Here is a 144,179-nt window from a genome sequence, read left to right on the forward strand (position 1 = left end):
TTGAACCAAGAAATACAAGTCCAGGGAGCACAGAGAGTCCCAAACAAGTTGGACCCCAAGAAGACTACACCAAGACGTATCATAGTTAAAATACCAAAGGTTAAAGATAAAGAGAGAATCTTAAAAGCAGCAAGAGAAAAGTACAGAGTTACCTACACAGGAGTTCCCATAAGACTGTCAGCTAATTTCTCAAAAGAAACTTTGCAGGCAAGAAGGGTTGGACAAGAAGTATTAAAAGTGATGAAAAGCAAGGACCTACAGCCTAGATTACTCAACCCAGCAAAGCTATCATTTAGAATGGAAGGGCAGATAAAGTGCTTCCCAGAGAAGGTAAAGCTATAGGAGTTCATCATCACCAAGCCATTGTTACATGAAATATTAAAGGGACTTGTTTAAGAAAAAGAAGATCAAAATTATGAACATTAAACGGGCAACAAATTGACAAATATCTACAACTGAATCTAAAAAAACAAGCTATCAAACAACCAGAACAGGAACAGAATGAGAAATATGGAGATCATTTGGAGGGTTATCAGCTGGCAGGGGGATGGGGTAGAATGGGGGGAAAGGTACAGGGATTACTAAGCACAAACTGGTAGGTACAGAATAGACAGGGGGAGGTTAAGAACAGTATAGGAAATGGAGAAGTCAAAGAACTTAAATGCATGATCCATGGACATGAATTAAGGGGGGGTTGCTGTAGGGAAGGGGGGGTACCAGGTGGCGGGGGGCAAAGGGGGAAAAGTTGGGACAACTGTAATAGCATAATCAATAAAATATATTTTTAAAAAGTCAAGGATACAAAAAATGTCTTGTGTTTTCATGTAGATGTTTTACATTTTGAAGTGCTGCTTTTAGATCTATGATCCATTTCAAGTTTATTTCTGTGTATTACATGAGAGAAAGGTTGAAGTTCCTCTTTTTCCTTTCTTCGTTCCTTCTGTATAATTTTTAAATTGTAAAATTTAAGTAAACAAAGTATAGGCTATAGAAGTTCACAGCTTATTTACAGCAATACAAACAGTGGCAAATGTATTTGTATATAAAAAGTAAAATACTTTTAAACTTAGTAATAAATCAATTGAGAGGTTACAAGAAAGAAAATTTAGCAAATTGTAAATTAAAGAATGTATGTATAAAAGGTAACAGACAACCTCAGGTACAAAAAATACTATTATTAGATTCCAAATGTAATTGAAATAAGTTTACTGGCAAATTAATCTCTTAACCTGCATTATATTTGGTTAAATATTTCTGAGAAACGAGCCTATGCCGTTTTGGGAAAAAGAATTTTGCTATCCATAGTTATTGACAAAATTTGACGTGTTTCTTCCCTATCTTGTCTTTATTTTTAATGGAAGTACATTCCAAAATATGTTTGAAATTTTCCAATTAGATATTTTGTGACTGCTCACAGTGTGCTAGCGATAGAATACCCATTTGATTCTTGCTTAAGAAAAGAATTGTCACTTTGCACTATGATCTAGGTCAGTAGCCAGCAAACCAGGGCCTGCGGGTCTAATTCAGCCTCTGCCCATTTTTTAATTAAAGTTTTATTGGGACCCAGCCATGCCAATTTGTTTGTATATTATCTTTGGCTGCTTTCATGCCACAAGGGTAGCGCTGAGTAATTGTGACAGAGACCACATGGCCCACGAAGTCTAAAATATTTACTCTCTAGCCCTTCACTGAAATGGAATTTTAGAGAAGATTTGGGGTTAAGTAAGGGCAATAGGAGTGAAGAACTATTCTGGGAGGAAAATGGAGTTGTCTGGATATTGTTTATGAAGGACAGACATGAAGGATGTGAAGCGTGTGGGGTCCAGCTCTAGAGAGCTCAGGCCCAAGATTAAGAGATACCGTTTCTATTATAAAGGTGATGAGGACACGCTAAAAGTTTCCGAGTGGAAAAATAACAGAATCCAATGTGTGGTTGTAAAAGCAAGAACTTCTGAAATATGTACAGGAAAGTAAATATATGGCATCACCGTTGTCCGCATGAGTCATTATAGCGCCAGCCAGAATTTTAAAGATATTTTTGAGATGAAATTGACAGAATTGAATGGCAGATTGGTTGTGAAGGTCAGAAATGCCAATTTTGATGTTTGAGACTGGCAGTCACATTAACTGGGACTTTTTGATATGTTGTTGAGTTGTGATACTTGTGGTAATTCTACATGGAAGTGTCCATTAGGGAGTTGGAGGTAGAGATGGAGAGCTGAGTCAAAATAGAAGAGGTCTCCTCTTAGTACTTTGATACCGCTGTCTTAAGCCTGCAATTTGCTATACATATCGATGAAAGACACAGTAATAAGTTTACTGCTAATAAAAGGAGAAATGTGATTTAAAAGTGGCAAGACAGGGTGGGGCTGGATAGAGGTTGGGGAGAGGAGAAAAAGCAGGAAAAACTCTGATAGCATCAACAATAAAAATAACAGTAAAAAAGAAAAGTGCAATATGCCCTGGCTGCTGTAGCTCAGTGGATTGAGTGGCAGCCTGTGGACCAAAAGTTTGCGGGTTTGTTTTCCTGTGAGGGCACATGCCTGGGTTGTGGGCCAGGTCCCCAGTTGGGGGCACCAAGGAGGCAACCAATCGATGTATCTCTCACACATCCATGTTTCTCCTCCTCTCTCCCTCTTTAAAAATAAAATAAATAAAATCTTTTAAAAAGGGCAATGGTGCATAAAATGTGGGAACAGGTTGGCCATTAGGGGGGGATATTACCGCTGGACTAAAACAAAAATTGAAGGGAAGCATTGCCTTGAATGTAATATTTCAGCTCTTCATACTAGTTATTGTTTATTTCATTGTTGTCTTTTGAAAGATATAAACTCTAAATTATTCATGGATAACAAGGTAAAGTGTGGTTGCTTTACGGAGATATAGTTGACAAGTAACATTGTGCAAGTTTAAGGTGTACAGCGTGATGTTATAATGAACTCATACATTGTATATTGTGAAATGATTACTGCGATGCAGTGAGCTAACACATCCATCACCTTATGTAGTTACCTTTTTGTTGTGTGTGGCCAGAACATTTAAATCTTCTCTCCTAAATTCCAAGTATATAATATAGTATTACTAACGATAATTATCATCCTATACATTAGATCTCCGGACTTATTCATCTTATTACTGAACATTTGTACATTTAATCGACATCTCTCTATTTTCTCTACCCCCAGCCCCTTGCAACCACGTGTCTCCTGTTGCTGTGACTTACATTTTTAGATTCCGTATGTGAGATCACACGGTATTTGTCTTTCCCTGTCTGACTTATTTAACTTAGTAAATGCCCTCAAGTTTCATCCATGTTGTTGCAAAAACAAGATTTCCTTCTTTTTTGGGTGAATGATATTCCATTTTATATTTAGACCATTCGCTTTGTCCATTCATCAGTCCAAGCACACTTAGGCTGTTTCCATGTCCCGCCTACTGGGAATAATACTTTAGATTAATCAGGGGATAAGAAGGTAAATGGGAAAATCATTTAAAGTTCAAAATCCTGTAGTTGTGATTGTGTGTCCTATTTTCTTCTAAGGTGACATGTCACCCTTTCTCTCCCATGTGCAATCATAGTGTACGCCCCCCAAAAGAGGAGGTTTGTCTTGTTCATCATTTTATTAAGGAGTCGGTGTTCAGAATATAACCATTAAATGAATGAATGAAACATTGGAGTAGTTCCATATCTAACAAGTATGCTGTGTAGGCAGGATCATACTAGTTATTGTCAAAAATGCACAATCGGAATGATCCAAGGACTTAAGAATTATACAATCTGGTTGCAAAGGCAATTCCTACACACATTTGATCCTTAGATCACATAATATAGAAGCCATATTAAATTTAATTCAGTAATACATATAGTAAGTGCTATAGGAGAGCAGGTAAATGCCCTCTAAAGTGCTTACCCAAGAAAGGAAAAGAGAAAAATAGTTTCAGCTGGAAAAATTGAGGGACTGCTTTACTATAGAGTAGGGGTATCACACTCATTTTCACGGGGGGCCACATCAGCTTCACAGTTGCCTTCAAAGGGCTGACTGTAATTTCAACTCTTTAAGGAGCAGTTACATGTATACAGTCCTAAAATTACATTCGGCCCTTTGAAGGCAACCGCAAGGCTGATGTGGACCCCTGCGAAAATGAGTTTGAAACCCCTGCTATACAGGTAGGATTTCAGTTTTAAGAATATGTAGAGATGAAGGTGAAGGAGGGGGGACACTTGTAGACTGTACATCATAGAGTTAAAGGTTCAGATGCAGGAATGAACCTTTGAGAGCATCGTGAATACTGAGGGACCTACAAAACCATGGTTTTGTCATACTCGTTTGACTCAGAAGTTGCTTATAGGAGCAGGTTGCATATGTAACAGAGATGGTGACGGCTAGACGGAATAAAGAGGGTAAGGTAGGTAAATAGGCTGGGAAGTGTTTGAAACTGTACATGGGCCTTCCAAATTTTAGTCCAGAGCTTTGAAGAGCCAGTGAAAACAAAATTTGAGGAAAGATTCAAGGAATACTCCATCTCTGTGGTACTGTAGACTGATTACTTTATTGAAACAAAAACCATATTTTGCCATGTATAATGCACACTTTGTTACCCACATTTTTGAGGGAAAAATAATGATACACATTATACATGGGTAGTCCTAATTCCACATTAAATGTTTTTAATTCTTCTATTTATGCTAATACATTGAAAGTGTAACTCTAGAGAGCAATAATGATATCCATACACAAAATAATCCCCTCAGATAGGATCATCGGTGTTGTTTCTAAATATTAATTAATTAAAAACATGAAATATTTTTTTCCTGGAAACCTTGGGTCACAAACGGTGTGCATTGTACTCGGGAGTGCACTATACACGGCAAAACAGGTACCAGCCATAAACCAGGACCAATGCCTTCCATATTCTTTCTTTTTTTAACTTATTTTATTGCTGTTCAATTACAGTTGTCTGCATTTTCTCCCCACTTCTGCCCCTCCCCCACCTCATCCAAACTCACCTCCCTCCCTTGCTTCCACCCTTGGCCTTGGTTTTGTCCATGTGTCCTTTATAGTAGTTCCTGAAAACCCTTCTCCACACTATCCCCTCCCCACGGCTCTCTGGCTATTGTTAGATTGTTCTTAACTTCGATGTCTCCGGTTATATTTTGGTCGCTTTTTTCTTCTGTTGATTATGTTCCATTTAAAGGTGAGATCATATGGTATTTGTCCCTCACCGTCTGGCTTATTTCACTTAGCATAATGCTCTCCAGTTCCATCCATGCTGTCGCAAAGGGTATAAGCTCCTTCTTTCTCTCTGCTGCGTAGAATTCCATTGTGTAAATGTACCATAGTTTTTGATCCACTCATTTACTGATGGGCACTTAGGCTGCTTCCAGCACTTGGCTATTGTAAATTGTGCTGCTATGAACATTGGGGTGCGTAGGTTCTTTTCGATTGGTGTTTCACGGCTCTTAGGGTGTAATCCCAGCAGCGGAATTGTAGGTCAAAGGGCAGTTCCATTTTTAGTTTTCTGAGGAAGTTCCATATTCTTTATAAAGAAGAAAATGTGAGACAACTGTAACAGAACAATAAAAAAAGAAGAAAATGTATAAATTTTAAAACCACACCACAAAAGAAGAAAATGGCACAAATGTATTATGATAAAATGCAAATGAGTTACAGATAGAAGTGAGACACACACAAACCAAAAGTAAATCTTATTTACATGCCTATGAATTTACATGGATACATTTGTATCGTGGAATGTTTTGGTGCCAAACCGTTTAAAGTGCTGGCACACAGTTACCCACAGTGGTTGCTTAATTCTCTTCTCCTCATCTTCTATTCCTGTTCTCTGTTCCTGATTCACTCATGATTGCTATCTTCCATAGTAATGAACTGTAATTTTAAAATGTATTCAGTGGCTTGATTAAAGAGATATAAAGCTTCTATCCTCAGCTCATCAACTCTGTCTTTAACTGATACTAAGATTTTCTACATTGTTTTTCTTATAAACACAATAGATCGTTCTTGGCTGGTAGTTCTGTAAGGACCCTTTATTCTAGTGGTTTTTAGTGGATTTATCTTAGTAGTATAAGTTCAGTGTCAAAGGGCAAAAGATTTTAAGCTCCATATAATGTTATTGTTCAAGTTTTAATTTGCATCAATTTAATTCTCTTGTCAGTTGTCACACTTTATTAAAGTTATGCCTCATCATGCTGAAGGAGCAAATTAAGTCTGAGGTACAAAAGGATGTGATTTCTTGGGAAAGGCTTTCATGGGTCTAAATTTCAGCCATTTTTTGCTTATTGATCATGAATTTTTATATCTCTTAAGAATACAGAATAACATTCTCTGGACAGCAAACATTTGTATCATAATTTTATAATTCTCTTTAGAAAGCGTGAAAGACACTATCTTTAATATTGAAATATTTCTTTTTTGTAATTTCTATTTTTCCTGTGGTATGAGTTTCCAGTACATACATTTTCATTTGTTTTCACCCTTACAGAATACTCCTTTAAGAGTTAAGTCAGATCACAGCACTTCTCAAATCCAGTGGCTTCCACTTCTATTAGAGTAAGAGTGCTTAAAAGGACAGCCAGTGCCCTGCATGGTCTAGCTTTTTATTTTCTTTCTGACTCTCTCACCTCCTCTCATTCTAATGCCTTTACACAGGTTGAGTATCCCTAGAATATGCCAAGCACGCCCATTCCTTTTGGGCGTTTACTTTTGTTGTTTGATCCAACTACCTAGAACGTTTTCCTCCCAGCCCTTCGTCTGCCTTACACATGCATCCTACCTCACTCCCTTCCATGCTTTACTGAAACATAGTTTGTTCATTGGTGATTTTCCTGAACACCTATCAAAATTGCACCTCCCTCTCCTCGACACTTCCTGTCTGTCTGTGATGTTTTTAAACCTTTATCTCTGTCTTATCGACTAAATATTTTACCTATATTTCTTAATGTTATCTGCCTCTCCCCAACTAGAATACCAACTCTATGAAGCAGAGGTTTTTTGTCTATTTTCTTCTCATCTAAATCCATATGTCTTGAACAGTGCCTTATACAAAGTAAGAGCTCAATAAATATTTAACAAATGAATAAATTGATTTTAATCTACCTTGTCTGTTGGTTTAGTGTATATTATTCTTTCTTTCCTCTTGCCTTTTCCCCTTCCTTGTACCTTCCTTTCTTCCCTTGTGTGGCTGTAGAACAATAAAGATCCTGCCTTTTTCCAAGGTTATCAGTTTCCCTGTGTGGCTGGAGGGAATGCATGAATGCCTATGCTGGCTTTGTGCGTGTTTAGCTTTAAAGGAATGTATACTATGAGTTTTCTTGTTTTTGATTTTTATTGAATTTATTGGGGTGACACTGTTTAACAAAATTATGACAATTCCCCAACACATCAGATAAAGACAAGTACCATATGATTTCACTCATGTGTGAGATCTAATGAGTGAAATGAACTAACAAGGAAAGTAGAGGCACGCTATGCTATGGGTTTTCTTAAATTAAGGTATTGTCATTTGGGGAGGGGATGTGTAAATGGCCAAGCCACTACCTGTGTACAAGGGGCAGAGTTTTCGTGGCATAAATGTGTCTTCACCATGTTATCCCCAATGACTTGCACAAAGCCTGAAACTTATCAGGTACTCAGAAATATTTGGTAAAAGAAGGAAGACTAAGACCACACATTCTTTCTGTTCCCACAGACCTATCCGTCCCTCTAGGCAGCAGGTCTTCCTCCCATGAAACAGGCAGAATGGGAGTGGTTGGTGGCCATGTTCAAAGTCCATCCCGGGTATCTGACTGTGCAAGGACTACAGCTTCCTGGGAGAATGTAAAGTGGCAGCTCTCTGGGGAGGCCTACCGGAGGGCCAAGGTAAGCAAGTAAAACCGTCTTTAGTGTTTTAACTATTCTTTGAGTGCCAAGTATGGGGACTGCACAGAGGGTGTAGAATGTTATGAGGTCTATCACTGTGGGAGCCAATCCTATATGCCAGGCCATGTAACCTGTATTTCATAAACCAGATACTTTTAATGGGCCTTTTAACTTCCTTCGGGTGTTCCTTCCTTCCTTTCCTCCATAGGTTATTGCCCAAGCATTTCTGGCCTCTGCTAATTATCTGTTTGCTTCAGGCAAGACAGGTTCTGACAGTCAGTCCTCGAGAAGCCTTGGGCAAAGAAATTCACGACTATACTTACCAAAACTTTTTCTGTCAGTGTGCCTCTGCAACAACACTTGTCATCACCACAGCTGCCTTGGTGCTTTTAAAATTTTTGTATTGCTTGGAGCTGTTTGATCGCATGCATCCCTCTGGATTTTTAGCTTCTGACCTGTTAGACCCTCTAGGTCCCATGGGTGTGCATCTATTCTTAGCTAGTCAGGGAATCAATACGTCAGTATTTTCCAGGATTATGTATTTAAAAATGTGTTAGTCTGAATTAAGGGAACATTTTACCTGCCCCTCGACTTTCAGAAACTTTATTGCACGACTGCATAAATATGTTATCTGGATTTGTTCCAGAAAGAAGTTTAGGCGCCTGATAAAATGGATACAGCACAACATAATATATTAAAAATAAGTGCTGGAGATTTGAGATGGTAAACTAAGGAAAGCATTTTTGCATCATTTTCTTGTGGATTTCTTTCTAAAATAAGAGAATAAAGTTATGCAAAAGGGATAAAGCTGTAAGAGTAAAGAAAATGGGAGAGATCCCAAATAAATGAGAAAGTTAAAAAAAATGCCTTCATGTAAGCAACACATGGGACATAGTTACAGGGGACTTATAAAGGTTACCTAAGAGGAGATACAAACAATCAGAAGAGTATTAAGATTCCTGAGCAACACTACATGCATGCAAAAGGATGATGGGGCCATTCCTTCAAAATCACAATCTATGTTCCTATACTGAGAAGAGACATAAATCAAATGTGAGTATAAAATAAAAACATACAAGGACTTCAGTCATTGTAATGCCCACACTCCTTTTCTAAGAAGTCATGTGAGGATATACTGCCAAAAAAATTTTAAGGGTCTACTAAGATGGAGAAATGTATAGGAACTGAGAAACTGTGGCTCCAACTCGAAACAGTCCTAATGTGACATCTCAACAAACAGCAGTTTGGCCCGCCTGCAAAACAACTAATCTAATTTGGATTTAGTAGATAGAGATTGTATGAGGAAAGTTTCCACATAGTAGGATGGGGGAATGGGAGAAGTTGATAGAGTAGAATATATATTTAGCCTCTGGGGGAAAAGCAGGGTAGATAAAATTAAATCATGTATAGAATTAAGCAAAGCCATTTGAAACTCCAGGAAAATAACCGAAAACTATGTAGAAAGTCATGATGTACCTGTGAAACAAACTAAATTGTACTATGATGTTCAGCAATTTAAAAAGTATAAGAAGACAATACCTATTGTAGTCGATGTTAGAACTGTTCCCCTTTGTGTGGCTCAAGGGTCACAGCATTGAGCTCAAGAGGAAGGAAATGCAATCTCCGTATAGAATTTGGTTTGCACTGGAGGTATTTACATTGGCTTAAAATGAAAATGCTACCAATTGATTTTTAGGCTTTATAATCATCCTATTAAAAATACTGGAAATATCGACATTCATTGCAAACAGCTTATATGTGAACAAGAGAGTATGTAATTCAAATTAAGACATGACTGCAGGGTCATGGGACACAGAAAAGAAAGGGGCAGCATGCTAATATTCTCAAAACAAGGGGTTGGTCAGGAGATTATTGATGGAAGTTAATAGAACAGGAGTTGAATGTCTTGGTTCAATGTTACAAACGTAATGAATAACATAACCAAGAAAAGACAAAGGAAAAAATTAATAAACTGAATCCACGTATTTCTTTTTATTTATTTATTTTATTTTTTATTGTTCAATTACCGTTGTCACGCCATTTTCAGTTACTCTCCCCTGCCCTGCCCACCCCATTGTCCGTGCCCCTGAGTCCTCTACTCTTGTTCCTTGACTTGCCCCTTCCCCTTCTTTCCCCCGTTTCATCCATAGGAAAGTAGAAGTTTATGTGCATTATGTAGAGAAGTCGAATTTATCATCACAAGTTCTATGAGCAGAAATACTTAAAATAAGTTATTTGGGGGAAATGGTACTGTGGTGGAGAGGTAAGGAATGGGAAACTACTGTTATGATAGCTCTTCTGTTTCTCTGATTATTTTTTACCATGTGTATCTATCATTTTGATTAAAAGAAATAAATGCAATGTGTCTAGAATTAAAGCAGACTAAGCGCTCCGAGAGGCGGCAGAGTACTAAACCATGGGGTGGGACACACATTGCTGGGCTTAAAGGAGGTAGGAGAGTACTCCAGGAGGTGCGCTAACCCCCCAGTAGGTTGGAGGAATGAGCAGAGAGTATGAAATGGAGGTAAACTGGGATAGGGAGAGAGTTCCTCAGTGTGGATGACTGTAGTAATACTCTCTGTATTGTGAACATTGGTCCAGAAACGAGGTAGTGAAACTAAAGGTGGGATAGGATCGAGATTTTTTTCCTATTACACTCGTCCGAATTTTTCCCTCTTTGCCCTCCGCCCGTCCCACCTTCCACTTTTACAGTCAGTCCCCACCCTGTTGTCCGTGTCCATGGGTCATTCATACATGTTCTTTTTCTCATCCTGTCCCCTTCTTTCTACCATTATTCCCTCCCCACCTCTGCTCACTTTCAGTCTGTTCCATGCTGAGGTTTTAAAGGGAGTATAAGTGGATCAGCTTGGTGGTGGCCATTGGCCAATAGTACCAATAGAAGCTAATCCTCTGTGGCAGTGATTTTCAACTGATGTGCCCCAAGAATGTTTAAAACATTCAATACCAAACTATTTAGTCAGGGGCACCGACCCCTTTTCCCTTAGATTGTCAAATAAACAATGACAACACCCAACACAACAGCCACCTTGTGTGAATGAATCGAAATTATATATATTTTTTGTCAGCTTGGAAAAAACTATAATATATTTTTTTGTTCCACAGAATTTTAGTAGTTCGTTTATGTGTGCCATGAGATGAAAAAGGTTGAAAATCTCTGCTCTATGGGGGAAAATGTCCTTCATTTAGGCAGCACCCTTACACCTTGGTAGGAAGCGATGACCTCACAATGAAATAGCACCAACAAAAATAGAAGAAATACTGCAGTGAGTCAGCCACCACATAATAAGATTCCCAAAACTACTGGTACGAATATTACAAGACAGATAATACAGAATCATTATGTTTGAAATGATTTTTTAAAGAAAACATTTGGAAACAGCGAGAGGCCATTAGGAATAAACTGGGATTTTTTGTAAATAAAATTAGAACTTGTAGAAATAAAAATATTGTAACTATAAAATACAAATGTGATAACATAATCATAACACAGAATGCTATTCAGCTGTGATATGTACAAACTACAGCTACATCCCCAATGTTTCTTTCTTGATTCTCTCTATTCATTCCTTCTGGGATTCTGACTATGATATGAATTTTCTGGGTGTGATGGAAAATGTGGATCCAGAGACACAGAATCACAGTGAATCCTAACGACAATAAATAAAGTAGAATCACACCAAGGCACATTGTACAGAATCTGTAGAATATCAATGACAAAAATATATTTTTAAAATTCCTCTAAATAAGAAAGATTGCCCACAAAAGAGAGACAATTATAGCAGACTGGTAAATAGCACAATCAAAAGCCGGAAGAGTGCGAAAATAAACCACAACTTAGAATTGTGTAGTCAGAAAACTAAAGGATGAAATTAAAATGTTTGAACATTAACATAAACTAAGATACATTTACCACCAATGACTTTTACTAGAGGAATTTCTTTTTTATAATTTTAATTTTTTATTGTTATTCAATTATAGTTGTGTGCCTTTTCTCCCCATCCCTCCACCCCACCCCAGCTGAAATGAAAGAAATTTTTAAAAGGTGTTCTTCAGGAACAAGTAGTACTATCACAGAAACACAGTCTGAGCAAATACAAAGGTAAAAACAAATATAAACTCAAGAACAATCAATATAAAATAATAACAATAAGAACATAATTACAATACTGAAAAGAACCAGCACTTAATTTTGGAAAGAGATATTCACAGTTAGCATGTTCCAAGGACTTTATATTGTTTGTTCAGGGTTAAGATACTATTTAACTTAGTCATTTTTTAGTTAATCATGCATGGTGAAATTTCAAGAACAAACCTAAGAGAATAGAAATATAATTAGCAAGACAGTGAAGCCAAAAAGAAAAAGTAATGGGAAAAAAATACCTCCACCCAAAATTGAAAGGGAAGAAAATCAAAGAACTTTTTAAAAAGCATGATGAATAGAAAGTAAAAAGTAAAATAATAGAAATAATTCCTAACATACATTAAATAACTATAAATGGACTGAACTTACCATTTAAAAACAAATTATAGTAAATTTATAATTTTTTTCTAAAAACAGTAAAACAACAACCAGCTTGATGGCCTTTCTAACAGGCACACAAAGCATGAAGTGTAGATGGCAGAGAACTCAGAAAACTTAGAGAAAAGTAGACTAGGTAAACGCTGATTAAAAGGATACTTTAAGACCAAAAAACCCCACTATTAAGAATAAAGATGGTCACTACATACAGTTGAAAAAATTTCGATTCACGAGGGACATAACATAATTTTAGACTTGTATGAACATGACTAATACATCAAAATTGATCAGAGAAAACATTGACACAATTACATGGTGAAATTGATATATTCACCACCCTATACTTAGTGGAAAATTGTAACACACCTTTCTTCATTGTGTCAATAACTTTTTAAAGTCAAATATAAAGAAAGCGAAGGAACTAGAAACAATGAATATCCATTTAATAGTAAAATAGAGAAAAATATATAAGATCAAATACCATGCAGCTATGATAGCCAGGAAAATAAACGAGCTACAGCTCATTTAAACATTATGTCAAATGTCAGAACCATAATGATGAGCAAAAGAAGAGAAGCACAGAAGAATATATACTGAATGATTCGATTATATGATGTCCAAAAACTATAGTACGAGAAATCAGTTTTTAAATTTAATGAACAGGTATCTGTCAGTCTGAATTGAGCTATCCATTCTAGATGTTATGACTTATTTAAAGCTCTTACAATTAAAGCAATGTGGTAGTGAAGTGAGTTCAAACACATTGACCAATGACTTAGAATAGAGAACCGAGAAATGTCAATGTATATATAGAACTTTGATTAAATGACAGACATGGTCTTGCTTATAACCAGGGAATAGAGGGACTCTGGTACATGGTACTGGCAACAATTGATTATCCATGTAAAAAATTTAAATAAATTGGATAGATCCTTAAATCATACAATTCGCAAAAATCATTTCCAGAAGCTCTGAATACTCAAATACAAAATGCAAAACTGTAAAACTTTTAGAAAACAATAAAGGAGCATTTTTCCTACCTTTGTGTAGAGGAGGGGTTTTGGAGACACAAAAAGATCTGAGCATAAAATCAGTTAGGCATAAATGTAATTGGTTTTTAATTAAGTATCATTATTCATCAAAAAGTACTAGAAAGAGAGCGTAAAAGAAGCCACTAACTGGGTGAAGCTATTTGTAAGGCTTATAACTACCAAAGGATCAATGTCCAGAATATGTGAAAAGAACAAGTGAATTAAGAGAAAGACAAACAACCCAATATAAAATTGGAATAAAGACATAAAACAGGTACTTCACATAAAACAAAATATCTATAGGCAATGAACAGATGAAAAGACACATCTTTTACTAATGTAAATGCAAATTACGAGTGAAATAATATAGCACTACACACCCATCCGAAGGGCAAAATATTAAGAAGCCTGACAGAGGAGGTGTGTGATCAGGAACGCTCTCACGCTTGACTGGCTGGAGTATGAGTTAGAACAACTTTGGAAAACACATTTCCTTTATTTCTCAAAGTACAACATTCAGATACCCTATGACAAAATACCTCCATGTCTAGGAATATGATTTAGGGAAACCCTTGCTCATTTTCACCGGGACACCAACACGGGAATAGTGTCTGTAATAGTCCCAAACTAGAAGCAATCCAAATGCCTAAAATTGGAGGGTGGAGGAATGCACGCCCACATATACAGTATACAGTCTCAAATACATATGCACTCATATTTTTTCACATACTGGGTTGTTATCCAGGGGTTAAAATGTCATGAGCATGGCTACATACAAAAACATGGATTAATCTTAGAAGCATAATGTTGGGTAAACAAAACATCAAATCCCTACAGATATATAAAGTACGATAGGAAAAAACCCTTCAGAATCAGAAAAACTAAGACATGTGTTGTTTAGGCATATACAAATCTGCGATAAAACTGTTATAAATTAAACAAAAGAATGATAACATTCAGGGTATTAGTTACAGGGAGTGGGAAAAAGCACATAGTTAGATGCAACGGAGGGGTAATGATCTATTTCTTAAATGTTCAATACATTATTATGTATGTTATGATTTACATGTATGTTATATATGGTCTTGTTAACATTGCAAGGAAAATATGGGAAACTAGGATTCCAATAAACAATAGCAAAAAACAAAGCAACAGGAAAATAATGAGTTAGAATATCAAGGATGTTAGATTCTCAAATACAAGAAGCCCTGTGCAGTTGCTAAGAGAAAGCCATAAATTTGGGTGTAAGCTTCTTGGCAATAGAGGCTAAGAGAGAATAATTGATTACATAGGTCATGAGATTCATAAACTAAGTTTCTAGAGAAGAGCTAATATTCCTGGTACTGCACATCTATTCTTTTTTTCATTGTTTTAAAGTATTTATTATATGTCTCTAAGTAAAATGGTAAAACTCTATTCTTGTGATTTAGTGCGATTTAGGGCTAAAACAACAAAATACCTGCTGTTAAAACAATAGAAAGAAGAGAGGAGGGAGAGAAAGAGAGAGAGAGAGAGAGAGAATGAATAAAAGAAATGTTTTGCAGTTAATGGGTGTTTTGAATAAATTGCCTTATCATGGTCAGTGATAAGCCCTAGTTCCAACTAATTGTTTTTGAGAGACTTCCTGTATGTTCGTTACCTCCATGTTCTCTCTGATGTTTGATAAAATTTAAGGAAGGGAGAAATCTACACTTGAAGTCAAGAAAAGGGGCTCTTTTCATATTTATGTAGCTGTGTTTTATACTACGTTTAACAACATTCTTTTCATCATTTTAGGTTGTCACCATCACAAAAAGAGCATGTCCATCTATTCTTGATATTGGCATTTAAGATCTTCACTCCAAAAACTAAACTATATAAAACTATAAAAACAATGTGTTCCTGAAGATCCCAACTCTTAGCTAGCACGTACTTCCCTAATTTCTCCGCGTGCGCATACAGTCTTTTGGTAGTTTCAGACTGCAGAGCCTCCGAAGGAAAACTGCAGTGGAGCTTTTGGGAAAGGAGGTCTTGCTTTTCCTGGCTGTGCTCTTAGCTTCCTCCATTCCACCCATGTGATGTTCCAGAAATCCATGTGCCCCTGTGTGATGGCCCAGCTAGATACATAGTAATAGAATTAACAGGCCACTACCCTGGATTTGTCGACTGTCCCAGATAGCAAGAGAAAGACAGTGGGATGTGCTTTTATTTCTCTGTGTTTAGAAAGTGTCACCAAAGACAAAATCGGACTTGGTATAATAAGAATTATTTTTATGCAACTGGCCACTGGGATATTGTTTTAAAAGGAATTCATTATGGGTAGTTTTTAATATCACATCATATTATATAACATATAATGCATATGTAATAATACCGGCCTTTACTTTTGTGAGGAATATAGAAAAAGCATGGGATTTGAGAAAACTTCCATGCCAATCACCCCAACACACACACACGTGTTGTGTATATTATAAAGTAAAACACCCTTTGCATGACACACATACCCTCTATAGTGTGGCTCTGACTTATTTCTCTAACATCTCACACAATCCTCTGTCGTGTTCTCTAAGATCCCCTATACCGGAATTCTTACTTTCCCAGTAAAATTTTACTCTATTGCTGGCACAATTTCTCCGCTTTTGACCCTGTAAATGCCCTATGATTCCCCATCTTGTAAACTCCTTGTCACCTTAAAAATTAAGTTCCAGTGTTGGTTTCCTCAATATTGCCAAGCCTTGGGAAATAGTGTTCTATTATGGACCCATAACATCTTACCTATATCTAAATTTATTTCTTTGTCTCTTCTTGTGTCTTAGGTTGATTATCTATCTCAGTCTTAGTTGTAATGAGATGATGGCCAGACATTCATGGGGCTACATGAGTCCCCTCTCACAATGAATTGTTATTTGCTAATACTAATCATTTTTATCTGTTTATTGCTTCATATTTTCAAGCTACTTTGATTTTCACTGTCCATTTGATTCTCAAAATAGTTTTGGAAGGCGGTATTATTTCTGTTTTTCAAAGGAGGAAATAGGCACATAGAAATGAGTTGCCTAAGGATGCACATAGCCATTTCACAATATCTCCCAAAATTACATACGCATTTACCCTTTGCCAACAACTTCACTCCTAAAAAACCTGTCTGAAGGCAGAAGAGACAAAAGTATAAAATTATTTATATAAACAGCTATTAACTATAACATTACTTATGATAGCAGGAGATTTGAAATAATCTAATGTTCATCAAGAGAGAACTGAATGAATAAACCAGTGATTTTCAACCTTTTTCATCTCATAGCACACATAAACGAATGACTAAAATTCTGCAGCACACCAAAAATACATTTTTTGCCAATCTGACAAAAATAGGTGTAATTTTGATTCAGTCACACTGGATGGCTATTGTTGTGTTGGCTGTTGGTAATTTTTATTTGACAATCTAAGGGAAATGAGTTCAGTGCCCCTGACTAAAAAGTAAGGTATTGAGTGTTTTAAAAAATTCATGTGGCACACTGTTTGAAAATTGATGGAATACAGTATAGGACCCCTACCCAAAGGAGTACTGTGCAGGTTTAAAAAGAAAAAAGAAGATCTCCATATTGCGTGGAGCAGTCTCTCCAGAATTACTGGTAAATGCAAGGGGAAGACAGTCTGGGTGATATATTTTATTCATGCATGTGTGTTATTTTTATTTTTAAAAACAAATATTGAAAAAGTAAACCAACAAATAAAAACGCTAGCCTATTGAAAATTAATAATAAAAAATTAAAATTATTAAAATGCTTGCCTATAGGAGAGAGAGAAGGGTATAGGGTGGAAAGACAAAATATAGAACTGTTTCTCTGAAACCAACTTGTTCTACAGTTTTGACTTTGAAAATATGTAAGTTGTTTACATTTTAAAACAAAATCAGGCAAAATATAAGTTCTTACAAATTTAAAACATACCGAGATATGTTTTTCTTTTTTTTTAATTTTTATTGTTATTCAATTACAGTTGTCTGCCTTTTCTCCCCATCCCTCCACCCCACCCCATCTGAACCCACCTCCCTCCCCCACCTCCATCCACCCCCTTGATTTTGTCCATGTGTCCTTTATAGTAGTTCCTGTTTTACATGTGAAGTCATAGCACAAACTCATAAGGAAGAATTATTTTTTTAATTTAAAATTGTTTTCAGTTATACTTTACACTCAATATTACTTTGTATTGGTTTCAGTGCACAGCATAGTGGTTAGACAATCACACACTTTACACAGTAGCCCTGCTTGGTATTTCCAGTACCCACCTGGCACTGAACATAGTTATTACAATATTATTTATTTAAGTGACTTTAAAACACAGTACTTTGACCCTCGTATTTTAGGTATATGCCCTAGTAGCATATATTGCAAGAACAAAAAGAACAAGAAAAGTCATTTGAGCTAGACTCAAAATCTTATTGTTAGAAATAATGTAAGTACTGCTATTGGGTTGGCCAAAAAGTACATTTAGTTTTTTCCATAAAATAAAAGACACATTTTTCATGTTCACCAATAACTTCATTGATTTGGATGTTTTGAGTGTGTCAGCTGTCTCCTGTGTGGTACAATGTTGATTATTTCCAATTAATGTCTCGATTTGACTGCTGTCAACTTCAACTGATCGGCCTGACCCCGGAGCATCGTCCAATGAGAAATCTCCAGCATGAAACTTCACAAACCACTTTTGGCACATCCGATCAGTCACAGCACCTTCTCTGCACACTGCGCAAATCTTTTCTGTGTGTTTCAGTTGCATCTTTACTTTTCTTGAAATCATAAAGCATAATATGCGAAAAATGTTGCTTATTTTCTTCCATCTTCAATATTAAAATGGCTACATTAAAATTCACCAGTTTTGATACGTTTTTTTTTAATGCACACTGAAATGACGGCTGTCACAATACAATCTAACAAAGTTGTTTTGAGAGCCATCTTATGGAAAAAGCCAAATGAACTGTTTGGTCAACCCAGTATTTTGACTCTGTATTGGCAGAGAGAGGGAGAGAGCTGTATAAATGTCATTAACGATCCAATATTTTGATCATAAGACAAAAGAGACAAAAATATATAATCAAAGGAGTGAAATGCAATCCCTGTGATCTTAGATGTGAGTTTGAAACATCAGTATGAACTGAAAATTTTATTTTCTTGTTCTAAAAATTCCAAATTTTCTGCCTCAATTCTTCAAAGAGAACCAGTGAAGTAATGATTGCCCCTAGCAGTGAAACTGTCATCTTTAAATACCGGGTCTTATTAAATGAACCAAAGTTCCTTGGAGAAATGGGTGATTTCAGAGTCTGAGGCAGGACATGAACTTGGGGCATCTAGTGTCAGAAATCTGAGAATAAAGTCTACTGGGGTCTTTTTAATGTAACATGGAAGCCGGCATTAGGGAGATTCTCCTGTCAAAACTGGAATAATCCAAGCATGATAGGACTAATTAGTGCAATGGACATGTGGACATAGGGAATTCACACTAAAGTTAATATAGCTCCTTTGGAATTTACTAAAGATCAACTTATTATTCTGAAAATTGGTAAATAAAGTGAAAGAATGCCAACACTTAACTGCCCATTTGTGTATGATTTGTATTTTAAAATATCTTAATAGCCTATGAGGAAACATTTTTAGAAGAACTCCAACTAATAAGTTCATAAAGAATGATAGTAGTAGAAAATTAGATTGTGAAATCCTTAATAAAATGCTAAATCTAGGCAGCAATCATTTAAGGTTGCTAAAATTGTTACGTGAATGGTAGATGAGGAAATTTACAGTTGATGGATAAAGGTGAAAACACCTGATGAATCTTAGCATCGCTAAAAGTGGCGCAACGAGTCTTCACGTGTCTCCTGAAGGGATGCCGCAGGAAGTAGTACAGCAATCTTGAATTATCCCTGACCAAAGGAAGGTGGAGGGAGGGGACTAAATGTAATCATGCCTCTACGTCTAACTTCTAGTTTGCAGGAAATACAGAAATTGGGAGGACATGGTAAGAGAATGATACGATAGCCAAATCCAGAACTCATTTGAATCTACAGGGATAAAAATGGCCTGCATTCTTTAACAAATTCCTTTTAGGAGAAAAGAAGGAATAGAGGAACAATTATAAAATAAAAGAAACGTAAAAGACATAAAAACCAAATACAATGTGTGGACCATGTTGCGATCCTCATTAGAATAAGTCAACTGTGAAAAACCAGTTTGGAGACAGTTCATGGAAATATGAATGTGGATCAAGTACTAGATGACATTTAGAAATGAGTTTTAATTTTAATTGGGTTATCATCATGTTGAGAATTTGTTAAAAAAATGTTCTTACTAAATCAGGTGGATGTTCTTGTGTGCAAATTACATCTTAATATTTCTTTTAAACCTAATAACGGAAACAGAGGCATGGATGCATGGATCAGACTGACAGCTGTCAGGGGGGTGGGGGGTTGGGGGGCCGGATGAAAGAAGCTGAAGTGGTTAACCAAAATACATATATACACATGACACGTAGGCACAGGCGACAATGTGGTGATATCTAAAGGGACAGGGGGTGGGGCAGGTGAACGTGGGTAAAGGGGATAAATGGGGATGGAAAGAGACTTGGCTTGGGATGGTGGGTGCACAATGCAGTGTGAAGGTGATGTTTTGTTGAGTACACTTGAAACTTATATGGTTTTGCAAACCAATGTCACCCCAATAAATACAATAAATTCAGTGTTTTAAAAAAACCTAGTTTTAACAAAGGATTATCTGTTCCATAGGCATACATCTGATGTGCTAGACTTGCTTCATAATATTCAGATAGAAGGGGAAATAGGGTGAGAGATGTGACAGGATTAACAAATTGTTTCTAAATATTGAAGCTGGACCATGGGTACGTGGGAGTTGATATGTTTGTTATACTTTGTGTATGGTTTTAAATTGTCATAATAAAAATAGTAGAATAATAAGTACAGTAAGGTACATAACATTAGCAGGATGCCAACCCAACACTTAGGAGCCTAATGTTCTTTAGTATAACTATCTTTAAGAACTTGAACTAGTGTATGTTTAAGATGACTTCCTGCCTTCTAGGGCTTTACAAATGGCTTGGAGAGATAAGACTCATCCCCGAACAACTCTAATGCAAGGTACCATGCCAGGAACTCAGAAATTTAGATTTGGATGGGGTGTAAGTCCTCTGCTTATCACAATACACCTAGGGGCCTGCGGCATACAGGCCATGAGTGAGCGCAAGTGGGAAGGGCATTTCCCCTCCTGTAGAAATGCCAGGCAGTTTGGGAAAGTAGGAAAAGAGGCCCACACTTCAGTATCTAAGCAAAAATCTACCAAATGGTTTTCCTACCTGTGCATTAGGTCAAATACTGTCCCCACATCTATTGTGCTGCAAATTTGAGAGAAGTGTTTGCTTTGCCTTCCTGTGCTGAGAGCTGAACTGCTTGTGTTAGCCCCCCTCCTCCATAGCAGCAGACAAGAGAATTTTTACAACATAAGGGATACCTTGTTTTATCCACAACCTGAGGGGCTGAGTAGGGATAGGGGTTACAGTATTGCAGTGTATGTCTCGGAACAGTCGTTTTTGGTTGGGGTGTTGGTGAAAATGGTGGTGGTGAGGTGTCTGTGTTTGTGTGTTTTCTGCTGTTCCACACACACACGCACAAATTAAGAAGATGAGATGTTTTACCATGTCTGGGAGAGAATTTGAATAATAACAACAGTGGTGTTGATGGTTAGAGCATCAGCAGGGACACTGGAAAGGAGAAGACCAAACACTTTGAGGAGCTTCCAAATTAGCTAGACATAGCAGCGAGGCCAAGAGGAAGGTGAGCTACTCCAACGGGTTGTAGTAGAAACCCTTCCCAAAGGAGCCAAACTACACAGTTCAACAACTGAGGCAGTAGCAGCAATAAGAAAATAAAATACCACTCTAAGAAAAAAGAGTTAACCAAACTCTGATTAGAGACTGGAGAGTGATGGGCATACAGACACTCAAAATCAGTCACTCTTCTTAGCGGTATTTAGAAGCCAGTGGAAGAGAGCAGCAAAAGATGGAAAGAGCTGCATTCCCTGCCTGTGCAGGGGTTTTACATTAGGCCATGGGAGCAGCTATCTTCCTATTTAAATTATCAGAACGAAAGGAGGGACAGTCTTACCACTGTCGTACTTCCAAGGTTTCATTTGATTGCATTGAGCTGTTTTATATTTTTAAGTATAAAAATGGTTTATGAACTGTAGCTTGAGCATCAGAGAAGTTTAAAACAACAAGAAGTCACTCCTTTAGGGGAAGACCAGAAAGCATTCATGATCACAAATAATTAGAATTGAATCTCAAACCATAGCATGATGGTGTGATAGCTGGAAGCAAGAGAATGTATGCATTCTATGAAATCGAGAGTACATAAATAGAAGTCTGTAGATATGTCCATTGAGGTCAAGAAGGTGAGCAGGAAGAGTGAGAAAGGAAAAGGGGAATAGCAGGTATCATAGAGTATCATGAAAGGCAGAAAGTAGAGATATCCATGGATAGTTGGTAAATGGTGTCTTATGCCACAAAAAGGTCAAGAGCAGTGAGGAAGGAGAATTTTTCAATGACTGGCCAGCCTTTGACCTTGCAGGTGTATGCACATGGTTCTGTTACTTGTTCAATTTTTGTTTTTGTTATGGAATCTGAGGCAGTGTTGTATAATTGTCACTGAAAGACCTAAGCTGGAGTAATTGCACGTGCAGAAGGATAAGATGATCAACTGCGTTTCCTTCTAGGTGTAGGAATAGAACCTTGAGCCTAAAGTGTAAGGGACCATTGGAGGAAAGGAGCTCCTGGCAGAAGACTTAAACAAATGATATGTGTGCATTCTCTCTTGTATTTCCCAAACAGTAAGAATGGCACTTCAATTTTAACCCACCAAAATAAGCCTGAACTGCCAGGTACAATTTCCTGGTTAAAGAAACTGTGCTCCGTCTGAAGTTATCCTTGTTCTTGCCGAGTCTGCCTGCAATGCTAAGATTGCACAGAGCCAAGCTCTATGTAAGGTTCTAAAGAAACACATTGTTAACAACAGAATGCCTCTGTGTGACAGAGAGAGGGAGGGATGCAGACTAAAAGGTTAACTGAAGAAGGTGCCAGATCCCTGGAGTTTTTCCATGATGCAATCATCCCCAGGCTGTAATCACCCTCATTGACCCTCACATCCCACTGCGTTTCTCCTCTCTTGTGTCACTTTCGTTCAGCACCTTTCTATTTAGCAGAGATCCCCATTTCTGATACTGTGCGGGGGCTAATTATCTTCCATTTACGTATGCAGCTCTGCATTTGCCATCTATTAGTCCAGAAACATAAATGATGTAAATCCTTTTATATCTGACTGCACCACCTAATTATTCCTCATTTGTTTTTATTCTCTCTCAATTTAGCATCATCTGCAAAGTTAGAAATCATGTTTTCATATCATAATTAGGGCTCTAAGAACCTCAGAGAAACTGCTTGGTGAATATGCGTGCCTTTGCTTTTCATTTTAATGGTGAATTTAAAAGTGAGAAAATAAATTAAGGCTGAAGGAGATAATAGACTGCAATGAAGGTTTCTGGAATACAGATGAGGATATGTGATAAAGCAACATGGGGAGAGAAATATCCCGCATTAGAGTGCAAGAGCCAGCCCCCAAAGTAAAACCATCAAGTAGGTCAGCAAGATTGCTTCTCTCCTTTACTGATAAGAATCACCTTCTGATGTTCTACTCTGTGCTTTGGGGTATGCCTAGGGATGCACAATGTTGCTAATTGGATAAACACCTTTTGCTAAGTATGCAAAAGATTTACTTTTTTATAGGACAACAATCTGGATGAGATTTAATGACGGTGTATGATTTGAACAGACATAGCCACTAGTGCTCAAGAAGAGAGAGAACCCATAGATCTAAAGTGCTGGGGGAGAGAGGAATGAGAACACAGGAAGCTGGTGAAGAAGTTCTTGAATTTTTTTACTGTCATTCCAACAAACTTTCACCTCCTTGAAACAGCGTCTCCCATGAATCACTTAGCTCTTCATCTTTAAGACTTTCTTGAAGGTTCATTTCTAGGATTTTCTGAAGTAGTTTCCTGTGGGGGAGGCCCCCCCTCCCCTGCCAAGGATGAGAATAAGTCTACCAAGACGAGATCTGCTTGGGGAGGAAAGGCGGCGGATCTCTCAAAGGAGAAGGGCCAAGAGCCTTTTCCTCAATGGGCTTTTATTGGGTTCAGTTTGCACAGGAATACAGGTAAAGCTCATCAATCATTGTCAGGCAGTAAGGATCAAACAATAAATAACAAACAAAGAACTCTCAGGGCTTATTCTGAGTCAGGGTCAGTTAGCTAAAGGGCTATAAGACTTTGGGAAACAAACTCATTTCAGGCTTGGACCCTTATCATTTAAATTGAGGGTATTAGCAAAGCAGGTTTCACCTGGTTTTATGCATTCTTTCTTAGGCCTGATTGCCCGAGGGAACCCACCCTTTCCAGCACAGGACTGCACCGCCCTCTGTCATTGTTTCAGGCTTAAGGCAGGCACGGGAAGTAAGGCAGCCAAGAGATTAGGAGACTTCCTGCAGACAGAATGAGGACTCAGGCTGTGTCAAAGCCGAGGGGTGAGGGTCCATCACCCCCTTTTTCTATAGCCCCCCAAGTCCTTCCCTGTGGGCCTCTTTGTGACCATGCCTGTCTTAGGTCGTCCCTCCCTTGAGGAATCTTACCCGTCATTGGCTAACTGGTCAGGCTCAGGGCCAAGCAGGGTAAAGTAAAGTGGACAGAGGCAGGGCCCCTGCCAGGGAAGATAAGCTTTGTCTCCTTAGTGGCTTAAGGTCCCAAGGTGTCTCACTCAGCCTTAACCATGGGGGGGTTACAGCTTCTGAACCCAGGCGGGGCGGTTCCCAACAGCTTCCGCTGTCTCTAAGTCATCTAGAAATGTTTTCCTTATGTACATATTTCCATCTTTAACCTTCCTCCTAAATACTTTCATCTGCGTCCCTATACTGTAAGATTTGAATTTGTCCTTTTAAGCAGTTTTGTCTGTATGATTTCTGCAAGCATGTGTGTGTGTCTGTCCTACTTACTACATTAGTTAGAGGTCTCAAGCGCAGGAATGATATATCAGTCATGACAAGCTAGGTTATGGTCTACTAACAAAAAAATACTAGCAGCTTAAAAGAACAATGTTTATTTATTTATCACTCATATTTCATGTCTATTGCATGTCAGCAGAGGCACGCTGCTCATCTTTTCTCATTGATCCAGGTTGATAGAGGCTTCCAGATACTTGCTTCCAGAATTTCAGAGGAAGGGAAAAAAACATGGAGAACCATGTTCTGGCTTTTAAAATTTCTCTGCATGAGAGATACGTGTCACTTCTGCTAGTATTTTATAGCCGTGCTTTATTTCAATGCGGTGGAAATGTTTACCTCCCCTATAGGTAGCGGTTCTGAATATTTATGAGCAGTGATACAGTGTACTCCAGATGGTCCTTTTCATCTTTATTATCTCTTTTCATAGAACTGCTGCAGACAATGACCACCAGCTCATTGTAAAAAAATCCAGCTAATCAGTTCAAGGAATAATTTGGGTATTTTTTCTTTAAGACATTACAACCTACTTGACCCAGAAATCTGCCTGCCAATTCTTTCTGCCCACTGACATCGTTCTGTGGAGCTGTCCTGACCCCGCTGCAGTTCTGTGTAACTTGTTAGGCTCAGACAAGCCAAGTACAACGTCTAAAACGTCTATGTGCGCATTGACCAAAAGTGACGATGAGTCATTGAAGTTCAAAATCGTTATTCCCCTCTTTTAAAGAATCAAGGCAAATTATTTTGATAAATTTGAATCATTGTAGAGGCTGACCTTTGAACCTTAATATAGTGATTCTCTCCAGTTTATATTTTAAAACTATAAAATTTTTAGACTTTCTTGTCTGTAACTCTGTATGCCTAGAAATGAAATTCAGCAGTCAAGCCAGCACCCTAGAATAACTGCTGTAATTAGGAATTATTTTCAAAAAAAGTGAGAGCTTGTTAGGGGAGTGAAAATGAATAATACTAAGAATTTTCTAGAATACATTAGAAAGTCACAGATCAGGCAGAGTGCTGAAGACAGCTCGAGGGAAGGACGTGAACCTGTAAGACCCGTTTTCTTTAGTTTTAATTGGAAATGGCTTCCATCAGAAGTGGAAAGGATGGGAGAGGGGGACTTCAGAAAGAAAAAGAGTAGAACATTTTACAGTTTTAGTTTGGCTTGTTTTAGGACTACTTTCCATTCTTTGGCAGTGCTGCGTTACTTAATCCTCTGAACATGTTGAGCTCAATCTCATAATCAAATGCACTTTTGCTTAAAATGTTTAACATTTCTGGCATGGAAAACATGAGAATCTTATTTTGGAAATGTTGACACCATTCAAAATACTAAGCCCTCAGGCAAAAATAATGGGAAAGGCCTTGTTTATCCCTTGTTCCTTATAAAGTTTCCATCTCCAGCCTGTCCCTGCCCTACCACCTCAGGGTCCCTGGAGTGGGCTTGAAAACCCACTCTGCCTCTGAGAGTCCAGCTTCTGCCTTCAGAAGCGAGAGCACCCGCAAAGCTTGCATCAGCCAGCGCCAGCTCTGGGCACAACAGGGACCCGTGTGTCATAACTGACATCTCCCGCAGCTTCTGCAGCCTTCACTTTCCGCTATTCGTGATCAAAAACAACAGTACTGGCCATCAGAGGTTAGCACTGCTGAGCCGGCTGCTGCTTCCTGTCTTCTGGAGGGAAGGCATGAAAAACGCAGCTTGGTATAAAAAGTCCTTGCCATTAGGTAAAAGGCAGATGGATGCTTTCTGGAGAGATGCCATACCTTTCATGCTTGAAACTCAGGAAACACACACACACACACACACACACACACATGTCGCCATTGCTACATTTGCACTTAATCGTGATTTAGGCATTTTATTTACCAAAATGTATGTGAGGTTATTTCAGACTTGAAAATAAGTCCTAAGCTTTTCCAAAAGGGTTTTATTTTGAAAGAACTCAGTACTGATGTTCTAAAAGGTTAATCTAATTTACAAAAACTAGTCAAATATTTCACCATGCATATAGAATCAGAGAAATGTAATGTTGAAAACCACCTTGGCAGTTATGTGGTCCAATCCACCCATTTTACAGATAGAAAACCAAAGTCCAAGAGGTGAAGTCACTTGCACGGTTCACACAAATTGGGAGAAGAGTGAGAAGAGGAACTCAGGACCCCTGACTTCTTGTCCTTGCTCTTTCCACAACACAACCCTAGACATACCTACAATTATCTGTTTACTTTGGAATGAACCCGTGATTCTCTCAGAAGCAATCCTTGTTTTAGGCTAATGTTAAGAATTTTAGAAAGAAGAATTCATAAAGACCATTATGCCAACTTCACTGCATATTCTTCACATTCAAAACAGCATTAGGAAGTGAACAAGAAGCATGTTGATTTGAGGAAAAGTTGATCTGTCATAAAAAGAAAAGTGCCCCAGATTCTTAACAAAGATTTTATCTATTTAATTTTAGTGGGGAATGGAGCAAAAGAGGGAGAGAAACATCAATGTGTGGTTGCCTCTTGCGCGCCCCCCACTGGGGACGTGGCCCACAACCCAGGCGTGTGATTTGAAATCAAACCAGTGACCTGTGGTTCACAGGCTGGCAGTCAATCCCCTGAGCCACACCAGCCAGGGTGCCACAGATTTTTTTTAAAGCAGTTTTATTCGTGTATATTTCATATACCATACAAGTCATCCAATTAAAGGACACAATGAAGTTGATTTCCATTACAATCACAGTGTTGTGCAGTAATCACCACAGTTTAATTTCAGAATATTTTCATCATCCTAAAAAGAAACCCCATATCCATTACGAGTCATTCCCCATTCCTCACTCCCTCCAGCCCCTGGAAATCACTAATCTAATTATGTTTCAATGCATGTGCCTATTCTGCCACATATAATTGAATAACGTGTGTGTATGTGTGTACATATAAAGACATTTCCATCTAGACCTTGAGCTGGGGCTGCTATAGAAGAACAAAAAGAGACATTTTCAAGGCCCAAACCATCCTGGAACAGTGAGCATCAGTGGCAACAGTGGGGAAGCCTGAAGCCCCAAGGACACAGAAGCAGAGGGACTGAGTGCGTGCAGAGCCAAAGACAGAACTGTGCGAGCTGGCTGGGAGACGAGATAGACTGAACACTAGAGAGATTTATATAGAAACAGACGGGGACTCTAGTATCTACTGGGCCAGCTGCAGGAGCAGGGGGCCTAACGGAGTGTCACATAAGTGGAAGGGATAAAGGATGTGTGCACTGACATCTAGAAAACACCATTAGACAAAGAAACATTAGGAAACATTTTTATGCCCTCCTTCGCGATAGCAAAGCCTCCCAGAATATTTTATTTAAAAATAATGTCTATCATTACAAAATGCAGTATATGTGCACCATAGAAAGTTAGATAATACAGAGAAGTGAAAATAAGAAAACAAAGATATTGTACAAGTATTTCTATAACCTGCATCGTCACTATTAACCTTTTATGGTAGATCCTTCCAGAATAGGTTCTGCCTACGTCGACTTATATCGATAGCTACTCTCCCAAAATAAGATCACACCGCACATATTTGATATCTTGTTTTTTTCTTTTAATGATCTCTGCTGTAACATGTCAATAAGTTGCTCTCCGATTGTCAAATTAGACCTGGAGACCCATACCTCCGTGGAAGGAAAGGACCCAGAAGAAGAACAGAGTTGAAAACCATAGAATTTGGGCATCAAGGTTGGGAGTGAATTTTTGAAACACTTTAAAAACAGTTTTCATATTTACCATCATAAAACAGCGAGCATTTTAAGGATAATGTACATCTGGCCCTGTACTTGGGAGACTATACTGGGGGTATCTCAGTCACATCAGGCTCGTGGGATTGGGGCCCAGTGGCCAGATACGGAAGGCAATGCTGGTGGCAAATGTGTTATCCCCAAACTGAATGGAAGGGTTATAGGCCTTACTGTGTTGTTTCTGGGTGAGGGGAGGGAGTTCTTGGTTTCCTCACCATGTTTCTTTGGAAAAACATAAAGCTGAGCATAGAACAGAAACGCTTCAGTTTTCATCCAACCATATACTGACAGAGGCTTTTTACCATTTGAACAAATTCTAATAAATAATTGCAATTTAAAAGTTTTACTGGAGCAATCATTGAACCTACAAAAGCATTCACTATTTGATTCCAAAAAGGAGTTTGCTTCGTATCTTAAGTAGAGTAGCAAAAATTTATTTGCCACTTTTCTCAGAAATGCATCTGTGAAAGAAAATGCAACATGCTATAGAAACTGTAGCCTTTTTGGAAAAATATAAGGTCATTTTGGGAAACAAGGGGAATACAGTAAGGTTACGTTAGGATGTGGTATTGACGCATGGTTAAGACAGAGGTCAAATACTTACAGCTGTGTACACTTGGTAAATGATATTTCTCTAAGTTTCCTTTTCCTCATCTGTGAAAGGAATATACAGGTTCGTGTGTCTCCATCTTCTTATGAGGAATAATTGAGAAAGTTCTGAAAAGAATGTGACTTAGTGACTTGACAGTAATAAATAATGATAGTACCTAACTCTTCCATAATGCTTAATGTGTACCAGCCACTCTTCTAAACACTTGACATGTATTGACTCATTTAATACTCAAAATAGCCCTGTGAGGCAGGTATTGCTATCCCTGTCCCCGTTTTATAGGTAAGTAAACTGAGGCCAATAGAAGTTATATAACTTACCCAAGATGACACGCTGGTGCGTCGTAGAACCAGCATTTGAACACAGGAGATGTGGCTTCAGAATCAATGTTCTTTAGCATTCCACTCCTTGAGTAGCAGCTCTGTTTTTCCAGTTCCCTTTCTTCTTTCTGTCATTTTTTTGTGACAAGCTTTACTTATTTCTTTACCTATTCAGCAATCATTTGTGGAATGTCTGCACTAGACCTGTGTGAGGTTCTGTGTGGTCCCAGACCTTATGGAACTTACCCCATAATTGATCCCAGCTGCCTTCCCTTCACTGAACAATAAACATCTTCCTTTATGTCCTAAACTGGGTACTCTGGTGTGAAGATAGCGCTTTGGACCTGAGGGCACGGCTGGCTTCATTGGCATGCAAAGTGTGTAGTCATATGGGGTCCTACACTCGGAAGGTTCCATGCTCGGTTTAACGCTCTGCTGTCGGTGTCCTGAAAATTTAAAAATTTTATCCTTGAACCTGTGTTTTGTAAGGAAACTCTGAGGAGACCTGTGTAATATGTGTGTCTACTGTTCCTTGCTTCTCTAGTCACAAATATCATTCAAGGTACTGCCATGGTCACAGAATTCCAGTGCACCCATGATGCGTGGAGTTCAGTGAGACTCCAAACAAGTGTGTGTTCAGTCTATGACTGAGTAAGCAGGGGGCCGTGGCGGCTGGTGACAGCCTGGGAAGATCATGCTTTCTGTGGCAACATAAACTTGCTGCAAACACATAGAAAGAAGAATAAGGGTGTTCTAAGAAACACGTGGAATCATGGAACCCTATCATATCCTTTCTTTCTCATTTACTTTCTTGCATTAGCCAACCACTGACACTGAAAATGGCATAGGAGGAAAGGGAAAGATAGGGCAACTCATCATTCCTTTTCCTTTCAGTCCCTCCTTACTCATCAGTAAGGCTAAGGCAGGAAATGTTGGTCAATGTGCTTCTTGTATTAAGAAGTGAAACAAAAACAGTTAGTTTGTGCAGTGTTTCCCCTGTTCTGTTAAAAGCACATACAAGCTATGAAAATGAATTATGTAATTTTAGCAGTCCTGCAAACAAATTAAGTGTGCCTATATCTGCATTTAAGACTCTCATTGCACAAAATAAAGATGACTAGTAAAATACATGTTAATGATTAAAATTTTTAATTTTGCTTTACTTAGAATAACATTAACTAGCAAATTAAAAACACCATGACAAACTGAGAGAGAGAGTGAGACCACAGAAGAAAGGAAAAAGTTTATATTTTAGTACCTGTGATGGCACTTTTTTTTCCTGCTTTTTAAAAAAGAGCTCCCACATTTTCACTTTTCACTGTGCCCCACAAGTTCTAGGTGTGGAGGATGGACCGGAGAGGTGAGATTCTTGAGTAAAACAGATCAGGAAACAAGTGATTAGGTTGGAGAGAACAGGATGTGAGCACATGAACAGAGAACTTTGAAGGCCAAGCTTGAAAGAATGTAATTTATTACAAAAGCCAAGGGGACCAGCACATTGTTCTGCAAGAGGTGTATTTTTACTGTGTATTATGATCCGTACAAATGATGTGGTTTTAAATACTGATATAATTCTAAGTGCAAATATGCAAGCAAGCAAATAAGCCAGTAAGCAAGCAGTCAAGTACACAAGCAAGCAAAGAGCCAACAAAACACCTTGATTTCTGGAGCAGCAGATGAGGTACAATCAATACAGATGAACTGGAGGTGAGGCGAAAGAAGGGGGCATTTGATAGAGCCTTCAAAATATTAAGGAGTCACTTAAGATCTAAGAATAAAACTTCAGCAGGGGGTCCTTTAATATTAGAAGACCCATCATTTCACAAATTGGAGACTTTCCTTTAAAAGTGACTATTACCTGAGGCGAGTTCTCTTCCAATCTTGTGTCAGAAAGCTCTCTTCTTGGGAGAAAAGACATAGTTATCCTCTTATTCTTTTTTAAATGAGCCCATGGACCTTTCACTGCAGCAACCCCTGGGTTTAAAGCTTTTCTCTTAGCTGAGCACTTGGAAAGAGTGTGGTCAAGCTGCACTGCATGAGGCCCTGTGGACAAAAAGATAAGCCCGCAGATATCAAGGTAATTAACCCCCCAGACCAAACATTGGGTGATGTTTGTTTTTCTGCCCTGTCTGGCCATCTCTTCTCCTTGTCATATTCATGCTTGAAGGAACAGATGTTATTTATGCTATAAAAAACAAGCCTCTTGTCCTCTTTGCTCATCAAGCACAACTCATTTCATGCTGGTGCTGGCTTGGTGGGTAATAGGTATATTTGATCAACTGACCCTTGCTCCAGAATGACAGATGAGCAGTCCTCAGAGGTCAATGACTTTGGATCATGCCCTGTGTTAACAGGGAAGAGGGGTGCCCATGAGGAGTTAAGTGTTTTGTTATGACTGTAGCCTGGCTTGGAATCTCATTCCCTTCCAATTCCCCCTGGCTCAGAATACGAAAGACACTTTCCTTCCAAAGGCAGCTTTAGAAAGAATGAATCTCTCTAATTTATTTAGCTCTTCTTGTGCCAATATCTTAATAGTTAGACAGCAACTCCCAGTAAGTGGTTGATTACATTCAAGCAAATACACAGCTGAGCAATTAAGTGCATTCACTTGCACCTTAGCAGACTCGAGGTGGTAGGATTATCTCACAGAAATAATTATGGCTGCTCTATCCTGCCTGGCTGTGGTTTGGGAAAAATTGGCTCTAAAAATTGGCTTCAGGTCAACTGAGCTGTTGCCTGGTTGTTTCTGACTGAGAACTATTTAGATACATTGTTTTTTAAGGTTAGGTTTACACTAAATTCCATGCCAGTCTTTTACAAAATGGAGTCTTTCCAGCTGAGAACAGAGATCCCCATGCCCGATATAGACTTTGTAAGTTAGGTGATTTTGCATGTATTGTGTGTATTTTAATTTTCAAAGGATTATTTGCAAGCATTCTTTGGGAAACATCGCAATCTAGTGGAAAGAACAGTTCAGAAACAGGAAAAGAGCATATCTCAGCTGCTCTACTAATTCCATGGGTGACCTTAAGCAAGCCATTTAATGTCCTTGGGCCTCAATTGCCCTTGCCATTATTACCAACCTGAGGAGCTTGTTGTGAGGTGCAAATGAACAGTGCATAAGAAAATTATACATGGACTATTGAGAATTGTGGAAATGTTGTAAATAAATCACAAAACTGGTGGCTATAGGTCTTGCTCTATTTGATGGGTACACCCAGTTCAACAGGAATAATGTTTTCAAAATTCTTTCACTAAAGAATTTTGTTCTGAAGGAGTGAGGCGAGATTAGCCAGGGCCAGATATTGTAATAATAACTATAACTTATATAACAGGAAAACGAGGGCGTGGGAGGGGAGATTAACATTTGTTAAATGCCTCAGCGCTAGTCACATGCACTGTACCTCATTGAACCTCCACTATGACTCAACACATTATTTGTGTCACGATCACCTTCCCCAGACTAGTGCTGGAAGAGCCAGAAACTCAGGGTACCTCAAAAACATTTTTGATATTAGGAGATAGAATGGGCCAGGGGAAGAAAAATAAAGAACTGCTTCATTATTGAGGAAAAAAAATAGTAGGAGTGTGTGAAATCAATGATAATAGCTAACATGTCAAAAGCAGCACAGTATAAGCAGGAGCCACGGAGCCACGGCTGGAGAGAAGCAAACCATGCATAGAATAAAGTGTAACTAGAAAAGGTGTATTAAAACAGTTAATAACAAGGTATGTTAATTGTCACCTAGGAGAATTGTCACCTTTATATTAGCCAGGACATTACTACGGACATACTCAGGTTTATAAGCTGAATGCAAACTAATTGATTAAATTTGATCTAAGTAAAATACAAGCATTGTGTTAAGCCTCATATCTCACAGTCATCCGCACGCAGCCCTGCTGCGTCTGACATCTTCGTGTAGAATCGACTTGTGCCACTTATCCGAGGTGAAGGGGCAGTGCTTGTAGGAACTGGAGAGTTTCTGTGGGAGTTCTAGTGCAAGTCCCAAGTATAATACAGTTCCTTTGCCACACGAGTCAGGCTTGTGATGGGCAAACACCAATCTAGATGGAGGGCAAAAAACAGAGCATTTTATTAGTAATGCGGACTCCCTTTCTCTTGGCAAGCTCTTCTCTTATAAACCTAGGGCACCTCATGTATAAGACGCTTATAACAGTTTCCTGATAGTTAATAAACTAATATGTAAATCGTCTAGCACACTGCTCAAGACGGAAGACCAGTGGTTGCTATTGCCATTATTAGTGGTATGATCCACTTTCCTTTTTGAAAGTAGACAATCATGAAATTAAATGCATTCTTTTATCCACTTACATACTGTGCAAGCGCTCCTTTTAGTTTTCTGTCATGATTAACTAGGTCAATAAATTAATTTATGTCAAAACGATAAAACGCCAACTGAGTCAGGAGCGCGGTGTTTGCATGGTTTATTTCTAATGGACAATTCCACCTGCGTGCAGTGATGAGGCCTTGCACTCCAATGCTCAGGTCTCAGAGCAGAAAAGTGCTTTGACCTTGGTTACGAGTTCCCCTCTGCCTGCTATCCCTGAAAGCTGTGTTGCAATCAGGCTCAAATTACTCCTGCCCTTGTTTCATTTCTTCACAGATACACACTGATCACACATAGGGGGCAAGATGCCAGGTGAGGGGGCTGACACATACCAAATCATATGTGGATCCTGCCGTTGGAAAGCTTATCATTGAGTAAGGGCAAAATGATGTAAACTCATGAATATAATGTATGGTAGGAACGTGCCTGTCTTAAAAGAAGTACAAATGTAGAGTGAAGTTCATTTTAAGAGGGAACGGATAACTGCTAGCTGGGGAAATCATGAAGGAAGCGGCAATTAAGCTTGGAGCTGAGGGGCGGGGTACCGCAACCAGTCCAGCAGTCCGAATCCTTGTCGTGCTGGGCCCCTGCTGCCCTCACCCCCTGAGTTTCTTAACTTTAGTTTTGTGTATGACATTTCTTAGACACACATGCTGACAGAGTAAATAACAGAGTTCTTGTGTGTGCCCAACTACCCCATATATCTGATATGTCCCTTAAGGACATCAGTTCCTGGGAGACAGTCTCCATGGGTGATATCCAGTCACCCTTTAGGTCCCCTACAAATATTAACAGTTATTACAAACAAGATTTCAGGGATTACCTCATTGTTTTACTCTGCACCCCAACATAGGCCCCCTCCGAGCTAATCTCGTTCTCTTTCTCATGTGCCATTTTATGTCCTCGTTGTGATGACAGCTCCATTTATAAGTGTGAATGAGTGGAGTGTGTGTTTAGTGTTACGAGGCCAGAGCTACACAGTTTCCAGAACGACACTAGTGTGCTCAAGAGCGGCATGGAAGTACAAGTAGCTGCAGGGTCAGCCTGGGAAGAGAGAGTCTTAAGCACTGTCAGAATGTGTCCTGGGGATGGAGTGATCTGTGCCCTCAGACATGATGGAGACGTAGCGGGAATTGGCACCAGGTCCAAAAGAGTCTTGTGAACAGGATCACAGTGTAGGCACAGAGCATTACATGGGCCACAGACCATTTGTTAACATTCTTTTTCTGCTCTTTCTTTTCATTTGGAAAGTTTAGGGCTACTGCAGCCTGATAGTTTTCTCCGTGATGTTAGTTTATGTAATTCCAGTGGTCAGCCTTGACAGCAAGCCCTTCAGGCTGCTTATGAAATAAATTTCATCATGACGAGAAGGAGAAAATTGTTCCTCCTTTCCTGCAGCTGCAGAATGGCAGACGGTATTTTGCATTATAACAGTATCCTACAAGTGTTATTTCTGACTCAGGCATCTTTTTTTCTTATTGTTGTTCAGGTACAGTTGTCTCCATTTCCCCCCCCCACCCCACTACCGCCCCCCTACGTATCCCCACCTCCCACCCTCGATCCTAACCCCCTTTGGCTTTGTCCATGGGTCCCTTATACATGTTTCTTGATGACCCTTCCCCTTCCCCCCCTCCTCCCGTTATCCCCTTCCCCATCCCCTCGGGTTACTGTCAGTTTGCTCTTTATTTCAATCTGACTCAGGTGTCTTAAAAGACACTCAGACCTTAGAGAACTTTGTGTGTCCTATGAAGGTTTCTGTGAGGTTATAAAAATATCTGCAATTGTAATTGCAATTGTCTTTACAAATCTGATGCCCTGTTAGTATTTACACTGGATTCTCTGTTACACAAAAGGTATGAAAGCATGTGAAGTTTTTTCTTTAGAGCAGAAGAAAATCTGTGGAAGTGCACACAGAGATGAAAAAAATGATTGTCACAAGTTTGCTTCCCTAGGAAGCAGGCAGACTTTAACATGCCAGGATACTTATTAAGGAGTGTCCTTCTGCACACCCCATGGTGCCCCTGTGGAGGTAAGGATGGGGGAAGGAAGCAGAATTGGGAAGGCTGAGCTATGATGCTAGCCTGATAGCAGCCTCAGCCAACCCCAGGAAAGTCCCTTCTGCATTGTCCTCAGTTAGCCAGGCCTTTCTACTCCCACATAATCAGTCTCTGGATATGGGCCACCATGCAGTGATGTGCTGGAGCTAGCTCATCCTGGCTCCTGTGGCCTGATTCTGTGCATCCCCAACTCTGCATTCAGTGAAGTCACTCACATCATCGGTAACTTGAAATCAGCAGTGGAGTATTTGCATCATGGAAATCAGAAATAAATCGGCAAAGGTTATAGATCAGGGTTGGTTTGTTTTATTGGAGAGTCAGTTCTTACATATGTACCAGAACACCATTGCTACCATTAGAAGGAGTATGGTGTGAGTGAGACATCTCTCTGAAAGTGAGGCAGTCCTAAAGGGGCTGAGATAGAAAGCTATATTCTGAAAGCGCTTCCAGCTGCCGGTGCTACATGTACAGTGTTCACTGCAACCATGATTCTGTTGGTTTCCCATTGAAATGAAGAATTCAGAGAGTGTTTGATTCACTTACATTTACAAATGATGTCACAAGCGGGAGAAGTTACCTGAACAGGGAACAGATGCCTGAGTATGGTGAGCCCACTGTGAACTCAGTTATGAGCAAATGAAGGGAATAGTTATCCTCCTTTGGAGACTTCTTGAGGATTCTGGATACCTCTGGTTTATACCTCTAGGTTGTTGGGAATTATGTCACTAAAGAACAATTTTTGCTAAGAAAAAAACTACTAGAGATTTTTTTCTTCTAATTACATAGTACAGGCTTAAGTTTTTGTTGCTGTTGTAGTTTTCTTGTGGTTTTTAGAAATTCTGGCCTGGGCGTGCATTCACAAAATAGTCTGCTAACCTTGAACTTGAAGAACGGAGTTGATCAGGTTAAAATTGCATTGTAAATTGGGAGGAATGCATCATCATTCTTCGTGAAAATGGAAACCCTCAGCATTGCACATGGGCCAGGTTTTGTACCATTGGTAGGTAGGTTGTCTTTCCTCATGAGTAGCTTGCTGCTTCCTCTCTGGAGGATGTATACAGGGTTTAAAGTCTGGGCAATAGAGAGTCTCAGGGGAGCAGGATGAATGTGTTTTCTCTTCCAAATGCATTTCCCTTCTTGCCTTGTACTTTTAAAGAGCCATATATTGTTGGCAGGGTCCAAGAATGAAAATACGAGCACTGAAATGGGTGCGGTTGATACAGAACACACAATCCCTGAGACGTGCACTCTGTTACCCTTTTCCATAAAGGGGGTTCATATGCTTTCATGCCACAGCTGTGAGCTTCAGTGCACACTTTCAAGCTAGTTTCTTGGGGTTTAAACTATGATTGGTGATGTTGGGCTAGAGCAAATCTAATCTATTCTACATGGAGGTAAATATATTATGAACTTAAGCTTAGCTTTATTGTATAGGCATTTTACGTTAATGTATTCTTATTTGACTTAAACCTTGGTTTACACACCCTTGATTGGATATCTTATCTCTAATTAGTTGGCATCGTAAGTGATTTGTGATATCACCCATATGATCTCTGATCAAATCTTGGGATTTGCTGTAAAATCTTGTTAATTTTTAAAATATCTGCCTATCAGTATTCCAGTTCCTGGGAGCACCTGGCTTCCAAGTGAACATAGAGGTTTCCTAAAGAATGTTTTAGTTTTTTATTTTTGGAAATAGAAGTTTTCTAATACCCCATGATAATAATAATGTTTTACAATTTAAGTAATTATCTGCCAGGCACTGATTCTATATATTTTACACATTATATCCTTTATTCTTATAACAGACCCATGAAGTAGATACTATTAATATCATCACCATTACCCACAGAAAGGTTAAGCACTTTGCCAAAAGTCACACCACTAATTAATGTGTGAATCTAGGAGTCTTTCTTCTGAGCTCATGCTGTTAACTTCTATGCTATACTATATCCCAACATAAATTTACTTCATAAACCAAATCTCTTCGTTTTATTTTGTTTGTCACAGGAACCTAGCAAAGTGCCATAACGAAAATTATATAGTAAGATAATGGAAAGGATTTATCTGAAACTCAGAATCTAATTATCAAATAGGTAAATTATCTTACCTCCTGTGCTATTGAAGGAAGTTCATCCAACAAGAGATTATTATCATATGGGATATAAGTCTTGAGTTATTTTACTTTTTTCATTAAAAATTCTATCTTATAATGGAGTAGGCAATCAAGTGATGTTGGCTCTTTTTTTAAAGGAAATTCAGACATTTTTTTTAAAAGATTTTATTTATTTACTTTTAGAAAGAGGGGAAAGGAGAGAGAAAGAAGAGAGAAACATCAGTGTGGTTGCCTCTTGCATACCTGCTAATGGGAACCTGGCCTGCAACCCAGGCATGTGCCCTGACTGGGAATCGAACCGGCAACTCTTTGGTTCGCAGGCTGGCGCTCAGTCCACTGGGCCACATCAGCCAGGGCACAAATGCTGTTGGCTCTTAAGTTGTCTTCCCTTGAGGGAGAATTAAAAGAGGGAAGGAAAAAGGTGGAATGTAGACTTAGTGTTTCTTGTACTTTAATATGAAAATGAGTCAACTGGGGGAACTTACTAAAATGCAAATATTGATTCTGTTGACTGGGTGGAGGGGGACCAGATGTTCTGTTTTTCTGCCAAGTGCCCAGTTGATGCTGATGCTGGGATTCTCAGACCACGTGTTGAATAGCAAGGGCTAAGGTAGAAGAGCTCCCCCTAGAGGCGCATAATGATGCTTGTTAAGAATAAAAAACATTGCAGCAGGGATCTATATACAATCAACTGCACAAAAACAGGATGGGAGAAAATTAGCTTAGGGACAAGTACAAGTGAAGAAGCATTTAATTTTGGTCTACTTCAAGTACAGTATGATGCAACATGACCTCTAAAATACGTGAGTTGAGAGATGTGGGCACATTGCATCTGGAGTAATGCATCCACTTCTGGCTAATAAACATGAAAGTATAAATGTTCCATTTCCAGCTCTTAGATCTACAATGATAATGGTTATGTCGGGCATCATGATTTTACATGTTCTAAACTGGAAAATGTACCAACTTACTGTCAATCTTTTCATTATTGGTACATAACCAAGCTACTTTGTGGATGACCCTCCAAAAACTCATTTAGCCTTCATTATAGTACACTTTGAGTTGCTTTCCTCCACTATCAGTTTGTGTGTGTCCTGAGACAATTAATTAGTTTCATGTCATGTTAAAGAAACACATACAGTAAAGAATACTTCGAAGTCAAATTGTATAATGATTGAATTAGCAGCTTCTTGGAATGTGTGTGTGTGTGAGCGTGTATACACATTTCCTGAGCTATAAACCAAGACGCTGGGATCTGTCCATGTTGGATTGAATAAGAAAAGATATATTTGATTTATTAAAATTCTTGAATAAATGTAACTCAACTCTGTGGAAAAAATATTCTGTCCTTAAGAATGAAAATTCTCAAAGCTGCTGTTGTGACAAGTTAGATCATTTGGAAAATGAGGGATCGAATGGGTAAAGAAGCCAAACCTCAGAGACACACCCAAATTTGACAGCTCACCTGTATCAGGTGTCATTCAAAATGTTTAACTGAGAAAAGCAACTAACATTTCACCTGTGTGGGCTAACATGTTTATTCATAAGTAAGGTTAAAGCCCCATTTTGTCTTTTATGGAAGATTTATGCAAATAATAGAAAGCGATTAAAATATTTCTTGCCCAGATGTCACTATCACTTGCCAGGTAGTTTCCTATAGATTGAAGATGAGCATGGGGCTTACTCAGAGGGAAGTTGGAAAATATGATCAAGTGTACATAGGATATAAAAGTGCTAGTTTGAGAATGAAAAAAAATGAAACCTAAACTCTGATCTGTTGGAAAGGTGTGAAGAAAACTACTTACCATTTTGAGATAAGGTGAAGCATATCAGAATGAGCTGGGAGGGAGAAGAGACAGAGGAATAGGCAGGCAAGCCAGGACGCAGACAGCATGAACCTTCAAGTGAATCTGAATGAGGCCTGGGCAAAGAGAGACATCGAGAAGCAGTGGAATGGAACCACTGAAGTGCAAAGACAGGAAAGAAAAATGTGTAAGGAGAGCTTCAGGTACCCATGGCATGAGTGATTTCAAGAACTCTTGAATCCGAGCAGATAAGGCCCTGTTTCTACAACCACAGTTTACAGAAAAGCTGGAGATGGTTATCTGACATCTGCCTGAAGTGCCCAAGGAGAATGAGAGGAGCACTTGGAGAAAGAGGGCCTACAACCAGGCCGGGTCCAAGTCATGACGGCAATGAAAAACAAACAAGACAAAAGCTATTCAACCAAATTGGGCTTTTATTCTTTTTAATGTTCAGAAACATTGGATGAAATCATACAACCGTGTCTGCCTCCATATTTCCAGGAATATTACTTACAAAAATGTTTTTCTCATTTTCACTTTTTTCATTAATAATATCCTAGACTCTTTTCCTAGGTATTTATATTTTCATTTTAGTGTATCTGAATAACCATGCAGTTTGCCATTGGGAGGTCTATAAAGTGATCCTGTGGGTTCCCATATTTGATGTTGGTCAGCTTTTCCTGGAAAATAGCAAAGGTTATATTGCACTCCATGGACACAGATGAGTTGTGCTTAGGTCTCTGGTTCACACCCCAGGCCACAGATGGGCATCACCTGGGGAATAGCTTGCTGATGCTTTGGTCCCCTCCATGATGAATGTTCACTTTATTACTGTGGGGTGATGCTTAGGCTTTCATACTTTTGGAAAACTATGCATATGATTTTAATGTGCAGCCAGGGTCAAGAACCACTTACTTATTTTGGCTTTTGCTGCCTATGGTTTCATTGTCAGATCCAAAAAATGTCATTGCTAACACCAATTTCAAGGTACTTACTACCTGTTTTGTAGTTTCAGGTCCTGCGTTCAAGTCTTTAATCCACTTTGAGTCGAAGTTTGTGTGCTGGGTAAGAGTGGTCTGCTTTCATTCTTCTGCATGTGGCTATCCAGTTTTCCTAACATCATTTATTGAAGAGAATGTCCTTTCCTCCCTGTGTGTTCTTCACTCATTTGTCATAAATTAATTAACCATATATGCATGTGTTTGTTTCTGGGCTCACCATTCTGTTCCAATGATCTACGTGTCTGTTTTTATGACAATATCATACTATTTCTTTTTTAATTTTACAAATTTTTTTCTTTTTTGTGCAATCCCTCCAGCTGCCTTTTTATTTTTCCTTCGATCACAGTTTACAGTCAATATTTTGTATTAGTTTCAGGTGTACAGCATGTGGTTAGAAAATCATATACTTCACAGAATGTTCCCCCCAACATTTCCGGTACCCACCTGGCACCATACATAACTATTACAATGTTATAGACTATATCCCCTATGCTGTCCTTTGATTGCTAGAGCTTTGTGATACAGTTTGAAATCAAGGAGAATGATTCCTACAGCTTTATTCTTCTTTCTCAAGATTGCATTGGCTATTCAGAGTCTTTTGTGGTTCCATATGAATTTTAGGATTTTTTTTCTCTTTATGTGAAAAGTTCCATTGCAATTATGATTGGGCATAGATTGCTTTGGGTACTATGGGCATTTTTAACAATATTAATTCTTTAAATATATGAGTATGGAATATCTTTCCATTTATTTGTGTCTTCTTCAATTTCTTTCATTAATGTCAGATAGTTTTCAGTGTAGAAATCTTTCATCTTGTTTGAATTTATTTCTAGGTATTTTATTCTTTTTGATGAAATTGTAAATGGAATGGTTTTCTTAATTTATCTTTCTGATAGTTCATTATTAGTGTATAGAAATGAGACAGAGTTTTGTGCAGGGATTTCATATCCTGCAGCTGTAGTGTACTCATGTATTATCCCTAACAGATTTTGGGTGGAGTCTTTAGGGCTTCCCATATGTAATATCATGTCATCTGCAAATAATGACGTTTCTACTTCTTCCTTTTCCATTTAGATGCCTTTTTATTCTTCTCACCTAAAAGCTTTGGAGAGGACTTCTAATATTATGTTGCTATTAGAGGAAACCTTTTGAGCTTTCACCATTGAGTATGATGTTATCTGTGGGCTTGTCATATATGTCCTTTATTACATTCAGGTTCTTTCCCTCTCTACTCACTTTGTTGGGAGTTTTTGTCATAAATGGTCGTTAAATTTTGTCAAGTGCTTTTTCTGCATCTATTGAGATGATAGTGTGATTTTTTTATTTTCACTTTTTGCTAATGGGATGTATCACATTAATTGATTTGCAGGTGTTGAACCATTCTCGCAACCCTGGAATAAATCTCACTTGATCATGTTGTATGATCCTTTTAATGTATTGTTGAATTTGGTTTGCTAATATTTTGTTGAGGAATTTTACATTTATATTAATGAGGGATATTGGCCTGTAATTTTATTGTGCCATCTTTTGTCTGGTTTTAGTGTCGAGATGATGGTGGCCTTATAAAATATGTTTGGAAATGTCCCCTTGTATTTTTTTTAAGAGTTTGAGGATTGGTTTTAATTCATCTTTGGATGTTCAGTAGAATGTTTGGGGGTTTTGTCCCTCCTGTACTATTATTTACATAATATATTTTTAATGGACACTTTCTAATACATAGCCTCACCCTGAGAAATAATATTTGTTGTCACAGTTTTGACATGCTGGTTATATTTTTTACTAACACTTAAAATGAATAATCAACAATTTAAAACCTTTGTCCATAAACCACCTGTAATCATCACAGTTTGGGAAATATAAAATTATGCTATAAGTTGTAATTTATGGTATTTCAAGTTGGAAAACTGATGTCTACCTCTGTTCCCTACCATTCTTTTGCTTCACCTCATCTTTCCCTATTTTGCTATTTTCCAATTCGCAAGGATATGAACCTAATAAAGGAAAACTATGTAGAATATCTAGATATTTGGGACCCAGCTAATTCCTCATTTATGGAAAATTTCAAATTGTTGACTGTTATGGTTAATTTTTTGTCAACTTGGCTGGGCCACAGTGCCCAGATAATGAGGTCAAACATTATTTGGGATGTTTCTGTGAGGGTTGTTTTTGGGTCACATTAACATTTAAGTTGCTGTCCTTTGAGTGAAGCAAATTTCTCACCTTAATATGGGTGGGCCTGCCCTGGCTGGTATGGCTCAGTGGAGTAAACGCCAGCCTGCAAACTGAAAGGTCACTGGTTCGATTCCCTGTCAGGGCACATGCCTGGGTTGCAGGCCAGGTCCTCAGTTGGGGGCGTGCAAGAGGCAACCAGTCAATGTTTCTCTCACACATCAATGTTTCTCTCCCTCTCTATCTCTCTCCCTTCTCCTCTTTCTGAAAGTAAATAAAGAAAATCTTTGAAAAATATGGGTGAGCCTCATTCATTCAGTTGGAGGCCTGAGTAGAACAAAACACTGACCTTCCTCAAACAAGAGAAAATTCTGCAGCAGCAGCCTTTCAACTTAAATTGTAACATTGGCTTGTCTTGGGTCTCCAGCCTGCCAGCCTCCATCATCAGATTTTGGACTTGCCTGCACAATTACACGAGCCAATTCCTTTAAAAACAATTACACGCACATGCACAGACGTCCTACTGGTTCTGTTTCTGTAAAGAATCTGACTTACGGGGCAAAGGTCATAATTTTACATTAAACCAATCAGTTAAGAAACAAGCATTGCTTGAGGGCCCGCTTGTGCTTTGCAGGCTATGTAAAAAGAGTATAAGATCTAACAAATACAGCCTCTGCCCTCTTTTTGTCATGGTAACAGACCTGATTATTACTGTGATGAGAGGTGGCTAAATTGGAAGACATTATAAAATATTGCAACTGAAGGCATTTTCCTCTAAGTGATATGAGATTGATCTGGAAGTGAATCCCTTCGGATCTGAAAAGTTCCAAGATGAGACGGATTTCATGACATCAGTAAAACTGTCTAGGATCCTGCGAACCATGCTTATCTTTGAATATTCTACCTTAGTTTAGGACTGCAAAATGCGTGGCTGCTGAAAAAAGGAGCTCTGGGTCAAGAAACAGGTATAAAAAAACTTGGAAGGAATTAAATTCTTCAGTAAGAGGTCCGATTTTTATTCTCTGACCAGGAAATAAAAGCAGATGGTTTAGGTTTGGTCTTCCTCTCTCTCTGTGTGTGTGTCTCTCTCTCTCTCTCTCTCTCTCACACTCACTCACACACACACACACACACACACACACAGAGGAGAGTAAGATAAAGAAGAGAAAAGCAGACAATACTGGACTGCAGCTCAGATCCGCAGATGCCAGATACTGGCCAAGATGGCAGTGCTTTATACAAAAGTCTCAGTTACCTCAGGCCAGAGAGTTGACGGGGGCTGTGCAATCTCAAATGGGATGAGCAGAAAAACCTCTCTTAAAAGGCACGGTGAGTCCCAGCTTCAAACACTGTGCCATAGCTGTGGACTCCCCAGAGAACGAGGCAGCCAACAAATCTATCCTGCAAAGAGCAATTAGGATTTCTGAGACAGAGCTCAGAGCTGCCTGTGAGGCAAAGAGATTGAAGCACAAACAGCATCAAATACCTTAGCCCCCTCGCACAAAAGCAAAGCAAAGTCATTCTTTTCATGTAGCAGGGTGGAGCTTCCAGGCCAGCACTGGCCTTTCACCATCTTTATCAGAATCACAAGTTGCTGATGTAAAGGTCAGCAGCATGCAGAGCTTGTTTCTACCCTGGTGAGGAGAGTTTTCCTGGACTGAAGGCATCTAATTGGTTGCTGATGAGTCACAGTTGCTGAAGTCCACAGGCAGAAGCATCTGATTGGCTGCCACCCTGTTTCAGCATTCCCAGTCACTAGGTCTGTGATGAATGGTAGAGGGGGAGCAAAAGCTATCATTTAGATCAATTAATATGATGAGAAGGGATGAGAGAAGCTACCTTCTCCCACATAGCTAACCTAATAGCTATTCCTGCTGCCTCATTTCCTCACTGCTTGATAGAGGATGCCTTTTAAAAAGTAGTTCAGTAGATAGGAAACTTTTTGAACACTACGTAAATGTCAGCTCTTTTTATTGTTGTTTTTCTTCTGCTTACATCAGTGAAGTGACGGTTCTAAGCAGCAGGACAAATGCAGAGAAAGTCATGACAAAAAGCTGAAGGAGGACTCTGGCCAACAGAAAGGCTGGGGGATACAAGATAGAGCCTCTGAGACCCAATTCTAATCTTAGCCTGTTTTGACGCTTGTGTCAGAAACCTGCAAGAGTCACCTAGAAGATAGATTTTTTTCCTATTTCTCTCCAATCTCAGTGCTGTTTATATCCACAAGATCTTGAAGCTTGAGGTCTCAGACCACACAGTTGAGTCTCTCATACATACACTGCATCCCAAATGTTTAATTGCTAGGTCATAACAAAGGTAATTAGCACATGTATAGGGCTTTACATGCAATATTCATTTTGTTTTCATGGCAACAATGCAAGTACATGCTAGTATCCCTACTTACAAGATAAACAGCCTGAAAATCAGAATGTCAGGTCATTTGTACAAAGTTTTTGAGAAAGTGGGGGATCCAGAGGGGACCCCAGAACCTGCCTATGATGGTGGCAACACAAGGAGGTAATAACTCCCAATGGTTAGAAAGTCCAGCATTCCGAGTTCTCACATATGGATCATTGAACATGGCCTTGTTTCCCAAACACTCATCAAGCCTTCTGTGTGCCGGACCTCATATGTGCTAGAGCTATAAAAATAACTGACATGTGGATTTTGGTCTCAAGATGCTTACCATGCAGGAAGGGAAAGGGCCAATATCATGTGGGAGGATAGAGACAAGGCAATGCCCCGGGTAACATGGGAGCCCCAGAGGAAGAGCAGCTCAAGGTTCAAGGTTTCCAAACCCTTTAACCTTTGTGGGTCCTGCTTCACCATTTTCATTTGACATGTCTGGCCCAGGCAGAGATCCTTAATGTGATGTCCATGGCTATTTATCAAGGATAGTTCAAAACTTCTGAAAATGGATATAAATTTGGTGTCCATATTTACAGTTTTAAAGAAGAAAAGGACCAGGTTCTGCAAGTGTTCCTTGACCCCCACAAAGCTAAGGCCTCTGATGAAGCATGTTTAATCTCTAAGAGTTCTTCCACCTCTAACAGTATAGATATTTTACTAAGTATCAAGCGAAGGGGGGAAGACATGAAATAATAAGATATTAATAATACTTTCCAGAAAAATACAATTTATACAAAAGTGGTACATAGTTGCAATTACAATGTTAACAATCTAAATGTCCTCTTAGAAGCCTTCAAATCGATTATTTCATGGCTGCTGAGAGATCATAAAATCCAGGGTTTCTCATACAGAGAGGGTGTGCCATTGAGGAGTTTGGCTACAGATTTGCAAGACAGTGGAGGAGGAGGAGAGAGTGGGGGAGGAAGAGAGAACGAACTAAAGGTCACACCTGGAAATTCAGAATCACTTTCTCTTCTGCAAAAGATATTAAAGGCTTTTTATTTACTCTGGAGAAGACAGTTAACCCTATGGAACCATTAGGGACCAATAAACCATTGAATCCAGATGAATCGCCTCCATGAAAGTTAAAGAATGCATTGAGGGAGGTTAAAGAGCATCTGGCTGAGAATCCTTTTATAGCTCATAATCCCAGCCAGTCCTATTCTGTCTTCGGCAGTCATCCAGGTCTCACTGTGAGAGCTTCCTAACCCTGATCTATAGGCTCAGCCAAGCCTGGGCAATTGGAGGTGGAAAGCAAAATGTTCTCAAGTCAGGGACAAATTAAGGATTCCAGATGATAAGTTTGGAAGCTCCATGCTTTTTAACCTTCTGCCCCACTCTGACCTTAGATCAAAGTTCAAAAATCTTGGCTTTGGATTGTTGTTTAATTAATAATTGCTGGTCTTGTCATTTAATGTGTAGGACTCTGCTTTGGTTCATGCTGGTTTTCCTAGCAGGATTCCAGACTCCTTTGTTGATTCACTCACATCCTCCTTGAGATTGGAGTCTGTAAGAGAGGCACATTTTACTGCTGGACTATTTGCATCCACTATTGAATGACCACAGGCTGGCAAACAGCCTCGTAAACCAGTCCCTATTTCTTCTTCCTCAGTTTGACCCCAGGCTCCTCTAACTTTACAACTTGACTGATCTTGGCTGTGCACCGATTGGTTTATTTACTAACTGGGCCTTGGTTAGTTCCTGTGCAGCCCCTCCCTATGCTGCCTGATCCCTCTTTCTGCCACACAGCAGGTTGAACGTGGTGTCTGAGCTGTAAAACTGAGGCCACAGTATAACACTAGTGAGTGATAGAAAAATACATTATGGAAAAGACTAAAATTTATCACATTAGAAAAAGGTCAAAAGGAACTTCAGGTAGTTTAGAGATTAGAAAACCCATCTTAAACCATGAAGAGATGGGAAAAAGTGTTCTGAGAAAAGATTATGCAGCATTAGAAATACATAATGGTTAATGCATATTTTATTTTATTTTTTAAGGTTTTATATTTTAAGATTTTATTCATTTTCATTTTTAGAGAGAAGGGAAAGGAGGGAGAAAGAGAGGAAGGGAAACATAAATGTGTGGTTGCCTCTCAGTACCCCCTACCAGGGACCTGGCCCGCAACCCAGGCATGTGCCCTGACTGGGAATCAAACTGGCGACCCTTTGGTTCCCAAGCCAGTGCTGAATCCACTGAGCCGCACCAGCCAGGGTTGCATGTATTATTTTAATAAGTACAGTTCAAGAACCAAGATAAAAGCAAATTAAGGGACCTCATTTACTTCCTCTAAGAGCTTCGTGCCATTCCACCCAAAAGATGAGTATGGGATGACAGTCATGTACACATTTACATGACATTAAATAAATGGCTTGAGAGCAATTACAGGGTTGAAAAGCAAGAATGATGGACACAAATCACTGGCAGATGATGGAAGCTGAGCAGTTGGATGCTGTAAAGATCATTACTCACTGCTTACTATTCATTTATTGTCTGCATAATAACAGAACATGTTAACTTTCCAAGTAGCTAAATATTTGTGGTTGGTAGTGGGAGAGAGTGGCTTGTGCTTAGCATTTCATAAGAGCAACATTTGAAAGTTGACCATGAATATTTAATCATTTTAGAATGAAGACCAGAAGGAAGCATGGTTCCTCTATGAGGATGTGCTTTACTGGGATCAGTGAGGAGGGATGGATTTGCCCCTGAAGAATTAATACTATTCAGTAAAGAAAGGGCACATGAAACAGCATTGAGTATTTGGAAGCAGACTGAGAGAATGAATTATCAGGTTCTGGAACCAAGTCTGCCATTAACCAGCTATGTGGCATTAGGCTACCTTAAGTCTCAGTTTCCCCATGTGTAAAAGGAGCTATCTGGTCACTATGCTCTCTAAGCACCTCTAGGAGCTTATTGTTATGTATTTCTATTTAGTGATTAGTACTCATCTTTGAGTTGTTGCTGCCCCCAACAGCAGGACAAATTTGAAATATTTATTTTCTGATCTTCCCTCTTCTCTATTCTGCTCCTGTTTCCTCCACTTTAGTAACTACCCTCCCTTGGGCACCACGGGGAGAGTAATTCACACTGGCGAACTATTAGGCAAAGGCATCGCCCTTCCCGTGTGCACTGATTTCTCCAAAACAGATCAGGAGGAAAGGCAGTGCATAGCACCAAGAATTAAGCGGTCAGTGCAAGGAATTTAGGTGTCAAACAGACGGTTCGGAGATGTTTTGAGAGGAAAACTTCCAGAAGACTAGTCCACTATCATAAGCCTCTTTCCCCCCATTTCCTCTACCTTCTATCTTAGAGCCTGGATGAAATTCTCTTCCACTGGTTCAATAGTGAACAATATTTACATAGTCATAATAATGTAAATGATAATTTATATATATATAAACAATTCATGTATATATATATATATATAGTGGGAGAATGAGGGAAAGCATAGGGCTGTAAGAAAGTTGAAGTTTTATTTACTACATAAAAAAGTCAATACATGAAGTTTCGATTTCATCTATTGAATGATAAATCCACAAATCATGAGTTAATTTAACAGAGGTTGATGAAGTACCTATTACATACCTGGCACTATTCCAGCCACCAGGGCTACCGGTGCCCTCATGAAACTCATGCATGTGTATAGGAAATAGATCAGTCAAGAGAAATTAAAAAAACACAGGGTTATTAAGTAGTGTTAAGTGCTGAAAATAAAGATATGAAGCATTACCTCAGCAAGGGGCATTTGTAATGTTAGCTAGAAAAGAAAGTATTCATTGATACAGTGAATTTTGGGTGAAGTCCTTGAGGAAAGAATGTTGTTAGTCTTGCATATCCTATCAGGAAGGGCATTCATTCCAGGCACAGGGAACAGTTAGTGCAAATATTCTTAGGTGGGGGTGTCCTGGTGGATTCAGGAAAGCAGCCTACCCAGTGCATTTGATGATCACCATGCCTCCTGTGTTCCAGGAACAGCAAGGAAGCCACTCTACTGTGAAGAATGAGTAAAGGGGGAGAGATAGGTACTGAGGTTGTTATATGCGAGATCGAGGGTTCTCGCTCTAGGAACCGAAAGACTCTGACTCTTAAGAGATTTATAGATGGTTTATTGGCCAAGCAAAGCTTTTACCTGCGCAGGGGCGGACTCCCCCAAAGTGACCGGAGTCACGGTGCTCCGTAGAGCTGCAAATGAGAGCCGCGCCGAACGCTCACAGGCTAGCTCTTTTATACAGTGAGAAGCAAGCAAGCAAGTTACAAAAGCGGGAGTTGCTGCTATCTCTGCATAGCTCTTGGCTTTGGAGGAACATTAACCAGATGTTAAAATTTTCTTTTGGACCCCTGTCTCCTGTGATAAGAACCACCTGTCCCACTTAATTTGTACTCTCAGTTTAAAGGGTCCAAACCTGAGATGAGTCTGGCGCCTAAAGTTTTATGGCCCTCTAACTAATTGGCTGTAACTCAGAATGAGCCCTCTGCAAATCACGTATTGTTTACCTTACTTTGGCCGACAATGTTGTTTCTTTCCCCTATCTATTCCGGTGACCTTCAAGAGGTTTTCTGCTTAGCAATGCCTATAATTGCCTAGCTCTCTTGCCTAGCCCTCAACAAGGTCAAAGAATTCAGGACCCTTGTGTGATTTAGAAATATTAAGGGAAACACCAAAAGAAACTGCTAAGTGTTGAATGCGGTTGCATCTAAGGAATGGAAGAGTTAGATGGGAAATGGACAGTTGTTTGATAATAATTCTTTCAACACTAAAGTTATGTGCTTAAATGTCTTTTCTTGAAAATAGAAATCATTTTTCCAATGTATACAATTATGTGCAGACCATAGTGTGGCAGAAAATGTGCTAGAGCAGTTGAAGCTAGAAATGATCCCTAAACCTGGGGCTTCTGAGAATTCTTTCCGGAGCATATAGGACTTAGAAGACTTTCAGTGGGCCTTGAAAGGTGGCCATCACCTGGATAGATGGGAAAAAATAAAGAATGTCACTGTGGGACGACAAAGGGCCTGGGAGATCATAAAGCCCAGCTGCATCATCTACCTGGCTATGAGGACAAAGAGATTTAGACAGGAATAAAAGAATTTGCAAGGTCTCCCAGCTGCTTACTGGCACACTTGGAACAACAAACTGTTCTCCCTTCTTCCCAATAAACTCTCTATCCCATTGTCCACAAAGGCTTATTTTTTTTTAAACCTTCTCTACTTTCCTCAGATCTTTTACCTTTTCACCTGCTCCCCTCACCCCCTGCACTGATCTAATCCCTTGCTTTACTGAAAACGTGCACACAGGATAGGAATCACCTCATGTTCTGACCATAAATGCTGTATCGCGTATTCCCTTAAGTCCTTTCCTCTTCCCATCCTTTTGTAATGGAATGTCTGTCTGTCCCATATTGGTTAAGGGTCCTAAGCCCCTCCTTCCTTTTGGGGCTTCTGGCAAATTACCTCCATGACCGCTCTTCCTCAGTTTCTATTATGGATCCCTCTTCTTTAGTACATTTCTAATTGTTGATCTTTTCAGGGCTATATCTGGGCCTCTTTTGTGTTCTTATTCCCCACAGGCAAGTTCACCCATAAGTACAGCTTCACATCATGCTGATAACTCCTAAGTCCATAGCTCCAGTGATTTTTATTACCTTCAGACGTGTGTGTGATCTAGTACCTACCAGATATCTGTACTTGAATGATCCATAGCACCTTGAGTGAGTCTTAATAAAATTATCATCTCCGTCCCAAACCTGCTTCTCCTCCTTTGTTCCCTTTTACGGTGAATGACACCACTGTTTATATTAATAGCCAAATTCAGAAACCATCTGAGAATTCTTCCTCACCATTCCTTCCATTCAACCATCAATCCTAGTCCATTCTACTTCCTAAACATTTCTCAATGCCACCACCACTCCCATTGCTATTAGGCTAATTCGGACTTCCGTCTCTTCTCTCCTGGGTCACAGCTGCAACCACCTAACAGATTTCTCAACCCTGTGTTTTTTGCCTCCTCTTTATCAGTCAGGGTGAAGTTAGGGAAACAGAAGTCACTGCATTTGTGCCAGATATGAAGGGTATGTGTAGAAAGTGGTGGTACATAGCTGTTGGTAGAACTGGAAGAGCAAAGGATAAGGATGCTGACATTAAAGATCATGGAAGCTGACACCTAAAGACTCAGCTTGAAGCCAATCAGTTGGTAGCTCACCAGAAAGCTGCTCTGAATGTCACAGATTCCCTTGGGTCTTACTACAGCTGCTTCAAGAGAATAATGCCTTTGTCTTCTTTTCTGTCTTCAAAATCTTGCATGACTGGCTCTCATTAATGAACTGTAATATAAAACAACAAGCAGAAGAGTACTCCGGGAAGTGTAGTGGTGGAGAAGGGAATTTAGAACTTGTGATTCTGAGTTGTTAACAGATAATTCCTCTTACTGTATTCTCTAAAATGCAGTTAGTTCTTTCTATAGAGATATGTGATTATATTGCTCTCTTGCTTAAAACTCTTCAATAGTTTCTCATTCCTTTTAGCATGAAAAGAAATTCCTTAATATCTTTTGCAAGACTCTTATATAATCTTGCCCCAGCTTATTTCTCTAACTCATTTCTTAGCTACCTTTGAAATCTCATGGTTAAGTTTTAAATAGTGATTGAATGGGAAAAAACGTTACCACATTACAGTGTAGAGATCAAGTTTGGACAGAGAGGGACTAAGTTTGAATAACATTTAAAACTAGCCCTGGCTGGTGTGGCTCAGTGGATTGAGTGCCGGCCTGTGAACCAAAGGGTTGCTGGTTCGATTCCTGGTCAGGACACATGCCTGAATTGCGGGCCCTGTTTCCTGGCTGGGGGCATGGAAGAGGCAGCCCATTGACGCATCTTGTACGTTGATGTTTCTTTTCCTCACTTTCTCCCCCCTTCCCCTCTCTCTAAAAGAAAGTAAATAAATAAAAATATTTTTTAAAAACTAAACAAAGAAATTTGGTTTTGATGTTGTAGGAAATAGGTTCTTTAGGAAAGGGATGACTTTCATGAAAAGAATGACTTCAGTAATTTTGTCTTAGCATTGTATGGCAAAGTAAGGGTAGGAAGTGCAGAGACATGTACCTAGGTTTTTAATACAATAATAATGATGCAAAGTAAGAGGAGGAACAGACAGTGGTAACCAAGGGAATGAAAGGCAAGTGGGAAAACATTTTATAAATCTTTCAATGTCAGAATGTATAGAGAGGAGGGAATAGACACGTGTTTTGTTTTGGAGGGTTTTGTGTTTTTTTGAGCAAGGATGCTAACATGACTGATTTTGATAAGTCCAAATAGGGGAAGAAAAATTATAGATACATTAGATTTGAGGGGATACTAGAAACAGATCCAACTATTCAGCTAAATAATGCCTAAAAGTTAACAGTTAATTATGCTAAGATAATCCACTTGGTCTGAATTATCCATACAATTATGCCACTTTAAGTATCTGAAATTTATAACTGGCAATAGTGACTTATTTGTGGTTTTCTTCACACCTTTCCAACCTAGAAACATATTCAGTAGAAATACTCAAAAGCAATAGTAATAGGAAGTCACATATTACATTCTTTCCCAGCATATAGTTAGTTCCAGTTCTGACTTTCTGCATTGTTAGGAAAATTTGACCTTAAGAAAAATAATACATTATTTCAGATATACCTTGAAAAGCTCTTATTAACCTCTTTTCATAAAACAGGACAAATATATAACCCATATGAATATATGTACATATATACATATACACATACTATATATATATATATATATATATATATATATATATATATATACACTCATATATATACTCATCCTTTAATTAATGTCATTCTTGCAACATGCCTGTGAGATAGAGAAGACAAAGCTGAGTAACCTCAATTGCCAGATGAGAAAACCAAAGCCTAAAAAGGTAAGTGACCATTCAGGAACTGAAGCATTTTCTGCCACACTCCATTTCTTCCTGTCCACCAACAGTTCTGTTATATACATATTAAAAGTGTCTGCATTCAGTTTGGTGGATTTTCTCTTCAGAATTCCTGTTTTCTGGACTGTGGTGATAAGAAGAACATTAAAAAATCTATTTTGTGGGAAAGGCCATGTCCCACTTGGGAGGTGAGTTGAAAATGGATGGCCCATTATAGATGTCTTTAACTTCCTGGGTCATTATATTAAATGTCTTCTTATCCATAGTACCTGATAGCATTACTATTTAAGCATAGTATGTCTCATATTAGGCAGCATACTCAGAGAAGAATGTAATAAATGGAGAGATTTCAGGCATGCAAAGAAGAATCCTATTTTCCTCCCTTGCCTGCCCTGCCTCCTAAATGTCCCATCCCTTTAGCTTAACAGTTTGATTCTCTCTAAAATAAAAATACCCTTGATATGTGACGCAGTGGAAGCTGTTTCCAGTTATTTTTACTATGAATGACTTTAGGTCTTTTTCTGATAGAGGAAAGGGAGCGTCCACTGATTGATCATCTTAAATTGGAGGGGAGATGGTAGAAGAACAATGGGAACCGTGATAGAGAGAGAAGAGAATGTGGAACCATGTCATGGAATATCTGAATTCATGGTCTGCCTGAGTCCTAGACAAGGAGTCATGGAAAAAATTTACTAGCCATGTTGTCATGGGCAAGTCATTGACTTTTCTTAATCAATTTTTTTTTTAATTTATAAATGACGGATTAGGATTACATGATCTCCAAATTCTTTCCAGTTCTACAATTGTATTCATTGATTCCATTTATTACATCCTCCCATGGGCATGGTAACAAAGATGAATGATCAGTTTCTGTTTTCCTAAATATTAACTAGGAAACAAAAAAATGGTAATGAGATTTTGTGTGGGAGTACATAACCCACAAAAGAGTCTTCAAAATGTGAAATGAGGAAAGACAAAATAGAGAGCTAGCGATTTGCATTGTTCACGAGCAGCCTTGTGCACATGCGTATAATGGGCCCATAGTGATTTAGTGAGGTACAGAAAACGGAAAGGGTGTATCCAGCGTGCCATACCTGATTTTTCATCTGGCTCTAACCTGGAGGCTGCTGAAGGGCTGTATGAGATACCTAACCAGAAGGAAACAAGATGTGGCTCTTCCAGCGCTTAGCACTCACTCTCCACTTTCTAGTTTTCTGTGTTCTAGGAGCTATGACCACTGCTTGGGCTCCCACAGATATCGAACCTGAAACAAAGGATCCAATGCTAGGAAATATCAGGGGGATCACTCTGTAAATTTTATGATTGTCTAACCACTGTGCTGTGCACCCAAAACTAATACAAAATAATGTCGAATGTCAACTCTAATTGAAAACTAAAAATTTTTACATGGTAGTAATTTATTTGGAAGGTTCAGCAAATGTTGGTAGGGAAGTAGGGACATGGTACAAGGAAGGGAAGGCAGCAGGTAAAAGGGGCATTATAAAATCAGCTACTATGGGGAACTGGGGCTTAATCCTGCAAAGAATCTCTAGGAGACTATGTAAAACACATGGCTCAAATGCATCCCTCCTAAAGGTCAAGGGATCTCGGTAATTATGACTCAACTCCCATTAGTCACTGACTGTACACACTCCTGTAAGGTGTGATTTCCCTAGCACTTCTGGCCTGCATGTGGGCAGGCAAAGTTAACCCTTATGGCAAGAGAAAGCAAAGCCACCATCCAGCAAACAATGCAGGTTAGCCAACCCTGAAATGTTAAAGATGGGGGGAATCTGGGTATGGTAGCAACAACATCACTACACAAGAATTATTTCAACAAGCCTATAAGGTGGATACTATTTCTATTCAGATGAGAAAACCAAAGATCAGAGACAGTAAGTGTCTTAAAAGGGACACAGTTGACACTGAAATCAAGAGTCTGTGACTAAACAGACCATTTGTTAAACACTGTATGTCTGCATGGTGCAGAAGGAGGTGGTGGATGTGTCATCTATGGCAAGACTTGACCTAAATGCTCCTCCTTCTATGAAGCAGTCTCTCAATTCTGCCACCATTTTTTCCTACATGTTGCCATAGACCTTTCTTTATAGCTCTGTAGGAACAGCTGTCACGCTTCATTGTAATAGTTTATGTTCATCCTTCTTACTAAGTAAGAGTTTCTTGGGTTGTACAGAACATTGCTCTCTTCGTTTTTGTATACCCCCCCCACCAGGCAAATAATTGACACATAGAAGCCCTTCAATGTTGATAAAATGTCAATGACTGCATTTTTAGATATAGGCTTAAATTGTCAGTAATTTACCCATTCAAGGTAGCTAATATTGATAGAGTGTCTACTATGTGTTAAGCAAGAAATAGATACAGAAATGAAAGTATGAAAAGAAACGCTGTTTGAAGGCACAGTTACGTGTGTAAGCTTACTTATCTCTTCTCCAAATATTTCTATCCAGTCAACTCAGGTTTCATTAAATTTTTGTAGCTCATGGATGTTGAGAAAAAGCAGTATTTTCTTTTTAATTTCATTTTACTCATGTGTGATAAACACCAAGAAACATGTCATTGGTAACATTTGTTTAATTTGTTTCATACAAACTGGGACTGTGTGTGAATACCTGGTTCTAAGAGTCTACATTTTATAACACTATTTATTTCTGGTGACAAAATGAACCTATTTCAAATATACACCAAAATCTTATTTACAGTCTGTGGCCGATGCTTCCTTTAACTGCTGATTTACCTCATCGGGTACAGGCTAGGTGGGCAGTAATTTTCTCCATATTTCCGCTGCACAGCAAGAAGCAGTTAATTTACAGGCACATATTGCTTTAATTTCAGTTACTCCAGTCATTTTTCTGTACAGTGTCCAGGTCTCCTGCCAGGGGCTATAATTTTATAAGAGGAGAGCTCTTGAAAATGTGTGGGAGAGATTAGTAGGTGTGCTTGAAATGCTTTCTTTCTCTCTTTGCACTGTGCAAAGCCGCAGGTGGAAGATTTAAGGGATGATTTCATTTGAAAATGTTGATTTGGGGTGAACTCTGGAGAAAAACTCAGATATTCTGTAGAGTTTAGTCATTGGAATTAGGAAGGGATCTCATGTGATCTACATCCTTTTGTTGTAGAGGCATTATTTCTCTAGTTTTCAGGTCCTTTCAGAGGAAAACTGTTCTATATGTAGCTCTAAATTTGTTGTATCCATGGGAGGAGGTAAGTTTAGGGTCTTACTGAACTATGGTCTTGAATTCCTTCAATGTCCTAATTCAGATATCTTACACTAATGTTGAAATGCTATCTTTATATAGCCCATGTTAAACTGTACAGAAAGCCATGGCTGGTGCGGCTCAGTGAATTGAGTGCTGGCCTTCAAACCAAAGGGTCACCGGTTCGATTCTCAGTCAGGGCACATGCCTGGGTTGCAGGCCAGGTCCCCAGTAGGGGGCGTGTGAGAGGCAACCACACGTGTATGTTTCTCTCCCTGTCCTTCTCCCTCCCTTCTCCTCTCTCTCTAAAAATGAATAAACAGATAAGTCTTTTTAAAAAATATATTGTCGAATGAAAATAAATAATAAAATGCACAGGAAAATGCAGAGTCTACACTTATTCTTAAACTTGTGCTCGTTTTCTACATGGCAACATAGAATGCGAATAACATTAATCTATGTCCTCATTAGTACTTGGTGCTAATAAGTACTTTTTTTTGAACAGTAAGTTTTATTTGATGAACATGTTCATTAAAGATTAGCCCAGGGCAATTTTATTAATCTTCACCCTATACATGGAAGCAACAAACCTTTTTAAGCACTTAATCAATCTGTTGGTAAAAGAGTTCAAATACCTCCTTCTTAGTTCCTCTATATTTAAAGTGGTTGATTTAATTGTATTTGATCATTCCAAGTTTCTTGATAAATGTTGAAATGACTCATGTTCTGGCTTAGGTTAAAGCAGTGTTCCCCAAAGTACATTTCACAGAATACTAATCCTGCAAGTGTTAATTAGTGATGTTCAGGGGAAGGAAAAAACTGTTTCCATGGTCAAATGAATTCTGGAAATGCTTATTAGACAAAGAACCAAGTTTAACAAGTTTCTTTTTTTGGTAAAGATTTTATTTATTTATTTTTAGAGAGAGGGGAAGGGAGAGAGAAAGAGAGAAAGAGAACCATCAATGTGTGGTTGCCTCTCATGCGTCCCCTACCGGGATGGGGGAACCTGGCCCACAACCCAGGCATATGCCCTGACTGGGAATCAAATCAGCAACCCTTTGGTTTGCAGGCTGGTGCTCCATCCACTGAGCCACATCAGCCAGGACGAACAAGTTTCTTATTGTGGGACTTCTTAGAAACTTTAATATTATGAATTCTAAGAGGAAGGACATTTTCAGGGGTTTCAAAATGTTTTCATCACGGAAAATATTTTCCATTGGTTATCTAACTGTAATAGTGTTCCATGGAACACACTATGGAAAACACTGTGTTCAAGTCCCAACAAGAGTGTGATTATTAACAAGAATAATATCTTCATAGAGCTTAAAATACCTGTTTTTGAGAAACATGGAACTTTCTGTTGTGTGTGTGTCATTGATAATATTCTCAACTTGGAATTTTAAATATCTGACTCTCTGTGGGAGGGAAGGGTGACCTAGCCGTGATAAAATGAGAGAGAAAACATAGAGCAATTACAGAGCATTTTTCTGTTCTGATTACCCTTTTTAAAAAATCTTATGATGTCTGTGCATTTTGTCTCTGTGAGATAAAGTCTATGCGTTCTGATGAGGCACATTCCAAAGGTGGCGCATTTTAAGTAATATCTTCAGGTAGGAAATGCCCAATCCAATTCTTCAGCTTAGTTACCAGGATGACCATAGGTCATGGTATGCCCAGGACAATCCAGATTTGCACCTGCTATTACTGTGTAATTATTACTAATATCCCCTTTTAGTCTAAAATATAGTACCATTTTGAATGATAAGTTATATAGTCACCATCCCAATTACCCATGTGTGACAGATTATATTTTCCAAAGGTTTTGCATCAATATATCCTGTTCACATGCCACTCTTTCATCAAGAGATGAAGTCTAATTTCTGTCTCTTGGAATCTTAAGAGGGCCCGTGATATACTTGTATCCAACAGAATACAACAAAAGCGACACTGCCTGACTTCCCAGCTGAAGACATAAAAGCACTTTGCTGTAGCATCATTCAGCAGAAAACCCACACTGGAGCCTAGTTACCATGTAAGCAGTCTGCCTGCCCCAAAGCCGCCATGCTGTGAGCAAGCCCAAAGTAGCACAGTGGGGAAATCTAGTGACAAAACCCTGAGGCTACATGGAGGAAGAGATGCCCAGAGAGCCCCCAGATGCTGCGGCTCTAGTCATCATTGGACTGCAACTACATGAAGAATCCTGATCCAAAAGTATCAGGCACACACTTGCTGGAATCTTGATCCATACATCATGAAAGATAACACATGTCGCTATTTCAAGCAACTAAGTTTTGCAGTGATTTGTTACATAACAAAAGATAAATGGAGCACTGTGGAATTCAGATCAGATAAAATAAACTTGGAGTGCTAGGGTTTCACCACCTTGTTAGGAATTTGAAGTTAGGTATCAGATATCAAATTAATGATCTAAAATTCAAGTATAATCTTGAAGTACATATAAGTGGTACATCTAAGCACTTCCTATCCAATTTTAAACTTGCAAAATTATATAATTTGGTTAAAAAAAGTACCGGTGGACAAATTTATTGCCTTCCTTTCAGCTGTAATTTTGCCTTTTAATTGTTTTGTTAAAAAAAAGTAGAGAATATAGTATATAAAACACGTCTGTTTAGCTTAAAGAGTTATAATAAAATGCATATCTGTGTATTCATTTGCCACTCAACTACAAAAATTGAGCACAGCTAGATCCCTTGAAGTTACTCCCCAAATTTCTCTCCTTGAATTGCCTACTTTACCTCCTTCCCAAAGGTGTCCACTACACTAAAATTTGAATTTTTCATTCCTTTATTTCTGTCTAGTTTTATAGGTCACATACTTTTACTGAAACAATATATTTATTTTCCCAGGTTTTAACATGAAAACAGTATGAATTTTTTTTGCCACTTGGTTATTCTGTAAACATGTATGTTTTTGAGATGTATCCATGTTAATGCGTGTAGCTGTAGTTCTCTCCTTCCTCTCTCACACCAATCTTATTCCAATTAGTTATTTTTATAGAGAACAAATGCTGCGTGCTCACTTGACTGAGAAGTTTCCACAGAGCAAAATAAATAAAAAGTGCAAAAGAAAAAATCTAAAACTGCTTTAAAAGCATTTATGATGGGTAAGGAAAGTCCATACCTCAATTCTGATTCTCAAGGCAAAATCCTTCGTTCTGTGAGACAAGTTCATGTTGTGTCCAGATGAGAATGTAGCTTAATATTTGCATCATCTTAACCTGGCAAAACTAAAAATTCCTGAATATATTGTCATTGTCTCTTCACTGTGATCATCATAGTGTCATAGGCTGCCTACATGCCACAATTCTCCATCTTTCTCTTTGGTTCAATGGTATGTGGGTCCCATGTGACTGATTCTGGCAAGTAGAAACTGGGAAGATATGATGTGCCCCTCTCCAAGCCCTCACCATACACACCTCTTAATGACAATCCTCAGAGATGGCTATATTATAAGATGAAAAGAATCTAGAGCCCAGAATTGCCCTAGGAAGAGATCTTTCAAGGAGAGGCCATTGTACAACTGATAGTGGGCTATGAAATAAACCACTGTCTAGCAAGACACTTCAGTTTTGGAGTTGTTTGTCACAAGAGCATAACCTCACCTATAATGATCATTACCATCATCAATAAATGTTATAAAATACAATGTCAGCAACTGGAGGACATTACTTGAAGTTTGGGGTTTTTTTTCTGTCTTTTTAATTGTATTTTCACAGAAGACCTGCAGTTTCTGTGGGGTTAGAAGAGAGTATGAGATCAAACTCTATAAAAAATAAGGAATCACATGGATTAAGCCCTTACTATTTGCCTGGTAATGTTCCAAATAACTTATAAGCAATATTTACTGGTTTTCTCATAGCAACCCTATGGAAATGCTACTATTTAATCATCACCATCTACCTATGAGGAACTCAAGGTCTAGATATGAGAAGGAACTTAATCAAGATTCTAGAGCAAGTGAGTTTCAGAGTCATAAACTGAACTCAGGTCCTTACTTCTCCAAATTTTATGCTATGAGCAATAATGCTTAACTCAACGTCAGCTTAATAGAAAGTAATTCTAACTGGGGGCAGTGGTTGAAAAGATTTCGGTGTTTCCCTGCCATGCTTTCCACATTTTTATTATCTTACTCTGCCAGAGAATGGGCTTACTGAAAAGGTACAAGCTACGAAGTACCCTCACTATGGCGACTTGCCTAGGGATGCTTCACTGTTGTCACTACCAGGAAAGCAAGCTCTAAAGAGAGAAGAGGAAGAATAGTCTGAGAATAGTCTCTGGGATGTAGTTAAACAGCTCTTAGAAATCATTCACAGCTCCTAGCAACCCAAAGATATATTGAGTTGCTTGTGTCTGTGTATAATTTGAAAGTCCATACCATTTTACAGGTGAGGATTTGAAATGCTGAAAATAAGTGCAGAGATATTGTGGCTGTTTAGGTATTTCAGCTCCATGTAGAACTTTATATGTGATTATCACTTAACAGAATTTACAGTTGACATACTTTTTAGACATTGATGGATATCAAAAGATGAAGCAGTCCAGATAAGAATCTTCAGATTCTGAAACTCATCGTCTGCACTTACAAAACATGTTAGGGATTTCCCCTTTTAGTTTAGAAGCAAACTACATTCATGATGCCTTCTGAGTGTGGAAATGTTTATTTACAAAAATTACTTTTTGTGAATTAAAGGAAGACAGGACTATATAATCCATATGGAAAATAAGGAGCCTTTTAGGATAATATAATACAGTAAAAAGAAGCAGCATAAAATAAGAGGTGCAATGGAATGGAAAAAAGAGAAGGAAAAGCAGAAATAAAGGCAGAGGAGAAAAATTACATCTACAATGGGAGGACAACATATTGGAAGAATATTTTTAAATAGGAGCGCACTCAACTATAATTTTCACGAAGAAATATTGTGGGTAATGGATTAAGAACCTTCTACATTAAAGTGGGCTTAAGGAAAGACAGTCAATCTGTAAATGTTTTACTTACTAGAGGGAAAGAGAATGATTAATAATTCAAAACAGATAATTCTAAAACATTCATTTGGTACTTATCCTTGGATGCATTTAGGTGCCACCGCCTCTTATACATACCCGTATGAACACATACATTTTGTGCTCCTTCTCAGTTCTCACCCACTGTAAACGGATGGGTGTGCGTGGAAGAATTCACCCCGTTCACATCCCATATCAATACAGATAAACCACTTGAGAAGGATGGAATTAATAGGGTTGCCACATAATCCTCAGTAAGCTATAAAGGTTTTCTTTTTGAAAAGCAGATGAGATAATATGCCTGTGGTATCAGGATGATGTTTCCCGTCAGCAGAGGGAGAGAAGAGATAAAAGAGGAAGTTCCTTTAATCTGAATTACTTTGGGCCGGGAAACTCAGAAGTACAGTGGGGAAGGTCTTGTCAGCCACTGCACTGCTGCCATAGCAATGCAATTTATTTCCACCCTCTCAGGATAACTGTAGGAAGGCCGCCTGCAAGCATGTGGGAAAGGAGAAGGAATGAGGGTCAGAAAGCCCCAGAAAATATCTCCTCTGATAGTCTGGCTTTACTACCATTTATTATATTTGTCCTTATTCTCAACACCATCTTCCCATCCTTCTTACCCACCTGACTACACAAGTGCAAGAGTTTCTACTATAGCTGACTAAGGAAAAAGGATGGTGTGCTTACTAGCAGCAATTGAGATTAATTCCGACCTTTGCCTATGGGTTTATGTCAAGTGCCTGACTCAGGTTGAAGCACATAGTTGGCACACAAGATACTAGTTTTCTCCCTTTCTTATCACCCCTGCTCTTCCTAATCTCCAGTTTCCCAGGTTGGTTTATTTGGTGTTGGTATGTGGGAGGAGGTTGACCAGATGTCTGTATTGTGTTTTATCTCGGCAAAGCAGGCTACAAACATCAAAAGTCTAAGAACCACAGTTCCGTGAGATGTGCAATAACTTATCAAAACCAAGATTAGTTATTTGGGCCTGTTCTTCGTGTTACCATTTGAAAGAATGAGAGGGAATAATTCTTTCCTTTTTCATAACTCATTTCTAGTAAAAAGAGTTTGCTATTGAGATATTTTATCTCATCAAGTTGTTGCCTTGTATTTTTCTAGAAATAAATTGTCATTAATAGTAACAAAAGCAGAAAACGAAGACTTGCATGCATTGAGAAATTATAGTCACAGTCTAGTAACAAGTAATTTTTCATATATAATCTCATTTTATACTTACAATTTTCAAAGGGGTTATTATTATTCCTAACATGACTTTCAGATTATAATTAAATAAACTGAATAAGAACATTGGTAAATTATCAGAAAAAATGTTTACTACATTCTCAAACTTTACTAGAACTTCAGTTAATCTTTATTGAGAAGCAAGTTCAAGATTGCAGTGTTGCTTTAATAAGCATAAGCTACCCATAATAAGGCTGAGTTGAAGAGTGTAGATGACTCGCGTTACAATCGCCTCCCTTTGCCTGCCTGTAGCTAACACTATCAAGCACTTCCTTATGTTACCATTTAAACTCATCCAAATAAATTAATTGATGGAAAGATATTGTAGATTATGTAATTACTTCCTCTGGCTCTAGTGGTTTAGCCATCTGACTTCCAAGCAACAAGATGAGATCTAAATTAAATGCAAATAATTGTTCGCAGTTAGGAAATGAAATGACTGGAGAACCCTGTGGTATTTTAAACAAGCTGATGTACTTGCTATCAATCAACAGTTGAGGCTTTCCAGCATGTACTTGGCTTGAGTCCCAATGATGACACTGTGCATAGTTACAAGGTTCCCTCTCACATCAGAGACAATAATTCCCACAGATACATCGTTCAGTATGAAGTGAACTTTTGCAGGTGTGTGTACATGAAAATGTATTATTAGTTCAAGTTTGTGAGGGGCAGGTCGTGGTTGATGTCAGGACATGAAGTGAGTTGTAATATACAAGTTTACCAAGAAAATCACTTAAGTTAATTAGCATGGACTTCTAGGGAACTGATCAAGAGTTTTCTCAAGGGAAAACATGTCTAGCCTTCTCTCAAAGCAGTGAAGTTTGTGGTTTTTGTGTTGGTTTACTTTCGTAACCAGGCAAAGAAACTACTCATTGCTAAAATGTTTCTCAAGATCCTTGTTGAAGACCCTGATTTCAAGAGATCTATCCAGACCTATTGTGACCACATTTAACCAATAAAAAGACTTCATTGCCTTTAAACATGCTAAAAAAGATGCTACATTTTCAAAAAGACAAGGGCAGCCTGATGAAGGGGAAAGCATAAGTCTGAAAGAAGAAAATGTTTCCAGAGAAAATTACCTTAATAGGCTAAAAGCTTAGATGAGTACATAGACGTTTATAAACATTATTAGTATTCATTTAGTATAGGTAGCAGAAAGCAACAAGAATTGGAAAATAACTTAGATGTGATTACTGAAAGGGTAGAGGGAGGCAAAACATAAGCTTCCTGAGCACAAACCTCAGGGTTAACAGAGGGCACGATTGGAATGTCGTCCTTTCCCGATGAGCAGCTATCTCATCATGGACACGGAGAGCCGGCCAGGTCCACATGCATGTCATGTCAAAAAACAGAAGGGTTCCAGCATGATGCTGTCAACCTATTGTATGTACCAGGTTCAGAAATACTTAAAAAGTCATCATTTGAGGCAAATTTGCGGGGGATGGAGGAATGGGGACTTCTTTTAAATGGAAAGATAATATTTTCAGAAGTTGTTAAAGGAATCCAAAACCGCAACATTTATCTACAGGTAGCTAAGGTAGGAGGGCAGAGAGAGGGATAAAGCAGGGAATATCTCAAATACATATATGTAAATGTAATTGCACAGTTAAATTAAATAGTTATTGAAAGAAACCCTCCCGTTTTTAATGTTAGTGACCTGCTTTTCTCTTTCCTAATAAACAACCATCTATCCTTGAAGGGTTGCAAAGGAGGAAAAAGGGGGAAATGGATTGGTTTGCATCTGTATGGTCTGAAAGAAATGATGAAACACACTTTTGGAAAGTAGCTGGATTTTCATTTTGACTAGTGATGACATGACAAATAAATCCGTGTTCTTACCAGTCAAATAAGAATGAGACTGGTCCGATTTAGAATGATCTTTCTGAAAAGCAGATCTAATGATGTTCCTCTCCGAAGTAAAATTGGCTAATGTATGAACTGTTTGACAATGTACTCCAAAACTTTATTCTCAGTTCCATCTCTCTTTCCCCACATTTGGCCACACTTCACTCCGAACCTCCATACGAATTCACTCTAGGTTTGTGCTTCATAGAAACTCAGTCTTTTCTCAGCACACTGTGCTCTCCTATGCTTCTAAGCTTTGCAGACACTCTTCCAGTGATTTAGAACTCTCCTCTCCTTTCATCCATTTTTAATTTGAAAGCTTCTACTACTCTTTAAAGCTTTGCCAAAACTTTTGTATACAAAGTTATTCATTCCTACTAGAGCAGCTGTATATACAGGGATGGGCAAAAGTAGGTTTAAAGTTGTGAGTATGCACAAAATATAGTTTATTCTTGTATGGTTATTTACTAATTATTGTATCATTTTCTATACAAACAATTATAAACCTACTTTTTCCCCACCCTTGTACCTCTATAACAACACTTACCACATATGTGTTAATTGTTTATATTCATTTCTGCACCTGACAGTGGACCTTGTGTTCCTCAAGGACAAAGACTGTGTCATATTCATCTTTGTACGCCCAAGGCCAGTAAGTTCCAGAGAATGTAATGGACTGTAGTAGTTAAGAGCAAAGATACTGGAGTCAGAGGGTTGGTTTAAAATCTCTTCTCTTCTACTCACTAGTTGTGTGACCATTAGCAGGTCCTTTTGAATTTCAACTTTGTCATCTACAATGATAATCATAATAGTCACTTAAATATTATGAATGTCATAATATTTATCAGATAGTTTTAGATAAAATTGTATGTAAAATGCTTAGCACTTTGCTAAACACATAGCAGATTAGTAAGTTGTAGCTATTTTTATTACTACAATAAATATTTGAGGAAAGAAAGTTGAGCCATTGTATCTTCCTCAGGATGAAGATATACAAAAACGAAAGAGTGATAAAAAGAAAGTTAATGTTCTAGGCTTACTTCTATCGAAGTGAGAATATTGGTTTTAATTAAAAGGAAATTATAAAGCAAGGTGTGTGAGATAGAGCCCAGAAATTTAAAATGTGCAAGGTACAAAAGGCAAATAATGTTAGTTACTAATTAGATGAGTTTAAAAATGCCTTCCTTTACATTACAAAAGTGTATTAAAAGAGAATAAGAAGGAAAAGAAAAATAATTATTTATTGACAAATAGCTTGTCCCAAACACTTTCACACACAACATCTCAGTTAATCCTCTCTGAAAGGAGACGGTATCTCCATTCTACAGTTGGGGAAACAGGTTTAAAAAGTTATTTCTTCAAATAGCTTCCTTCAGGTTGTCCAAGAGAACCCCAACCCTCATCTATGAGCCATGTTCATTCATTCATTCATTCATTCATAGAAACAAATGTCTATTAAGTGCCTATGCTTCATATTCCTATGCTGTGTTCTAGTTCTTGGGAAGTGAGTGATGGTCCAAACACAAGTCCCCTGCTCCCGGGGTGCTTACATTTTAGTGGTAGGAACTTAAAATGAATTCATAAAAATAAGTAAGATTAATACAATAGAGAGTGATGAGAGAGATGAAACTACCTTGGGCTGGATGGTCTGGGAAGGCCTCCCAAAGAGGCGGCACTTGAGCTGAGACCTGAATGATGAGAAGGCACCAAGAACATTCCAAGAAAACTAATAAACACTGATATTCTTTTTTAAAAATATATTTATTGATTATGCTATTACAGTTGTCCCATTTCCGCCCCCCTCACTCCACTCCATCCTGCCCACCCCCTCCCTCCCACATTCCCCCCCTATAGTTCATGTCCATGGGTCATACTTGTAAGTTCTTTGGCTTCTACATTTCCTACACTATTTTTACCCTCCCCCTGTCTATTTTCCACCTATCATCTATGCTACTTATTCTCTGTACCTTTCCCCCCTCTCCCCCTCCCACTCCCCTATTGACAACCCTCCATGTGATCTCCATCTCTATGGTTCTGTTCCTGTTCTAGTTGTTTGCCTAGTTTGCTCTTGTTTTTGTTTTAGGTGTGGTCGTTAATAACTGTGAGTTTGCTGTCATTTTTACTGTTCCTATTTTTGATCTTCTTTTTCTTAGGTAACTCCCTTTAACATTTCATATAATAAGGGCTTGGTGATGATGAACTTCTTTAACTTGACCTTATCTGAGAAGCACTTTATCTGCCCTTCCATTCTAAATGATAGCTTTGCTGGATACAGTAATCTTGGATGTAGGTCCTTGCGTTTAATCTTGGGTAATGTAATGATGATGTGCCTTGGTGTGTTCCTCCTTGGGTCCAGCTTCTTTGGGACTCTCTGAGCTTCCTGGACTTCCTGGAAGTCTATTTCCTTTGCCAGACTGGGGAAGTTCTCCTTCATTATTTGTTCAAATAAGTTTTCAATTTTTTGTTCTTCCTCTTCTCCTTCTGGCACCCCTATAATTCGGATGTTGGAACATTTCAAGATGTCCTGGAGGTTCCTAAGCCTCTCCTCATTTTTCCGAATTCTTGTTTCTTCATTCTTTTCTGATTGGATGTTTCTTTCTTCCTTCTGGTTCACACCGTTGATTTGAGTCCCAGTTTCCTTCGCATCACTATTGGTTCCCTGTACATTTTCCTTTGTTTCTCTTAGCATAGGCTTCATTTTTTCATCTGGTTTTCAAACAGATTCAACCAATTCTGTGAGCATCTTGATAACCAGTGTTTTGAACTGTGTATCCGATAGGTTGGCTATCTCTTCCTCGCTTAGTTGTATTTTTTATGGAGTTTTGAAGTGTTCTGTCATTTGGGCCATTTTTTTTTTTTTTTTTTGTCTTGGCGCACCTGTTACATAAAGGGGCGGAGCCTTAGGTGTTCGCCCCGGGGCGGGGTATCGCTGGTCGCTGTGCTGTGACGCTGCACTTGGGGAGGGGCCGAGAGGGAGCAATGGCGCCTGCTTCACTCTCCTCCAGATTTCAATCTTTCACTCTGCCACCCACAATCAAACTGGGCCCCTCTGGTGCTGGTTCCCGAGTGGGTGGGCTTGTGCACACTCTAGGCCCCTGTGGGTCTCTCCAACGACCTCTCCTGTGAGGCTGGGAGTCTCTCCTGCTGCCGCCCCAACCCCCACGGGTGTTTTCAATCAGAGGTTTGAGGCTTTATTTCCCTGAGCTGGAGCCCTGGTTTGCATGGTCTGCTTCGCTCCCCGCCGTCTCTCGGGTTTATCTGTGCACGAATGTGGGGCTGCGGGGTGCTACCCACCACTCTGCCTGCCCCGTTCTCCGCGACTCTGAGTCCGGCCCTCTCGGTTTATCTGCACAAATGTTGGGTTGCAGGGTCTGCTAGTGCTCGGACTGCCTGCCCCGATCGTCCCACACTCTGCCAGTCTCGGTCCTGCCACGGCCACGCAAGGCCTCTCCGCCCCAGTGCCCGTCTCCGTCCCTCCTACCGGTCTGGATGAATGTTTATTTTTTATTTCCTTGGTGTCGGACTTCCTTGCCGTTCTATTTTTTGTCAGTTCTGGTTGTGTGAGGAGGCGCAGTGTGTCTACCTATGCCGCCATCTTGGTTCCCCCGATATTCTGAGGCAGAAATAAATTTGTTTAGTTAGAATATCAGACAGTAAAAGATGGCAAAACCCCATGTTCTTCCATTATGTTGCACGAACAAGAAGCAAAAAAAGATGGTCTGGAAACCTAGAAGAGAGCTAGTGTTGGGTGGAGAAATGTAAGTGGAACACGTGAGGGAAGATGTCACTAAAACAGAGTCACCTCCATGTTGTGGCCCTCACCCTTGAAGATGCAGAAATTTCATTATGTAAAGCCCTTTAAGTACAGCCATACCTCAGATATATTGGGGGTTCTGTTCCAGACCACCATAATAAAGCAAGTGTTACAATAAGGCAAGTCATAATTTTTTTGCTGGTAGAGGGTCTTGCCTTCACTTTGTAAAAAAAACCACCACCTGTGAAGTGTAATAAAGCAAAGTCCAATAAAACAGGGTGTGCCTCAGAATATTTGTTGAGACTTGCTCACAATGACACTACATTAAGGCTGGAGTCTATATACTAAAATACCAATTTATTAGATTGCAATGTAAAGTATCACTTCCCAGGCTTCCTCCGGTGGACACTTGACTGCAGTCATAGAGTAGATGCATTTTCTCCCTATTGTCATATTACATGGTAATCAAGTTACTATTATAAGCCTTCTTTGTAGGAAATCAGAGCAAGGAGAGAAGATGTGATTCAAAGATTTCTTATATAGGTCTCAGACGGTCCATAGCAGGGCTCTATCTGCCAGATGGGCAAGAGTGTATGCTTGCTGGGACATTCTCTCTGTTGTTCAACATTTGGAAAAGCTTGAGTAGTACTGGATTCACAAGCAATCCTTTTTCTCCTTGTAGTCCCTGTGCCCTCCTAGCATACCCTGAGGCTCAAAGACAATCTTAATAAAAATTAAAGAAAAAATGAATTAATGAATGACCTCTGATTGATAGCCTCTTTTCTTTATATTTCTTTCCTTTGAAACAATCTTTTTTCTGATCAAGAAAATGTATTCTCTACCTTATAATGACTTTGCATTTCTCTGTTCTAATCCTCTGTATGTATGTGTGTGTGTATGATGTTTAAGCTGAGTTCTGAGCTAAGAAATTCACACTTGAGAGCAAAACAGAATAGAAAATGTAGTAGGCATTATGGCTCAGGAAAATTATCTACTATGCAAAATAAAGGAAAGAGCATTCAATTAAGGAGAGAATAACATGCTTCTCAGAAGTCCTTTGTTTTATTTATATATTTTTTAATCTTTAAAAACTGATCCTTTTACATATATTATGCTTCAGTTCCCATCAATTTCTCAAAATAACAGTGGTCTTGGGATGATCTTGGGCTTTCAAGGATCAGAGGATGGTCTTTGTGTAGAATACTCATTACTTCCTCAAGTCAACTTTCAACTTTCAAATATACTAAGGTCTGCATTTAACTGGAAAGAAATTTAAGCCTCTGTCCAATGCAAAAAGACCATATAAATATCCATACTTTGCAAAAGAATGTTGTGTGGATTCCCCCACCAGATATTAACCAACTGCATGATGATAAAATATTTCAGGGCTAGAGCGCCTGCTGAAGTTCCCCCATGCCAAACCCTTAAGTCCACTGTGTGATGGAGGATCTATGCTTTCATCTCACATCTGGATGTAGGACACTTCAGGGAGTATGATGCCTTTTGGTGTCATACTGGGGTCTTGGAAACACAACTGTATTAGAAATGAAACCATGTTGTTCTGGCATTTTAATTCCTAAGCTCTCTATTTCTTAAAGGTCACTCCATTTACTGATTTTTTTCCTGAAGACTCATCGGTGGTTACTCATACACAACAGGGAAATTATTTAGGGCTTTTTATTTGATCTTTTTATCCAAAATATTTATTTAAAAGATAGCAGACATATACAGTACAGTGCTAAAAATTCCCTGAGTGAGACAAACTTGTGTTTAATGTTATGTGCTTATCTTCTGTAAGATTCCTCAGAGTACATTAGAGTCCTTCAAGGATATAGCCAACATATTGATTATTTCATCCCTGGAGTTGAAATGCTGATTATGTTGGGAGTTGAAGATCCTAATCAATTGACAGGCTATTTCCATGTGTCTCTAATATCCAACCAAGATTTCATGTGACTTAAAGATTTATATGTTGTTTCTACCATTCTTTTCTACCAGTTTCTGTTCATTTTAAAGAATTTGAACCTCCTCTTTATAGTCTTCAATCATATTTTCATCTTTTGACTTTACTCTTTATTAAGATAAAATGTAACCATACCTTCTCTTCTGGCCATATTCTTATGCAAATGTGTACAATGTGTTTTGCATGTATAAGAAGGACCAAACAACAATGCACAAAAACACAAAGATGTTTGGTATCTACATTAAATGTAATCCTTACAAATATCTCCCTTAAAGTCCCTTTGTACATTTTGAAACGAGAGACAAAAAAAATTTCAAGCAGTTATGGAAATCTGTTAAGAAAAATGAAGCTAATATATATTTGTAGGAGCATTTATTGTATTTACATGCCCAAACATTTGACTGTTTTTAATCTGCCTTCAGATTGAATGACAAATTTATTCCAAAGACCACGGAATAATTATTATGGGTGCTTTCAATGCATATGTATCAAAATGAAAAAGGATTCTTGAAGAAGAGTTTAACTCTTGAACAAATACTGAGAATCTTTTAAATAATCTAAGGAGAAAGAAAAGTCATCCCTGGACATCAGTGTGTTGGGAAAAATTCTTTTCAATTGCAGCATTGTGTGATACTTTAATGGCTCTGGGAGAGAAGCAAAACATAATAATTAAAGAAAAAAGAAAGGCAAATTAAAGAATTCCAGTAATATTAGTATGGAAATGGGTACTTTGACTGAATTCTAAATGAATGATTTTGTAGTGGACCCATCTGTCTGCTTTGCAAAACCACCTTATAACCAGGCACAAATTTTTGCATGAAGAAGAATGTAAGGAATTGGAATTCCTCATGAGCGGTAAATATTCTTTGTTCTCATTTACCTTGAATTATAACTGATCATGATGGTTTGAACAGTGTTGATGAATAATTTTCCCAATCTAGGATGCCAAATACCAAAGGACAGTGCTTGCAATTCATCCATTCATTTGCTGCTTTTCTTGCCTCTTTTGTACTCCAAAGTCAATAGCCTGTGGTTGGTTATCCCAATAAACTGAGAATCTCAAATTCAATCACAATTATAGGTAGTTTATATAGCCTTTCAGAATATAAGAAAGATTTTCTTGATGCAAATATGTTTTGGTTTATAGGATTTTCTTCTGTGCTCTCCCAGTGCCCACCCCCATCATTTAGTCTTATCATAGTCATAGAGCACCTGTGTGGTAGTGTGCTGTCTTTTGTAAAGTTCTTCAGGGTATATGCACCTTGTTGTATGCTAAGCACTAGGGCCACAAAGATGAGAAAATAGAGGTTTGCTAACACCAAGGAGCTACCTGTGTAGTGAGAAAGACATGCAAACATACTTATAACAAAGTATTAACTGGTAGTAAACTGAAGTTAGAAATAAGGTCCTATGAGCACACAGAAGAGTTCCAAAGAAAGGTCTAAAAGAGAGAGGATGGGCTAAATTTGTTTTTGATCTGTAATATAACATTAACCATAATAGCTGCAAGTTGTTGAGTGTGTAATACATTTCTGGCACAGTGTTAAGCATCTAATATGATTTATTTTGTTTAATATTTTAATGACCCAGGATATTAATATGATCATCTTCTTCATTTGCATATGAGACAACTTGAACATGGAGAATTTAATTAGGTAAGGTTCTTACTGTCACACTACCCATCAGGGAAGCCAAAGCTTGGGTCAAAAATTTGCCCATTGTCAAAATGTTTTACTTTCTTAATTTTTAAAACCTTTTTGTCTTTAGATAATTTTACTCTTAAAGAAATATCAAAAGAATAGTATAAAATATTTCCATATAATCTTATCTTGGTTCCTCCATTGTTAATATTTTATCATATTTGCTTTACCATTCTCTCGCCCATCTCAATAGATAGATGAATAGATAGATGTACTTAAAAACCTCCTCTGTATCAACTGAGAGTGAGTTTCAGGCATGATGCTCCATTATCTCTGCTATAGACAATGTTCATGACCCCTCTCCCAAGTTCATATATTAAATATTAAACCCAATGGGATGATATTAGGAGGGGAGGCCTTTGAAAGTTGATTAGGTCATGAGGGTGGAGCCCTCATGAATGGGATTAGTGCCCTCATGAAAGAGACCCCAGAGAGCTCCATAGACTCTTCTGCCAGCTGAGGACACAGCAGGAAGGTGGTTATTTATGAACCAGGAAGCTGGCTCTCACCAGACACTAAATTGGTTGGTGCCTTAATCTTGAACTTACCAACCTCAAGAACTGTGAGAAATCAATGTCTATTGTTAAAGCCATCCAGTTTATGGTATTTTTATTTTAGTAGCCCAAACTGACAAGGACAGTTCCTCCATTGTCAAGTTACTATTTTTTCCTTTACAATTAATTAGTAGTTTGTGGGAAGATATAAATATCATGTTCCTTAACAAATATTCACCCACTAGTATTAGCATGATGATTCTTGCCTGAATTAATTATTAGTATTGTGGTTGCCAAATATTTTTATAACTTCTATCATTTTGTCTACATTCATTAGTTGACATTCTATTATAATGAAGATCATTCCCTTCTCCCCTATTTGTTTTTATATTTATATTTGTATGGAATCATGAATTTATGTTTTAACAGCGAGTTATAATTGTTAGTATAATAAATTACTTTACTGCTCCAATTGTCCCAGATTTGGCCAAAGGTATCTCCTTCAAGCTTGTTTCTGTGTTCTATGAACAATACCTCGATCATTCTTTCAGCATCTCTTTACTTTCTGGTGCCACAAAATATTCCAGGTTCACTTCATACTTTTCCTGCCCAGCCATAGAATCAACCATTTTTTGAAGTAGGTTCTTATTCTTAACTTTTCTTTCTGCATATCTTCTTTTTATGCATATCTATATTATGCTAAGTGAAATAAGCCAGTCAGAGAAAGACAAACACCATATGATCTCACTCATATGTGGAATCTAATGAACAAACTGAGCTAACAAGCAAAACAGGGACAGACTCATAGATGGAGAACAGATGACAGCTGGTGAGGGAGGTTGGGGATGGAGGGACTGAGCAAAAAGGAAAAAGGACTCATGGACATGGACAACAGAGTGGTGATTATGGGGGGAGGGGTGTATAAAGGGACTAAATGGTAATGGGAAAAATACAATAAAGATTAAATAAAAAATAAATATGAGTAATACAGATATTTTGATATTCAGACCTATCTATCAGTTATTTTTACAACTACTACAACAATAAGAAATACTCACTAAGCTAGCTTGAAGTCATTGTATACATTTCTAAATTGACTTCTCAATCCTTCCAAGAAAGATGACTTGAGTCCTAGGGAAGATAAAAGAAAAGATGAAGAAAAAGAAAAGAAAGGGGAAAAAAGCTAGGAAACTAATAGAAACATTTTTTTAGTACCTTCTCTGTCAGGCACCAGGATAAGTACTTTCCAAGGCACCTTATTATATCTCTGCAATGATTCCTCTGGCTGGAGGTTATGATTCTCACTTAACAGATAAAAGACGTTCAGAATTTCAGTGACTTGTACTAACCTATGCAGTAAGAGAGAGAACTAGAAACTGAACCTATCTAGATCATATTTTAAAACACTCTCTCTCTACCCAATGATGCTTCCATACAATTTTAATGCTAATTCATATCCTAAATTTTATTTTTGTAATCAGCTACCTCTTTACGACTTACATAGTAGCTCTTGATTTACTCGTTTCCGAAATACCAGAATACCTTATGCTCTGACAGATGAAAAAGACTTTCCTTAGCTCTAAGGACAACCTGTTACAACAAACATCTTTCCTTGAATTAGGATTCACCACCTGCTTTTTTAGGTTAGCTTTATTGTCTGAACTGTGAACCACTTGACATATAACAGACAGCCTTTATTCAGCAGGTTGTTATTAATGTCTCTTTTAATAAACACCATTCTTGGTGTCTCCATTTTTTAAAGACTATAACATTTGGAGGGGGGAGGTATGCAGTTCACTCATCAGTAGACAATTTTAGAGAATAGGGAATTTCTTGTTTCTAAAAGTACAGAACTAAAACGTCTGATTATATAGCAAAGCAAGGTGATGGTTATGGTGTTTATTCTCTGTGTGAATTGATGACAGATCAAAGGCTGGATGCATCTATGGATATGTCCTAGCGAGATTTTAAAAAGTCGGGATTCGGGCAGCGTTATGTGAAGCTTTTGTTAAAATAATGAATAAATAATTCCTCACAGAGCATGTAGGAACAGAGAATAGCTAACATTTGCACGTTTTAAACAGTGCATTCACATGCATTTGCATCTCAAAATAACGCTGTGAAGGCAAGTGGGTGCGTCACCTCATTCTTATTTTATCGGTGAGGAATATTGAAGTTCAGAGAGATGAAGCGACTTACCTAAGATCTCACAGCTAATAAACTGGCCGTTGATACTCACATCCTGCTGAGTAGTCTTTATACCACACAGTGATTAAAATGCTACAAATTATATTTTTCTAGAATGTCTCTGGGCTTAATCAAATCAGTGTGAGCAGATGACAAAGTAAATGAAATCCAATCCTATTTTATTCCATAAAGCCTCTTAATAAAAGTTGGAAGAAGCAATATTTATTATATCATTTTAGTAGAAATTATGTTTTGTTTTCGAGTAGACCACAATATAACGTATGAAATGTATTTTGGCCAAATGAATAGCACTATACCACAGAATTTGTTTTTTCTCTGATGTTATGTAGACAACTGTTATACTGTAGCAGTCAAGTAATCTGTTCTCTCATGTGAATAGGGATAAATATAAACCCATTAGTAAGTAGAAGAGAACTGAAGGAGTATCATGGAATTGGATTTTGCCTACAAACACCACTACCACACTACACTTAGGTTACTAATCAGCACTTATGACACAAGGGGTTTATATGAGAATCACTTTGTCATGTTATGGAAAATTTTATGCAGATATAATGGTCATTATATGTAGAACTTATGACCAAATTCTTAAACTAAATATAATACTACCATATATTGAATATTGACTAGAATGCAAGATGCTTTATTGCCATTTTATCATTAATTATTTAACTTACTATGGTGGATATGTTTATTACTCTTTTTAAATAAGAATACTGAGGCTCAGACCACAGAGCTGAAGATCAGGGAAGCCAGAATTAGAATCTCATTGTGTTGAATGCCAAAGTCCATTCCCTTGACTACTTGGCTATATCACACGATCCGAATGATGTCCATATTATGGTACGTGTGAGTCCACTATTGACTCCCTATCCTTCTTCACTTATGAAGTTAGTGAATTACCTCCAACTAGGAGTGCTTGGGTCTCTCTTTCAATTACCTTTCATTTTTGTGTGTTACCGTTTTCCCTCACTTTCATCTTCTGAAGCCTTCTTCTGCATGGGGCAAAGACTTCAATATTCCTTTTCCAGGAGCCCAGTCTTCAGTTACTCCTTTTCCAATTATTTGGACTTTGCTACCAAGTCGCCCTCTCCTGCTCCTCCTGCACACATGCTTTCTATTCTGTAGTTTCTCCTGATAGTTTATATTCATCTTCTGGTCACTGTAGCTCCTTGGTACACCGTCCTCTATTTCTATCATGTGCTCACTGCATTATCTGGTTTTGACATCATGCTCCATGTGATTGTCTTGCGACACTTATGCCCATGAAAATTTGCCTTCTCTTCTATGGCCCAACTCTTAGAACCTATCCATAATTAATCTTCTAGAAAGTTACAGACTTGCTTATTTTCATCTACTCCTCTTTCATTTGGGGAGCAATCCGATGGCCACCAGGCACCCTGCCCACAGGAGGATAATTTCCTTAGAACAGTAGTTCTTAAACTTTAGCCTGGATGAGAATCAGTGGAAGATTGGTTAAAACACAAAAAGTTGAGTCCTTCCCCCAGAGTTTCTGATTTAATACATCTTTGGGGAGGGATAGAACGTGTCTTGAGACTTTGCTTTTCTAACACATTCCCAGATAATGTTTGTACTACAGGCCCAGAAGCCACACTGAGAATCACTGCCTTAGACTGAGAGGAAAAAAGAAAAACAATCTACCAGATTCCCATCTCATAGAACTCTTGTTAAGAGCACAGTCATTTTACAATTTTTTAAATCACCTACCATATCTCAGCATATGTATAGGTAGTGTATATAAAAAAGTAAAGAAGGCTTTATCCATAATTTCAAGGAATTTGCAACTTGGTAGGAGTCACATATATAAATGAACAAATGCAATAATAGAACATGATTAGGCCCATGGCAGTGGTAAAACAAGATACAGTGAGAGGACATCGGGCTTCCTTAAGTGAAGGTAACAGAGCCTTTGGAAGAGGTATAGGAGGCACGTTCTAGGAACATAGAAATATGTTCAAAGCCACAGAAATATAATATTTAGGGAGTTGGAAGGAATTGGGATGGTTTAAGTTTTGAATAAGGTGGAGATATTAAAGAGATATGATTGAACAAATGGTGAGATTGAGACTTGCGTGTGAGCTAACATGCCCTTTTTCAGGGCTTGGGAGAGTAATTTGAGTGTTTCTATCAGGCAAGAACATTATTAGACTTGAGCTTTAGCAGTATCACTGTAGACAATGATTGGGAGGAGGGCAGAATATGGTAACAAACAGAAAGCATGGAGACCCTTGAACTGAAAGACCAATACCCTTACAATGGGATACGAAAGATTCTGATACTAGAGAAATTTCCGTATTGTAATGATTTTCTTATATATCTGTCTCTGTCGTACACTGAAAAATCCTTGGTCATCTTTGTATCGCCAATGCCTATGGTATTTCCTGGCTTCAGTAAGTGCTCAAGAAATGTTGTCTGAGTGAATAAATAAATTCATGAAAACCAGTATATAATTTATTTTCTTTTGGTTCTCAATCCCATCCTCTATAAAATGGAGAGGTAAGGATCTATTTCATTCTCTCCAGAATGTGACAAATAAATAGATGGATATTAATAAAGTGATATGTACATATTAGGAAGCAAGGAGAAATGGGTGGCATTCTGGTGATTGGCTATATCACACAATCGATATCCAGTTGAAACTTCACTTATTTGATTAAAATTTCTGAAATTATCTCCAAATTGCTTTGATAAAGATAGCTGGACTGAATTAAAAGTGCTATTACAGAAGTCTTCGAATATCTATTAATTCTTTTTGCACAAGTAGACTAATTTGCGGAAGAGTTGCCCACTCCTATATGAAACCAAGGCACTGCCGCTTTAGTCAGATAATTTTCTCAATTTCATCTCTAGGAAATTAAATAAATTGCAAAAGTAGTACATTGCTTTTGGAAACTCCCTTTCTGAGAGGAATAAAATTCTTCCCATAAGAGACTATCACTGGTCTAAAAAGTAATTTTAAAAATAACTGGTTTTAACCTTATTGACTTGCTTTCCTGATCACTCCTTTCCCTAACGCTCTCGCATTGGGAAGACCAATACGTTTCCATGTTTCTGTGATCTAATTTGTTCTTTCTAATAGCAATGTAAAAGTTCAAGGATACAGGTTCTATACACACACAAAAATACGAACTACATTTAGACACATGCTAGGGATATTTATGAACCCAAAAGATAACAGCCTAGAAAAAGAGAAAAAAGATGGATACATAATGAAGGAGAATTAGATTTTTTTCCAACAGGAGATGCTACTTGGCAATGATGAAATATGCCCAAAAGTATGAGGGCAAAAGATTCTGAACCTTGCATTCAGGAACCATGTAATCATGGCAGGGTTGAGTGGGGGGGGAGGACTCTTAAACATAAAAGAGGCTTGGAAAATATAAATATAAATATAAATAGATGCATTATTTTCCTGAAAAATAATTTGACTAAAACATGTGATCTAGCAAAACTAAAAATGCAAAAAGAGGAAGATGACAGATACAGGAAACGCTGTGACTAGAGAAACTGACAAAGTCTATCCTTTTACAAAACCAGGTTTTTTTCTAATGGACATGCTGTGGGCATTTTGGGTGAGCAAATGCTTGTTTTACAGACTGTCCTACTTACTGCAACATGCCTAGCATCTATGACCTCCAACTTTAAAGAAATCTGAGAACAGTGACAAAACATTTTTAAAAAAGTGATTAAAAGACTAGAACAGTAATTCCAGGTGTATGTGTGTGGAGGGGTGTTACAGGTAATGTTTATTATGATTTATTGTTCCTGTGAAATTAATATCTCAATGTAAAAGATACAAACATGACAAAAGACAGGAAATTGTAAAGTATATATCATTCTAACCCTCACTCTCTCTTTTCTAGACTGTTTTTTAACTTTTTGTATATGCTGCCAAAACATATTTATGAATGTGAGCATATGATATACATATATTTGTCTACAGCTTCCTTTTCACACTTCATTTATACAGAGTATTTTTCAAATCAACACAAAAATATACCTTGAACTTATTTGCTTTTCTTTTTTGTTTGCTCATTTTGAAATGTTATATTATAAAAGACATGCATGCAAAACAGATGGGAGAATGGATTTTGATAGAATATGCAGAAAGCTACTTACTGGCTATGATGGGTGCATCTCATTTATGCTGTCCTGGAAGAGCCAAGGCCTTAGCAGAGGTGAAAAGGGGTAGATGAGAGGCATTCTAGGCAGAGGGAGCATAAGGCATGATTGCCCAATAAACACTGATGGAAGGAGGTAAGAGGTAAGAGGCAGTCAAGACCTGGTCGTGGCAGGCTTTGCTGGGTGAAAAGGAACATTGACTTTATCTTAGAAATCATGTAGCAAATTCGAGGTATTTTCAAATGGCAAGTGATGAGACCAGGTTTGTGTTTTTGGAATGACTGCTCTGGTGGCTGAACAGATTTGATCAGCTACAATCAGAAAAGAAAAAGCAGAAAAAGAGGCTACAGTAATGGCCTGAGCTGGGAATGAAGGCTTGGACTAAGGCACATAGACAAAGGAAAGGAAGGACTCTAAAGATATTTAGGAAGGAGAGTAGGCAGAACTAGATAGTTGTATGCAAGGGACAGGGGAAAGTTGAGTGTCAGGTTGATGGTAAAGATGCAATGAAAGCAGAGGGGAAGAAAAAGAATTCTATTTTGGACATGTTTGAGGATTTTTCAGTTTTCTGTAAGACATCTGTCATGCCTTTATCAAGTGGTAATTGTAAAATCTATGTCAAATGAATTCATGGGGGAAGATGAATTCATGGGGGAAGATGAATTCATGAGGAAATATTGTGAACAGAAGCTCAACTGGTGTTCAGCACTCTTTTTCTGTCTTTCTCTGTGGTGAAGAAGATGGCCTCCAGATTCACATCCATTCTACCAGCTCTGTAACACCAGTGGATATTTCTAGCAGCAAAGATCTGGGAAGGGCTCCATTTGGCTTAGCTTTAATCAGCTTCATTTCTCAACCAATCCGTGATAGAAGAGGGGAGGTACTCTGATGGGCAGGGGCTGGGCTGGCTCTTACAGCATGGGTGGGAGTAGCATTAGTTCCCCCCCCCCCCAGCAAAGCACACGTAGTGAGACCTCCCATAAGAAAGACGCTTCTGATACTAGAATGAAGAGAGGTAAGAGGAGATATACCAGAGAGACAATTCCACACAGCAGACCTTAAACTAGGAGAGAGCAGGCAAAAATTTCATATTAGTAAAGTTTTGTATTATTATATAACATTAGATGTCCTGAAAATTTTGATGACAGGTAAGAGACTGTTCTTATGACAGAGGGGCATACCTTCCTGAGATTTCATCCAGGGTAAGTGAAGCCCATGGAGCAGGTTTGAAAGGACGGTTGGGTGGCAGCACCACATGGAGTCCAGCTCATTCAGTAAAATGATTATATTTGAAAAAAGAAAAGCCATACATGTATGTGAAGGTAAAATATCCAATAGTGCAAACAAAGCACAAAATAAAACATATCTCCTTTTTTCAATGTTAACCCCACCCCGGAAGAAACCGCTATGAAAAGTTCTGCTTTTCAAAAAAGTCCCTGCTTTTATCTCTTCTGAGTTTTATCACCTTTTATTGTAATCATCGTAATGCCATCATTTACCCTCTTTAGACAATCTCAATATCAATCTCCTTCCCTAACCCCTCCCTCTCACTCATAAAATATAAGCAGTTTTATACTTTTTAAAAAATATCTTCCACCTTCCCTTCCCTCCTATATTTGTTGCAAGTTTTTGGTACATGCTCTTTGTCGGATGAAGAAATTTTCTTCTATTCTGATTTTCTAAGTGTCGTTACAGTGACATGGAATTTATTTGTATTAACTTTTACCATTTCTATTAGGCGACTATATGATTTTTCTTAGTCTGTTAATAAATTGTATAAATTGATATTCTAGTATTATATCAACCTTGTAATCCTTGAATAAATTGAAATTGGTCATTGTACCAAGCCCTGCCACCCCATGGTAGTTGGGCACCATGAACTTCAATCCCTTAGGATTCACTGAACTTGTGAAATCTGAGAACTGTTGTCTTAAGTTTCTGGAAAATTATTGTCACATGACTGTAGGTAGATGGTTGTCTTGGAAGCCCTGAACCCACTTTTCTGACAGTTGTCACTTTGTTATCAACCCAAGTTACTCTTTTCAATAGAGTCCCAGATGTCATTATCAGATTGCCGTATTGATTGTGTGGGGAAAAAATTACAGAATATTTTAGGGAAATTAAATCAGAATAATGTAATGTTCTCCTATAGATTTTCTCATGCACGTATTTAGAACCAGAAGATTTTGCTTTTCTATATGACGTATCACATCAGATATATGCATACCTGACTAGATTATGTGTGAAATTGAATGTTAAACATGGCTGATGTGACCTTGAATACTGCCCTTTTCCTTTCTCTCTCACTTGTATTCATTGCAATTGTTTCATGTCTCATCCATCAAAGCGTAGTGATCTAATTTCCCAATACAGAGTATGTCTCATAAAGGTTGAGAGTAACAACTTTAGAGAAAAAATAAAGGGAATGTCCAGAGTTAAAATAAGTGGAAGCATAAAGGGCACTAGCAACAAATAACTGCCATATTGAGACACTGTGGGAGATTCCCAGGATTCCCCGAGATGCTATTAAACTCACACTGCTTGACCTTATACTATTCTCTTAGGATTTACAGCAACTTCCAGGAGCCAGTTGAAGTTTTTCTGGGCTATTCTCCACCTCCTCTTTCATTATTTTTAATGTTTCCAAAGGCCACTGGAAAGGGTTAATGAAAAAGGATGTAGAATATTTTTTCCTTTAAATCTGGATTGAAATAATCATCTCTGAGGGACTATTTAGCTTCTTTGTAAAGGCACAAAGATCTAGGTAATCTCTTAAGGGTCTTTTGTTCCAATGATTATACAAATATTTTTAATTAAAATGTTACAATAGAAAGAATGATAAATTTAGTGAATGGAAGATAGAACATGAAAATTTTTGAAGCATGCAAATCAAAACAAATTAACAGGCCAACTGTATTAGCAAGAGATGTTTTTGGCTGAAAGAAACAAACATTTCACCCAAGAAGATGTTCAGAGGTAATAATGGCAGGTACTATTAGTGCAGCTGCCCCTGTCATTAAGGACCCAGACTTCCTCTTTTAGTGCTCTACCATCTTGGCTCTGTTGGCCTTTGGTTTATGTACCTTGACATATTGATGGCAATAGGATTTCCCCAGCTTCATCTGTGAGCTCCATGGCCAATAAAGAAAGAAGGGAAATGGGTCACACTACTACATATGTCCCCTTTTTTTAAGAAAAGTAAATTTCTCCTGGGACACTGGCATATGACCCCTTACATTTCATTGCTTGAACACGGGTCATGTGGTCACCCCTAGCTTCATGAAGGTTGGTAAACTGATTCTATGGTATTTTTAAATCCCTTATAGTGAGAAAAAAAGTGGTGGAGGGTTGGGGTTGCTGTTATGCTAGACAACAAAAACAGTCTGTCACACGAAGTCAATTAATTGGGTTTATGAATCCATGTCTCATGCACTGGTATGTGACTAGAAGATAAATTCATGAAGATAGGCATCATGGGAGAAAACTTCCTGCAGTGCTTCATCCTGATAAACTGTTCTTTCTGTTTGCCATGAATTAAAGATTGTTATTATTCAAGATATAACATAATTTAAATGCTGACATGAAATTTTGAGAAGTTATTAGAATTGATTCTTTTTAATTTAAAAATTAGCTGCATAAGCTCTTGACCAAAGTTTTCAAGTTAAAAAAAATGACTAATGTCATTGTTTGAAAAACAATGTCGTAAATAGAGATTTGAGAAATTAAAAGGATGTCATTGGAATCTATAATCATTAAATCTCTAATCAGAATACCTCTGACAAACAATTAATCCAGCTTCAGCGGTTTAGATGAATCATTTCCATTCTTTGACTTTGTTACTTACAGGGCATTTTCTTTTTTAATTGCAGACAGAATATATTTAAAATGATTTTGCTAATAATTATTGATGAGTGAATTGTGCAAGTTTGTGAAATTTGGTTTCACTTGAATAAGAAAAGTCAAACAATCGAGCAATTAAATTCATTCCATTTTACTGAGTTTCAAGAAAATTAGCTTGAAATGACACTGAGTAATCTAATTTAATTTCTACATATTGTGTGCTAATGTAACCATGAGTCAAGGATTTAGCATCATGGACTAATATTTAAAGTTACAGAAGAGTCACCCCAAATGGTGTGGTGGAAATAAGTGAAGTTTGAATTAACTCCAGTCTTCAAACAAAGAATCTTAATTCAGAAAAGATTAACTGACTTTATCAACTAGTTAGTTAACTCATGAGCTAGAACCAGATTGCCTAAACTCTTGTGCCAATATGCAATCCACGAGTTTTACATTTTTTTCTGTAAAATAATCATCACATCACTATTTTACTTGCTCCTTGAAGAAAACTCATGGGAATAAAATTCACAGGCAAGCCAAGATTTTTAAAGAATGTGAATGAGATTTATGGTTTAAGGGGCCTTCATATACCTATTAATGTAGTCCCACAAACAAACAGTAATCCATGTAGCTAGAAATAAACAAAACTTAAAATAAGAAAGGCAAGACATCTTATCAAAATCAGATAACAAAATAATGCCTCTCCATTGTATTCCTTCTATATTGTGTATTCCAAGAAATCAATTTGAGGGACGGACTATGAAAATATTTGTTGAATCCAGGTGATTGAGCACTCTTCTGCAGAATTATAAAAGTAGTTAGAGAAATAAAGGAGGTTTGTTGTTAACCCGGTCTGTATTCTCTTATTATTTGCTGGGGTCAGAATTTCTTTGCAAGGATAAAAATAGTTTGTCACTTTTCCCAGTAGGAGTGTTTTCTATGTAATTCAATACCAGATCAAACAATAACTAGAATTTAATATACTCCTTTTTTGTATCAGGAATTATACCTTGTGCTTTTCTTAATTGATTTTTGCAAAAGCCCTATGAGATAAATGTGGTATTTATTACAACTGATGAAAACGATTTCTTTTTCTTCTGGGCATTGGTAGGACTGCTCTTCTTTCCTTTGTTGGGATGATCATAGGTCTTGCATTTAGCCAATGAAATGTGGAAGTGAAGAGTATAATGTGCATGTGGAAGCTTTAAGTGCCTGTGTGCAATTCATCAGCACCTCTCCTCTGCTGTTACAATTAGCAGTATCCCAAAGTGGTACTCGATTAGCCTTCATCTTAGAGTGAGGACTACTGGAACACAGTGTTTAGCTGCCTTGCATTGGAAATAGAATAAGAGTGAGAGATAAACTTCATATTAAACTATTGCAATTTTGAGTTATTTGTTACTGCAGCATAGCCTAGTTCGTTCTGTCTGATAAAGATGATTATTATTAACATCTTCTTCAATTTACAAGGAAAATGAGGATAAGTACTTTGTCCATAATGACATGAGATGTTAAATAGAACTTAATTTATACCAAGCAATTGATCCCATTGTAGAGCTCTATACTTAATTTCTAAGCATATAGAAGTGATTGTTTTAATTGACTTAACCTTGACATATTTTTAATATTTACAAATCACACATGTACAAAACCCACTGCTTTAATAATTAAGACTCACTCCCATCTATTTCCAAGTATTTCTTATCATATATGGGACTGGAAAGAAATTCCCATGAGAAGTATTTCATCTGTTCATTTAGTCACTTATTTAAAATTTATTTCTTGAGCATCTATCGTGTGCCACATTATTCTAGGCACTGAGGTACAGCGATGAACAAAACAAATATATTCCTTCATGAAATTCCTTCTCTCTAATACATAGAGAGAAGCAGAAAGATATATGAATATGTCATACATCATATTATGACAGAGTAACATATTCTATTAATGAAAATAAAGGAGGGTAAAAGTATAGAGAATGATAGGGCCAGAATTGCTGTTTTTCAATGGTCTTCAAGGAAATTCTCTCAAATGAGGTGACTTTTATGCAGAGACCTAATCGTTAGAGCTTTAACATCTTCAATTATTTCAACTGAAAAGATAATGGAGAGCATCTTCTCATATTCCTTCATTTTATAGAAAGATAAACTGGCATTTAAAACAGGGAAACATTTTTTTCCTTAAAGGTCATAAGTATGGTTTATTTTGCAAGTTAAACAATCTCTGTCCTAACTACTCAACTATACTATTGGAGCATGAAGGTTGCCATGGGTAATAAGTAAACAAAGAGTGGGGATGAGTTCTGTAGTGGGTAAGATTTGTCCCTCAGGCTGTAGTTGCTCCATCTCAAATCTAGAATGGTGCAATGACTTTCGTGATGTCACTCTTTTGATGGTTGATGACAGAAGAGAGGACAAACAAGTGCCTTCTGTTTTTGAAAACAATGCCATTTTTAGAGATTATCACAAATAAAAGACACATTATTAAATAAATAATAATGTGTCATGGGTGAAAGCAGTTATCCATGGAACTGCTGGCACCTGAATTTATTTTAGGGAGGGAACTCTCTTTGTTGAGGAAACCCTGTTGAGAAACTATTCTGGGAGAGGGTGACACCCTGAGGGCTGAGTTTAGCAGGAAACAATGAAACAAAAGGGATGGCTGGGTGGCTCTGCATAAGAGATGAACAGAAACTAGAGGAAAGAGGAAGTAGAGAAAGGTCCAGAGGGAAGAGCCAATTAATAGAACTGGATGGCAGAAGGCATTTCAAGAAAGCTTTTTAATGGGCTACATTTCTACAATGCAAACCTTCTACTGTCCTCAAAAATTAAGAAAACTCTGATGCACAAATCGAAGGCCTTTTATAAATGGGTTTTTGAGGATGTGTGTGGTAGAGTAGGAGGAATTAAATAAGTAAGCTGAGGGTTTTGGTGGTGTTTGTTTATTTATTTGTTTGTTTGTTTGTTTGGTCTGGGGCAATTCTGTGTGTGTGTGTGTGTGTGTGTGTGTGTTTAATTAAATACCAACCTTCTATAGCTCGACCATCTGTTTTCTCCATTCCTGTACTTAAACACCACCAGGGAAAGTCCTGTTAACAGGGCATTTTGGTCCAGTTATAAATAATAAAAGTCCAGTCTTAAAGGGGTCCTCAATAATGCCCACAGACTTTGTGCAATGCTGTTTTACACCTTCTCCACTCTACTCAAAGCGTGAAGCCTTCCCTTTTAACTCACCACGCATCAGATGATAACCTGGCATTTTAGATGAAAAAAAGAAAGCTTCAGATGGTAACTCCCTTATCTTTCCTCAACCTAACATATTAATCAAGGAACCTCTAACTCTGGAGTATCCTCATTTCTCTCTACGAAGACAGGGCTGCCTCTCCTCCTGTATGAGGTGGATCCTTCTGTCTCATGAGCTGTATATACACTACTTGTTATCCCTTATCACTCTCATGTTCCAAATTCTCTATGGAACTGAATCCTTCACATCAGGGTGTAAGTCATTAGCATTTAGAGAAAACCTTCCTCTGCCTCACAAGCTACTACCTTCTGCTGCTTTCCCCCCCCCTCTTCTTTTCTTCACCACTTAGCTTCTTGAAAGAATAATTGGCAAAATGATCCTCATTTCCTTGTTTCTACCCTCACTTCTCAACCCACCAATCTGGACTCTTTTCATCACTGTCATCTCACTAAATCTACTGGAAAGTTTCAATTCTTTCCTTGTTTGAGATTTGTATAGCACTTGACATTGTTGACCACTTCCTTCTTGAAAAACTTTAATCCTTTGGCTTGGAAGTCATTACTCTCCCTTGTATTTTTTTTCTCCTCCACTTTAACTTCTCACCGCTTCCTTATTTTCAGGTTCACCATCTTCTGCTCCCTGGACAGCTGTTGAAGTTCATCAGAACTGAAACTTAAATTCTGTTTTCTTCCTACTCTGTTCTTTTACTAAGTGCTCTTATTGTCATTCACAGTTTTAATTAGCACCCACCATCTGATGACTCAAAAATTGATTTCTATAGAACAAAACTGCCCTTGGAACCCTAGAATGTAATTCCAAATGCCTATCTGAGATTTCTTTATAGATACATCAAGTCCATGTCAAAAAAAACCCCACAAAAAACGAAAAACAAATTCATGATCTCTGTACTTGAACCTACTACATTAAAGAGTGAATGGCAAAATAAAAAACTAAGCAAGCAACTAGAACAAGAACAGAATCACAGAAATGGAGATCACATGGAGAGTTATCAGGGAGCAGGGGGAGGGGAGAGAATGTGGGGAAAGGTACAGGGAATAACAAGCATAATTGGTAGGTACAAAATAGACAGGGGGAGGTTAAGAATAGTATAAGAAATGTAGAAGCCAAAGAACTTATATATACAACCCATGGACATGAACGAAGGGGGGTGGGAATGCTGGAGGGTGGGGGAGTGCAGGGAAGAGGGGGAGAAAGGGGAGAAAAACATTGGGACAACTGTAATAGCATAATCAACAAAATATACTTAAAAAAAAAAGAAGAGTGAATAGCATCACCATCCAAATACTTATACAAGGAAGAAACTTAGGAATAATCCATGACTGTACCTGAGACTTCAACACTCACATCCAAGTAATCACAAAGCTGTCAATTTTACCTCCTAAATATCTGCCAATTTTCCATGTCTTTCCACATTTACTGCCACCACCCTACTTAAACTATCTCCAGCCCTCAAGCAGACCATGCAATAGCCTACTTTAATTAGGGCCTCCACTCATTCTGACTCCAGATTGTGTTAACCAAGGGTGCTGCTTTGAAATGCAAACTTGTTTAGATCACACCTCCATTACATATCAGTGGATTTTCTTTGTTTGGACAGTGACCACAATCTGTAACTTGCCTACAATGTCTTATATTGAAACAGGGTGCAGCCAAGAGGGGGGCTCCTAATAGGGATTTGTAATGGGGTCCAGAACTCGAGGTGCCCCGGAAATATTAGAAAAATATATATAGGACGTCCTCACACCCGCAAGCTTGAGCTGGGGGAAGGGACACATGGAGCAGGGCCATTCAGAGCTATTTTGTATAGCAACAGCTTTGCAGCTTGTCCCTGGCATGGTCATTTAACATATATATAACCTTTAACTGGTTTCATGGATATGTTAAATAGCTGTGGTCCCGCTTTGAGCCAGGGAGATGGGAGTGACTTCTACCCAAGATGTAACTGGGAGGCAACTCCCCCTGGTTACAGGGCCTGCGTGAGAGCTTGGAGATGATTGGCTCCACACCATGGGGCCACACCTGCCCAGACTTACTATGGCAGCCCAGTCAAGCTGGAAGAATAAGGAATGCTGGCAGGTGTAACTGATTGTAGGAGGAGTCGGAAATGGGGCTGCAGAGGAAGACTGGCGCTGAGATTTAAACCCAGGCACGGCTGCTATAGAGACAGAGGACCATGCGGTTTTCGAGGAGAGGAGGGAGGATCATGTGGTTTTGGGGTGCTCCTTTTTGCCACGTGGCTTAGGCAGCAGGAGAGTCTTTTTCCGGGGAGAAAGGACTCTTGCTGGTGGGCCATGAGAAGGTGCCACATGGCTTTGGATTAACTGGAGATTGCAGCAGCCACACAGCTGATGGTGCCGGGAGCCTGGATCACGGACTTCTACTTCTTTTCCTGAGATATGGTACCCCGGACTGGCCAGAGGGAGAGGGAAGGACTGTGCATCTGTGGGTATTCTAGAGGACTTTAGTATCTTAATGAAGACATTAAGTCATTACTCTAAGTCTGTGTAACTTTTAAATAAATAATGTCTTTCCTCTTCACCAATCTCTGGCATTGAGAGACGTCTTTCCTCTGGCGGCGGGCATTTCGAACCTAGTAGGTGTGTGGGGAGGGCACCCCCAGAGAGAGAAAGGGGGATCCTTTCTGTAATAATATATCGGGAACCATCTCCAGTCTGTTCTGTAACAATATAACGTTGCCAATTTTTTTCCCAGAATCATTTCACAACATAATCCCTCCTGATTTGTGCACTTCAGCCATAATGACTTTCCTTTATGATTTCTTTCCCATCCAGAGCCTTTCCATGGGGTACTGTTCATTTGTATCAGATGCATACGCCCTTGTATTTCCCCCACCTAACATACTAATGAGGGAAACTCTATAAGTATTGAACATTCCACAAGACATGAACTTGAGAGGTAAACAAATTTCTCTGGGCTATAGTTGACATTTGGATTGCAGTAAGATTTATGTGAAGAATGTAATTCTAAAGTGGAATTGAGAAGTAGTGAGACCATCTCAACTTGGTGATGTTACATGGGACCACTATTGGGGAAGAAGATGAGATTTGGACATTTCCACAGTTATATATAAGAACCTCCACAGTTACATATATAATTGTTAGGTCACCTGCCAAGTGACTCAACAACCTTGTGAATTTTTAATACTGTTCACCTCATTCTGATATTGTATAAGGGTAACTTCAGTGAAATTTTAAAAATATATCTCATTAAAAAAATAAAGAGTTAACTAGTACGTATCAAGTAAGGTCCAAATCCAATTTCCACTGCAGTTATATCACAGAGGAACATCACACCCACTACATTAAGAGCCAGCTATGTTGAGTGTAGCCTACTTAAGCAGGTCTTAATACCCTTTTTGGCTGGGACGTATCATTGCAGTCATGGAACATATCACATTTTATATATTTTATGCCTTGGGTCTTATAAGAATTAGATAAAACTGTGATTCCCAGGTATTAATTCAAGTTATTTGTCAATTCTCTGGCAGGCACCCAATGTTCCATGACTTGGTTCCCCCAATTAATCATTTTCTTTTTTGACTCAGATTGCTCACAGCTGCGATCAAACATTGGCATAGCTCCTAAGAAGGAGGGGCATACAAAAGCTGTTATTGGACAAATAATAAAAGCTGTCACACAACCTGTGTTTAGTTACAAAAAGTTTGCAAACTTAGAAAATGCTAGTTGTTGGGCTTGTGAGAGAGTCTCATTGGGGAAAGAACCCCGTTATTTAAATCCGTATAATATTCTTTGCCCAAGCTCATGAGGTTGGCACTCATACCATCTGGGCTGTGACTGGTTTTCAGAAGATACACAAATACTTCATGAATGCTTCTTCAAGGGCAAACTCTTAACTAGACAAATTTGAGAGTATTTGACAAACAGAAAAAATCCTTACGTATATAAGTAATGTGCAAATTCATTTATAAGGGCCTTTGAAACAGTATACAAATATACTCATCTATCTTGTTTTTTGATAATTAATCTTTAGACACAAAGATGAAAATCATTCTTTCTCCTTCTGCTAACTTTCCTTTCTCTGTATGAAGAAAGATGTCAAGGTAGAATAACCTGTTAATGTATTAGTTCAAGGATATTTAGGACTATGTCTAAACTGCATTTTATTTTAAAGTTAATGGTATAAGAACTTCATAAACATTTCAGATTTCTGGGCCTCAGAGAGGGTTTTTTGTTGTTGTTCTTGTTCATGTAGCTAGTAGTGGCAAATCCTTTGTGTTTGTGGGAGAAGGTGAGTTCCGGATTTTCCTATGCTGCCATCTTGAAATGCCAGCCCCTTTTTTGTAGATTCTTAAAAGGTTTTCTAATTTTTGAGTTAGTATGCAAAGCCCTAAGACATATGAGCTTAGAGTTTTGGCTAATGATATTTAATTCTCTGTCATAGTTACATTTAATTCAGGTATATAAGTACCTCATAATCCTCTTCAGTAAAGGAACCTCAGCCTGGGTTAAAAGGAAAAGTATAATTCTAGGAGAGAAGGAATCTGAATTTTTGGCAAAAAAATTTTTTTTTTTACTTTCAAGTAAAGATATCAGAATACAACAGGATCACAGCAATGTTCCTCCTCAGGCATTCAAATGCTAATAATAATATGCTAATACTAATAATAGGTAACATTTATTCCAGTTGCATGCTCTTCCATCACTTTATATGCATCATTTCAATACCACAAAGGCTCTATGAAGCAAGTAGGCTGGATTGTCTGTTGTCAACTTGCCTTCATCACCACACCCTTCTAACTTATCCTAGTGCATTGCAGGGGAGGGGGGATGGAGCTAGGTTTTCCAGAATGCCCTCCCTATGTTTGGTTCCAGGGTTAAGTTTGCCAAAAAGAGGGAAACCAGGAGGATTTGGGGAGATAATGTGAACAAACACAGAATTCACACAGCTTCTGGGGGGAGTCCTTGAGAACCACTCACCTCTCTGCTTTAAATTAAGGTAACCATTGGCATCTTCCAGAGATTCATTGAATTGCACCAATTTCCAAGTTAGTTCTTAAGAAGCACCTGCTCGGCTGCTTCATACTGAGATTTTTGCTGGGCACTTCCTGGATCTTTGCTCTTCAGATCTTCCAAAGTTTATATACATTTCTCATTTCTTGTATTAAAACGTTTCACACTTGAAATGCATAGGGTAACTTTGCATTTTCCTGGCTGTAAGTGGAAAGAAGAAAGTGCCATTGGTGACATCTTTCAAGGTACACATTTGTATTTGGAGAATGAGCTAACTCCCATGGGAATGGAGAAGACCCCCCCACCCCGGGCAGGTGGAGGACACCCTGAAGATTAAACAAAGTATAGTTAAGAGAGTATAGAGCACAAGTTTCCCTTAAGAACTAACCACAGCCCATTCTACCTAAGTTCTTATCCTCCACTCCCAGGATTGCCAGCTACATCAAAATAAAGAGATAGGAACATGTAGTCAGCATACAGTTGCTCTAAGTGGGTGAAAACTCAAGCTAAGAAGAAATTACCAACAGTTTATTCAAGCTAATAGAAGTTCTCGACTAGTGATTCCCAAAGGAGACCTAGGCTCTACCACCTCCTGGGATGCATCTGGGAAAACTCGTGTGACTCCATTGTAAGCCACCTTGCCTTTTATGGCCTCATCTTAAAAATCACGCAATTTTACTTCCATTGACTTCTTTTGGTTACAAACAAGTCACAGAAATGAACCCAGATTCAAAGAGATGGGGCATCCTTATCTCCATGGGAAATGTGTCAAAGAATTTGCAGACATGTTTTTAAACTACCAGACTACTACTCTAAAATTATTCCCACCCTCAACTAACTCTCTCTCTCTCTCTCTCTCTCTCTCTCTCTCTCTCTCTCTCTCTCTCTCTCTCTGTGTCTGCAATGAAAGGAGAGCAGAAAATGGTGGCCATTATCAAAATATTTAAATACACAAAACCAATTTTGCTTCATCCAGATATCATGAGAGAAAGTATTTTCTTAAAAAAAAAAACTTTCACTGCTAGCAATAAAGGTTATCATGTGTTCAGTGCCACTATGTGCCAGGTTATGTGCTATGGGCTTTAGGTACATTATGCTTCTAACCCTCACAGAACCGTGACAAGAAGTCATCACGATAGGCATTGTACAAGTAAGGAAACAGGGTCATAGAGGTAAGCATTCTTTGTCACATGCTTTATAGTCAGAAGTGGGAGAATCTTAATAAATACCAGATGAGTGTGTCTCTGTCTGTGTCCAATGTTCTACATTTTGCATATTTACCTAGTTGCCTAAATTCTTCATATTTTCCCCAAGGAGATGCACATCTGTGCAGTAGTGAAAAATGTATTTGTTCTGACTTGGTCAAGTTAAAACATTCAGCTCTTGACAACTAAATTACTATAGCTTGATGGTAGCAACATGATTGATATGCAGAAATACTGATGGAAACGACTGGAAATAACCTCTAGCAAAGTTGTTCAATTAACCCTGACTTGTCTTCTCCTATTTCACTTGCTTGGAATGACTCTAGACTGGTTTATTTCCCAGGATTACAAAGAGAAAGAGATAAGACATTTCTATTGGAGGCCAAGTCATTTACATTTAGAAATAACTGGATGACACAAGTATGAATCAATGAGGACTCAGGGCTTCATTGAAGCAATAAGCAAAACATAAGGAAAGGAAGTTCAGCTTTAGTTATCCACTCTCATAAGTAGGTGACTTTGATCAAATCTACTACTGGCCTGTAGTCCTTTTAGCTTAGATATTACAAGCTAATGCAGAGAAATTCATTCACCTATTCGGTAAGTACGCTTGAGTCCTTTCTGTGTGGTGGGCACCCTTTCAGGTTCTGAGGATACAATAGTAAACAAAACAGGGTAATCCCTATGGTCACAGAATTTACATTCTGATGAGGGAAGGCATACACAGTATGGGGCAGAAGTCGGTTTACAGTTGTGAGTATGTGAAACAGAGTTTATTCTTGTGTTATTATGTATTCATTATTGCATTATTTTCCATATGAACATATATATGTAAAGAAATATACATGTAAATACATACGTATATGTGTATACACGTATGTATATATACAAAAAATATGTATGTATATGCCTCTAACCATCCTGTGATGGTTAACCTGTCTAACCTGTGATGACAGGCATGTGTGTGTGTGTGTGTGTGTGTGTATCACAATGACTTCCTGTCATGGTTCTGTGAGGGTTAGAAGCATAATGTACCTAAAGCCCATAGCACATAGCCTGGCACATAGTGGCACTGAACACATGATAACCTTTATTGCTAGTGGTGAAAGGTTTTTTTTTAAGAAAATACTTTGTCTCATGATATCTGGGTGAAGCAAAATTGGTTCTGTGAATTTAAATATCCTGATAATGGCCACCATTTCCTGCTTTCCTTTCACTGGAGAGAAAGAGTTGTGATTACGAAATGTTGACATAAGCCTCCAGCCCAGTCTCTCCAGCCTGTCAGGGTCGCAGCCTCACTGGGCCATTTTGTATCAGGAACAAGCAGTAGGTCTGGGGAGATGAACGGAATTCCCACTATAATTTCTTGACCAAATATACCAGTGCCATTCTGTGGATATTTTCAAATTCAGTTTATCACCCTTCTGGCCACAAGGGTAATGCGGATTGCTTCACTGCAAGAAAACTGGGGGGGGTTTGCCCTGACTGTGAGTAGTTATGTTCTTTAAACTTTATGGGAATATGTAGAGTCATGAAGTTTAAATCTCCCTTGAGTCGTTTCTTTGTCTGCCTTGACATACTCTTGTCCTGGTTTGTCTCAGCTGCATACTAATGAGCTGAGCACTGAGGGAGGAAGCGTGCCCAGGAGCGATACAATGGCTTCAGTCTGCAGATAGGTGACAATAATGCTTGCATCGATTACCTCTGGTTATAAGCTGCGCCCTCCTGGCATGACTGTGTTTTTATTTTATTTTTTATTGCATTTTTCCCATTACCATTTATCCCCCTTATAATCCCCAACTCACAGCAATCACCACGCTGTTGTCCTTGTCCATGAGTCCTTTTTCCTTTTCGTTCCATTCCTCCTCCCCCTAACCTCCCCCTCCCACCAACTGTCATCTGCTCTCCATCTATGAGTCTGTGTCTGTTTTGCTTGTTAGTTCACTTTGTTCATCACTAAACATGTACCTACATTTAGTCAAATCTCCTTTTTTATAAAGCGGAGATAAAGAGGCTTAATTACTCTTTTGCTATAAGAAAGCATATCAAATTCCTGTTCAAATATAAATGAAACTGATACAAGATTTTTTCAAGATGTTAATTTTCAAGGCTCCCCAAATTGTGTATGTCCTAGAATGATACAATCCCAATACATTAATGGCTAGCTGTTTTAGATGAGGCATGCTCAGGTTTAAAAGAAAACAGGCTTGCAGGATACCTCTGGGTTCTGGGGAACACAGGCTGCAAGTCTATTGAGAGCAAGGCCATCAACTTTATTTTACTCAAGTTATTTCTCTTCAAATACATTGATACTAAAAGAGCAAACATGGGAGATGTTAAGACTATACAACAAGATTCTATTTTTCCCTTTATGCTAGGAAAACATACCACAAATACACAACCAAGAGCTAGTTTTTTATTTCCAAAACCCAAGGACATTGTGCATTTTTTTTCTAACTAGTTTTTACTGTGTCCCTCTGCATTAATTGGATTCTCTCTATGACCTTAAAACAGAGAATCTAATTGTCAGGGGCTCCCATTAGTACAGGCTGGTACGAAAGCATGGATAACCGTTGACTCTAAGGTAAACTATAGATATTTCTAATTTATATATCATTTGTATTTGTTTTCCATAAAAGCCCAGTATTTTTATTCCTCCCAGCAGTGATGCTTTCTTTTATGCTTTGTAAAAACTATTTGTAGGAATGACTTGTTTCATTGAGAAATACTTTACTTCATCAGAGATGCAAGACCACTACTTCCCCTATAATTTCCACAGTGTCTAATTGAAAAATAGGCTGAATTCTGATCAATAAATAGCCTAACATGCTGTTGCTACTTTTAACTCTTCACATATGTCTCTGAATTTTATATTTTTTGATTGACATATATATAACTGGATGAATAATTATTTCCTTGTGTGATGGAGATTGATTTTGTAGCTACAAGGTAACTTTGGAAAAGAACTTCACTAAAGAACCATGTTTCAGAGTCCAATTTCATCTACGTCCTGCTCCTAGATACAGCTTCCTTTTTTTTGCAACCCACATCATCCACATACATCAGGTAAAAAGTAAAACTACCTTCAGGTTTTGAAACCTTCTATGTGGGCTTGAATTTCTCGCAGAAATTAAAATGTGGGGACATTATCACTGAACCATTTGAAAGGATGCATTTTACGCCTCCTGTTTGACAAACATGGGTAATACTTTACCAGGGACCAAAAAAATGGTAACAAAATTCAGCAGACGGTGCATTTACATAAGGCATGTTTTAACGAGGGAATGACTGAGGGCATGTTGTGCTCTCCTCCTGTCAATTATCCTTGAGTCAACCTGCAGTTTAAGCTTTAGGTCAATAAAATGAATTTCAAAGCAGAAACCTTCAGCACCATAGAGGAATTAACTCTGTGGGATTGCTTCAAAAAAAAATAAATGTATTTTCCATTGCTTTTACCTCATGCAAAACAATCTTTCTCCAAATTTTGCCTTCTATCAGAAAGGTCTCTTACTCACATTGAATTTCTTTTCTATAAACAAATACTTCCCTCTTTTAAATATAATAAAAATTGTGGATTTCAACTTCAATTTTTAAGTGAAGGATGTATGTGCCCAATCCCTATCAAATATTTCCAAATAACTGTTTGGGGGTGAACATCACAGTATTTTGTATATGTCTTTGCAGTTTCCTATGCCATCCGTTATGCTGTCGTCCCACACTGAAAGTCAGTTCATTTTTCACAGTGACCTATCAGTTATTGATGGAGGCAGATGTTAAAGTCTCCAACTATAAATATTGAATTTCTTCTTTCAGTTCTGCTGGGTTTTGCCTCATAAATTTGACCTTCTCTTATTAAGTATATAGACATTTAGTATTGTTATGTCTTCTTAGAGAATTTACGCCTTTGTCATTAGGTAGCGTTCTTCTTTATCCTTGATAATTTTCTTATTCTGAAGTCTGCTCTATCTAAAATTAATGTAGCTACTCCATCTTTTTCTGTTAATGTTAGCTTTGTGTGTCTCTCTCAATCCCTTTCCTTTTAACCCATATGAGTCTATATTTAAATTTGGTTTCTTTTTTTTATATGTATTTTATTTTAAATTTGGTTTCTTATAGACAATATACAGTTGAGCCTTTTTCTAATCCACTCTGACCATCTCTGTCTTTTAATTGGCATGTTTATACCATTCACATTTAAAGTGAGTTAACAATGAAAAAACACAATAAAAATTATTAAATAAAAAAATAAAAACAAATAAAGTAGGCGATATAGCTGTATTAATATCTACTATGTTTGTAACTACTTTCTATTACTTGTTTCTTTTTTGCTCCTCTTTTGTCTGCCTTCTCTGGTTTTAGTTGATCATTTTATGATTCCATGTTATCTCTAATCTTTTTTCAAGATTTTTTTAATCCTCACCTGAAGGTGTGCCTATTTTTTATTGATTTTAGAGCCAGAGGAAGGGAGAGAGGAGGGGAAAAGAGAAAGAGATCTCTTTGCATTTCCATCAGGGAAGTTTCTTTTGAAGTTTCCATCTTCAAGCTCACTAGTTCTCTCCTCAGCCCTGTCAGAGATACGCTTTATTTCCCTTACATTACTTTTTAAAATTTCTACTATTGTCTTTTGATTTTTTTTCTTAGAGTTTCTATCTCTCTGCTTACACTACCCATGTTCCTGAATGTTTTCTAGTTTTTTTTCATTAGAACCCATAAGATATTAATCATATTTTAAATGTAATCTGATAATCCCATCGTCTATGTCAGATATGAGTGTGGTTCTGATACTTGTCCAGTGTCTTCAGAAAGTTTATTTCTTGCCTTTAGAATGCATTTTTAAGTTTTTTTGAAAGCTAGACATGATTTGTCAAGTAATAAAAACTGAGGAAAATAAGGCTTTAGTGTGATGTTTTATGTTAATCTGGATAGGAGTTGGGCTATATTTACCATTTGCTGCAGCTGTAGGGGTCAGAGGATTCAAATTCCACTTATCCTGTCTGGGATCTCCTGTAGACTTTGGGCTTCCCTAAATACAGAGAGATCCTGTGTCTTACAGCTCATTCAGCTTAATTCACTGTTATATGGGATTCCTGTTTGGTGTGGTGATAAGGGGTGTAGTGGAAGCATGCTATAACCTTATGATTAAATCTCAGTCTTTTTATTGGATCTGTGTCCCTAAATTGTGACCTTCAAAAGTGTTCCTTAGCTTACCTTCCTTGAGTTAGACAGGAAAGCTAGAGGTAGCTGAATTAAGAGAATGTCCTTCCCCCGTGCAGGACAAGGCCTTTGTTACAGAGGACACTCTGAGCATATTTCACAGTGGTTGCTCTTCTCCTCCCCCTGCCAGAGCCTCAAAGGCTTCTTCTTCAACATTTCACACTGGTGATGTTTCTGGGGATAAATTCCAGGAAAGTGTGGGGAGCCCCCTAAGACCACAGGATTTTCTTGTTCTCATGCTAGTCCATCCTCATGCTCCACCAATTAGTGAAGATCACCATTTAAGTGTTCCCACCAGGTAATGGCCCCAGTGGCTTCTGATCCAGGTAGGAAAATCTTGACGGTGATTCTCTCCAGAGTCACATTCACCTGTCTCTCCAGATTTGGGGGTGGTAGGTTGCCCTGTAACCTTACTTCTCTGACAGATCTCTGAAAACTTGTTGACTTTCAGTTTGGTCAGCTTAAAAGACAGAAGTTATAAGAATAGGTGTGACAACTTCGAGGATCTTTACATTTTGGTGCTGAAACTGGATTTCCTTGCAAAGATTTTCTGTAAAGAGCTATACAGTAAATAATTCCAGCTTTGCAGGCCATATGGTCTCTGTTGCAACTAATCAACTCTGTTGTTACAGTGTCAAAGCAGAAACAATACATAAATGAATGAGTTTGGTGGTGTTAGTGATGTTTCAATTCAAACTGTATTTACACAAACAAGGAATTTGCTGGATTTGGCCTGTAGGCCATAGTTTTCTGACCCATGATTTGAAGTATAGATGTATAATCCTGAAAGCCAGAAATTGGTTGAGTCTAATTTGTTGAATGAGTCAATAAGGGAATGAATCTATCTTCATGTTAAAATGTATACAAGAGATTTGATGATGCCATGAATATCCTTCTCTATTAAAACTATCAGAAGAGTTTTGATAACCTATACATTGCTGCTGTTACAACCTTAAATATAGGAGTTACTATGTATACTGAAGTTCAAATGAAAGGGGGAAAAGTCAGTTTTTTTCTTGAAGCTACTTTTATTCTCTACTTTGCCAAAGAATAATATTTGACTCTAAGTAATACAAGGCAAACAGTGAGCTATTTCCACTTAATTATAACCCCCAAATTATAATTTTCCATTGCCTGCAGTAAGAAATGTAATAAACCTTAAGCACCTCGTATTCAAGTGCCTGAATCCCTCAAGAAATCAGCATCTTTTAAAAGTAAGAGGCCTTCACAAAGTTAAAGAGTTAAAGCTTCATGGGGTAAAATAAAAAAACAGCACTATCTAACCTCATGAATTCAAACTATTTGAAGAGGGAGAGTTGTGTGAGTGTAAAGCATAAGTTTTAGTGGACCAAAGAAATATAAGAGGTTTGAAGAATGGGATAACCCATTTAGGATTTTTGTTACCTAAGTTAAAGCTGTCTGATACCTATAGTAAAAATCCAGTATTTTGGGGAAATCAGAGAATAAACTTCTGAAAACCCGTAAGATGAAGATGCTTCCCTGTGAAATATATAAAACATTATTCTCAAACATTTTTCTTTCCAAATCTACAAATTTCCTCTCAAATTGCAAATTAAAAAAGACAAAACCCCAAGTGAATAGAATTTAACTAAAATATTTTACGTATGCGAATTTGCTCTCTGCCTACTTTTCAGATCTGGATTCCACTTTGATTTATTGATTTCTCGCTTCTGGGAGCTAATCTGTCTTTCCTGAAATTGCCTAAATCCTCTCTTACTTATTCATTACCTCAAAAATTAGTTCAAGTTGCTGACATGCATGAAGACAGATGGCAGTGTAAGTCAGCACGTGAGTACCTGCTGTCTGTGTCATGGAATCTGGTAGTTGACTTCAGTGACGACTCTCACTGTTTTCAAGTTGGCATAAAACAGGCATATAAGATGGCAATTACTGAGCATCAGAATCCAACTTGTAGAAAACGCAACTTAGACATTTTGGCCAAGATCAATGGCTTGTCATTTAAATTTCAAAATTTTCAGTCTTGTACAGTCTTTTTTTTTAAGATTCTCAGTCAAATTTTTATTATATCATATCACTGCAAAACCACCATCTATTTACCATGGAACCAAAATATTGATAGTTAATTAAATGTTGTCCCCTGGACTAAAATGTGAAAATAGTTGTATAGCAAACCTTGAATTTAATTTGAGTTCAAAGTATTAGGACATTATATCATTAACTTTTCACACTTTTTCCTACTGAGGACAAAATATTCAGATATTTTCTGTTGTTCCAAATTCAGTGTGAGAATACTACAAATGTGTTAAAATTTTCTAAGTGACAGACAACTTCTTTGAACCTGAACTTAATTTGTATGCTTATGCATAAAGATTGTTTAGAATAGGTAATATGATGTTTAAAAACATTTAAAAAGAAGACTAAGATGCTCTTCAAACAAATAACAAGATTATTCTATCTTGGATTTGGAGATCAGATAGAGATAATTCTAAGTGAATATATTCTTAAACAAATCACAGTTTATCAAGTTTTTAAACTATATGCCTGACAGAAAGAGCATCATCTAATGTATATAAGATATAGTTATATGTGTGTTATATGTTATATGTGTTATGTATGTGTGTCACATATATCTTAGGTGTTTATAGTTCCATATTTGTTACAAATCAACTACTGTCTTCTACCTTTGAGTGACCACATTTTTTCTGTTCTTTTTTATCTTTATTGTATTTTTAACATTGCCTTTTGGCTCCCTTGTACATTCTTTTTAAAATAATATTTATTTCAATTGTCTTTTTATTATTAATGTGAATGGGTTGTACTTTTCTGTTACATGTTGTAATTGTTTTTGCTGGTATGTAGGTAAGCCTTTGAGTATTTATCCAGAATTACCTTATCAATGGTAATAATAATTTTATGTTAATCATTTTATTAACTAATAATAATTTCATGTTAATAATTTTATTGTGTTAATTAACATAATGATTTTATGTTAATTATTTTTATTTTTCCAATAAACAATCATTACTGGTATCAGTAGAACATGGAATGTGTGTAGGAAGTGACAAGAGATGAAGTTGGAGAGAATGTTTGGTCCATAGCAGCCATGTTTTGATGTGTCTCTATCCCACTGGCCACAGTACACTGAACCGTGTCTATATATTTGACACAAACTGAGTCAGTCACTCTCTTTACTTGGAATTTAGAACAGGAACTGAAAAATAAATCAGAACATTCCATGCAAGTGCATACAACTATAATATGTAAAGTGAAAAGCTTTGTGGTAGTCAGAAAAAGAATACTGTGGATGGTAGAAGATTTTTACAGACCCTCAGAGAGAAGAAAGGACAAACAGAGAGAAAGTCCTGGATACTAAGCTGGCCGCATTCCTGCCTTTGACTTTCATGAGACACCTCTCTATCCTTATAACACGTCCCTCTCTTTTGCTCAAGCTAGTTTGATTTGCTTTCTGTCACTTGTGATCAAATAACCTAACATAATGTCTTACCATTATCACAGGAGATTTTCCAAATTCTATTATAATTATTTACCTCACTGTAGGTACTCTTTAAGTAAATGGCTACAACTTATTTTTTCCATATCCCCAGCATGAGTCAGTACTCAATAAATATCGACAAAGTGATGAAAGCGAAAAGCTTGTCTGGGCAGGAGACACAACAGGATAAAGCCTGCCACAATAGCCATTCTTTCTCATATGGACATGTTTCTTCATGAACTATTATTTTTTTTTAACCCTTAGAAGAGCTTTTCACAAACTGCATTCGATGGCTACCCACTGACTCAAAATGGGAATAAGTGTTCAATGCAAAACGGTTCCATAGTAGTTATATATGGAAAATACTGTGTTACACAGAATTAGCAATTTTCTTTACTGTACCGATTCTGAGAGCCTTTAAAATGATCTACATACACTGCAAGTCTTCAAGATGGTGATAAATCAATCAGAGTGTCCCAAACTCTTTGACCATGGGATCCTTTTACCACAAAACTTCACAGAACTCAACAAAACAAAACAAAACAACACTGCTTTTAAAATAATGTAAGAACTAGAATAGATATTTCTCCAGAGAAGACATACAAAGCAAACAAGCAGATGAGGAGAAGTTCAGTATCCCTAATCATTAGGGAAATATAAATCAAAACCACAATGTGGTACCACTTCACAACCATTAGGATGGCTGCTATTAAAAAACCAGTAAGTAACAAATATTGATGAGGATGTGGAGAAATTGCAATCCTTGTGCCCTATCGGTAGGAATGTAAAAACGGTACAGCCACTATAGAAAGCAGTATTGCAGTTTCTCAAAAAATTAAAAATAGTTATTACCATATGACCCAACAATTGCACTTCTGGGTAGATACCCAAAATAATGGAAAGCAGAGTCTTGAAGAAATACTTGTAATCCTTTGTTCATAGCAGTATTGTTTAAAACAGCCAAAAGGGAGAAGAAACCCAACTGCTCTTCTATGGATAAAAGGAGAAAGAAAAATGTGCTGTAAACATGCAATGGATTATTATTCATCCCTTAAAAAAAGGAACTTTTGACACGTGTTACAAGGAATCAACCTTGAAGACATTATGTTAAGTGAAATAAGGCAGGCACAAATAATACTATATGATTTCATTTATACGAGGCGCCGAGGGTAGTCAAAATCAGAAACACAAAACAATCGAATGGTGGTCGTCAGGGAGCTGGAGGAAGAGAGGAGGGAGGAGGGACTGTTTAATGGGGACAGAGTTTCCATTGGAAGATGGAGAGCGCTCGAGGGTGGTTGCCCCGCAGGGTGGATTTACTTGATGCTACTGAACTGTACACTTACAATAGTTAAGATAGTAAGCGTGTTTCATTATGTGTCTTTTACCACAATTAATTTTTTTGTTTAAAAAAACTTCACAAAACACTATCCTCAGAAAAAAATACTTTTAGAAATAATGCCAAGACAATCTCATGGTGTATTGTTCCCAAAGGCACATGTATGGGAACAAAGCCAATCTTACATAAAGAAATGGTGACGGTTAACTCGTTTTCTGTGAAATTTCCAGCGTAGTAAATTTTAAGATAATCAGTGTAATACAGCACCCACTTGTTTCCTGTTGAGAGTGGGGAAAAATCGCATGGACACATTTTCTTCCCTGGTGGGTAACTTTTGACATTGTATTATCATGGTGGCCTCTCCTTTCCTTTTTGAAAAATATGGTGTCAGAGGATGGTGACATGGAGAAAGGTTTCAGGGCTGACAAATAACAACCATCTCCTCCACTTACATCCCCATTTTAGTAGCCACCACACACAGCCTCAAGGAGACTTCTATGGGCAACTCTAGTCTTCTAAGGATCTAGCAATAGCGAGTAAGGTGCTAGGTACCAATTTTGGGGGGAAATTTATCTCATCTGAGCAAAATCCTCCGGATCTCCAATGCCTCTCTTTTACTTCTGATTGCATATTCTAGGAGACAATAAAAACTTTTAGTTATAATCCCACTGCTGCCATTTGCAAACTTCACATAATCTCTCAGTAGTTGTTGTCCTCTCTGAAACCTGGGGCCAGTACTGGAACAACCTTCTTGCAGCCACCCTGAACGGTAGTGAATAGAAATGAGTTATAAATATAAAATGATGTATAAATCTTTTAGCACCAAAGACTTGGGATGTTTTAAGTACACAAAGGGACAGACTAATAAGACTATCAATCCTGCCTCCAATGTATAGACATTTAGCAAGTGAGATCCCATTTATCCCTGGCTCTTAGAGCTCTATGTAAAAAAATACCTGAGATTTCCATCAATGAAGAGAAATGTGCCCTTTTGCCTTTCTGCGGGAAACTTAGTGAATTTTCCTGTAAGCGTTAAGGCAATGTGAGATGGGGTTACAATTTATCTGCAATTAACTAGACTCATTATGGACAGTTTTTTAATTTTTACTGAATTTATTGGGTGACATTGATTAATAAAATTATATAGGTTTCAGGTGTACAATCCTACAATATATGATCTGTATATTGTATTGTGTGTTCACCACCCCAATTCAAGTCTCCTTCAATCGCCATCTATCCCCCCCTTTACCCTCTTCTACCTCTCTCCACCCCCTTTCCGTCTGGTCATCTCCACACTATTGTCTGTCTCTATGTTTTTTTCCTTGCTTAATCCCTTCACCTTTTTCACCCAGCCTCCCTACCCACTCCCCTCTAACAACTGTCAGTCTGTTATCTGATTCTAGGAGTATGAGTCTGTTTCTATTTTGTTAGTTTATTTTGTTCATTAAATTCTGCATATAGGTGAGATCATATGGTATTTGTCTTTCTCTGACTGGGTTATTTCACTTAACATAATGCTCTCCAGGTCCATCCATGCTGTTGCAAAGGGTAAGCTTTCCTTCTTTTGTATGGCCAAGTAGTATTCCATTGTGTAAATGTACCACAGCTTTTTTATCCACTCATTTACTGATGGGCACTTCGGCTGCTTCCACATCTTGGCTGTTGTAAATAACGATGCAATAAGCATAGAGCGCATATGTTCTTTCAAATAAGTGTTTTGGATGTCTTCAGATACATTCCCAGAAGTGGAATCTCTGGGTCATGAGGCAGTTCCGTTTTTAATTTTTTGAGCAAACTATATACTGTTTTCTACAGTAGCTGTACCAATCTGCATTCCCACCAACAGTGCAAAAGGGTTCCCCTTTCTCCACATCCTTGCCAGCACTTGTTATTTGTTGATTTATTGATGAGAGCCCTTCTGGAAGGTGTGAGGTGATATCTCATTGAGGTTTTAATTTGCATCTCTCTGATGTATAGTGATGCTGACAATCCTTTCATATGTCTATGGGCCATCTTTATGTCCTCTTTGGAGAAGGGTCTATTCAGGTCCTTTGCCCATTGTTTAAATGGATTGTTGTTTGTTTGTGTGTGTGTTTGTTTATTTTGATCTTGAAGTTGTATAAATTCTATATAAATTATGGGTATTAACCCCTTATTGGATGTATCATTGGAGAATCTGTCCTATTCAGTGGATTGTCTTTTCATTTTGTGGATGGTTTCCTTTGCTGTGCAAAATCTTAGTTTGATATGGTCCCATTTGTTTAATTATTCTTTTGTTTCCTGAATTTGCCCAATCTCATCTGGACAGTTTTCTTAATTCAGAGAGTATTCAGTTCTACAGAGATGCTGCTCTTCTAGCATCTGGCTACGTTGAAAGCATCAGATTGCGTGAATCTCAATGATGAGGTTGTTTGCATATCATACAGCTCACATACTGAAAGCAAAAAAACCCTCTATTTTCTACTGTTTTGAATTTTAACATTGAATAACTTAGTCTTCATTAAGGACCCAATACTTAAAATTATATTTCTCCGCGGTTCTGAAAATAGGATAAGAGTTGACTAATAGTCTGTTGTGGAAGAGGTGAACAACTCTCAACTGTGTCCAATTCTATTCATGAAACTTTTTCAAAACAATCTTCAAACATGCCCACCAAGGTTTTTCTTATAAGTAAAAAAATGCATGTTGAAAATGCAGACAATTGTAACTGAATAAAAATAAATAAATACATTTTTAAAAATGCATGTTAAAGAAGCAAGTGTGTTTATGTGCAATTTAAGGACCTTTGCATAGAACCTTCTGACATAGATTTAATAAAAAATAAAACCACGTAATTAGTAGTCCTGACACCAAAATATCTTCCTAGTCTGTTAGAAGAAATACGTATTGGCCCCATCAGCTGAACCATTACCATGCCGATGCAGTACGCTGGCAATTTCTCTTCAATGTCTGGCACTGAAGCTTTTGAGGAAGTAAGGGGAAGGGGATGCATATACCTGCAGGCCTAGTCCCTAAAGCAAAGTTGCTGGTATCCCACTCAAAATACATTTTCTTAACCTCCCATTCATTTGCTTGTCTGGAAATCACAAATAAAATGTCCCAGCCATCGAGGGACATGAGATAGCAATAAAGACATTTTTCTCTTCATTTCCTTCATGAGCCTGAGAAACAATGTTCATACAGCCTTCTTAGTATAAAAGAAATAACAAGATAGACTGGCCTCCTTTTTTTTTTTAACTGTAAGTCAGAATTGAGCTAACAAAACTCTTCCCAGAAAAAAAGAGGAAAATATTCCTCATTTCTACTTTCCTCTCTTCCTCTATCTCAGAGGCTCCCCTTCCCCTCTGAGCCGCTTACCCACCTGGAGAAAGGTGAAAAGGTACATAATACAGACAGAACACTGGCTGTAATTGAGGAAAGGAGCTCAGAGAAGCCATCATTTTACTGATGAGCCCAATTACTCTCAGTTACCAAGTCACTTCTCCAAGCTCTTCTCAATTGAGCCAAATCTATGCGTGCATACGCTCAGAAGCGGACCCATATACAACAACAGCAGTAACAAAACCATACGAAATCCTGTTTCTCCACCAGAAAGACAGCTAGATACTCTGATGAATATTATCGGAGGCCATTTTGGATGAAATATATCCATAACATTTCCCCATGTCAGCATCACCTCTCAGATGAATGAAGCCTCTCTAATCCCCAACAAATCACTGCCGAGTTCTCTTCTTCCAAAATGGGCAGTGTTGTCATTATCATTTCAAACCAAAGGGCCTATGAAAATATTAGGTACTTCCCCACAGAGATTCATTAGATTAGGGAATAATAGCAGGTAAACTCTGACCTCTAGATCTGAATAGAAGAGTTTCAGTGATCACTATAAAAATATTTTCAATTATTGAGTGAGAAGAACTCCTGCATTTGTATTTGGGAGTCATTCCTGCCATTCCTGGTCAAGGTGCTATTCTCTCTCTAGGGATTCTCCACTGGAAAGGCATCAACAGAAACACTTAGACATACTGTAGGGTAAGTGGAGGCAATGTGGCTTCCTCACCCAGGTGTCTGGGTAGCTAAGGGGAGCAGTGTTCCCATAGCTTTGGAGGGGCCTGATAACTAGTGTTCTCATAGCCTTGAGACTGGGTTCGATAAATTGTTCCCATAAGATGAAGTGGGCTCACATGTGCAGAATTATGTTATGTAGTGTTCTGGCAGTTTTCTGGCTTTGTTCCCCTCTAGTACTTAAACAGGTAGGGACTCCCTGCTGGGGTGATGTTGATGAGAGACCCACAAGGGGACAGGTGCCACGATGGGTGCCATGCTGGGAAGCAAGGGCTGCGACATGAGACGTGGATAGACACGCAGCTTGCAGCGTGCGTGGCTTACCCACCCGTGAATAAAGGCATGCCTGACATCCCAACGGCTCCGTGAATATTTTTCCATCTGCTCATGAACCTGCCTGGCCTTGAAGGGTGCCAACACCCACACACATTCAGAAGAAACCTTACTTTTGAGCCCATAATACTCTATGTTCTAAATATTTTTCTGGATAGTCTTGAAGACAGTTTTTAAAAGGCAAAAATCACCTTCAAAATGCTATTTTCAGGTTATAAAACACTAATTCCTTCTCTTCTGACCTGATGAAAACTTTGGAGGTCTGGCTACAGCAAGAGGCTTCTCCCACTCCATTTAGCACAGACTAGCTCCCTACTGTAAGAGCTTTAAAGTATTTTCTAGGCTTCATACGCTTGTCTAGAAAAGAACAGTTTGAGAAATAATAATAAAGTATCCTTCAAAGAAAAAAAAAACCTTCTACCTTCTGAAATTTAAGCCTTTGTGGCTTCTCAGGGAAATCTGGCTCTTTCTCATATGTTGTGGTCAGGGCAAAATCGGTGTCAGTAGTAGCAACATAAACTTTATTATTGAATGACCTGGGCATATAGATGGTTGTCTCTCAGTTCATGGAGGGAAGAAAGCCAGGACCACAAGCGCTCCCGAGTGAAAGACTGTGCTTGACACACATCATAGGAGTTGGATCACATCTAAGGCACAGATGCCAGGAGGGTTTTTTTTTTCTTTTAAATTTCACTGTGCTTTTAAAACCATTTTTCTTTCCACAGGTCCCTTTCATACCTTTGAAAAAATCCATTCCACTGAATCATCCGAGAGGAGAGAACAGTTTGAGCTCTGAGCTGAACAGAAGACTCTCCTTCCTCTGAGTGGTAAGAGGTGGCTAAGTGCCTTCTATGTTCAATATTCAATGAATTCTACTCACAGTATACCCATCAAGGAGGGCCACAGTAATTGTTAAGAGAGCTGAAACAAGGAGAGAGGGTACATAAAACATGAACTCCCCCTTAATCTGACCTCAGACAATTGTAACTGAATAAAGTTACAATTGTAACTTTATGTTACAACTGTAACATATGTAGAATTAATTGCAACTGTTACTTATAAAGTATGGCAGGTCCCCACCACTCAGCCAACTACCAGCATCTGCCTCTTTTTGCCCTTGGACTTTCTCTGGCCTTAAATTCCTCAGCACTCTACTCCCTCATACAAATACGGGGCCAGAAATGCTAAGAGATAAATTCCTCCCTGCAAGAACAGCCCTTATCCTTCAGGTGAGATAACTCTGAGGCATTGACGTACTCTGGGTCCCAGGGTCCCCCAGGATGATTAAGCTACAGTTGCCCGCAGTAGTAAGAACACAATTTCATTGTCTGGTTTCCATTCTTTGTTTCACTTTCCCACTCCTCTATTATGTCTCCAAAGATCACACAATCAACTACTTGCACTTGAATCTGTGTCTTTAGTTCAGCTTCTGAGACACAGTGTTGGGATGTGGACTCTAACTGAAGAGGATGAGCTGCTTTTGTTAGATGAGATGAATGTGTATGCAATACATCCCCTCCTATATGCCTCTGCCGATGGATGTTAGCCTCTTGTGACCCCTTTGGCCCTGATGATTAAATTTTACTTGCTTCCATTTGAACATAAATGGTGAGGCTGTCTCCTGCCTCATACTCCAAAACCTGCTTATTTCCCACCCTGTTCCATGTTAATAGGTCTTCTAATGACTACTCCTAGCCTACTCATAGGGTTAGCTTCACTCAGCATCTGAGTCCTCATAAAGGTCTTCCATCACACACAAACATATAAGTTCTTACCATGTTTTATTAAAAATTATAACATAAAAATGGCAGCCTCAGATGTGTCCACATTTCATGCATTTTTTAAAATTCATCAAATAAAATATATAGGGTTATTGCGACAATCTGGATGAATCTTGAGAATATCATGCGGAGTGAAATAATTCAAATGGAAAAAAAAAGAGCTATATCATTTCATTCATATGTGGGATATAAAAAAGAAAGCAACAGATGAACAAACAAACAAACAAAACCCTCATAGACATGGACAACAGTATAGTGATTACCAGAGAGGAAGAGGGGTAAAGGGAGGTGGAGGAGGGTAAGGGGGTCAAATATATGATGACAGAAGAAGACTAGGCTTTGGGTGGTCTGCATATAATGCAGTATACAGATGATGTAGTATAGAATTGTACACCTGAAACTTATATAATGTTATTAACCAATGTCACCTCAATAAATTTAATACAATTTAAAAAACAAAAATATATAGGATTTAAAAGGAAAAGAGTTACAGTGAAATATGGTTGGTAGCCTGGAGTCCAGATAAGAATATATTCCTATACACATATATGTAAGCTCAAGGAACTTCAGACCTTATCATTTCTCTTCACTTTCCTCATAAGGCAGTGGGATTAATAATTAAATCAAGATTTCATACATTTGCTAACTTCCTAGATTCTTTAGACTCTCCAGGGACAAGATCAGAGTAAAGATTTTGTACTCCAGGAGAGAAGTCCTGCTTCTCCATGTTTCTCCTGATTTAATGTCTCACCTCTGCTTTTTTCTCCTTTTCTTAGTAGGACCAGTCATATCAGTGCCCCCCTCCCATATGGAGTGCTCAGTTACCTGGCTAGCTTTCTGTCCTGATATGACATTCTTGCTTTCCTTTGATCCCTGCTTGGCTCTTATAGCCTCACATCTTTCAATAGTCCTTCCATTAATCCTCCTCATTATAACCTCTAGTTCACTGGCTAAGGCCCTCTTTGTATCAACAGAGATACCATTTATAATGTCCGTAATTTTCTTTAAAATACTTTGGCATAGACTGCATAATACAAATATGTCAGTTTTAATCCACTCTTAGGAGCAATCAGTGATCCTAAATCAGGAATCCATATCCCAGGAATGGTCAGGTAACAATAAGAAAGGCCATTCCAGGAATGGCTACTACAAATGTCTCCACTATCTTTATCTCCTATCAAAAACTACACGTTTTGCTAGGTAGCATAGTCAGTGGTACAAATGGATTTTCATTGGTGAAATTTATAGCTTGCTAATTAGGCTAAGAGATGTTAGAAATGTGCAGTCATGGGTGCAGATGGTGGTATCCATCATGTAATCACTGGTTAAAAATACTTTAAAGACACTACACAGTTTTGAGAATCTAGCAAGTTATTTGCATTTATCATTAAACATGTTTAACCCTAAACCCAGAATCCAGTTTTTCTTCTGGAACATTCCTGATCCCCTTTTTATGTTAGATAGTTAGCTCCACCACTATAATAATATTGTATTTGTGTCAGATGAACATTTCTTATGGGGCCCCAGAAAGAACAGAATTCTAGGATTTCTTTAATTTGGGATTATGTGGCTCTTCATGCATGTTTGTTAATGTCTATGTATGTAGCAGGATTTGATCTGAGACTTTGTTTTATTACCAAGTTATAGGAGAGATGCCAAACCTCACCTACCTCTAATAAGTTGTAGTGGTTCCTGAGAGCTCCCAAAATGAACCTAAGAATTGTGATGATGGAATTGTCTTACCTCCTTGCCCTTCTCTTTGACCACAAAATAGTATAGATCTGCCAATAGTATCGACAAGACCATCTAGTCGAATACCCCAGTGCCAACCATTTTCTACAGTGAAGACGGGGATTGTTTCATCCCATTGCTCTGCCCTTTTTGGTTCCAACTCTGGTCTTTGGTGAGTCTTCTCTAACCTTCCTCTTGTCCTGGATGATAGGTTTCAGCCCTGTCATAGCTGATTCCTGACCGTTACTGGTGTCAAATTCATTCATTCATTCAACAATTATTCATTGAACACCTTCTATGTACTATACAGAGTTCTAGACCCAGGGGTATTTCAGTCAATAAGACAGATAAGATCTTATGAGTCAAGATGAATAAAAAAATTGAACAAATTAATAAAATAACTTCAGATACTACTAAGTACTATGGAAAATGCAATAACTTTGTGGATGTGGCATTATAGCAGAGTGTTGGCTCTTTTGGAAAGCATGGTCAAACAAAGCCACTCTGAGGGTTAATAAGGAGTACACTAAGCAAAGATCTTACAATCCTCTGCGTCTGCGCCATCTGGGACTGGGAGAGAATCCGTCATCAGTGTGATTTGCAATGAAGGGTGGCTCTGAGAGCTTAGAGTTCATTTTCAACCTTTTAGGAACAGCCAGATCCTCATAAGTGCCCAAACTTCAAGGTTTAATCCAAGTATGAAAGAATCCCTTAAAGAACCAAGATCTAGTTAGCTTTCTTTGAAGCAGCATAACGCACAATTAGCACTGTAACTTTTTTCATTGAATTAGTCAGTTGCATTAGTTTGTATAAACTGACACGTTTGGCAATTTGTAGTCCACAAGTAGACAAAATCAGTGGAAATCCAACTGTATTAAGGGAGCACTGAGAATTATAAAATCTGAGATTTAGAGAGCCTGTAGAAAGATCAGTGTACCTAGAAAGAAACAAGTTCCAGAAAATTAACCAAAAATACTCATTTTGCACACCAATAGTTCTCATGTTCATATTGCTATGTACTCATATATGTTTTTCAAAGATTCTTGTCACTTACATCTTACTTACTGTAAAATAATTTGTCATGACCCATGTTTTGTTTTAAATATAAAAATAATGTGAACATTAACATTAAAAAGTAGGAATATAAATCACCCACTAATCTACTATCACTTTTATATTTATGTTTTGCATTTGGTTCATTAAAATATTTACATTATTTTAACCATAGAGTGCATAAAATTTAGTATCATTCTTTTAAACCTAGCATTATATTATATTTCCATATTGCTATGTAGTGTCTGCATTTTGGTTAATGTCTTTAAAATATTCCATTGAGCAGTTATACCCTAATTTAATTAGGAAATCTTCTATTTTAGCTATTTCAACTGCTTTTAATTTTCATTGTTATTTTTAAAATGTCTTAATGCATAAGACTGTTCCAGAATTTGGATTATCTCATTAGGCTAATGTCCCAGAAGGAAAATTGCTATACCAAAGGATTTGAATAGTTTTATAGTTCCTAAAAACTAAAGCTGTTATATTCTATAAAGTTTATACTAACATTCAAAGCAGCAGTAATAGATAAGGGTATCAGATTTAACATATACTTATGAGCATTTATTTTTAAAGCTTTACTAATTAAGTGGTTGAAAAATGTTAGCACGTTTTTAATTGAACATGTACTTGTTGAATTTTCCCTTTTCCCTTTTGTGAATTGGCTGTTCACATCTTTTTCCTGCTTCTTTGTCAGTCTTAGAATTGATCCATTTGTCTGGACCCTTTATAGATTAGACATGTTCACCCTCAGGCATTTTTGCTGCAAATATTTTCCAGATGGCTTTATGTTTTCTTTTTGTGTAAAATATACAGAATTATCTGTCTGGTTTTTACTTTGTGACAATTTCTGTCTTTTATATGCGTAGAAAGTGAGCATTCTCTGCAAAGTTTTTGATAAATGATCAATATCTTTCCATTTTGTTCATTAGATTTTGTTCTTTTATTACAGTAGAAGTTTATTTATATAAAACTTTTCACTCATATTTAGTGTGATATGTTCATTTTATTCATCATTTGTTAATGAATTGTCCCAATTTTATTTATTGTCTTTTCCTCTTAGATATAAAATGACTATATTTATCTGCAATATGTTCTGTATATTTTAATAGCTTTATAGTTGACATATCATTTTAATATTGTATATTTGGCATACAGTAAATGCACATACTTAAAGTGTACCACTGCCATAACCAACGTAATGAATATACAATCAGCCCCCCAAAGTTTCCTCGCGCCCTTTTGTATTTCCTACCTCTGGTCCCTCTTGTCCTTCACAGCTCCTCTACAGAATTCTGTAGAAAGGGAATCATATAGAATGTGCCCTTTTGGTCTGACTTATTTCACCCAGCATAAGTATTTTCAGATTCATCCATATTATAGTGTTTATTAATAGTCCATTCAGAGTAGCATTCCATTGGGCGGATATACCCCAGATTGTTTATCCATTCTTCTGTTGATGGACATTTGGTTCATTTCATGTTTTTGGCTGTTACAAATAAAGCTGTTATGAACATTCATGTACAAAACATTTTACGGACATGCTCTCATTTCTCTCAGGTAAATATTTAATAGTGGAATGACTGAAGCACATCATCAGTGTGTGTTTAACTTTAAGAAATTGTCAAACTGTTTTCCAAAGTTGTTGTCTGGTATTATATCCCCACCAGCAGCATATGAGAGTTTCAGTTCTTCCACATTCTAACACATGGTACAATCAGTCTTTTCCATTGTAACCATTCTTACTGGGTGTTTAATGATATCTGATTCTGGCTGTAACTTGCATTTCCCTAGTCATGAATGATGTTGAGCACCTTTTCATGTGCTTATTTGCCATCTATGTATAAAAGTTTAGAATAATAATGCTCTCTTGATGAATTCAGACTATCACTATGAAATAATCGTCTTTTCCCTTGGTAATTCTTCCTCTAAAATCTTTGATATCAATATAGCCACTCAAGTTTTATTTGAATAGTATTGGCATTGTACACTTTTCCACTTTTACTGTTAACATTTGTGTCTATGTTCAGTATTTATCAACTCTAACAATCTCTAAATTTTCATTGGAATAATTAGAACTTTTATATTTACTGTAATTATTGAAATGGTTAGGTTGAAGCCTATCATCTTGCTATTTGTTTTCTATTTGTCTAAACTATTCTTTGCTACCTTTTTCTTCTTTTTCTGCTTTCTTTGGGATTGAGTATTTTTTATTTCATATTATCTCCTTTGTTAGATTATAGCTTATAACTTTTTCTTAGTTTAGTGATTGCTTTGGGGTTTATAGTATAGATCTTTAACTTACCTATTTCAACTGTATACCACTCATATATAAGTGTAGATAACCTCACAAATAATACGAAAACCTTACCATAGTATACGTATACGAGGTCTGTTCAGAATATGTCCAGCCATGTAATATGAAAAATAGATACATTTATTAAAGAAGGTACAAGATACAAGAAACATTGTTCATAGGACAATGACACCTCAGTCCCCTGCAGAGTAGATACCCTGGGACCTCCCACAGTTCTCCCAGTCACCGTCAACTGCCTGGTCATATTTTCCTGAATCTCATCAAGGGTCTGAAATCTTTTCCCTTTCAAAGGTGATTTTCATTTTGGGAAAAGCCAGAAGTCACAGGGCACCAAATCTGGGCTGTAGGGGGGCTGAATCATTGGATGATTTATTGTTTTACTAAAAAACTTTGCACAAGACGTGATGCATGAGCAAGTGTGTTGTCCTGATGAAGCTGCCAGTCACCAGTTGCCCACAGCTGCGGCCTTCTGAATCATCTTAATAGTTTCCGCTGAGGAGTGTTCAAGCTTCATGCAAAATTTGATGAAGATTCATTGCTCTATGTCATTTTGAGTGCACAGCCACACAGCACACATGCTCACTCAATAGCTCTACCACCCCCACTGACTAGTACAGTAAAGTCATCATTGTTCACGCATGTGCATTCCAGTCCACTCTCCTTGGCTGCCAGGTTACATTGATGTCACACAAACTGTTCTCATTATATTAACAGTGGCTGGACTTTTTCTGGACAGACCTCATATTTGTCCCCTCTGGGTCTGTGTGTGTGTTTCCATAATACATTGTTAATTACTTTTGTAAAAGTTAATTATATTTTTACTGTGGTAAAATATGCATAACATCAAATTTATTATCGTACACATTTTTCAGTGTACAATTCAGTGGCATTAAGTAAATTCACATTGTTGTGCCATAATCACCACCATCCTTCTTCAGAACTTTTTTATTATCCCACCAAACTGTCTACCCATGAAACAGTAACTCCCAATCCTCCATTCCCCAGCTCCTGGTAACCACTATTCTATTTCTGTCTCTGTGAATTTGCCTACTCTAGATTCCATATATAAGTGGAATCATACAATATTGGTCTTTTTGTGTCTGGCTTCTTTCACTTAGCATACTGGTTTCAAGGTTCATGTTGTAGCTTGTATCAGAATGTTGTTACTTTGTAAGGCTGAATTATACTCTATTGTATGTTTACACCATATGTTGTTTGGTTATCCATTTACCCGTCAATGGACATTTGGGTTGTTTCTACCCAACCCAAATTATGGCTGTTATGAATAATGGTGCTTATGTACATTGTGTGCAAATAAATGTTTGAGTTCCTGCTTCAAATTATTTGAGGTAAGGTATAGACCCAGAAGTAGACTTGCTGAGTTATATGGCAATTCTATGAAAAGATTTAAATAAAGATTTAAAAGATTTAAATCACAATTTTAAAATCTTCTATATTTACCCATGTATTTACCATTTATAGAGCTCTGCATCTTTGTAAGATCCACATTTCTAAATGTATATTTATGAATGCTAGCTATTTGTTCTCAAAGTTAAACTCAAATAAAATTGTCAACTTCCAGGGAAAAAATCATTTCAGATTAAGAATTGAATTGTAGATCATCTAAAATATAACTTGGAGAGAACAATGAGAAAATATTCAGTGTTACCAACTGGTAATATGTCACAATTTTCCATTTATTCAGGTCCTGTTTTCAATATGCCAATAAAATTTTGCAGTTTTATTTATGTAACTTCTACAGATCTTGTCTTATGTTGATTCCTTCTGCTTCTAACGGCATTATATTTCTATTGAATAGCTGTCTTTAAAATTTATGCTTTATATGTCTACATTATGGAAGTACAGAGTACTATGAACTTCACAGTGCTTATTATGTATAGTTACCTTAATTAAGATTTAATTAAGACTAGAGAATGTTATTATTTTTAGCTTAGTGTTTGGGATTTCTAAGCATATAATCAAATAATCTCAAAATAATAATTTTGTGTGTTATTTTCTAACTCTGTTTCTTTTACATGATTTACCACATTAATAAAAATTTCCAAAATGCTACTGTATAAAAACAATGAATAAAGATATTTGTTATTGTTTTTCCTGAGTTTAACTGGACTTCCTCTAGAGATCTGCTATTGACTATAATGATGACATTTTACATTCCTGAGATAAGCCCTAGTTTAATGGAGTGGATTATTCTTACATTATACTGTCATGGTCTCTGTGTTAGTAACTTCTTTAAGGTGTTAGTTATTGTCCTAATCTACATTAGTCTTGAGTGGGGGAAATGTATAAAAAAGGAGGGTGGCCTTATTAAACAGCAATGGACAGGAGGACAAGTTTTGGGGAGAGGGGGTGCAGCATTTCTCTTATATAGTCCTAAGAGGCAGGCATTCCTTGAAATTTCAAGGTCCAGCTAAAAATGGGAAACTTGGGTAATATAATAAAAATCACTGAAAATAGGTTTTCACCTGTCTCCTTGCTGCCCCTGCAGCCAAAAAAAAAAAAAAAAAAAATAGAGCATTAGATCGTTTTGGGGGGAGTGTAAGAAACCCATCTCTGAAACACCCATCTCTTAATTCACCAGCACCTGCCATGATTTCCTATTACTCTGTGGAAACAGGAATTGGTTCCTGGTTGTTTTGTTTTTGTTTTTGTTTCCCCAAAGCCAAGGGCACATTAATCATTGCATACATACCTGGATAAATTAAGAGAAAAATTGGGCCATGATAGGTGGGCAGTAAAGGTCACCAAAATGGGTCTTGAAACGTAGTATGGCATCAAGTGTAGCAAATGGAGAACAGTTGTTTTAGTTGGGGTTTTTTTTTTGGACCCATCAAATGGAATAAAATGGGGAAAATATAACCTTTTGTGTTGTAACTTTAGACAACTATATTAAATTTAGACAGTGCTTTTGGCCATTTTCTCATAGTAATAAATCAGGAATTAAAAAAAATAATAATCCAAATGCATTTTCTTTGGCAATTGAAGTTGTAGGAATAACGTCTCTTTTGTTGACATAAACCATGGGAAGTTCAGTTGCATGATCTCATTATCTGATCGCAGCTGTGACTTTGAAGTGATCTCTCAGAAGGAGCACTTTCCAAAGAGTTGTTGCTCGCAGGCCAAGTAAGCCCTGGGTTGTAGGACAGGATTTTCAAAGGTATTCATTAACCCTGTTCTTTTCCTTTTCCCTTTCTCCTGCTCTATTCTTTTGTGCTTCATTTAGTTTAGCATTGGGCAGGAAACTACAGTGGGACTGATTTTAGTTCTGCACACAAAGTACTCATCCAGAATGCTTTACCAGGCATTCAGTGGGAGAGCAACCATGGACTGTAGGGCATGCCGTTCCACAGAGATCTGACACCGGGTGGAGTTCAATCCTAGAACATCCTCTTTAAAAACAATTCCAGACCAGTGCCGTGAAAGTCACTGGTTCACCCGCTTCTTTGAAAAAGTGACTTGTTTGCCCATGCTCAGGAGTAACTTTTATTTTTAGAAAATAAGTTTGACACAAATGATTGTAGGTATCATGGTTTTTTCACTCTGATTCCCAAACAGTAGTCCATGGAACATCTCCATTAAAATTACGTAGATTAGAAAGGTATGTAAAACAACAGATTTCTGAGCTAGGGCCTTGCGGTAAATATATATTTTTTAATTTTTTATTAAGATAAAAATCCACATAACAAAATTCACCATTTGAACCATTTTAAAATGTACAGTTGAGTGGGGTGGTTTCAACAGTCTCAATGTTGGCAACCACCACCATCATCTAATTCTAGAATGTTTTTATCACCTCTAAAAGAAACTTTATACCTCCAAATTCCCTCCTCTCACCTCTTAACAATCACTGTTCTGCTTTCTATCTGTATAGAGTTTTCCATTACGGACTTCATTATAAATGCAATCATACAATATGTTATTTGTGTGTGTGTGTCTGGCTTCGTCACTTAGCATAAAGTTTCCAAAGTTCATCCATGCTGTTGCATGTATCGGTATTTCATTTATTTTCATAGCTGAATAATATCTATTGTGTGGATATACCACATTTTGTTCATCCGTTCATCACTTGTTTGCATTAGGGTTGATTCTAGTTTTTGCCTATAGTGAGTAATGTTGCTATGAATATTTGTGTACTAGTTTTTGTGTGAAGATGTTTTCAATTCTCTTGGGTATATACCTAGCAGTGGAATTGCTGAGTCATATGGTACCTGTATGCTTAATATTTTAAGGAACTGCCGAAGTGTTTTTGACATTGGCTTTATCATTTTACATTCTGCAGGGTATCAGCATGCTCCAGGACAAGTAGCTGAAAGTGTTCTCCATTCCCCAGCCAGGGGAAGGCCTGATGGCCAGAAGGAACACAGGAACCATACCACATGGCACAGAGCAGATAAGAAAACCAAAGCATTACCAGGATGTCACTACAGCTAAAAGATGGCGGCTCAAGTTACCTTTGGTTGCCCATCAAGGAAGAAGGCAGGTGGTGTGAGGACCACTAGAACATAGCATGTGGGCAGGTAGGTGTTTGGAGGATCCCCCCAGGGTACCATCATTAGGAAAGGATGTAAACAAAAGAAGCCATCCTTCCCCAGTATGCCAGTAGTCCTGTGTCCCTAAGGATCCCAGGAAACTCAGGCAGCAGGCAGGCTAGTGACCACATGGGCCTCCGGGACAGAAAGGGGAAGGCAAGAAATACAACCAGGACTGTAGTATGTGCACAGGCTGGTATATGGAAGTTTTCCCAAAGGCACCAGGATGAAGCCACCACTGTGGATGCAATGAACTACAGTTCTGCATCACACAGACAGGCTTGTGATTCAGAGTATCCCAGAAAACCCATGGGGCAGGTGGGCTAGTGACTACATGGGCACTAAGGGCATCTGTTTACTGCAGGGAAGGTTGCCCGAAGTGATCTCAATTCATCAGTGGGAGGGAAGGCTAATGGCCAGGACAAATCGAAACAAAGCACATGGACGGGCTGGTGGTTGGAAGGTTCTTCAGGGGAGCCAAGGCTCTGGGCCAAAGGAACCATAGCTCCCCAGCATGTAGGTAGGCTTGTGAACCAGGGAACCCCAGGAGGAGGGCAGGGTAGTAACCAGATGGACCCCCATGGCCTACCTCACCATCACCACCACCAAGCATCAGTGTGCAGCAGGGCAGGGGGCCAAAAGTTTGCCCATTTCTCCCACAAGGGAAAAGGCTGGTAAGTGTAAGAACTAAAGGAACCTAGTACACTTGCAGGCTCTGGTTCTGTTGAGGTAGATGAAATTCTTATCATTTCCTCAGCAAGGGGAAAGCCTAAGGCCTAAAGGACCACCGGAACTCCAGCATGTGTGTCCAGGGGCTACTGGTCGTGTAGCACCTTCAGAAAACTACAGTCAGTGGAAGGAGCCATAGTTTCCCAGCACGAAGACATCTTGCAGACTGAAGAATCACAGCAAGATGGGCAGAGTGGTGAGTACTTAGGCCCCCACGCAACAGTGCCCTACATGAGAGGTGGCCTCAAGTGCTCTGTATCCCACAGCTAAGGGAAAGCTCATGGCCAGAGCAATCACAATTAGAGCACTCCTTCAGGCTTGTGCCAGGCCGTTTCTGCAAGAGCACCAGAGCCATAGTATGGTGAGCAAAGGGAGCCACACTTCCCCAGCTTGCAGTAGGCTTGTGACCCAAAGCATCCCAGAGGGATGACAAGCTAGTGACTGACAGATTCCAGAGGCTCCAGTGCCATACTGGGGAGATGACCTAAAGTTCACTGTTATCCAGCAAGCCAGAAGGCTAGTGGTGTAAAGCAGTCTGGAGCCCAAGTGCTACAGCAGACTAGTGCCCAGAAGGTGTTTCCTTTGCGGGCAGGCAGGTAGCGTCCCCATGAGACTCTGTAGCCAGTTCTGAGGCAGGAGGTAGCCAGAAGGTATCCAGGACCTTGAAACGACAGATGGCATGTGGACAAAAATTTCCACGGGTCCACACCACTAGGGTCATATTGTCATAAAAAGGACCTTGATCTCCCTAGCTGGGAAGCCAGCTCATGGCCTGGAGGAGGCCATAACGAATCGAACAGGCATGCAAGTGAGCGGAAGGGCTCCAGGGCGTGGCCACATGGGTGGGAAGGTGAATAAATGTGCCTTTAGTTCCCCAGCAAGCAGGGAGGCGCACGGTGGGAGGGAACACCAGAAAGTTTCTTTAAATATACGTGCTATGTTTAATTCAACAAATAGTTACTTAGCTATCTGAATGGAATGTTATCTTCCCTCCAGGTACCTATATTATAAAACGTGATGCAAAATGTGATTTTTTTTTTAGAAAAAAAGCCATTACAATTGCTAACAATCGCTCTACAGCAGTGCTTAATTATCACACTGTAACATGCAGATGAATCACCTGGAGAGCTTGTTAGAAATTCTGATTTATCAGGTCTGAGGTGAAGCCTGAGACTCAACATATCTAATAAGCTCCCAGGTTATGCCAAGGCTGACTGACCGCTTTTGTACAGCAGAGATCCACTAGCCACTGGTGGCCGGTTAATGTAATTAAATTTAAATAAATTTTAAAAGCCAGTTCCTCGGTCTCACCAGCTACATTTCAAGTGTGCTAGTGGCTACCATACTGAACAACAAACATGTGGAATATTTCCATCTTTGGAAGATAGTTCTCCAAGGAAAATAAAGGACCACGTATTATTGGGCAATCCAAGGAAGTCTTTGTGAATTTTGTCTGGACCAGGAAATATAAGTAGGATTGTGAGACAAGGAACATTCCACGCGGAAATAAATACGAGAAGGCAGCTTTGAGCATTGGAAGTAGATGGGCTCTGAATTGAAAGACGCCTGGCATTGAAACCTGACTCTGACATTTATAAGCTTTGTAACTCTGGGGGAGTTCCTTGAACTTTCGCAGCCCTGGTTTGCTCAGTGTAAAAATGTCTATGTCACATAGTCTGCATGAGATACACATGTGTGAAAACATTTGCAGTGTCAATGCCAGCAGGTTCCATGGCCCCGTAGCCCTGCTTTTCCTTCTCAGAGCTGGAGTCACTTGATCTCTGCCCTTGATTCCCAAGAATTAGGAGTCACCTAGGCAATTCTTGCCTCGCATAGCTTTTATTTGGAACTATTTACTAAACTTCCTGTTGTAAGGTGGTGAAATCCTGCAATTGATGTGGGGGTCCTTGAATGCCATGGCTGACAGGCCATTCTGCATTGGATAGGCCATAAGGAAAAAATTTTTTTTTTTGCACGTTAACGGAAAGAGTGAGGTGTGCTTTAGGAAGATTAGCAACAGCAATTAGCATAGACTAGTTGTGAGTAATATAACTCAATAGGAGGCGGGAGATAATAGAGAATTTAGTGGGGCCATATCACTGGAGCGCTTCGACTGCCTTGTCAAAGACTCTGAACTTAATCCCACTTGGCTATGGGAACAAACTGAGGACATATAATCAAGGACATACTCATAGCCAGCCCACCTGGTTGAAGTGGGAGGAGATATTTGAAGAGAATTGTCTGCGAAGAAGTAAAAAAGAAGTGAAAGAGGTTGATGGAGAAAGAGAAGTCTCCAGTGAGAGTGATTTCAGGTCTAGAGATATTGAAATAGAGCCTTTTTGAGTGAAGAGTTGTGTGCCTATGCAGGAACTAAAAAGGAATAAAATTAATTTTAATATAAGCCTAGAAGCCCCACTATTGAGAAGGTGGGTGAAATGGGCTTATTTCATTTCAAGAGTGGTCAAGGAAGGACTCTCTAAGGAAAATTTTTAGGTTAAGTTTAAAGTGCCAGAATTTCAACCACTAATGTAAACACTGGATATTTCTGGGAAAAGCTGTGACTTATCATGGTGAAAATCTTTCCTACAATTAGTTTTCTTAGCCACAGAAGGCCACATTCCTTCACACTGGGGAGGAGGGAGGTCCTCCATGAATGATACCAGGGCATATAGCATAAACGACTTGACTTCTATTTTTGCATAGATTATCTGTCACTGGGGGTAACAGCATCAGATATTAATATCTGTCCACCATTTCCCTGCTTCCTGAGCTGTTTGGTCCCCACCAGTGCCACCCCAAATTCCCCAAATCAAGTAGTCCCCCATGTTAATGTTGGCCTGAAAGAAGTACCCCTGATAAGGAAATATAAAACCTCAGACAATCTCCAATGTACTTCTAAACCAAATAAAAAAATAAAAATGATTTGAGGATCAGTCTCTACTTAGAATTATGTGCCTCACTTGTCTCCAACTGTCAAAAAGTGAAAGGGCATTTCTGTTTGGCCGTCTTAGTTTTGTGTGTGTGTGTGTGTGTGTGATCTTTCCCTTCTCCCTTATTTCTGGGCAGGATCGCATTATGCAGTAAAACACTATGCCACTTAAAACAGAAAGAAATACAGCAGTGCTCATTGTTAGGGTTTTTTGTGGGAGGGGGTAATGTAAAAACAAATAGCTAATATTTTAGGGATTATTTATTGCCTCACCTTTAAAATAAATAGGTACATCATTTTTATCTCAACTTGTAGTATTTGAGGCCTATTTCAGGTTTATATACTGTTTGGAATCAGGCAGAAAAGTGGACACATTGGAATTTGGACACACAAATGTTGATTTGAAACTACTGGTTTATATGAATTTTTAAATGGCCCAGGAAGACCTGAGCGGCATGGCTCAGTTGGTTGGGCATCGTTCTGGAAACCAAAAGGTCGCCAGTTCAATTCCCAGTCAGGGCACATGCCTGGATTGCAGGCCAGGTCCCCAGTGGGGGGCGCGCGAGAGGCAGCCGATCGATGTTGCAGGCATTAATGTTTCTCTCCCTCGCTTCCCCTCTCTTTAAAAATCAATCAATAAAATCTCTTGTAAAACTGGCCAAGGAAATTTTCCACATTTTAGCTTTTATACTTTCAAAGTTTTTTCCCAGCCTCTTTCAAACCCTTGACTATTTTTCACTTTTCCCCTGAATTATTAACGCCAGATATACACTTCCACGAATATAGTTGTCTTTCCTACATCGTGGTGAGGCTCCCAACTCACCTGTGTTCAGCTGCATAAGAAAAAAAAATTAACATGACTTCTTTTCCCTGGGTTTCCCACACAAAAGTCACTGCTTTGTGGAGATTACCAACTGTAAGGTAATTCTGAAGTTGTCAATGGCAAGAGTCAGAGCAAGTGGCGTGGGTTTTAAAACACAGTGAAGGTTTAAGCTGTTCTCCCCCAGTCATTTGTGAGAGCTATGTGACATAGCCATGTGTTCTGTCTAGGGGCTTCCAGCAAAGTCTTGAACTTCAATTGCTCTAACTGGCATTCGGAGCATGTTTAGAGAATGTAGATTAACTCCCAAATGCAAAGCAAATCTGTGCCACTTGATTTGTTGTGAAACCGTATCTTGCTTTCCATTGATTTCCAGCCCAGCTACAAACATTCTTCAGACTTTCCCTCTTTGCTAGGCTCGAAAAAACTTGAATGGAAAAGAAGCTGGGATGTTTCTCTTTTCAACAAACTCTGATTCCTAGTGTCCATGGAAGGAATGACAAAGCAGAGTTCACATTTCCAGAACGATGGGATTTTAGAATAGGAGCAAATGTTCTCAAATGGTCTTGTTCAAATTTTGCAACAATCTCTTAAGAGGCAAATATTTTCCACAGTCTACAAAAGATCCTGAAATATTCCTACCTTTACCAGTGTCTTGAGGCAAGCGTGACAAAGGACTATGAAAAGCCAAGAACTAAAATATTTTCCAATACCAGAGATTTTAATTTCTTTAATTAAAAGTTTACCTTTCTGCAACCTAAGTTCCTTAGGATTATTTCTAATTTTTGTTTCAAGCCCTGGAGAATCTGTGCTAGTTTGTTTAGCTCTTCTGCAAAGGGGAAAAAAGATCTTGCTAATATTGGATGAATTAGAAATAACACCAAGAAACAAAACAAGCTATTTATTTTACTTTCGCATTGTTTCTTTTCTCTTTTAAGCAGTTTGCAGAAATCTTAACCAGGAGTGTTCCCATGATGACAAATCAAGATTTTACATGCCAAGATTTCAAGGAACAGAACAGGCAAGCATTTAAAGCTGAAGATGTCGCGCAGAGAGAACATGGTAAGTTCCAAGAGAGCTTTGTCACTGTTGAGCCCTAGATTGGGCAATCATTAATTAGCTATTAATAAGTCTTAATGTTAGGAGGACTGATTTCACCAGCCGCAGGAAGAGTTTGTTCTTCAGATAACTGTTGCTGTAAGTGGTCTATCAAATTGATTCAGACATCAAGGTAAGAAAGAGATGTAATTAAATCTTTTCAATAGACTGGCTAGGCACTCATCTGGTGCCACTGATAGATACAGTTTTGGAGTTGCTGCAATGTTTTTTACCTTTTCTCCTTACTACATTTTAAAGGTGATCTTTAATGCTTTAAATGCCTACCAACCCATAGTAGAACTGGCATTGTGCAGTAATGTGAAACCATTTCTGAGTTAGATAAACGAATGCCAGAGGTTTTTATTTCATGGAGAAAATTCACCACAATAAATTATCTGGATAGTTTTCCCTAACACTAACAGTGTGTGATGTATTTGACATGTATTCCTTGGAATATGCCATTGCCTTACATTTGGGGTTGATGTACAATGCAAATGACAAAGATTAGATTATCTGTCAAAATAAGTAATTATCGATTGTTTTCTCCTGATTTTTTGCCCAGGCCTTGAAAATTAAGTGGAAATAGAAAGTTCCGAATCTCAGTTCAGATTGAGGTGGGGGAGGGGAGGGTACAGAAAAAGAACACTGTGCCACAGGCAGGGAACTCAACTTGTGCATTATTCCATTGACTCAGTACTCTGTCTGTGGCTCAGTCTTTGGACCTGCTGTGTCCTGCACAGCTCACCCGTATGCAAATGCTGTCTCCTCTCTTGCTGCCTTGTTTCTCTCTCTCCCACCACTCTCTTAGTTTCCTTCAGATCAGTATAGATCCTTGACCTTCCTACCTCAGGGAGGGCAGAATAAATTCCAGGCCTGTGTTTTACTGTAAATGTGTGAGAAAGGCTTGCCTGAGCACAGCTAAAGGTCACCTTGTGGCCTGCCCTACTTGGTCTGGCCCTTTTGTAAACAGTAACGGTGAATACATCAACCCTTACTTAGTCTTGGTGTAGCTCTGAATACCCGATTCATAGAGAAATCCAATGGCAAAACAGTTCTCTCTCTATAAAGGGATTTTCTGGCCTAGTGTTACTAAAATGAGCTATTATGCCTTGAGAAAAATGGCCTTTTCAGTTATGTATAAAACTTGTTCTACCATGAATGGAAAAGTGTCTTAAAATTCCAGCAATGCCCCCATCTGAAAGATTCTTCACTTGCCCAGTACTGCTGATTGTCCTGTTGAGTTACTGAGCCTCTGCACTTCTAAAACATACTCTGAGATTGCTACTGAAACGTAGCATTTTTCACTATCAATAATATAGTAAAGACTCCAATGTAGAATCCAAGAAAACCATTGGCTTTTGAAAGTAGAATATACTGAGTGGTTACAGTAGTGTGCATTTGAGGGGTACCAAAGAAGTTAAAAACGTGTATCAAACTGCATGAGTGTCTTCCATCCTGGTTGAAAAGGAAAAATACATACAAATGGAAAACCCGCAAGGATTTACAAAGCAACAAATAGAATAACATGTTATAACCATTGTATCAGTCAGCTAGTGCTAGGAACAACCACAGAATCTCAGTGGTTTACAATAAGAATTGATTTCTCTGTGATTCAGCTGTCGTTTGGCCGATGTAAGCTGAGCCCAGCTGGGCCTGTCTCCAGGCCATAGATTGAATTTAGACATGGCACAGTTGTCTGTCATGTTTGTACCAGAGGGTGATATGGGCATGCTGTTCTTAAGGTGATAGAGGTCAAAAGCCGCCAGAGAAGAGAGCAAAATAAATAATGCCTCTTAAGGCATAGCCTTGAAGGAGCACACAGTCAGATGTGCCAGAATAACACATGGCCAAGTCCAACACCAACAAGGCATGGAAGTGTCCTCCTCTTGTAAGGTAGGGAGGACAGGGAGTGAATAATTACTGAAAAACATGCCCTAATCTACCACCACTATGTTGATTTTTCAGTGCAGAAGTAACATGGAATATTAAAGGAAAGTGCCTGGTAGATTGTTTGGAGCTGGAGTTTGGAGAAAGCTAGGAACCGCAGATCCATTCTTGGTAGTTATGGTTACAATCAATGACTCAGGGCCTATCTATAAACTGTCTATAGAAATTTTCATGGTTTGTTCAGTCAGCAAGAAGGTAAGTTACAGTTTTCTCATCTTCAATGAAGAGGGAGAAAATGCTGTCAGTTCTCTAAACCAGAACACATTAGAAAAGAAAACCTTTTCTTCCATCAAAAAATTAGTGTCTAGGTATTTTTCACTGCTATTCTATGGAGAAGTTTGCTGATAGTTTGAGCACTTTATGAATGCCTCCTTTAGTAGACCTTGCTAAGCCTCCAAGTTGCATTCCCTGGTTTAAAATGTGTATTCTTTTCACCACCACTCTGGCCCTCTAACGTAGTTCTCCCTGAAATTTATTTTCACTTGATATAGTCTGAAGCTCATATCGATGGATGGCTATGTAGGGGAATGTTTATTGATATTGTCATATATTTAGATTGTCTCCCTTTATCCCTTTGGGGATATGTGCTTTATGAGTCTCCAGTATGTAGTTTAGAGTGAGTGTAAGAAGGAAGAAGGGTGTGGAGAAAAGCTTTCACTTTTCCCTTTAAATAGCTATAATAGGATTAATTCATCTAGATGACAATTAAAATTCATTAACAAGAGGAGAAGGTCCAAATGTATGAAATTTTATTTTATTTTTTAAAATTTTTATTGTTATTCAATTACAGTTGTATGCCTTTTCTCCCCATCCCTCCACCCCACCCCAGCCAAACCCCCCTCCCTCCCCCACCTCCACCCTTGAAATAAGCCAGATGGTGAGGGACCATATAATACCATATGATCTCACCTTTAACTGGAACATAATGAACAGAAGAAAAAAGCAAACAAAATATAACCAGAGACATTGAAGTTAAGAACAATCTAACAATAGCCAGAGGGGAGTGGGGAGGGGACAGTGAAGAGAGGGGATTACAGGAACTACTATGGAGGGTGAAATTTTATTTTAAGAAATTCCAAGTATATCTTTAACTAGCTATATGATCTTGGGAAAGACATTGTCTGGGGTACAGTTATTCCCTGTTTAAAAAAAAAAAAAGATTGGACCAGAAGGTCTTTAGAATTTCAGCGCTGTTTCTTCCAAACTTGGGCAGCAATATTTTAAATTCTAGGATCAGGTTAACATGAAATAAATGTGACGAGCATAGACTTCAAGTTGACCTAGGGAGAAAAAAAAACAGAACATAATCAGGATTCTGCCATTGAGGACAAAAGCACAATTCACAGAATAAGAGAGTTCAAGAAGCAGAGTCGGACATACAGGACCAAAGTTACAAAGTGAGGGACTTGGCCCATCCTAGCATCTGACCTATGCACCAGTGGTCTGATGCTGGGACTTAAGGCTACTCCTAGAAGAGCGTTAGCTTCAGCACCATGGGCAAGAAGATGCTGAGTAATAGGGCTTTGTAGATGATAAAGTTATACACCTCACAAACTGGTAGTTCAGAGACAATGCTTTAAATTTCTGACTGAGCATATCATAGATAATATCCGTTTTTATCTGTTAGGAAAGCTTTTCTTCCTTGTTGTAACATTTGGCTAGGTTCTATCTTTGGGTCTCCCCAGGATTATGATTTCTTAAAGAAAGAAGATGGTTCCACTGAATCCACGAAGTGAGTTGTAAAATATTCCCCAGTAGGAACTCCTTACTTTGATATTCTATACAAACCAGATGCATTTGGATTTCTTTAATAATTATAATGATTCCATGTTTGAAAAGAAAGCCATAAATTATTCTGCAACTCAGTATGCAACTGTTTGTCCACAGGAAAATTTCTATGATATATGGAATGGTATGGCTTTTGTGAACTGTATGATGTTAATGAATCACTACTAATTTTGATATTGGGAAGATGTGGAGCTCATGTTCAAGGTCACTTGCTTGCAGGGCCTTTATCCAGAGATACGATGAGGCAGTGCTCCAAATTCTAGGACTCTTTATATAATGATGGGAGAAAACCAGTAACCAAAGATTTATGAAACATCAGTAGTTACTAGATTTCTCTGAGTGGAATGATCTTTTTATTTTTTTCTATTTGAAACACGTCTTTAAAACATCCTGCATGTTAAGGTCAGCAATGATTAATTTAGAAAGTGTGAGTGTTAATTGAAGGCATGGTGTCAGAAGAAACCTTTTAAACATTGGCTCATGCTGGTTAATTAGAAAGGCAGAAATTACTCCATTGTGTAAATATAGGAAGAGTTTCTTCTTCCCAGTAATGCAAATACATATCTGTTTGGGTTGTATGAAAGGACAGGAAGTCATTAGGCAGTTGAAATAGTAAGGTGACATTTCCAGTATTAGGCTTTGTGGAGCTAACCTGGTCTTCATCCAACAAAGAGACAAGAGCCAAAGTTATGAAGCTATAAAAAAGGTGGGACTATACACCATCGCCTTGTATTTTTACATAAATGCAAACCTAATGGCAAAAATGTTCTAGGATTTCTCCTGCCATAACTTTTGATCAAACTAATCAATGATATAATCAATAGAACTCCACAATTGGTCAAGTCTTAGAAGTATTACTCAGATGAAGCCATTTGTCTATATTTATTGTTGGTTTGACCAAACCTATAATTTAACAGTTTTTACAAAATTACCTTTGCTTCCCTTTCAAGTAGCCTCAAATAGAAGACTTTTATGAATAGCTAAGATTTTGAATACAATATCCAAATCGTCTCCAAATCTTTGTCATGAGGTAGAGGCAATATAAGTGATAAGAGGAAATTATATCAAGTTGAAAATTTAGCAACATGTTAAATTATTATACTGTGTGTGCATGCAAAATGAGACGCACTCATGTAGGATTTGTTATACTCACATGGGAAGCCCCTGGGGCCCTTCTTAGGAAAACTCATAACATACCACAGTGATTCTGTGTGTTCCCTACTCACCGCCCTATCCCAAAGAGGTAAAAACTGTTAAAAGTAACACTGAGAGCAGCAGGGACACTGAGAAAGCTGACAGAGATGGCATAGTGCTAGGGTGATGGGGTTCAGGATGTGATTAACTGTATTCTATTACAGGACTGTTTTCCCCTTTTCTCTTTGCTTCCCTGTCCTTGGGACACTCTGAAAGCCTGGTTTTCAAGGAGAGACCCTGTCAAAATCATCTGAATGTTCCAACTTGTCATAACTAGACATAATGATTAAGAACCAATTTCTGTTCTAGTTTTTGGTTTTTTGTTCATTTTAATTCAACTTATATAGACATAGCCATTGAGTAGAAGTTATAGGGCCTACCCATTTCTGTTTTGAATATAAGTTGAGTATGAAATCTAAGCCTCATGATTTTTGAGTGAATTATGTTGAAATCTATATACTAATGTTTTTAAGTTTGGAGAAAATATTTTGTTATAATATGCATTATTTTACTTATTTAAGAAATTATTTTGAAAAAATAAATATACTTTAAAATTATATTTTAAGACATACCCGTTAAAGTCACTATTTATCTCATATATATTTATATGTATTTTAAAAGCTCACTTAATATTAGAAAAAATCATGGATTTTATTCTTTCAATAATATTATTGAAGTAGAATGTCCTGTGAGGAGGGAAAAAAAGAGTAGAGCATTTTTTTCCAGTTTGGTTCCCATGTTCTGTAATTCAATACATGATGTTCTATAGAAATAAGGTACATTTCCTGATTGGGACCATTTTGCTATTGTCAGGTAAAAGCACCTTCTGTTCTTAGGAACTAAATGCTGATGCATTGACGTCTGTAACCTGCATCCACATGCACAGAGAAAGGATGGTAAAGCAAATGGGCCAAAACGTAAATGGCTGGTGAGTCTGGGTAAAAGAAATTCTTTGTTTGTTTTTAAATATGGAAGCAACCTATTTTTTCCTTTTGTGTTGAGTCTGTAGATTCCCAGACTAAATACATTATGGTGGGTTGTATACAAGCCATGGCAAAGAGAGGGTCTAAATCTCTGTGCAAGGCCCCTTCCTTGTTTGTGAATTAGAGATGGAAACATCGAGGTAGTGCTTGGGTAATGAGTGGTTTCTCATATACACCTCACACCCCTGGAACTTCACTGCAGTCACGCGTAGCCATCTTCATATATAAATTATTTTTAATGGATCATCTAGGTAAGCAATATGAGAGGGAGCTGTAGAAAAGGAGCCTTTTGGTAAATGATTACACTGAAAGCATGTGCTTTGTCAGTCATATTATTAATGCATCATGAAATGTTTCTGAGAACATATGTGAATTCATAAACCCTATCGAGGGAAATGTATGCTCATGTTAAAAAGCATGTACGATTATTGCTGTGTGTTTTATAAGTAATTGAAAAATAACTGTACACATATTAATGTGGCCAAATGAAAGCCAATTTGAGCAGAAAAAGAAACCATAGCAACTCATGTTTTTTACCATGAAATTGCAGAAAAAATTGCAAACTGACAGTGATCTCAAAAACACATACTCCAGCCCAAGTATTGTTTAATTTTATAGTCTGTATACTCAGTAGAATTCTTCAGTTACAGTGTACATTTTCTTAATGTTTTCCCCTTAGAACTTCATGGGAAAAAAGGGAAAGATCTGTGGATTTATTTTATTACTTCTGATAGGAAAGTGCATATTTTAGCACTAATAGTTTCCCCCCAGGAATAACTAAGGTTCTGTGTAATAAAAAATTAGAAAAAGGAAATAAAATAGGAAATTTTATATAAAACACTAGGAAATCATTCTGGGGCTTTGAAACTCACGTGGAGAAACCATGTAGATTCTCCAGTTAGGTCGGGAAATGATGTTATAACCCACAGAGCCTGTTGCAAAGACTTACTTAGCCCACATAAACACTCAAACTTCACATTCACCTTTCTAAATATCTACCAGAGCCAAGTTCATGCTGCCTTTAGGCCAGGAAAATAGCCCTGCTGCTCAGGGCAAGAAGGTATTGTCCCCTTCAGTGGCATTAGTCTTATAGGCAGGGTCTTCTCCCACCACCTGCTCAATTCAAGCAGCTCCAAGTTTTCATGGTGTGTTTCCTAGCAAGCTTTGGTTTACATAAAGCATTCTGACCAAAAATATGTAAAACTGTTGGACCAGTTAATAGCTAGCAGGTTATGCCCTTGCCTTCTTTGCCCTAGAAAACTTGTATTAAAAGGAAGTGCTAACAGATATATTTTGGATGAAACATTGTACAAACACACCCTTTCATTTCCCTTATTTAATGTTAATGTTGAAGTGTAAATATTTTAGAGGTAAACTGTAATATACATGAAAAATCTAAGAGTAGAGATATTTTTACTACTTTAAATATGTTAGTTCACACAGACTTACGTATTCTTTTCTAAATGAGTGTGTATGAGTGAGAGCGTAATTTGTCTTTTCAGCCTTCGTATATGTTCATTGAAACATATCAGGATCGATCATAACATGGCTCTGGAGAAAGCAAGTCTAGTTATTTATATGATACATAGAAATTAAGCTTTAATATACCATATGCCCTCTAACCTTAAATAAGATTTATATTTTTAAAACACGTGCCCTGTAAAGAAAACAACATTCAATGTGGAGAGAATAACAGAAAACACAATGGGAAAGCGTAAAACTTGCTGAGTGATTATGACTGTGCACGTGTGTCTAGGCCAGAGTATTCGAGTGAGGAAACAGTAAGGCAGTGGGCTGGAAAGAGAGTTTACAGACAAATTGTGAAATCATTGACTTACAAAATTAGACAAATCTGAAAGGTCATTTATTTATACCTTTTCTCTGATGTATGAATGGGCCTCTCCAGCCTCACTAATCAGCAATCACTGTGTCTCTTACTCCTCCCCAGTCAGTGAAGGCAGGACTTCAGAGGCAACTAACTCATGTCATTGTTTGCCGGCTCGAATGACTAAAACCTCTTCCTCGTGTCACAACAACAACGTCTGCCATTGGTCTTACTTTTACCTCTGGTAAAATAATCCTTTGACAGTTCTTTTGAATGTGAAGAATCATTACAACCAATAATACAAAGCACTTGTGTGATTTGTGGCAGTCAGATTCCATCAGCTCTGACAATTTTGTCTTCACCCAGAAGAGAGCTTTATATGCTTAATTAACAAACACATATCTATTTCTCACTACACGTCAGGTACTCTAAGTAATTCATATGTGCTAACTTACTAATTTTCGCATCCTCCCTATGAGGTAGGTACTATTATCACCCTTTTTTTATTTCACGTGTTTTAGTTTTTAAATTAGAATTGACATATGAATTAGTTTTAGGTGTACAACGTAGTGATGAGACACATATAGCTTGTGAAGTGCTCATCCCGATTAGTACCCATCTGACACCATACATAACTATTACAATATTATTGACTAGATGCCATGTGCTGTACTTTACATTCCCGTTACTGTTTGTATAATTGGCAATCTATTCACCTTTCCACCCATCCCCCAAAACCCCTTCCATCAAGGAACCAACGATTTGTTCTCTGTATCTATGAGTTTCTTTCTCTTTTGTTTCTTTATTTTTTGTTTTTTGGGATTCCACATATATATGAAATCATATGATATTTATCTTTCTCTGTTTGACTTATTTCAGTTAACATAATACCCTGTAGGTCCAATCATGTTGTTACAAATGGCAATATTTCTTTGTTTTTTATTGCTGAATAATATTCCATTGTATATATGTAGTACTTCTTTATCTATTTGTCTGTCTTTGGAAACTTAGGTTGCTCATATCTGGGATATTGTAAATAATGCTGCAATGAACTAGGGGTGCATATACCTTGTCTAATTAGTGTCTTTGATGTCTTTGGATAAATACCCAGAAATGAAATCACTGAGTCATAAGGTAGTTCTATTTTTTATTTTTATTTTAAGGAACATTCATACTGTTTTCCAGAGTGGCTGGACCAATTTGCAATCCCACCAACAGTGCATAAGGATTCCCTTTTTCTTCATATCCTCCCAAACACCTGTCATTTGTTAATTTATTGATGATAGTCTTTTCGATAGGTGTGAGGTGATATCTCATCGTGTTTTTCATTTGCATTTCCTTGATGATTAGTGGTGCTGAACAACTTTCATCTGTATGTCTTCTTTGGAGAAATGTCTGTTCAGGTCCTCTGTCCATCTTTTAATCAGAGTGTTTGTTTTTCTTAGTGTTGAGTTGTATGAATTCCTTATACATTTTGGATATTAACCACTAATTAGATGCATAATTAGTGAATATCTTTACCTGTGAGGCCAGGTTTTTGTTTGGGGTTTGTGTATCTCGGACATTTTAGGAAAATTTGCATCATGAGCCAAGGCAGGCCACTTGTGTGGAAAAGTCACTGAAATAAGCTCAGGCTTGATACGCAAGTTGGGTGGACCAGGCTCTCAGGGAATTGCTGAAGCAGGGTAAACACAGCCAGATTAATGGCGAGCTCAGATTTAGTGCCCACCTGTGCCTGCTGGCGAGGTGGGAGAAGGACTCAACAAAGGAGCAGTGGCTCCTACCAGCACCTCCATCCCCAAAGAGAGTTGTTCCAACCCTTGCCCCTCTAGCCCTGAAGCTAGTCAATTCAGTTCCTCCTCACATGTCCCTGGTGCTTTTTGAGCCACTGCCTCTGCACTGGAGCCCAGAGCAAGTAAGCTTGAGTGGGTGAGTTCATGCGTGGGCCCCTGAAGAGGAATGCCTGGGCTCCAACACCCTGGTCTCACTCAAATGCAAACCCCACTGTTTTTCACAGCTACATGCTATGGGGACTTTTGTTAACCCCTTAACTAGTGACAAACTAGAATTAGTGGATAAATACCTTCTTTGCCTCTCAGATGGAACAATGCTGAGGCATATTCTCCACTGAGTCCCATAGATCCTCAGTGATATTGAGCTCTCAGTTGCTCATTGTGTTGCCCACTCATTAACACATTTTGTATTGGATGCTTTTGCTTTTTTCTTCTTCATTTCTCCACTCTCTGGTGGTAATCACCTCCTAAGTGTGTGCTCAAATCTTAGTCTGAGGGTCTTCGTTCTGGGGAACTCAGGCAGATACTCTTTTTAAATAAGAAAGCTCTATACAGGCAAATTTAACTAGAGATAGACCATTGCTCTTGCAGACAACAGTGTCTCCGTTTTTCTTGCTAGCACTTGGCAACTGTGTTTGTGATTAAATGTATTATCTATAAATGTGTCCTCTCTTTTATCATCATCTGTCATTATCATCAAAACTCCTTTGTTTTCTTTACTTCTATTTTATTTTTTATCTTCTCCTATTGTTTGACTCAAATCACAGGAACACTCTGCTTGTCAGACCTACATGCTGGGCATGTGGTAGTAAGTATAATAAGATAGGCAGTAATCCTTGTTCTCCTTCTTCATTTTCCTATTACCAACTCAGCTGCTAAATCGGCCCTTCCTTCACCCTTGTCTCTTGTTAAAATTATGTTCTATCAGCTAGCCACACAAACACCTCCGAAACAGTTCAGTTCCCCAACTTCCCAGATGCAATCTCAGTATTAGACCTCATTTTTCCTTGACAACCTGAGTTTCTGCACCAGCCCTTCAAATATCTACCAACACACACACTGTGTCTCTCCATTTCAGTCCATCACCTACCCTGTTGCCAGAGTATTTGTCAATGTTGTAAATTCGATTGTATTGTGTTGTTGTCTTAAAACCCTCTAAGGGTTCCATATTACCTTGAGAACTGTCTTTATTCCTTAGCAGGAAACACAAATCCCTCATTATCTGGCTCCCAGCTACCTCTGCAGACATGTCAGTGTCCACACTCAACTTGCACTTTCCCGTGCAGGTATGGTGAGCCTTCTGCAACTCCCTGAACACGTGGTAACCTGTCAAAGGGCCTTCCACATATGCCCGAGTCTAAAGTTTGTTTTCTTTCCCCTATGCCATGATTTCTCCTATGCACTATTTCCCAAATGCAGCTCTAAGCAAAAATTTCCTGGGACTGAGAATGAGAAGAAAGGAAATATTATTTCAAGCCCTTTGCCAAATAATTTTAGATACTTCATGTGGGAATTTCTAAGTGCAACACAAATCTGGGCAAGTAGGTAAAATAGCTACATAAATAAAATACACACTTTTTAGGTCACATCGGGAGATTGCCTTGCAGTTTAAATGGCTGAGATTATTTTCACGTTCCTCACAGCTAGCCATCTATAATTAAACAGCAGCACCAGTCAGCACACATTAATCATCTCCAAAGAAAAGGAAAGTCACCTCTATAAATCTCAAAATATGACATATTAAAAGTTTGTTTTCTAATAGTTCGTATACAACAACTTGTGCTAACATATGATCATAAAGTAACTTCCACTTTATCTGAATCCATGTCCCAAGATTCAGAATTTACTCATGTAATTAAAAAAAGCTCCAGTTTTTTCATGTTAAAGCAAATAAAAATAAACTCTACTAATTTAAATGATGTTTCAGCCTAAACAAGTTTGGATTTTCATTGGCATTAGTGAATTCACTGTGTATTATGGGTACCAATCGAATGATCCCCAACACTTCTAGATGTTCCATCCAGGTTCACACCTCTACCTCATGCAATTCTCCCTCGCATTCTCTTGATTAGTTGTTGAAAATTACTGTTCTAAGTATAATTCCCCTTCTGAAGATCTCTATGTAATTTTGTCAAATGCTCTTGTGATTCCCTACCTCTACTTCCTATTCCCTTTTCTTAGGTACTAAAAAATACTCTTTCTCCCTGAAATAAACAGCTCCTGAGGTATCAAATTTGTAGAAAGAAATAGAGGACAACTCACTCTACATTGATGTTCCTTAGTCATTTTTCAGGGAGTGACTCTACATATAATTAATTGTCTAGACCTGGAGATGGAAATTTTTTTCTATAAAAGGCCAGATAGTAAATATTTTAGGCTTTGTAGGCCATACAGTCTCTGTTATAACTACCCAACTCTCCCATTGTAGTACTTAAGGAGACATAGACAATGATACATAAAGGACTGAGTGTGTATTCCAATAAAACTTTATTTACAAAAACAGGCAGCAAAAATATTTAGCCATGAGCTATAGCTTTCTGACCTCTAATCAGCCCCTTAAATGCCCTACGACATCTTAGGCAGTAACAAAAGGATCATTTGATGTGTTTTAAGACAGTTTTGTTGAGCAAAGCACATAAAAATTGCTTTCTTTCTCAGAGGACTCCCAGTCTTGAAATCCAATAAGGTAAATATACTAATACTAGATATGGCTACAGCATTGGAAATTACTATAAACATGACAATAAGGAGATTGAAGTATATACCATCTATTGCTGGTAAATGGGAAAGTATACTTAGAGACAGGGCAGAAATCGGGAAAACTAATTCTGGCTATTCCCTGTCAAGACTGAATGGGTGTGTGTTTGTTCAGTCCATTTGAAACAGTGGAACAAGTATGAGATCAGATTCTAAGACTGGGTTCTTCCCATAACCAATGGCCACCCGAATTTAAACAAGTCATAGTGTCTCTCAGACCTCCATTTTTTCATCTATAAAATGCAGATGATACCTGTTGTGATGTCTTTCTCAAGGTTGTTGAAAGATTATGTACATGAAAACCATCTTTAAGAAGTAATTTTCAACTAGAAATGCCCACTATAAAACTTAAGTGTGTAGGAATCTCTGGATGTGATTCTTTTGAAGACATTTCTTGACTCCAGTATGCCCCTTGATTATTTCAGTTGCCACACTCTTGAACTTTTCTATCATTTTTACATCTTCCCCCAGGAACAACGACCAGAACTGAAACACATAATACAAACTTTTCATTCAAAACAACAGGATCTTTGAGGGATCACAAGACTTTAAAGGTGGTGCCCCAAGTCAGTTTTAGTCATTCTTGCTAAAGAAGAAGAAGGGGATGGAGTCACCTTAAAGTTGTTACCCAGACAGCTGTTTCTGCATGAAAGGGATCAAGAAAGACGCAACACTGTGAAATGAAGCGTCCTATTTCTTCCTCAACTCTCATTTTAACCTTATTGGCCAAACTTAATGTGTTGAATTCCTGGCACATAATAGTTGCTAAAAAGAAAGTTGCATAAAGGTTTGGAGGTAAGAAAGATATGCAATCATTCAATGCCTATACTGGGATTCGTTGACTAAGAACAAGGATAAGGTATAAGTAACTCTGAGTACTGGGAGGAAGAGGGTAAACGAGACACTGGTGATGCCCAAGTGTTTTGTCACTTAACCTACTGGTGTGCAGATTTGGCCACACCACACTACACAGATTTTGAGCCACGCTTTCATCTGACACTAAGAAGATGTGAAGCTAGGGCTTGAACAAAGCTAGGTTGATTGGCATCCTGATTTAATTCAACTATTCACTCATGCGTCACAACATCTACCTTGCTAAAGCCTGAAGCAAATATTTTAACAAATTTCTCTGCTATTTCTGTTTTACTCCTGAGTGCTTCTTGTTCATTACGTGATCTCAGTGATTATCTTGGCATATCATTAAAGACATTACATACATTTAAGGGGCCCTTGAAATTAATTTTTCTTGTTCACCTAATTTCTGGTTCATTCACACCTGCAAGCAATTCTGAGCACCCATGTTCCTCACTTAAAGGGACCTTTAAAAAAAAAATGAACATTTGTTGGTTGAATTTTTCTCTCAGCAGTGATCAGTGAGTGGAGAAACTTCATAATTTCTCAGCTCAAAACAAGGTTATGATGTTACAGCCTTACATCTATAAGTAGACTGTCTCTTCAGTACATGATGGTGGACTAAAATCTCTGAAGGTAGGTCTTACAGAAAATTTCAGTAGGGCCCTAGGATCATCTGTATCTAGAAAAGGCAGGTTTTGAAAATAGTAATAGAAGACTACTAAGGTTTCTTTAACAAGAGACTATTGATTTTAGGCTTATATAAATTACATTTCCCTCTTGTTTAACCATGCACACGAGTAGTATGAGAAAATGCTAGGCAATCTTTATTTTAAAATATGCCAGCTAGATCTAAAATAGAAATATTTCATGTATGCCAGTCCTCACACCTTTTATTAAAAGACAGATCCATCTTACATTCTCTTCAGTGAGTTTAATAACCAAAGTACCAAAATGCCATGACTACAAAACAATACCGTATATAAAACTAGTTTGCGATCTGACAAGAGACAACATGAATTGCAATAGCGCACAGTCAGTATTCTTGTATTTTCTCTCTTTGACATTTCGCTATATACCCACTGTTTTGTCTCCCTCATTTGTGGAAGCCTCTTACTGATTTTACTCAAAGATTTGTCCCAACCTATTTTTCTTTCTGTTAGGAGCTCAAGGACCAACAATCTAGAAGGGCATTTTCTTTTTTTTTAAATTACTTTATTGTTGTTCAATCACAGTTGTCTGCATTCCCCCCCACCCCCCACCCCAGCCAAACCCACCTCCCTCCCTTGCTTCCACCCTCCCCCTTGGTTTTGTCCATGTGTCCTTTATAGTAGTTCCTGAAAACCCTAGAAGGGCATTTTCTTTACATCTGCTCATCATATTCACAAATGCAGCATGACCTGGGGGGCATATACTCATATACATCATCTCCATGTTGATGCGATGTGTTTCAGCAGCTTAAAAGCGTGGTAAAATTATAATGATCTTTGTTAACCCCCAGAAATTCTCCTGCTTACTAAATAATACATTACCAAGGATGAAAGACTTATTTTGCTCTTCCCCTCATGATACATTGGGGAGATTTTCTTGTAAGCTGAGTGGAAGAGCTGCCAGACCTCATCTCCTGGAAATGCCTGGAAGAGGCATGAGCTAAGAGGAAAACAGCAAACTTTAAAAGAGAGACCTGCCAGCCTACATCAAATCAACCACCCCCAACGTGGGCTACTCAGACTGACTAACTTCAGTGTACTGGCAAATCATAGACCATAATTAACTGTCCTTAATTCAGATGAACATTTTATGGGCCCACCGGGTCTGGAAAGAAAATCGTTAGCTTCACTGACTAATTTTCAGTTAATCAGCAACAGTTCATTCAACAGAGCACTAATAGGACGGCCTTGATTAGAAGTATAGGGATATGATATTAATTGGCTTCTTCCAACAGGGATGAAGATGCTAAATGGCAAAGACCATCTGTAGCTTTGGGAAGGAAATACTTGAAAAACACTTTCTGAAGGTAAATGATAAAACAAAAATGCTTTTTAATAGTCAAATGAGACTATAAAATACTTCTTTTATAGTCTTTTATAATTTCTTTTGTCATTATTTTTTATTCTTCCCTTCAGAGGCAATATTTTGAAAATTACTGTTTTAAGTGAGATTTGCAAATGCTGAAGCTAGATACTAATCAACCAAATCTTTTAGATTTTGTTTGGAACATGGTTTAAGAATATTGAAAATATGTAGAAATAAAAATTATATATGGATATGTATATATGTGTGTATATTTATATCATAGCAGAACACCAAACACATGGAATTTCTTGGGCAAAATCACCTGATAAAAAGATGAAGCAAAGGCAGTTTCTTTATGTCTGTCATTTATTAGACGTGTCTGAAAGAAATTAAAAACAAACTAAATAGTATTTATTCAAAACTTTGAATTAGAATGCAAGAGAAATTTCCTATTCAGTAGAAGCAGTATTTACTGCAGTAAAATCTCCATTAACCAAAGTACCTCAAGAATGGACGATTTAGTTAATTTAATTTTCCTGCTAATTAAAATTCAAATCTAATCTCCCTTTACTTGAATACATATGTTGAAATGTTTTAGGAATGAAATGAAATATTTTATTTTCTTACCTTAGTAAGCTGAGTACAGGAAAAATAATTGAATCATAAATCATCTAAGAGTTTCATCTAGGGTCACTTAGAAGATTATTTCTCAGGCTGTAATACAACAGAGGTAAGTATACAAGTCTGGTTTAAATGAATAGAAATTTTCCTTTGACCCTAGGACCATTAGGCATTCTCATACACACCTGTGCTCCCTTCCTTCTCCCTTACTCGTCCCCACTCTCTTCCTCCCTTCCCCCTCTTTCCTTTTCTCTATCTCCTTCTCCCTCCTCCCTCCTTCCTGCCTTCCCTCCTTCCCTCTCCTATCTTAAATATATATTTTTTACTTTCCCCCAAGTGCTCAGGATTCTTGGGTGAATTATCTACTGCAAATGATTAGTGTAACTAAGGATTAATGAGGGTAAGGGGATTTTATTTTTCCAATGGCATTATCTAAGACCCATTAAAGTAGGTTTGATGGGTCTTTTTCAAGGATAATTACAAGGCTTCCTTGATGGACTATTACAAACAGCATTCATTTTTAAAAGTTGGAGACTTTATGAGATCCTTTCATGAGTCAAATGCTGGAGCTGGACATCCCCCCAATCTAAGCCCTCTCTAGGCTCAGATGCCAAACCCCAGGCCAGGAGTTCTGGAGAGGACTTTGAAGAGGGCTTTTTTCATAAGTAGGTACCATGAGGAAGGCCACCACACTGTCGTGGGGCAATTCAGCTAAACAGGAAGACTCGAAACATTCTCCATTCTCCTCCACCCACCCCCAAACTCCCAGAGAAAACATAAAATGGAATCTCTCTTCTTCCCTGTCCTATTTGATGAACTTTTGCCCCATCCTGGCCCCTCCATCCTATTATAATAGAGGAGCTGCCCTTCATCTTAAGGTTCATGAAGCTATTCTTGCTTTGGTCCTCTTCTACCTTCTTAGGAGTCTCATATAATCGATGTGCTATCTTTATCTTGCATATTCAACCTCTTCCTCTCAAGCAGCACTTTCTCGTTAGTTTTCTTTTCTTTTTTTGTTAACTATCTTTATTAATTATGCTATTACAGTTGTCCTAATTTTTCCCCCTTTGCATCCCTCCATCCAGTACACCCCACTCCCTCAGGCAAACCCCCCTAAATTCATGTCCATGGGTCATGCGTATAAGTTGTTTGGCTTCTCCATTTCCTATACAGTTCTTAATATCCCCCTGCCTATTCTGTACCTACCAATTTGTACTTCTTAATCCCTCCATATCTATGATTCTGTTTCTGTTCTGCTTGTTTGCTTAGTTTGTTTTTCAGATTCAGTTGTTGAGAGTTGCGAATTTATTGCCATTGTAATATTCATAGTTTTGATGTTCTTCTTTTTCTTACATAAATCCCTTTAACATTTCATATAATAGCTTGGTGATGAAGAACTCTTTAACTTTATCTTATCTGGGAATCACTTTATCTGCCCTTCAATTCTAAGTAATAGCTTTGCTGGATAGAGTAATCTAGGTTGTAAGTCCTTGCTTTTCATCACTTTGAATAATTCTTGCCATTCCTTCTAGCCTGCAAAGGTTTTTTTTGGGGGGGGGTGAGTAATTAGTTATGCGAACTCCTCTGTAGGTAACTACCTGCTTTTCTTTTGCTGCTTTTAAGATTCTCTATCTTTATCTTTTGGCATTTTAATTACGATGTGTCTTGGCATGGTCCTCTTTGGGTCCAATTTGTTTGGGACTCTGCTTCCTGGACTTGTATGTCTATTTCCTTCACCAAATTAGAGAAGTTTTCTTGCATTATTTTTTCAAATAAGTGTTGAATTTCTTGTTCTTTCTCTTATCTTTCTGGCATCCCTATGATACGAATGTTGGTACATTTGAGTTGTCCCAGAGGCTCCTTACTCTTTCCTTAATTTTTTGGATTCTTTTTTCTTGCTGTTCTGACTTAATTTTTTTCTTTCTTATGTTCCTAATCATTGATTTGATTCTCAGCTTCATCCACTCCACTGTTGATTCCCTGTAAATTATTCTTTATTTCATTAGTGTAACATTTATTTCTACCTGACTCTGTTTTTATGCTGTTGAAGTACTCAATGAGTTTCTTGAGCATCCAAATTACCAGTGGGTATTTTTTTGTGTTTCAGTTGCGTTTTAATTTTTCTTTTTTTTCACATTTTTAAATTCTTGTTTAAGTACAGTTGTCTCCATTTCTCCCCACCCCCCCGAATTACCAGTGTTTTAAACTCTGCATCTGATAGATTGCTTATCTCCATTTTGTTTTGATCTTTTTGTGGAGTTTTGTTCTGTTCTTTCATTTGGGCCATATTTCTTTGTCTCTGCATTTTGGCAGCCTCCCTGTGTTTGTTCCTATATATTAGGTAGAGCTGCTTTGACTCCCTGTCTTAGTAGTGTGGCCTATTGTAGAAAAAAACACCTATAAGTTGGATGGGATGGAGCCTTAGGTAATTTCCAGGGCAGGGCAACCTGTGTGATCCAGGATGATGGAGTCTCAGATATGGTATGGCTGCTCTGTGGCTCTGTGTGGGCGAGGGCTCAGAAAAGAGACAATGCCACTGCCTGGCCTCTAGAGTTTTGTCTGGGAAGAAGCTGTCCCCCAGTACTCACCCTGATGCCAGATACCTCAATTTCTCCCTGTATGCCACTGGTGCCCTTCTAGCTGCTGCCCTGGTACTGACGCCCTGAGGAAGTGAGGCTGTGTAGTCCTAAGTCTGTTGTGGGCCCTTTAAGAGGAGACACCTGGGAATCCTGCAGTTTCTTTCACTGTCCCAACCCCCACTGGATTTTGCAGCCAGAAGTTACAGGAGTTTATCTTCCTGACACTGGAACCCTGGGCTGGGTGGTGTGGTGTGGAGCTGGGATCCCTCATTCCCGAGATATCTCTCCTGATTTTCATCTACCAAACATGTGGACTGTCTGTTCCACATCTCTGTGTCTCCACCCCTCCTACCCATCTGAATGAATGTGACTTCTTTAATTCCTTGGTTGTTGGACTTCTATACAGCTAGATTTTCTGATGATTCTGGGTGATACTTATTTTGTAGTTTAGTTGTAATTTTTGCTATGGTTGTGCGAGTAGTTGAGCCGTGTTTATCTACGCCTCCATCTTGACCAGAAGTCTTAAATAAATATCTGAAGTAAGCTTTTTAAATTATCCTTCCCCCTCTGCTTTTCATTAATGGATTTTATTTATTTTAATTATTTTATTGTTCAATTATAGTTGTCTGCTTTTACCCCTCACCACTCCCCCTCCACCCCAGCCATCCCCACCTCCCTGTCTTGCTTTCACCCCCTCTTAGTTTTATCCATGTGTCCTTTATAGTTGTTCCTGAAAACCCTTCCGCACTTCCCCCCATTAATGGATTTTTAAAAGTAGTATTATTTAAAAGTTTTTTAAAGGTTCTTTGAATTAATAAAATACTAATTTTGTATTTCCTAAGGAAAATATTTTTCTCAATATTTGCATGAAGTCAAACAGCCAAGATTTAAATCTATTTTTCATTTGAGGGAGCAACAATTCAACCCAGAACAGTTAGCATGTAACTGGAAATCTGGTCTTCTATAAGATCCTTTGTAACTGTAATAATCAGGATCCAGGATCAAATGCTGGTTCCTTATGGTGCTGGCTCAGTGGGAGTCCATAAACATGAATCTGTTGCTACTACCAAGTTCCACCACAATCAGGCAAGGGAGCTGGATCCTCAGGTGCTGGTCTTACTGCTACCCCTCTGACCCTCTGGCAGCTGTGGTTCGGAGGCTGCAATCCAACTCCTCCACTTCTATGGGATTTAATGGGAGTGCAATCACAGCTTTGGCAGCAGGGGAACCACATCTGGGGACACCATCCTTTCCCCTATCCTGTATCCCATGCATGTTCTATTATGACCACCTTCAGGTGTGCCAGCGGGCAGAATTCTCAGGCATCCTAGTGTGTCGAGCAGAGGAACCTTTGTTGCGTTATAGATATCCAAACAGTTGTAGATTTATGAGGAAATACAAAGGAGTCATCTAATTCTGCCATGATGCTGACATCACTGATTTGCATATGGTGAATCATCCTTGTATCCCAGGGATAAATCCCAGTTGGTCATGGTATATAATCCTTTTAATGTGTTCCTGAATTCAGTTTGCTAATATTTTGTTGAGAATTTTTGTATCCATGTTCATTAGGGTTATTGGGCTATAGTTTTCCTGTGGTGTCCTTATCTGCTTTTAGTATCAAGATAATGTTGGCCTCATACAATGAGTTTGGAAGTGTTCCCTCATCCTCAATATTTTGGAATTGTTTGAGGAGGTTTGGTGTTAATTCTTTAAATGTTTGGTAGTATTCACCAGTGAAACAATAAATTATTTAAAATTGTTTTTCCCCAACTATGATGTGCACACAATGCTGCATATTTGAAGATCAGTTGGGTAAGATATGCTCTGGTTGTAAAACAAAACTGTAGGACACATGGACAAAGCCAAAGGTGGGTAGAATCGAGGGTACAAGGTGGGGTGAAGGATGTTGTGGGGGAAAATGGAGACAACTGTACTTGAACATCAATTAAAAAAACACAATTGTATCTGCAGATATCAAATCATAGATACCTTACGCACTGTTTCAAATGTACACATAATTTTTATTCAAACACCTTCTCTTTTAGAGCCTTGATTATTAAAGGTACATACCCAATATTTAGAGTCATTTGGATAATGAATACTAGGTAGAAAAGGGTATATTACCTTTATGTTAATTAATCTTTCTTTGACATTTACCTGTAACCTAAAATGGCAAAATTGTTTTACCTTAGAATTAAAGATAGTAATTACATTAGCAAATCCAGGAAGATCAACATAGTAAGTTGTAACTATTAGGGTGATTTTTTAGGTTTAATTACTTTATTGGTTATTTTATCTCTATATCTTTCAACTAAAGATATTTAACTTAGTAGTCTGTGATTAAAAGCTATAAGCTTGATTAGATTTTGAGGTGGTCCAGATCAAATCTTATTTGTGATGTCAATGCTCTCTAGCCAAAGACCATGA

Source organism: Desmodus rotundus, chromosome X (assembly GCF_022682495.2).
Source record: "Desmodus rotundus isolate HL8 chromosome X, HLdesRot8A.1, whole genome shotgun sequence".
In the NCBI taxonomy this organism is placed as follows: Eukaryota; Metazoa; Chordata; class Mammalia; order Chiroptera; family Phyllostomidae; genus Desmodus; species Desmodus rotundus.